We start from the raw sequence: 107,638 nt of genomic DNA, 5'->3' as shown, positions 1-107,638 counted from the left end.
GGGGTGGGGGGGGCAGAGAGAGAGGGAGACACAGAATCTGAAGCAGGTTCCTGGTTCTGAGCTGTCAGCACAGAACCCAGTGTGGGGCTGGAACTCACGAACCATGAGATCATGACCCAAACCAAAGTCGGACACTTAACCAACTGAGCCACCAAGGCTCCCTGAAACACAGTTGGTTGGAAAAGCATAGATAGAGCTCATTCTACTGATGGAATACTACTTTTATTTCCAAAGGCTGCTGTAACAAATTACCACAAACTTAGTGGCTTGAAATGACAACATTTACTATCTTGCAGTTCTGAAAGTCAGAAGTCCAAAATAGTCTGACTGGCTGAAATCAAGTTGTAGGCAAAGCTGGATTCCCTCCAGAGGCCCTGGAGAAGAATCCTCTTTCTCACCTTGTTCAGCTTTGAGAGGCTGCCTACATTCTTTGGCTTATGATCCTTTTGTCTTCCCTCAAAGCCGGCAATGTAGCATCTTCCAATCTCCCCCTGACTCTGACACCCTCGTTTTCATCTTATAAGGACCTTGGTGACGACCTCAGACCCAACTGAATAATGCAGGATAATCGCCCTACCTCAAGGCTGATAACTTAATCACATCTGCAAATTCCCTTTGGCCCTGTAAGGTGACATATTCACACATTCTTAGGATTAGGACATCAATGTCTTTGGTGGGGCATAATTCTGCCAACCACAAATGCAAACCTCAAGTGACCTAAAATAGCATCAGGGAGAAGGTTCGAGGTGTGAAGAGGTTCACCTTCCTGGTACCACAGACCTGACTCCCTCTGCCCCATGCAGACGCCCCCACCTCCCTGGCCTGGCCCTGAGGCTCTCCATCTAAGACAGTCAGGAGAGGCTTCCATTGTGTTCCTCTGCTTCTCTGTGATTGTTCACGTCCATGTGACCAAGGCACAAGTGATCATTGCCAAGGACAAAGAGTGTCTGTCCAGCCACATATGGTCAGCTTAGCTGGCTCAGTCCCCAGAGCAGAAGAATACCGTTTGCACTTGTACTTGTCCTTAACCCGTCCCACTCCCAGTTGACCTTTGCTAGCATGCTATGTGAGCCCTCCACTAGAAAAAAGAAATACTGAAGAAGACCAAGTTCCAGGTGGATTTAGTTCTGTAACTATTGATTTTGGGGTAGAGATGTATAGTGTGTGTCTGAAAATGGTAGACTGGAGCTAAGGGGAGAATTTGGGCCACAAACATGGGATTTGGGGGACCATCAGCATATTGACAGTAACTGAAATCATAGAAATGGAGAATCCCTCCATGGGGGTGTAATAAAGTGGGACAACATGAGACCTGGAGAGGGGACCCTGGGCTACTACCGAGGTGTTCTCAGACTGGATCACACTGACTCACAACAACTGACTTGGGGCCTCTCTTTCGAGCTGTGTGGCCAGTGACATTGCCTCGATTGTCTGAAACCAGCCAGGGTGGGAATAGTTACACTACAGAAATTGGAAAAATGCTACAGACAGAGATTTTCTCCCCCAGAGGCCTAGTTGTTAAGTATTTATTTACCAACACACCACTGTCTGCACCAAGATTTAAAGAGGGAAGAAGAGAAATCAGCAGAGGCCTCTGAGATGAGCAGTCAGAGAAGAAAGAGGTTAAATGAGGGCTGAGTTGAGAAGACCAGGAAAGACAGTGTCAGAGGTTTGGGAGTTTTGTTGCTGTGAACAGGGCCCATGAGATGAGGGACCCAAGAGGCCGGGACATTGTCACCAAGAGAGCTGACAGGTAAGCTGGATGGAGGAGGTGAATGTTCAGGGTGAGCCAGGGCGTGGCCCAGAAGGCGAGGACCCTGGATCAGTCCTTGGACACCAGCCTGAGGCCACTTGAGCCCATGGGGCTCAGGTAGCAGAAGATGTATCTTGGGATTCTGTCTTCTAGGTTGCCTCTCCATCCAAGGCCCAGAGTCCGTGAGGGGCTTAGAGGGCGGATCTGTGACTGTGCGGTGTGACTATAAACCAAGATGGGCGACCTATAGGAAGTGGTGGTGTCGTGGAGCATACTGGGAGTTGTGCAGGACCCTCATTCAAACCACAGGATCACAGCTAGAAGTGAAGGGAGACCGTGTGTCCATTGGGGACAACCAGAGTCACCACTTCCTCACAGTGACCATGGAGAAAGTCAGGCAAGATGACACAGACACTTACTGGTGCGGGATCAGCAAGAATGGACCTGACCTCGGGGCACCTATCAGAGTGACCATTGAGCCAGGTGAGAACTTTCTCATGTACACAGTGAGGCCCTCGTGCTCAGGACAGAAAGATTGAGGTTCCTCCTGCCCGAGGGCAGAAGGAAAATAGTTGAGTGCCTGAGAACAGCGTCTCCATCACCATCTGAGGTTCCCTGAGGCATCCAGCTGATGCAGGGCAGGGATGGCCAGCATTGGGGTGGGGGTGGGGACGTGGACCCCGCCTTCGATGCCCACAGCCCAGGCCTGCTTTCCTGTGGACCAGAAAGCCCTGGCAGCCCCACATTCTCCCATCAGAGTTCTGGCTTGACCTTGGACGCCCGCAGACATTACTCTAGGAAGTGGTCACTCTCTGACAGTCACACTCCAGACCCGCCATTACACAGAGAGGAGAAGGGGAGACACCTGGGGAAGCCCAGAGGGCCCCAGCACTGAACCCCAGGAGCTTGGCCAATCCATAGTGGCTGTGGGACCCCAGTCACTCTCTTCTCTATTTTTTCCTGGCTGCATAAGAGGGAGCAGGGAGTTAGAGGGACCCAGAAAGGGGCTGGTGTAACAGTGGATGCTTTAAGGCAAAAGGAAGGCTTTGACCATTAAGCTAATGTCACGGGACCCCTCTGGCAGTCCTGGGGTCTCCTCAGGCCTGGGACTCAACTAAAAAAACAGGTCATGGTGACTCAGGAATCCATGACCAAGTAGGCCACCATAAATCGTCTTCATAGTGCCTCATGAAGATGTTTAACTTATCACAACCATTGCTCACGATTGAACCAGAATGTGCCCCCTGGTTCACCAGTCCTCCAAAGTCCTCCTCCTCCTCACCACCCAAATAACTGGGGCACCTCACTTCTGGAACCACCTGTCCTTGAGCCCAGCTCAGGCACCACTTGAGAGAAAAGACCAGGGACTTGCCCCCAGCCAAGAGTCCCACCTAAGACGGATAAGCGGAGAGAAGGTGGAAAGATTTATCTCTCTCCCCCCAAGCAAGTACAGTGCTTCTTCTTATTTCATTTTTATTTCTTCTTGTCACACTTTATTTATTTTTTTTTTAATTTTTTTTTTCAACGTTTTTATTTATTTTTGGGACAGAGAGAGACAGAGCATGAACGGGGGAGGGGCAGAGAGAGAGGGAGACACAGAATCGGAAACAGGCTCCAGGCTCTGAGCCATCAGCCCAGAGCCTGACGCGGGGCTCGAACTCACGGACCGCAAGATCGTGACCTGGCTGAAGTCGGACGCTTAACCGACTGCGCCACCCAGGCGCCCCAGTCTTCTTGTCACACTTTAAAGTGATGGAAAGCAACTATGCTGCAATTCTGAAGACTCAGCAGCAAGGGAGAAGCATGGGGACTTTATCCAGAGACGCAGTGCCCAGTGCAGGGGCAGGGCAGCTCCCGGGGAGGGCTAGCAGGGCACTAGCCGCGCACGAGTGCCCTGTCTGTGCCCATAACTTGTGACTGACTCTGCCCGTGTCTAGAGGGAACACTTCTGACCACCTTGGCGAGCATGCTATCCAGGAGAACCACCAATGGCCATGCAGGGGTATCGTCTGTCTCCTACAGCAGGTGAGTGGCTGCCGTCCTTACCCACCCCTACTTGGGGCCTCTCCTACTCTGCTTCTGTGCCCTCACATGATGCCAGAGCCGCCACAGCCAAGGTCAAGGCCCAAAGTGCCCCCCTCCATTGCTCCTGCCCATCTCACTCCTCACCCCTGTCTCCCCATGCCAGCCCTCCCCAGGAAGCCACTCTGTAGAATCTTTTGCCCTATAAACATCATCTGCCCATTTAGTTGTCAACAAAAAAAGCCTGATGACCTAGTGCGTGCCACTACATAGCAAAGTCACAGAAGCAGGCACACAGCCTGTTGTGAGGGACCCTACTGTGCCAAGAGGCACTCTGGAAAAGGGGAGCCACAGAAGGGGCGATTAGAAAGGAACACGAGCCCCTGGGGCACCTGGGTGGCTCAGTCAGTTAAGCATCGGACTTTGGCTCAGATCATGATCTCGCGGTTTGTGTGCTGACAGCTCAGAGCTTGGAGCCTGCTTCACATTCTGTTTCCCTCTTCTCTCTGCCCTTCCCTGCTCTAGCTCTGTGTGTCTCTCTCTCAAAAAATAAATGTTAAAAAAATTTTTTAATAAAGAAAAAAGAAAGGAAGGTGGACCCAGAACAAAGAAAAACCAAAAAGTTGAAGTTACTTCTGAGATGCCCTTGTGGTTGGGCCATTAAGGTTCATGGCGGCCTTCAGAGTAGGGATGCGGGGCTTGGCCAGAGTAGGGTCACAGGCTTGGCCAGGCTGGCTAGTGCCCACTGTGTCAGGGAAGCAAGCGTGACAGCGCCTGGGGTGCCTGGGGCCTGACGGCTCTGTCCCCTCTTGCAGGAACCGCTACATCCTTCTGGTGTTCGTGAAGGTGCCCATCTTGCTCATACTGGTTGGTGTTGTCCTTTGGTTGAAGGGCGTCAGTAACGACAGTCTGTCTACATGAACTTGTCCTTGATCTTCTCACCAAAGACACAGCAGCTCAGAAAGACGGATGAACAGAACCTTCTGACCCCTGGACCCCATTTCCAGAGGAGACGTGGGCTGTGGAAGAAATGCCTCTGAGTCCTTAGGACGCGGTGACTGAGGCTGGGGGTGCTAAGGTGAAGCCCGGGCACCCTCCTTGCTCGGCACAGCTCAGGGACAGAGCTCAGGGCCCTCCTGGGGAGTCAGGGGGTGCCAGAGAGCCAGCACCTGTTCCATTCCTGCAGGCAGCAAATGCCCCTGCCCCACGGGGCTCATGGTCAGAGCTGCTGGCCTGGAGCCCAAGCCCTGTCCTCCCTGACACCAGCTCAGCACACTTTATGTCCAGACTTCTGGTTTATAGGGTTGTTTCTTAAGTCAGGTTGGGTTCGGATGACTTGTGCCCATGAGAACCCTGACAGATGCCCGTGTGTGTGCGCGCACACACACACACACACACACACACACACAGATGGTGGGCTCCTGGTTCTGGGGCATCGCCCCTCTGCCCTGGGAGGACACCGCTCTGACAGCCAAGCAGAAGAGGGACCAGGAGTCTCTCTGGGCCTAGCTCCAGTGCTGGCCTTCCTCCACCTCCACCCCCCGTCTTCCTCCTCTGTCCTGGCTCCCCAGGTCTCCCTGCCCCTCACCCCTCCAGGCCTGGGGCTTCCTGGGTGCTGCCTCTGTTCCTCAGGGCTGCTGGGCCTCAGAAACTACCTCAAGGTTGGGGAGGGCATTCAGGAAAACTGTCTGAGGGAAGTGATGTTGCCTCTCCTAAATGATGATGTATAAATAATCTTAATAATTAATTTGTTTAAATAATCTTAATGATTAAAAATGTCTAAGATAGGGTGCCTGGCTGGCTCAGTCAGTGGAGTGTGCAACTCTTGATCTCAGGGTTGTGAGTTCAAGCCCCATGCTGGTTGTAGAGATTACTTAAAAATAAAATGGTAAAGGGGAGCCTGGGTAGCTCAGTTGGTTAAGCATCTGACTCTTGGTTTCAGTTCAGGTCATGATCTCACAGTTTGTGAGTCTGAGCCTCACGTCAGGCTCTGTGCTGACCGTGCGGAGCCTGGTTGGGATTCTCTCTCTCTCTCTCTGCTTTACCCATGCACTCTTTCTCTCAAAATAAATAAATAAACAAAAAAATATATCCACCATCAGCAAATTTCAAATATACAGCACAGTATTATTAACTATAGTCTTCATACTATACATTAGAGCCCAGAATTTATCTTAAAACTAAAAGTTTGTGCCCTCTGAGCGACATCTCACCATTTTCCCCATGCCCCAGCTCTTGGTTCTATGAGGAATATTTCCCTCTGAACACCTAGGGGACTTGTCCACCCTGCCCTTTGTCCTAATAAGTAGGCCCTGGTTCTCAGCCTCAGGAGGCCACGGGAAGATGCCTCACCAGTGGGTAAAGGAGAAGCGAATTCCTGTGCCCAGCCTGGAAGCTGGGAAAAACCCCCACCCACTGGGAAGCTATAGTGCCTTCCCTTTGCCCTTCAGCCAATGAAAAACCTTCTCCCATTTGATGCTTGGTTTGGAGCTCTGGTCAGTGGCGGGCCTGAAATTCCACTGTGCCCAGAGAAGACAGACTTTGAGTCAGACTAAGACCCATTGAGTCACTCTTTTGGGGACCAAGGTCCACAGTCCACCAGCTCCAAAGGTCCACCTTTGTGAAAACTTCCCTGGATCCAGCCTCCTCAAGGTGCAACCAGATTCAGGTGACAACCAGCTCTTGGGGGGCAAGGCCAGCTGGCCCAAAAGGGTACAAGGCTACTGACAGTTGCTGCCCTGATGCCAGCTTTTCCCATAGTGTCTTACTGTTGATATTCAACAACCTCTATGTCTTTGTGAAGTTTCTGTGGTTGGATTGCTACTCTCAGGACTTCATCCAAGAGAATGCATTGGAGTAGACATCTGTCGTCTGTCCTGAACACCTCCCCCCCCACCACACACACACACACACACACACACACACACACACATTTCTGGGAACCCCTTTGGTTCCCATGAAAACTGTCAAGCAAAACTTGTCTCTTACACCCACTGTCCAGGGTACAGAGAAAGACAGAAATTATAAATTAGGTACTGGGGCCGGGGAGCATTTTCCAGCAAATGTGTTTCCACTAGGAGCCGGGTGCCAAAGCCCCCATGCCTTTAAACAGCTCTAGACTGGCACAGTTCCTCATATGTTCACTTTAGCACATGTTGTAACCCAGAGTTAGCGGAGACAGAGAAGTGGAGAGCACAGGGACACATTGCTCTTCTAAGAAGGAAACACGGCTGGGACACCTGGGGGGCTCAGACAGTTCAGAGCCTGACTCTTGATTTTGGCTCAGGTCATGATCTCATGGTTTGTGGGTTTGAGCCCTGCATCAGTCTCTGCTGGCATTGTGGAGCTGCTTGGGATTCTCTCTCTCTCTCTCTCTCTCTCTCTCTCTCTCTCTCTCTACCTCTCCCTCTCCCTCTCTCTCTCAGAATAGAAAATAAACTTAACAATGTATATATTTTGAGGCACCTGGGTGGCTCAGTCTGGTTAGGCATCTGACTTTGGCTCGGGTCATGATCTTGGGAATCGTGAGTTCGAACCCTGTGTGAGGCTCTGTCCTAACAGCTCAGCGCCTGGAGGCTGCTTCGGATTCTGTGTCTCATTCTCTCTCTGCCTCTCAAAAATAAATAAACTTTAACAAAATTAAAAAAAACAATATATGTATCTATATTTTAAAAGTATGTTAGAAAAAAAAGAAAGAAACACAACTTCTCCTTCCCCATGAGTCTCCTTCTCGTGGATCCTTACTTCTTCTTTTTTTTTTCTCTCTCTGTCTGGAGGGTCTGTACTTCTGAGAAGCTTTGCAACCACAGAGGAAGTTCACCAAGAGCAGGGTGAAGCTGGTCAGAGCAGGAGAAGCTGTGGCAGCCCCACCCAGAAAGGACACCACAGTGGGAAGGGGGCCCTGCCAGCACCTGGGGCATTGGGTTTGTTCTGTTTGATGCCAGATATGTCTTGAATGGAGTTTCCTTTTCTTCCTTTTTTTCCCAGTATTTTTCAATGCTTATTTATTTTTGAGAGAGAGAGAGAGAGAGAGAGAGAGAGAGAGAGAGAGACATTGCACAAGCAGGGGAGGGACAGAGAGAGAGGGAGACAGAGAATCCAAAACAGGCTCCAAGCTCTGAGCTGTCAGCACAGAGCCCGACGTGCTCGCACTCACGAACCATGAGATCATGACCTGAATCAAAGTCAGATGCTTAGCTGACCGAGCCACCCAGGTGCCCCCTGAATGATATTTTCTTAACCAGTGAGGCTAAAGGATGAAGTTTCTAGCACTTTCCCTGCCTGGCCTCTGAAGCATCTCTCCCTACAGCTCACCAGTCTGGCTTGTTCCACCTGCCTTGGGCTTCCAGATCCTCATGACTGGTCTCCTTATGTGCCCCTTGCGCCCCAGTCCGGCTGCCTGGGAGTCAAGTCTCCACCCAGAATGGGGTCCACATTCAGCCCCAACAGTTCTCCTGGGCTCCTCCTAAACCCATGCCGTGGGGGCTAACAGCGAAGAGGCCTGGGGGCTGGGCTTCCTCTGGGCACCACTGTCTCACCTCATCTTGCTGGAAGGGGACACTGAATTCCTCCACCCCAGGTCTTAATTTGCTGGTCATCTTTCTTCAAATCTTTTCTTAGCTTAGGAACATCAGACCTACAGCTCCCTGCCCACATCCTGCTCTGCCAGCTCCAACAGAGTTCATGAATCACCCTTGAATCTTTGCAGCCCCAAGACTGGGGCCAACTCATCATGGCCAGGACAGAAGGTGTCCTGAGGGTAGAGGTCAGCCTCAGTCCCCGAGAGATGGGACCACCGTGCAGTGGGGGAGCTGCAAAGATGACTTTGGGGGAATGAGGGCCAAGGCTACTGTTCCCGCTGAAAACATGGGTCTGGAGCCAGGTCTGATCCTCATGCCCTCATTTATTCATCCACTCATTCATTCATTCATTCATACATTCAACAAATGCAACCAAATTACCTACTGACTCCAGGCACCATTTTCAGGGCACATTGACTATTGTATGAATGAGGGGAGCCCCCCAGATGTCTCCTCCTGTACATTTGGCTTGAAATGCAAGAACCTGACCTCATATCAATTGCCCCCCTTTTATCACTGAATAGAAAGGTTTCAGGTGACAAGGTAAATCGTGGGTTCTCCTCTGGCAGCCACCATTGGAGATAATTTAGAAAGCACAGCTTGGGATTCAAACAGTAATGAGATACTACTACCCACCTACTAGAATAGCCAAAATCCAAAACATCCACAACACTAAATGCTGGTGATGGTGTGGAGCTATAGGAACCCTCGTTCATTGCTGGCGGGAATGCACATGGATTTTTATAGCAGTTTTATTCTCTTTTGTTTTCAATATTTATTTTTTATTTATTTATTTATTTTGAGAGAGACAGAGACAGCATGAGTGGGGGAGGGGCAGAGAGAGGGAGAAAGAGAGGGTCCCAAGCAGGCTCTGTGCTGCCAGCACAGAGCCTGACATGGGGCTCGAACCCTCGAAACTGTGAGATCATGACCTGAACCGAAACTGAGAGTCAAACCCAGGAGCCCCAGTAAGTCCCAAATTCTAAAGCAACTATGGAGGCCACCCCTCCTTCTTCTGGCTGACCCTGACCCTCCTCTGGAGTGGGACCTAGCCTCACTTGCCCCCAGGCTCCTGGGTCTCCCTCCACCTTTGTGAGGAGCTCTGAGGGGTGACACAGACCACATCTGATTCCCAAAGCTTCTGTCACTGGAACCCTCAGCACATCATCTAGGATACCAGAAACACTATCCGCGTCGTCAACCAATCATCTGGTATACCCTCTCACAGTGTCTGCCACTTACAACAAGAAAATAAGAAGCTAGAGGAGGCTGCATTTAGAATGAACCAGAAGCTTACCAACAGGTTTTAACAAGTTACCAAGAAATGTCAACCAGGATAAGAGGGAAGGAAGACAACTCCAGTTCAGGCACAATGAATAACAGATACCTGAAGACAGGAAGTTGGGAGGGAGACACCATAGGGTGATGGTTAACATGATGGCATCTGAAACTGGACAGACCTGAGTTCACGCCCCAGCTCTGTTGTTTCCTTGCCTGCCATCTCGGACCTTTTGCTTTCACTAACCATCAATTTCCTCACCTAGAAAATGGGGATGAGCACAGATCCTGTCTCACAAAGCAATCATGACCACGGGGATTAAAGAACACCCTGCAGGCCAAGCGTTAGCTCAGAGCTCTCAGTCCACTCTTGGAAGTGCTTGGGGAAGTCAGTGAGAAACCAGGACCACTCAGGCTCTTTGAGACATCTTTCCAGGCAGATGAGAGAGGAGACCCAGAAGTTCTGGACGATGGGACAGCTCCCTCAGGACACTAGCTCCTCACAGAGGACACAAAGTAACACTAAATTACCTGAAAGCAGACCAGAAAGGACCTGGAAAGGGTCTCAGAAAAGAGTTTATCTGGTTTGACAGGTAAAACAAAGTACATTAAAAAAAAACTTCTTGGCAATGCAAGCTGGTGCAGCCACTCTGGAAAACAGTATGGATGTTCTTCAAAAAACTAAAAATAGAACTACCCTACGACCCAGCAATTGCACTACTAGGCCTTTATCCATGGGATACAGTGTGCTATTTCAGAAGGACACATGCACCCCCATGTTTATGGCAGCACTATCAATAACGAAAGTATGGAAAGGGCCCAAATGTCCATCAAGGGATGAATAGATAAAGAAGATGTGGTATGTATATATATACACACACACACACACACACACACATACACACACACAATGGAGTATTATTCGGCAATCAAAAAGAATGAAATCTTTCCATTTGCAACTACATGGATGGAACTGAAGGGTATTATGCTAAGTGAAATTAGTCAGAGAAAGACAAAAATCATATGACTTAACTCCTATGAGGACTTTAAGAGACAGAACAGATGAACATAAGGGAAGGGAAACAAAAATAATATAAGAACAGGGAGGGGGACAAAACAGAAGAGACTCGTAAATATGGAGAACAAACAGAGGGTTGCTGGAGGGGTTGTGGGAGGGGGGATGGGCTAAATGGGTCAGGGGCATTAAGGAATCTACTCCTGAAATCATTGTTGCACCATATGCTAACTAACTTGGATGTAAATTTTTTTTTAATTTTTTTTAATTTATTTTTTTTTATTTTTTATTTATTTTGGGGACAGAGAGAGACAGAGCACGAACAGGGGAGGGGCAGAGAGAGAGGGAGACACAGAATCCGAAGCAGGCTCCAGGCTCTGAGCCATCAGCCCAGAGCCCGACGCGGGGCTCGAACTCCCGGACCGCGAGATCGTGACCTGAGCTGAAGTCGGACGCTTAACCAACTGAGCCACCCAGGCGCCCCACTTGGATGTAAATTTTAAAAAATAAAATATAAAACTAAAAAAAATTCTTCTGAAAAACATAAAATTAAATAAATTCTTCTGTGCTAAGTTGGTCCCCAAGATAAAGCTGAACTCCTGGGAATTCACTATGTGGTTTAAACCTGGGTTTTACTGAAAGAGCTACTTCCTTTTTAAGAAGGAATTAACGGTTTGGATGACTCACTAGACACAGCTGGGTGGCAACAGAGCCGAAGTGAAAGACAAGCTCCTAGATCCCTCAGGTGGCAGTGCACAGTGGTGCCAGCCCAGAGTGAGCCACCTGAGTTCACACCCAGAACTGGGAACTTGAATTTTATGTAATCCGCCTCTGCAGGTAGCAACAAGAAGGGGACAAGAGGGGCGCCTGGGTGGCTCAGTCGGTTCAGTGTCCGACTTTAGCTCAGGTCATGATCTTACAGTTCATGGGTTCGAGCCCCGCATCAGGCTCCGTGCTCACAGCTCGGAGCCTGGAGCCTGCTTTGGATTCTGTGTCTCCCTCTGTCTCTGCCCCTCCCCTGCTCACACTCTGTCTGTCTGTCTGTCTCTCTCTCTCTCAAAAATAAATAACCATTTAAAAATAATTAAAAATGAAATGAAATAAAATCCAAAATAAATTAAAAATAACAGAACAAGAAACCTAGCCCCTGGGGCAAATCCAGACTTGCCCCACCATCAACCCAGAGTGATGTGATAGATGCTGCACATAAGGGAAGCTCCCTGAGCCACTGCTGGCATCCCTCCTGGGAAGCTGGGCCTGGGCCCCTCAGCCAACCTCTGGTCCATCCCTTGGTCCTGGCCCCGACGTCGTCCCAGTCAGAGCCTGGTGGAGGGTGACCCGGAAGCCACATGTGGTCACCAGTCCTCTTGTGTACCATCTCCCTTCTGGCAAATTTGGACTCTCTCCATCTCATTCAGACACTCTGCACACCGGTATTGTGCACTAAGCAGGCAAGAGACACTGCAGGGGACACCGTGGGGGACTCCAGAGGAAACAGATCCCAAGGAAACCTGGCCACACACCTCTCACCTGGTGAGAGGATAAACAAGTCTTGCTCAGCAATGAAAAAAAACCACAACTGGGGCACCAGAGTGGCTCAGTTGGTTAAGCAACTCTTGATTTCGGCTCGGGTCATGATCTCACGGTTCCTGAGTTCAAGCCCTGCATCGGGCTCTGCACTCACATCCCACAGCCTGCTTGGGATCCTCTCTCCCTTCTCTCTCTGCCCCTCCCCTGCTCTTTCTCTCTCTGTTTCTCAAAAATAAATAAATGTTAAAAACATGGTTTTTTTTTTTAATTTTTTTTTCAACGTTTATTTATTTTTGGGACAGAGAGAGACAGAGCATGAACGGGCGAGGGGCAGAGAGAGAGGGAGACACAGAATCGGAAACAGGCTCCAGGCTCTGAGCCATCAGCCCAGAGCCCGACACGGGGCTCGAACCCACGGACCGCGAGATCGTGACCTGGTTGAAGTCAGACGCTTAACCGACTGCGCCACCCAGGCGCCCCTAAAAACATGTTTTTAAAGAAACAACCTACCAGATGCTCTAGAGCAGGGATGGGTCATGCTAAGTGAGAGAAGCCAGGTGCAAAAGACAAAGTCTACATGATTCCCTTCAGATACAATTCTGGGAGGGGCAAAAAAGAAGCAATAATAGAGACAGAAAGCAGACTGGTGGTTCCCCAGGGCTGGGGTACAGGGGGATGGGGAGTGACCATTGTATGGGGTTTCTTTTGCCGTGATGAAAGTATTTTGGAACAAAATCAATGTGGTGATTGCATGACATTGTGCAATCTCTATCTCTATCTCTCAAAATGAATAAATAAACATTTAAAAAAATAAAATAAAATTCAGAACCAGAAAAGACACCGCATAGCCAAAGCCATCTTGAAAAAGAAAACCAAAGCAGGAGGCATCGCAATCCCGGACTTCAAGCTGTATTACAAAGCTGTAATCATCAAGACAGTATGGTACTGGCACAAAAACACTCAGATCAATGGAACAGATTACAGAACCCAGAAATTGACCCACAAATGCATGGTCAACTGATCTTTGACAAAACAGGAAAGAATATCCAATGGAATGAAGACAGTCTCTTCAGCAAATGGTGCTGGGAAAACTGGACGGCAACATGCAGAAAAATGAACCTGGGCCACTTTCTTACACTGTCCACAAAATTAACTCAAAATGGATGAAAGACCTAATGTAAGACAGGAAGCCATCAAAATCCTAGAGGAGAAAGCAGGCAAAAACCTCTTTGACCTCAGCCACAGCAACTTCTTATTCAACACGTCTCCAGAGTCAAGGGAAACAAAAGCAAAACTGAACTATTGGAACCTCATCAAAATAAAACTCTTCTACACAGCGAAGGAAACAATCAGCAAAACTAAAAGGCAACCAACAGAATGTGAGACGATATTTGCAAATGACATATCAGATAAAAGGTTAGTCTCCAAAATCTATAAAGAACTTATCAAACTCAACACCCAAAAATCAAATAATCCAGTGAAGAAAGGGGCAAAAGACATGAATAGACATTTCTCCAAAGAAGACATCCAGATGGCCAACCGACACATGAAACAATGCTCAACATCACTCATCATCAGGGAAATACAAATCAAAACCACAATGAGATACCACCTCACACCTGTCAGAATGGCTAACATTAACAACTCAGGCAACAACGGACGTTGGCGAGGATGTGGAGAAAGAGGATATCTTTTGCCCTGCTGGTGGGAATGCAAACTGGTATAGCCACTCTGGAAAACAGTATGGAGGTTCCTCAAAAAACTAAAAATAGAACTACCCTACGACCCAGCAATTGCACTATTAGGCATTTATCCACGGGATTCAGGTGTGCTGTTTCAAAGAGACACATGCACCCCCATGTTTATAGCAGCACTATCAACAATAGCCAAAGAACAGAAAGAGCCCAAATGTCCATCAATGGATGAATGAATAAAGAAGATGTGGTATATATATATATATATATATATATATATATATACACACAATGGAGTATTACTCAACAATCAAAATGAAATCTTGCCATTTACAACTATGTGGATGGAACTGGAGGGTATTATGCTAAGTGAAATTAGTCAGTCAGTGAAAGACAAGTATATGACTTCACTCATATGAAGAATTTAAGATACAAGACAGATGAACATAAGGGAAGGGAAGCAAAAATAATATAAAAACAAGGAGGGGAACAAAACAGAAGAGACTCTTAAATATAGAGACCAAACAGAGGGTTGCTGGAGGAGTTTTGGGAGGGGGGATGGGCTAAATGCGTAAGGGATATTAAGGAATCTACTCCTGAAATCATTGATGCACTATATGCTAACTAACTTGGGTGTAAATTAAATAATTAACTAATTAAAAAATAAAGAAATAAAATAAAATTCACATTTTAGGTGAATCCCACATAAAAAAAGACAAAAAAATCTATAATTTTTTAAAGCAGCTCAGTGGTTGCCAGAGACTGAAGTTGGGGTGTGGACTGACTGCAAAAGGGCATGAGGGAACTTTCCAGAGTGATGGAAGATTTCCACCTTATGAGTGTGGTAGTAGTTTCACAGTTACATCCATTTACTAAAACTTGTCCAACTGTGTACTTACAGTTAGGGATTTTCATTTTACTATAAGTTACACGTCAATGAAGCTTTTTAAAAAAAGTTCTCAAATGGAAGCACCTGGATGGCTCAGTTGGTTAAGTGTCCAACTCTTGATCTCAGCTCAGGTCATGATCTCGAAGTCCGTGAGTTCGAGCCCTCCATCAGGATCTGCGCTGCCATGAGGAGCCTGCTTGGGGTTCTCTGTCTTCTTCTCTCTGCCCCTCCCCTGCTCATATTCTCTCTCTCTCCCCCCCTCTCTCAAAAAGAAATAAGCAATAAGAAAAAAAATTGCCTCCCAACATTGTCAAATGTTCTCCGAGGGCAAAATCCTCCCTGTGGAGAACCACTGGAGCAGGTGCATAGTGGATCTTCTGTTCTGGCTTCTGTACCTCATAGCCTCACTTGTGTGTCATCTGCTGGTCTCTGCCTGCCTTCTGGGGGACCTGTCCAGATCACAATGTCCCCTTCGGTCACAAATCTGCTGTACAGCATGATCGTTATGGGTTTTTTTTTTAATTAATTAATTTATTTTTTAATGTTTTACTTATTCTTAGAGAGAGACAGACAGAGCATGAGCGGGTGAGGGACTGAGCGAGAGGGACACAGAATCCGAAGCAGGCTCCAGGCTCTGAACTGTCCGCACAGAGCTCCACATGGGGCTCGAACCCACAAGCCCTGAGATCATGACCTGAGACAAAGTCAGATGCCTAACCGACTGAGCCACCCAGGCACCCCCAGTATGTTTTTTTAAATTTTTTTGACATTTATTCATTTTTGAGAGACAGAACACAAGCAGGGGAGAGGCAGAGAGAGAGGGAGACAGAAAATCTGAAGCAGGCTCCAGGCTCTGAGCTGTCAACACAGAGCCTGACGCGGGGCTCAAACTCACAGACCGTGAGATCATGACCTGAACTGAAGTTGGACACTCAACCCACTGAACCACCCAGGCGTCCCTTTAATGTTTTCTTTTGTTAAGCCCATCCAACAGACTTTATATTCTTCATCAGATCATCTCAACAACAGAAGTCTCCAGAGAATTAAACCTATAGTTGGTTCTACTGACTTTTATGGTGGCTTGTTTCCTTCTGTGCTCAATAATATTATAGTGGGAGCTTGCATTTGGCTAAATTTAATGTGGCCAAATGTGGATTGAGAATGGCTTCCCTCCGGGAAGTATTTATGTTTGCTTCTGCTGGGTATCATTTTAATTTAAGTTTTCCTGCTTTGGGTTTCCCTACATGTGGGAAGGGTAAATTTGAACCCCAGCCTCATGCTTACAATTCTCAAAGGATGCTATTCATATTATCATGATTGTTCATACCGTTTTCTCCTTGAAGCTGCAATAAAAGCAGGTTATAGTTATCATTAATTATTATTACTATTACTGTTTGAATCATTTCCCTTTGTTCGCAAGCAGGTAATTCCTAATCTACTATTTTCCTGAGAACGCAGACCCTTTAGGGATTCTGGTCTTAAATGGTGTCTTAAGTACAGCTCCTCCCTTTCAGTGGCCTGAGTCTACTGTGCCCCAGACTCTGAGTTCATTCCAGAACACTGACCTCCCTGTAAGAGCACTTGGCCGGAGTAGCCACAGCTTCCTCTCTGGTTTCACTGGTAACTATTCATTTTGGAGTTTTAGTTGCTTTGTGTGGCCTTTGGGGATGCCCTTGGAGTTGGCTGATGCAAGTTGCTTCCTACTCTTTGCATCAAGGTCTCAGCATTGCCTTCATCGTGTGGCTGGTTCTCCCCCAGAGAGTGTGAAGTGAACAGTGATCACACCCAGACTCAGGGCTTCTGGGAAAGAAAATCGGGTGACCGCTCTGGGAGCCCTGACCACCAGCTCTCCCATGACATCTCATTGGCTGGTTGAGACAAAGGTGACACCTTGAACCGATCACTCATTCACATGGGGAAGCGGGGGGACAGCCAGACAAGATGGTGGCTCCATCTTGGGGGAACAGAAGTTGTGTAGGAGGCCATCCAGATGTCTGCCACAGAAACCTTCCTAGAACCCACTCTATTCTCTGGCCCGTCTGGTATCTTCTTGGAGCCCTGTGCCTTGGTTTATGTAAACAAGACAAACTCCCTGCTCTCACACCCACCTCTCAAGGCCTCGGGCTCTCTGTGAGCTGAGCTTTGGGAATGTGACTCTCCTCCTCTCCTGGGTTTCCCAAATCAGTTTCCCCCTGGGCAATAGCAATTCCCTTTTTTGCAAACAGAAGGCTCCTCGAGGGCACAGGCTTCTCACAGCTCAAGTCTTGCCTTAGCCATCCTCTCTTTCCTGCTTTTTTTTTTTAAACATTTATTTATTTTTGAGAGACAGAGCGAGACAGAGCATGAGTGGGGGAGAGGCAGAGAGGGGGAACACAGAATCCAAAGCAAGCTCCAGGTTCTGAGCTGTCAGCACAGAGCCCGCTGTGGAACTTGAACTCAGGGGCCACAAGATCATGACCTGAGCCAAAGTCGGACGCTTAACCGCCTGAGTCACCCAGGCGCCCCCTCTCTTTCCCACTTTTAAGGATAAACCCAGGTGATGTGGCCCTGGTAACAACAACTATTAATACTTTATTCAGCTGCTAATTTCTCTCTGAAATTTTTCCAGATTTCTGAGGGAACAACTGCCCTTCCAGTGCTAAGGCCCTTTAAGCTAGCTCAGCTCTCCTCCCTGTTCCCAGGAAGGGTATGTCCTCAGGGCATCCTCACCTGACATCAGCGGAAGAAAGATGGTGTGGGCCTGGGAGCAGGAAGAATCCGAAATTCTACGAGGCACAGACCAGAGTCCCCAGATGGGAGGTTCCCAGTATATGGTGGTAGAGTTTAGTCTGATCCTTTGCCAGAGACACATAATTGAGCCTCAGTGACATCCCTGCTCAGCTACTGGTAATCATCCCTTCAGACAGAGCAGCCAGAGACGGCACAAGATGTCATCTGACATCTGGCCCTTGTTTATACAGGAAGTGGAGGACTTTTGCATGTGTCTTCCGATGTCTCATTTGGTGAGTGCACCTGCTGTGAGCCCTTGGTGTGCTGCGATTTGCTCCCCGCTCCAACCAACCTTGGGAAAAAACAAACAAACCTAGATTATATTACCAGGATTATAAAGAACTGACAGTCCCTCCCCATGTTGGTAACACAGAGGCTACCGCAGAATCATATGGGTCTCCACCACCCACCATTTGATATCATGTTCCAAAGATAAGATGAATACCAGTGAAACTGATCCTGATAAAGCAAATATGGGAAGGGGGAAAAAAAAAATCCCTCGCTAACCAGAACCTAATTTTCAAACAGGAAACAGGGGCAGAATGGTTGTCTTTGAGACTTTTATTTAGGGCACAAAGACAGAAAATGACAGCCTTGGAGACGAAGGGTGGCTGGCCACAGGCAGAAGTGGTAGTGCAATAAAGAAGCTTGCCACACGTAGAACGTCCAATGCATTCTCCTTATTAAGTCACCAAGACAAAGTTCACGGCCACGTTTCCAAAACTCGACCCAGCTCTGTGCATTTCTGGCACCGTTACCTTTTTTAATACATGAAATTAAGACGCAGCTGGAGGGGTGGAAGGAGAAGGTAGATGGAAAGGGATCTGGGCTGGGAGCTGGGTAATTAGCAACCAGACCAATATGGTAGCCCCAAGCCTCATGTGGCTACTGAGCATGTGACGGTGTGGCCGGTGGGCACTGAGATGCACCGTAAGCATCAAATATACACCTGGTGTTGAAGATTTATTATGAAAAACCAATTTTTAGTATCTCCATATCATCAAATGATAATATTTTGAGTGTACTAGGTTAGATCAAATGTACTACTGAAATTAATTTCACCTTTTTAAAAAGTTTTTTTAACATGGCTCCTAGGAAATTTAAAATTACACATGTAGCTCCCATTAGAGTTCTACTGGACATTGCTGGGGGTAAGATCCACATGAGGTTGGGATTTGCTGCCTTTTATACATCAGGAGAAGCAGGAGCTGGAGAGGAAGGATTCTGAGCCTTCCCCAGCACTTCTTGGGGAATTATCCGGGGAAGGGGGTGCTTCTTGATGGCAGGAGGAGGGGACATGAGGCTAGAGGGACAGGTTTGGGTCAGAGTTCATCCCGCTAAAAAGATGATGATCTGAGAATAAAATCAGGATGGGTACTGTACAGATTTTCTAGTTTTTCCTCTCTGGGTAAATCTCTTGAATGCCATTAGACTCAAAAAGAATAATAATTTAAATACTAATTTTTAAAATAATAAATTTTTAAAAAGGAACAAATAACTCTGCCTTGGATTGCACATCAGTTAATAAGGCTGAGTTCATCAAGCGCCCTGAGAAAGCCTGGGGGGTGGTGATCATATCGAGACAGACACCCCCAGTCCTGGGTAATGGGACCAAAGAGCACTATAGTGAGGTCAGGACATGTGGATCCTGGTCCTTGTGCTGATGTGACTGTCTCCTTGATCTCCCTCCTCCTTTCCTCCCAATGTCCCATGCACAGTGAGGGCATAGATGTGATGGCTTCTGACAGACTTTTCATCTTAAATTTCTAGAACTCCTGATCCCTCTTTCTGCACATCAGGCACCAACAAATGTTTGTTATTGGTAGCAATGAGTGGAAGGAGGAAGAGGAAAGCTATGAATCAGGAACTTTGTTTGTTTCGGTTACTTCCACATTCCCTGGCTGCGGGCAGCCCCTGGCACCTAAAACAGTAAATAGATGCTAAATAAGGATAAGGGAATGGGGAAATGACAGAAAATGGGGTGCCTGTTTGTACGAGGGCGGTCTGACTCTGAGAAGGACGAGGTAATTTATTAAGCTTTTATTTAAACTCCAGTTAGTTGGGGTGCCTGGGTGGCTCAGTCGGTTAAGCGTCCGACTTCAGCCAGGTCACGATCTCGCGCTCCGTGAGTTCGAGCCCCGCGTCAGGCTCTGGGCTGATGGCTCAGAGCCTGGAGCCTGTTTCCGATTCTGTGTCTCCCTCTCTCTCTGCCCCTGCCCTGTTCATGCTCTGTCTCTCTCTGTCCCAAAAATAAATAAATGTTGAAAAAAAAAACTTTAAAAAAAAATAATAAAAATAAAAAATAAAAAAAAAGTCTATTTCCTGGTGAGAAGGGCAAGGTAATTTAAATTATATCTCAGCGCTGGGGAGACTGAGAGAGGAAGTTTAGAAGGACACATAGACTGTTTTCCAGGACCGACGGACGAGTGTCATGATTTGACTTAACCTTGATAAGCCAAACCAACCCTCTAAACCAGAGGCTGTCAACCAGGGACGATTTTGCCCCCTAGGGGACATACTCCATTTGTATGCAGTGTCCAGAACAGGTCAGTCTATAAAGACAGAAGGTAAATTAGTGGCTACCAGGGATGAGGGAAGGAAAAGTGGGGTTAATGGTACAAAGGTTGTTTGTTTGTTTGTTTGTTTGGGAATAAAAAAATGTTCTGAAATTAGATAGTGGTAGTGGTTGTACAACTTTGTATGTATGCTGAGAACCACTGATTTGTACACTTTCAAAGGGTGAATTTATAGAATGTGAACTGGATCTTCAAAAGCAATCACTCAACAACATTGAATAGTGCCAAGTTTGAGAGACTCTAATCTAGACAAAAATGGGAAGCCAATAGTAGGTTATCTGGTGATGGGACCCAGAGGAAGGGAGAGACCAAGGGGGCCATTGGAAGCCAGCCTGGCCGTGGAAGGGGAGCCCCCGGTGCAGGGACACCTGCTCTCACCCACGTTCCCGAGCTACCTTCTGCCCACTCAGGCGACCTGCCAGTGAGCTGACATCAGAAAAATGGGGAAGGGCATGAAGGCATTCAGATCCCTGGGAAGGAATGCTCCCCAGATTAGTCCCTTGGGTTGAGTATCATAAAGCTGAGCCTTTCCACTTGCCTGGATGGAGTCTGGGTTCTAGATTTGCAAGCCTGAGGACCAGACTCGGGCAAATTCACCAGAGTGATGTTTCTGGAAAAGACTGTTAAGGACTCCAAGCCCTCATGCTACTCACACACATTCTCCTTTCCTCCCACCGCTGTGTCCCCCCTGCATGTTAAATGGCCGTGCTGTGCCTGAAATTCACAAGGAAGGAGAAGTGCCTACAAGAAGGATTCAGAGAGAATCCATGGACAGGTGGTCAGGGGAGGGAGGGGAAGTGACATCACAGGTCGCCACTAACATTGGGTAATGTGAGCACACGCACCGCGTTGACAGCTGGCACGCCTCAATCAATGCCCATCCCACTGTCCCTCCCGCAGCTGTAGCTGGTGGGTAAGGCTAGTCTCAAACCCACTTGGCTGGTGAAGGAAGTCAGCTTGAAGAAGGTGACTCAGGCCTATTTGGAGCCTGGTCCTGAATCCAGGCTCCGTACAGTGTAGACTAGGGTGCGCCCCTTCATTTCCCCAGGCCTCAGTTTTCACATCTGTGGAATGGGTGACGTCTGACCCCCTCCATCCCTTCCAGCCACACTTCTCATGAGTCTGAGTGAGGACAGGATGCCTGTTTCCAGACACCTGGCCAGGCCTCTCCAATGATTGACCGGGCTGTGATTCTTATTATCTGTCCACCCCCTACTAGGGAAGAAGGTAGAGAAGGAAGGGACACCATGTATCTTCTTCACTGCTTTCTCTCTGGTGCGAAATACAGGATGCCCTCCACCCCTGCACATAATAGGTATTCAATAAATATTTATTAAATGAATGAAAACAATGCAACCGTATATAAAAGAATGAGGTAGGGGCACCCGGGTGGCTCATTTGGTTAAGCATCCAACTCCTGATTTCAGCTCAGGTCATGATCTCATGGTTCATGAGATCAAGGCCCGAGTCAGGCTCTGTGCTGACAGTGCAGAGCCTGCTTGGGATTCTCTTTCTTTCTTTCTTTCTTTCTTTCTTTCTTTCTCTCTGCCTCTCCCATGCTTGCTCTCTCTCAAAAAACAAATAAATAAAAAGTAAAAACAAAAAAGAATGAGGGGCACTTGCGTGGCTCAGTTGGTTGAGCGTCTGACTTCGGCTTAGGTCATGATCTCACAGTTTGTGAGTTCGAGCCCTGAGTCGGGCTCTGTGCTGACAGCTCAGAGCCTAGAGCCTGCTTCGAATTCCGTGTCTCCCTCTCTCTCTGCTCCTCCCTGGCTCATGCTCTGTCTCCCTCTCTCTCCTTCAAAAATAAATTTAAAAAATTTTTTAAAGTTAAAAAAAAAAACAGAATGAGGTAGATTTATACATGCTAGTGTGGAAAGGTCACCCACATATATGCAGTGAAAATAGTGATCTTTTCAGAAAGAAATACTTTTAACATAATAATAAATTTACTGAAGGCTATGTAATAAATAGAAAACAAGAGTTACTTTCATGGAAGATTAGTATACTGGAGCCTGGGAAGGACAAAGAGAACTTTTCATTATATACTTTCTTGCAGTGTTAGAATTTTCTGAGCACTCTATGGACTTTTTTCTTTTACTTCACCTTTCTTTTTCCTTTCCTTCTGTATTTTTATGTTCAGAGACATTATCTGAGTATAAAATTATATGGTCTTTTCTGAATTAATGATATTTTAATTAAAAGCAATGAGATCTCAAGAGGCACCTGGGTGGCTCAGTCGGTTAAGCGTCTGACTTCAGCTTAGGTCATGATCTCACAGTTCATGAGCTCAAGCCCCACAGGGGGCTCTTTGCAGACAGTTCAGAGCCTGGAGCCTACTTCAGATTCTGTGTCTCCTTCTCTCTCTGCCCCTTCCCCTCTCTCTCTTTCTCTCAAAAATAAATAAACATTTAAAAAAAAAAAGCAATGAGATCTCATTTCTCTCAAATTGGCAAAAGTTTGTTTAAATAATTTTTTTAAGTACCATTCTCGGTAGCAATGGGATATGCTAAAGCATACTCATTAAACAGCTATGTGTCTGGATGGAACCTGGCCACCATCCTTATGATTTGTTCTAATATGTTACTATAAGACCCTGGCTGTTGCAACTTGCATAAGGCAGCTGAGGTTGACCCCGTCACACCATCACTCTGCAAACAACCAATGTGCTCTGCTGGGCTCTATTGGTGGAGAGGGACAAGTTAGGCTCCCTCTTATAATTTATTAAAACAAAGGTCACAAGGTCAGGGCGCCTGGGTGGCTCAGTCAGTTAAGCGTCACTAAAGCTCAGGTCATGATCTCACAGCTCCTGGGTTTCAGGCCCCAGATGGGGCTTTGTGCTGACAGCCTGCTTTGCATTCTCTGTCTCAATCTCTCTCTCTGCCCCTCCCCACTCATGCAGGTGTCACATGGGTCTTATAGACTTACTTAACAATTACTATAAAGAAGAAGGAAGGAAGGAAGGAAGGAAGGAAGGAAGGAAGGAAGGAAAAAGAGAAAGAGGGAGAAGAAGGGAGGAATTCACACACCTGGAGAGCAGGTTTTGGTTCAAGGCCTCTGTTTGGTGCATCACGGACTCTGTCAACAATCCTGAAAGTAGACACTGTCAGCCCTTTTCCGCTTTCCTTCCCAGACACATGGAGCCCAGGATTTGCCCTTGGCTTGGGTGTTAGGATGTGTTGTGGTTCATTTGCCCCTGGTGGCTCAGATTTGCATGTAAGGCAAAGGGGAGTCCAAAGGGTCAAGTTGAAAGTTGCTGAGGACTAGCAAGCCATAAATCAAAGGAATGGCAACAAAGAAGTCTCAGCAGTGAGAATCCAGGAGGAGGTGTCTGGAAAGAGTCTCAGAGGCAAAAAACAGCACAGAGGATTGGGGTGGGGGTGTGGTGGAGGAGTGGCGAGAGCCTTTATAAAGAGCTTGCTTCTGACCAGCCTGGCGAGGGAGAAAAGCACCAGAGGGGAACTAGGCCATCCTTGGTTATGGTTGAGCCAACAGACTGGGGTGGCCTTGAATGCTAACCCCAGAATGTGGAGCTGGTAAGGACGGATGTGAGATTTAACACCTGTTCTGTCTGACCCCAAATCTGCCACACTGGCTACAGGTGAGGCGACTGCCCTTCCCTCTGACATGCTGAGGTCAGGGTGGGAAAAATTCAGGAATTGAGAAGAGGCAATTGGGTGCTAAATAAGGGAGCTCAAGTTTGAGGAGGAATGGAATCTTCAGCACAATGACATCCACGGGGTGGATGGTTAGGGGAACTGCAAAGCAAGCAGGAGTCTTCCCGTCCTTACCCTGTTTCAGGCCCTTCCCCTGCTCAGCCGCACTGACCTGGAAAAACCAGAATTCCCTCCACCGGCCTACCAGCTGGAGCAAACACGCCCGCTTGGAATCCAAGATGTGTGATTCCAGACGCAGCCACAAGGTGGAGACATACAGTTGTCCAATCCCTCTGTCTATCTCCAAGGCCAGCTGCACTAAGGGGTTCACCCAAACAGCCGACTTGTTGGGCTGTAAGGTTTAAAAACAAACAAACATAGTCTTGAAATCATTTTCTAAGCCCGGGTAAGTAAGCCCTGGGTCATCTTTCGAAAGGACTCGGGCTAATGTAGAAATACCTTCCACCTCCTTGGACCAGCTATGAATATACGGATACCTAACCTAATGTTTTTCATCCTGCAAATGTTTATCAGGCTGGCAGTCTGTGGAGGGGAATCTGAACTGCAGAACAAGGGCCGGGCACCATGGGGAGAGGGCGCCATCCAGCACCCCTGGACACACAGCAGGACAGAACCTGGGTGTCCCAGGCTTACTCCAATGGAAGCCACGTAAGCAGCCTACTCACTGAAGATTCTAGAAAAAAATATGTACAGATATTAACATATTGAGAAACCAAATGTGGCAAAATGTTTTCAAAAAATAAGTGAATCTGGGTAAAGGATATATGGGACTTTTGGGTACTGCTTTCACATGTTTTTTGAAATTATTTCAAAATAGAGGGTTTTAAAACACTAAGAATCCAGGAGCCCTGGATGCAAGATTCAGACTTTCTTTTTTTTTTTTTAATATTTATTTATTTATTTATTTATTTATTTATTTATTTTGAGAGAGAGAGAGCATGAGCAGGGGAGGGGCAGAGAGAAAGGGAGAGAGAGAATCCCAAGCAGGCTCCAGGCTCCGAACCGTCAGCACAGAGCCTGACGCAGGGCTCGAACTCACAAACCCCGAGATCATGACCTGAGCTGAAGTCAGATGCTCAACCGATTGAGCCATCCAGGTGCCCCTAAATCTTGGTAGATTAAAAAAAAATAGATATCATACGAAGTATTTTCTCTAACCACAACAGGGTAAAGCTAGAAATCAATAACAGAAGTAAAACTAGAAAATTCACAAATTTGTGGGAAACTAAACAAAACAGTCTCACACAACCAATGGATCAAAGGAGGAATTACAAAATACTCAAAGATGAATGACAATAAAAACACAACACACCAAATGTGGAATGTAGCAAAAGCAGTGCTAAGGTGGGGGGGGGGGGCATTTATAGCTGGAAGGGCTTATGTTAAAAAATGAGAAAGATCTCTGGAGCGCCTGGATGGCTCAGTCGGTTGGGCTTCCGACTCTTGATTTCAGCTCAAGTAGTGATCTCACAGTTGTGGGTCCAAGCCCTGCATCGGGCTTTGCCCTGAAAACGTGAAGCCTGCTTGGGATTCTCTGTCTCCCTCTTTCTCTGCCTCTCCCTCTCTCCCTCTCTCCCTCCTTCCCTCTCTGTCTCAAAATAAATACGTAAACTTACAAAAAAATTTTTTTTAATGAGAAAGATCTCAAAAAAAACCCTAACTTTACAACTTAGACAACTAAAGAAAAAAATAGAACAAAATAAACCAAAATCTACCAGAAGGTTGGAAATAATGAAGATTAGAGCGTAGATAAACAAAATAGAGAATACAAAAAAAATAGAAAAAAATCAATGAAGCCAAACTTGTTTCTTCAAAAGATCAACAAAATTGACAAAACTTTACCTAGATGGACTTAAAAACAAACAAACAAACAAAAAAAAAAAAAACAAAAAACCCAGAAAACTGAAATTACCAAAATCAGAAGTGAAAGTGGAAGCATTGCTACTGACTTCACAGGAACAAAAAGATTCATGAGATTGCTACAGTTGTTCAACTGTACACCAACAAAATGGATAACCTAGGTGAAATGGGCAAATTCCTAGACCCTAGCAAGACTGAATCAAGAATAAAGACTATGGAGGAGCACCTGGGTGGCTCAGTGGGTTAAGCGTCTGACTCTTGACTTCAAGTCATGATCTCACAGTTCATGGGATCGAGCCCTGTGTCAGGCTCTGCACTGACAGTGTGGAGCTTCCTTAAGATTCTCTCTCTCCCTCTCTCTCTGGCCCTACCTTGCTTGCACTGTCTCTCTCTCTCTCTCTCTCAAAATAAAGATACATTTAAAGAAAAAAATGAACAAAGAGAAAGACTGAACAGAGCAATAACAAATAAGGAGACTGAATCAGTAATCAAAAATATCCTGACAAGGGGCACCTGGGTGGCTCAGTCGGTTAAGCATCTGATTCTTGACTTCAGCCCAGGTCATGATCTCAAGGTTTGTGAGTTTGAGCCCCACATCAGGCTCTGTGCTGACAGTGTGGAGCTTTCTTGGGATTCTTGCTCTCCTATGTCTGTCCCCCTCTCAAAATAAATAAATAAACTTAGAGAGAGAGAGACAGAGACAGAGACAGAGAGAAAATGAAATACTTAAAAAATATATATTCTGAAGAGAAAGCCCAGAACCAGATGGCTTCTCAGATTAATTCTATTAAACATTTAAAGAAAAACAAATACCAATCCATCCTATACTCTTCTAAAAACCAGAAAAAGAAGCAACATTTCCAGACTCATTGTATGAGCCCAGAATCATCCTGATAGCAAAGCCGGAAAAGACACTGCAAGAAAACAAAACTAAAGCCCAATATTCCTGTCAACATTGATGCCAAAATCCTCAACAAAATACTATCAACTGAATTCAACAAAATATTAAAAGGGTTATGCACCATGACCAAGTGGGACTTATTTTTGGAATGTAAAGATGGTTCAACATAAAAATTGATCAATGCAACACACCATATTACCAGAATGAAGAAAGAAAAAAAAAAAAAAAAAAACATGATCATTTCAATGGATGCAGGAAAAACATTTGGCTAAATCCAACACCTTCTCATTATCAAAATACTCAACTAAGAATAGAAGCAAACTATCTCAACATGATAAAAGCCATGTATGAAAAATCCACAGTGAACATCATATTCAACTGTGAAAGACTGAAAGCTTTTCCTCTAAGATTGCAAACAAGGCAAGGCTGCCTACTTGTGCTTCTTCTATTCAACATAATACGGGAAGTTCTAGCTTAGCAATTAGCCAACAATCATAAATAAAAGGCATCAAAATTGGAAATGAAGAAGTAAAAAAAGAAAAAAAGAAAAAAGAAAAGGAAAGGAAGAATTAAAATTATCTCTGTTTGCAGATGATATGATCTTACATGTAGAAAACCCTAAAGACTCTACCAAAAACAAAAAGTTAGAACTAATAAATGAATTCAGCAATGTAGGAAGATACAAAGACAACACACAAAAAATAAGTCACATTTCTATACGTTAACAATGAACAATCTGAAAAGAAAATTATGAAAACAATTCCACTGACAAGAAAATCGAAAGGAGTAAAATACTTCCTGAAACCAATATTACACCATATGTTAACTAACTAGAATTTAAATAAAAATTTGGAAGAAAAAGAACAAACAAAAAAGACTAAAATACATAGGAATTAATTTGACCAAGAGGTGTAAGGCTTGTACAATGACAACTACAAAACATTGCTGAAAGAAATTAAAGAAGACACAAATGAAAAGACATCCCATGTTCATGGATTGGAAGGCTTGATATCATTAAGATACATCCCTATCAAAATTCCAATGACATTTTTTTGCAGAAATAGAAAAACCCATCCTACAATTTATACTGAATCTTGTGGGATCTCGAGGGAATAGACAAAACAATCTTGAAAAAGAGGATCTGGAGGACCCACGTTTCTGGCTCCAAAACTTGCCACAAAGCCACAGTAATTAAAAGCCAGTGATGCTGACATGAAGTCAGGCATAGATACCAATGGAGTAAAAATGAGTCAGAAATAAACCCTCACATGTGTGGTCAAATGCTTTTCAACAAGAAAGTGAAGGCCATTCAATGGGGAAAGGACAGTCTTTTCAACCAACAGTGCTGGAAAAAACAGGATATCCACGTGGAAAAGAATTAAGTTGGTCCTTTAGCAACATATACAAAAACAAACTCAAAATGGATCACAGGTCTAAATATAGGAACGAAATCTGTAAAAAAAATTCTTAGAAAGAAACACAGGTCAAAAGCTTCACAACATTCAATTCAGCATTCAATTCATGATAGGACATGATGAAAATTTTAAAGTTTTGTGCATCAAAGACACTACCAACAGAGTAAAAAGGCAACATACAGAATGAAAGAAAATATTTGCAAATTATATATCTGATAAGGGATTAATATCCAGAACATATAGACAACTAACATTCTACCAAAAAACCCAATTCAAAAATGGGTAAAGGAGTTGAATAGACATTTCACCAAAGAAGATATACAAATGGCCACCAAGCATGTGGCAAGTTGCTCAGCATCACGAATCGCTGGGGAAACATAAATCAAAATTACAGTGAGATACCACCTCACCACCATTAGGATGCTGCTATCAAAACAAACAAACAGGGGGGCACCTGGGTGGCTCAGTCAGTTAAGTGTCCGACTTCAGCTCAGGTCATGATCTCGTGGTTTGTGGGTTCGAGCCCCGCATCGGGCTCTGTGCAGACAGCTCGGAGCCTGGAGCCTGCTTTGGATTCTGTGTCTCCCTCCCTCTCTGCCCCTCCCCCACTTGCACTGTCTCTCTCCCTCTCTCTCAAAAATAAATAAAACATTCACAATTAAAACAAACTAACCAAAAAAAAAAAAAAAGAAAGAAAGAAAAGAAAAAGAACCAAAACAAAAAACGAGTTTCAAAGAGATATTTATACACTACATTCCTAGCAACATACTCACAATAGCTAAAACACAGAAACAAACCAAGTGTCCATCAGTGGATAAAAAAATAAGCAGAGTGCAATATACACTCACAGTGGAATACTATTCAGCCTTCAAAAGTAAGGAGCTTTCTTTAATAGAGGATTGCAGACACATAGCACGCATTGCTTAAATAACTTTTTTCTTCTCTCTCAAGAGATTTTGCACTTTATTGATATGTCTTAATATTAAAAATAAAAGTCATCCAAGAGTCCAGAGAAATGTGCCACTGGCTCTGGAGCCATGGGCAAGCTTCTGCTCTCTCTGGGCCTCAGGGTCCTTGTCTCTGAAACCAGGGAGACTCGATCATCAGGGCCTTTGCCTTCTCCCAGTCTCTCTGCCAGTGCTCCCCATGCCGTGGCAATCCCACACACTTCCACAGAGCTGTGATTTATAAAGGTATTCAGAGGTACCATCCTACATGGGTCACATCTTTTCCTGGAGCCACACAGGACTGAGCCTCTGCGCTCCACACACAGCTGGAATGAAACAAAGAGGAAGGATGTGCCAGGAGCTGGGTAGGGGGGTGGAGGGTTCTCTACAGGTCCTGCTCCTCCCCAATCAAGCCGGCCAGGCTGATGGCACAAAAGCAACAGTCTGAGGGGGGCCCAGTTGCCTTGCTGGTGACCGTTGAGAGGAGCAGGCTGAGGGGGACATGGGTGAGGGTTCAGGGGGCCTGTGGCCCACAGAGACCTCCAGATGGTAGGGCCAGAGACACAGGCTTAGGTCTTCTTAATCACACTGTACTCTGTTTCCTGTTCCAGGGTCCTCCGGGAGGGAATCCTGTTGGCCTTAGAATCCTGACTCTCAGGGTCAAATGCCACCAAAGAGTAGTGAAGTTCTTCCAGAGAAGGCTTCTTCTGCAGAGAGAGAGACTGGAGGCTCAGGGAGAGGCAGGGGAAGCACTGGTCCCCAGCTCAGGATGGAGACAAGGGACACCTGAGGGGACCCTGAGGGGCTCCATGGCGGTGGGTCCAGTCTTCCCCACTGTCCTGCCCCACCCTTGCTTCACCCCACCTGTTCAAACACAGCACAAAGTCCCAGGCATGAGACCTGGAGACGGGGCGGGGGGGGGGGGGGCCGGGATCGACTTTGAGATCATTAATCACGAAGTTAGAAAAACAAGGATGCTGCTAGTCCCAGGGCCACATGTCTGATGCTTTTCTCCCTTCATCTTCTCCAACAACAGGGTCCCCAACCTCTCCCCGAACTCTTCCGCTAATGGGTGGGTCTTGACCCCTGCTGGAGAAGCCTCTTCCACGCTGCACTTTACAGTCACTGTGCCTAAGGGTTGGCTTGCAGGGGGGTCATTGATTAAAAACCTGAAATGTAGAGTTGATGCCAAAGAGATAATGGTACCAAAACAGTGGGAAATCACAGGCTTTAACATAGGTGTGTGGTATATAGTAGGTGCATAATAAATGCTCCGCTTCACTGACTGTTGACCATCACTGGCACCCCAACAGCCCCTTCGTCTCTGCCCCAGCCCCCAGCCACAATGGCACCAAGCTCTGGCAAGGTCTACACTTGACCTAGGTTCTGTGTGGCCCTGTGTTGGTGGGGCACAAGGTCACCAAGTCAGCCCCTCCCTTCCCTCTCTGCCTGCTGCCACCCCCCAGGGCGGTGCCTCTCACAGAGCCCAGGCCCTCCCCTCCCCCACCTCCCGCCAGCCGCCAGGCCCTCACACTCACCACAGTGCTGTATTCTACCTCTTCCTGTCTCGGCTGTGTGGGCTCTCCCTGAAGCGTCCTTGCCTGCAGCTCCAGATTCGCATAATAGAGCTCACCTTGCAGAGTATTCTGGGTGGGCAGAAGGTGTGGAGATTTAGCAGGTGTCCACGGAGCCCCTCCATAGTCCAGCTCAGAGGGACCTCTGTTCCTGCCTGCCTGCGGACATCTACCCCTTCTCTCAATGTTCTGGGTGCCCCAGCCCCAGTCTCCCCACCGTGCCTCCCCCATCCCCCACTCTGGTCCCCTCTGGGCAGTATTTGAATGCCCCCCCCAAGTCAGCATGGACGGACCCTCCATCATTCCACTTTCTATGGGGGATGGGGGTGGGGACAGATTAACCAGAGCTAATTGGCCAGAGACCCAACCACCAGATGTCCCAGAGATCATTCTCCCTGCTCTTGGGCAAGCACCCAACTCCATCCATCAACAATGCACTCAGACCTCCACTGGCCAGTGGGACTGTTGAAGGCCCCAACGTCCTCTGTTCTCTCCGCCAGCCACCCCGGCACACCTTCTGCCTGTGTCTTACCTGACTATGGGTCCGGAGTGGTTTTGGATTCTCACCAGCTAAAGAGAGAAGAGTTAGGAGTCTGAATCCGAGAACAAAAGATCCCCTATGATCCAGCTGGAGGAAGGACTTTCCCTAGAGACTTTGATGCTGGGGACCTGTCACTTCAGAGTAGGAATTGCAGAGAGAGTGAGTGGGTGAAGAAGGAAATGAAAAATGAATGCATGAGTGGAGGAGAGAATAAATGAACCAGCGGGAAGGCACAGGCTTGGAGAGAGTGGCCACACAAAGCTAGGTCTCGAAACAGTCACTCATAAAGAATGCTCTCAAGTGGGAGTAGACTGGAGAAGGACACCTGTTTACAAGAACCTATCCGCAGGATGAAACAGTTCCAGAGATTTCTTTCACAGCATCACCAAACTGTAAACTTAAGAATGGTTAAGATGGCTGAGCATCTGGGTGGCTCAGTGGGTTCGGCGTCCAACTTCAGCTCGGGTCGTAATCTCACAGTTCGTGAGTTTGAGCCCTGCATCGGGCTCTCTGTTGACAGCTCAGAGCCTGGAGCCTGCTTCAGATTCTGTGTCTCACCCTCTCTCTGCCCCTCCCTGCTCTCTCTCTCTCAAAAACAAACAAACATTAAAAAAAAATTAATGAAAAAAAAGAATGGCCAAGATGGCAAATTTTACGATACGTGCTTTTTACCCAAATAAACAAATCGCAGATCCACAGGCCCTCCCCTAGACGTGTGGAACCAGAACTTCTGGGGATGGGTTCAGCAATCTGTGTTTTAAGGAGCCCTAAAAATTTTTTTTAATTAAAAATAAAAAAGGAACCGTCCTTATGGAGACCTTAGTACTGCATCAAACCATGAGAGGTCACCGGGGTCATCTGCTCTGATTCCCCTGGCTTGGGGGTCTGTCCCTCACACACAGGAGGCCCTGTGGCTCCGGGGAACCACGGTTCAGGGCACACGACCTCTGGCCTGTGGCGTCTTCAGCGTCGCTCTGCAGGAGACCTGCCTCTGAACACGGCTCTGTGCACCCCTGGCCGCTGGAACCGGGAGACCCAGGAGCGGGCCGGCAGTGGGCATTGTGCACACAGCCGGAATGCCTTTAGTGTAGTTGCACGGCCAGGCAACCCCAGGGCCCCCCGCACTAGATGCACCAGGGACAGACATTGCACACCCCTCAGAAAGCCCTAGAGTCGAAGGTGAGACACCGACATTCAGGAGACACACAGGAGGGAAGTGCTAGCTGAGTGCTCTCGGTTGGCTTAATGGAACACCAACCGGGTGCTCTGAGGAGCAAACACATTCTGTTCCAAATACTGCGTGCAGGCTCCTGCCACCGTCTCTCTCTGTGGGTGACCTGGTGGCTGGTGGAGAAGAGATGGGTGGACATTACTGGGGAAGGAATGTGGCAGTGAGAAAGTTCGGCCAGAGCCAGCTGCACAGGAAGGTGGAACCCAGTCTCTCCTGGTCACGACTGTGTCCCCCAGAGCCCAGCACAGGGCCCGGTGCCCCGGTAGGTGCTCCGGACGGCTGTGCTGTGTGTGTGAGCAAGGGAATGAATGAACTCATCATGAGTGGGCGGAGGGGAAGATAGGCTGTGTGTGACAGGCAGGCAGCAGGCTGCAGCAGAGCAGCCAAGGACAGTGTGGGGACAGGAGCTGAGACTTGCAGGGATGGGGAGGGAGTGTCCGCATCTTTGAACACAAAGGCCTTTCTCCTGTGACAGAGGGTCCACGAAGCAAGGTGCAATCCCCCACACATCGTTAAACTCTGCAGTAAGAGACTTCTAAAACATTGCACAGCAGGGAAAATGATAATGGTAGGTTAAGTGCAAATATGTGTGTGTGTGCATTGTGTGTGTGTGTGTAAGAGGGATTGTGGTAGAAGCAAGCCATAAGTAAGAAATCATATCTGCATAAATAAACATTGAGAAGCACGAGAAGGACATGCCCCAAACGTCAGTGCTTGGTTTTCTCCAGGTGCTGGGAGTTTTCTTTCTTATTATATTATTATGGACAGTTTATTTCTTTCTTTGTGCTTTTGCTTATTTTTTAAATGTTCTACCATAATCTTTAAAAAAAAATTTTTTTTAATGTTTATTTATTTATTTTTGAGAAAGAGAGAAAGAGCACATGCGAGCAGGGGAGGGGGAGAGAGAGAGGGGGACACAGAATCCAAAGCAGGCTCCAGGCTCCGAGCTGTCAGCACACAGCCCGATGCGGGGCTTGAACTCACGAACTGTGAGATCGTGACCTGAGCCGAAGTCGGACACTTAACGAACTGAGCCACCCAGGCGCCCCTGTTCTCCCACAACCTTATATCCCCATTTTTCAGAAGGGAGGTTCTTGGGGCGCCTGGGTGGCTCAGTTGGTTAAGCATCCGACTACGGCTCAGGTCACGATCTCACAGTTCGTGAGTTTGAGCCCCGCATCGGGCTCTCTGCTGTCAGCACAGAGCCCGCTCGGATCTTCTGCCCCCCTCTCTCCACCCCTCCGCTGATTGTGAGAGGGCGTGTGCACTTGCTCACATTCTCTCTGTCTCTCAAAATTAATAAACATTAAAAAAAAAAAAAAAAAGGGAAACTTTCTAGGTGAAAGGGCAGAGAGGGCTGGGACCCACGGGCCTGAGGCTGAGAAAATCCCAGAGGGAGGCCTGGCCTGGGGTGAGGAGGAGGGCACTCAGAAGTGATGTGGGGGAAGCAGAGGGGGAAGGGGAAGTGGTTTTCCTTCCCTGCATCAGGCACACACGTGCTGAGGTCGACTCCTCTTCTAAAGGCCTGACCAAAGGCCTGACCCCCACGGTGGGCCCCCGCCCCGATCCCCAGGATGCACGGGCTCCGGGAGCACCCACCGCCAGTTGTGGGGCATGCACCCCTCCTCCCATAAGGCCGGGCAAGGATTCTCCTTCGAGGCAGCTGCTCATGGAGTCCAGAAGTTTTAGAGCAAAGAAGGCTCACCCTGCAACTCGGGCAGAGACCTGCGCCCCGTGGGTGACAGCTGGGCCTCCAGCCAGCAACAAGGTCACATCTGCATCCTTCTGCTCTTTTTATTGAATTCGCTCGTTTACGGGGCGCCTGGGTGGCGCAGTCGGTTAAGCGTCCGACTTCAGCCAGGTCACGATCTCACGGTCCGTGAGTTCGAGCCCCGCGTCGGGCTCTGGGCTGATGGCTCGGAGCCTGGAGCCTGTTTCCAATTCTGTGTCTTCCTCTCTCTCTGCCCCTCCCCCATTCATGCTCTGTCTCTCTCTGTCCCAAAAATAAATAAACGTTGAAAAAAAATTAAAAAAAAAAAAAAAAAAAAAAATGAATTCGCTCGTTTAGAGTCAACTGAGCACCTACTTCCTGAGTGCCAGACAGGGTGCTGGGGGTGCCACATGTGTTCTCTCTTTGTGTCTAAGCCCAGAGGAGAGCAAGGGGGCCCCAGGATGCCCGAAGCATCTGAGGTGCCCTCATGGCTCGAGATACTAAACAATACATTAATTCAACAAAAACTGACCGGGTGCCTTCTTGAGTTCCAGTCCCTGATCTTGAAGGAGAAGCACAGGCCGGCGGGAGACAGGCGAGGAAGCAGGCGGGGAGAGTCTGGTGTGAAAAGGGTATGAGGGTGTGTGCACACAGGTGCAGCCAGGAGGGGCCCCCAAGCTGCTTTTGGGGAGCCAGGAGAAGGTCCCAGAGGAAAGGGAGTCTGACAGCCCCAAAGCCCACCAGGAGCAAGCCAGGGAAAGACAGTAGCGAGAGGAGGTGCCCCCGGGGCCCAGAGCAAATGCAGAAGCACCCACTGATGTTACCGTTCCCACCATGTTACAGGAAGTTGGGAACAGCTGTCTTCAAGAGTGTGAGGATGGGCAGGGGCTGGGCGGGACAACACCCTCAAGAGTATGGGAGGTTCCAGAAGGGTATCAGACAGAAGAGGGTGACCGCTTCACAGACAAGCTTCCAGGGAGCCCCCTCCACGGCCTGTCTCCGCCATACCAAGGACACCTCCTCTGGGGCCTGGCCTCGAGGGTCACCCAGGACATGTGGTCCAAGGATACACCCCTGATGCCCATTCTGGGGAACAAGGACACAGAGCCTCAAAAATGAGAGGGAGGTGCTTGGGGCCTGGCCCACCCACCCCCCACCCAGCAGGGGGCTGACTCACCTTTGACCCGCTTACGAACTATCCTCCAGGCCAGGAACAAGCTTCCCCCCAGCAGAAGCAGTAGAAGCGCCAACAAGGAAAGGAGTACTTGGAGCCTGGGGAGGACACGGCAGTGTTGAGCAGGTGGGAGCTCGCACTCCCCCCCCACCCCCACTTATTTGCAATCGATAGAAAAGGTCACATTAAAAAAAAAAAAAGGAGAGGGGCGCCTGGGTGGCTCAATCGGTTGAGTGTCTGACTTTGGCTTAGGTCATGATCTCACAGTTTGTGAGTTCGAGCCCCGCATCGGGCTCTGTGCCGACAGCTTGGAGCCTGTTTTGGGTTCTGTATCTCCCTCTCTCTCTGCTCCTCCCCTGCTTGTGCTCGCTCTCTCTCTCTCTCTCTCTCTCTCTCTCTCAAAAAAAGAAAGAAACATTAAAAAAAAAATTTTGAAAGTAGACAGTATATCAGTGTACTTAAGAATGTTCCAGGGGCACTTGGGTGGCTCAGTTGGTGGAGTATCTGACTTGTGCTCAAGTCATGACCTCACGGTTCCTGCGTTCGAGCCCCACATCCAGCTCGCTGCTGTCAGTGCAGAGACTGCTTCGGATCCTCTGTCCCCCCTCTCTCTCTGTGCCCCCCTCAAAAATGAATAAACGTTTATTTAAAAAAAAAAAAAAAAGAACCTTCCAGAAGCTCTTTATTCAGATACAAGAAAATAGAAACATACATTATTTTCCCCCTTCTTTCACACAAAGGAGGTGTGATCCAACACTATTTTTGTTACTTAGCAACACGTCTTCAACATCTCTCCACGTCTGTGAATAAAGAAGACCCTCGCTCTTCTCCACCGCTGCATAGTATTCCACTGCATGGACAGACCATAATTTATTTAAGTCTTGCTTCTGACTGGCATGTCCCCCAGCCTTTTGCAGTCACAAACATTGCCACAAAAAAAAAGTCGCCTTGTGGCTCTGCCATTTCACATACGAACAAGCCACAGCAGAGGCCGTGGGAAGCTGACTTCAGGTCCCTCGCTTGCCAGCCTCTTCTTTCCTGTCTAGCTTGCATTCATAATGTTCTAGTCTTTTTCTTTTTTAAAAAAAAAAGTGTGTATTTACTTTTGAAGGAGAGAGAGACAGTGTGTGAGCAGGGGAGGGGCAGAGAGAGAGGGAGACACAGGATCGGAAGCAGGCTCCAGGCTCCGAGCTGTCAGCACAGAGCCTGACTCAAGGCTCGAACCCATGAGCTGTCAGCACAGAGCCTGACTCAGGGCTCGAACCCATGAGCGGTGAAATCGTGACCTGAGCCAAAGCTGGACACTCAACGGACTGAGCCACCCAGGCACCCCATGTCTTTTTCTTAAAGACGTAAGTCCCCCCACACACACCAAACTGCATAGGCTCCAGGCCTTACAAAACCTAGTTCTGCCTCCTGTGTGTGTATCTGCAGTCAGTTCTGGAAGTGGTGTGTTTAGGACCTGAATTTCACCTTGCCTGATGTTAAGATAGTCACTTGGGTTGATGGAAAGCCTGTGGAAGGGTTTTGGGGGGTCATAGAATAAGGTATCTGAATGGGGGCACCTGGCTAACTCAGTCGGTAGAGCATGTGACTCTTGTTTGCGAGTTCGAGCCCCATTGGGGTATAGAGATTACTTAAAAAAAAAAAAAATAAGAAGAATCTGAATGGCCTTTGCCCCTAGCTTGTGGAAGGGAGACTCTAAATCCTAAGGATTTCCCCAATAGTAGGCTAGCCTCTGTTATTGAAGGACCCCTCGGATCACACCTGAGTTTATGCTAAGAGATGAATGGGTCAAGACTGGGGCTGGTCACCAGAAGGCCCACCCCCATGATTATGGAGACTTGGGGCTCTGAGCCAGCCTGAAACTCAGGAAGTAGAGGGGGTCTGGGGATGGAGTTCAATCATGTGGCCAGTGATTCAACCAATCGTGCCTAGGTAATGGCATGTGCCCCGACGTGCCCTGACCCTCCTAGGAGTCAGCAGGGAAGTTCTGTGCCCAGGACCCTCCCAGATCTCACCCCATGTGTCTCTTCATTGGCTGCTTCTGGCCTTTTTCCTTTATGATAAAACCATACTCGTAAGCACTGGGCTTTCGTGCATTCTGTGAGCTATCTAGCCAATTATCAAACCCAAAAGGGTCATGGGAACCCCCAAATTCATAGCCAGTTGGCCAGAAACGTGATGGCCTGGGGATCCCCAAACTGCTCTGGCATCTGAAGTCAGGCAGTCTTATGGAACTGAGCCCTCAACCCACGGGGTCTGTGCTAACTCCAGGCGGTGAGTGCTGGAATTGAATGGCAGGACGCAAGGTGGAGCCTGGTGAGGGAGTCTGAGATCCTCAGAAGTGGTTTACAACTACACGCGCTTTTCTAAGGAGTCTGTAAGCATTGTCGGATTCTCCTGGGGGCTTGTGACCCCAGAAGACCAAGAATCACAAGTTTAGGGGTGCTTGGGTGATTCAGTCAGTTGAGCGCCCGACTCTTGATCTCGGCTCAGGCCGTGATCTCACGGTTTGTGGGTTTGAGCCCAATGTCGGGCTCTGTGCTGACATGCAAAGCCTGCTTGAAACTCTCTCTCTCTCTCTCTGCCCCTCTTCCCATTCAAAGTAAAGAAATAAAGTTTAAAAAAAAGAGAATCACAGGTTTAGAAGGAGGAACCAAGACTCTGGAGTCACGTAAACCTGGGTGGAAGCCCCCCCGCCCCCCGCCTCCCGTAGCTACGTGACCTGGCAGATCACTTAACCTCCCTGAGCCGTCTGCGCCTACGTAACATGAGGGCGGTGACGGCCCAGGGCCCTAGTGACGTGTAGGGCATTTAGCACATCCCTGGTAGGAGCATCAGCCCTCATTAGAAGTTCCTTTCCTGCCATCCCCACCTCGAGGCTTCCCCTGGCCCTGAGCAACTCCTGAGGCGAGGGCCTACCTCCAGGACAAGGGACAGGGGACAGAGGACCTCACCCCACGCCCTGGCTTTGCTGGAACTCCTCTTGGCTGCTTGCACTGTGGGTGGCTCCCACGGTGATGAGGACAGTGGGTGAGGATGAGGACGGCATGGTCATGATTCCAGCTGTGATTGTTGAGATCTGGGTTACAGTGATGTTTGCGGGTGGGGCGGACGTTGTTGCTGGCGCGGAAACACAAACAAGACCTGCGATAGCGCTATCGGACTCTCCCGCTACTTGCCAATACCTTTTTGGTTTGATTTCACACAAAATGCTCACTCAGGGTGGAGGCAGGACCGAGGACCCCCCGGGGCCACAGCCTCCCTGGGGCCCGGGGCCCGGGGTACTGTGCGCCCCCAACAGCCCCGATCCCATCCTGTGGAGGAGGGTCAGGGCCCTCCGGAGAGCCCATAGGTCACCCCTGTGCTCCAGATTCATCCTCCTCTAGCCACAGCCAGACGCTGCCCGCCTGGGATCTCTGTCTAAACTCCAAGTCTGACTGCAAGTCTGGCTGGAGGCCCCGCTATGCCCGGCACCTTCACCTTCGCCGTTTGGCCCCACCTGCCTCTCCATTCAGCTCCCACCATCCTGTAGCATGGCTCCCTCTCGCCTTTGTACGCTCTGCCTTCTCAGCTGCCCCTTCCCAAGACTGAGCAGAGGGGCCAGCTTTTCCAGGAAGCCACCCTGACTCTCTTTCTCCACCTACTACCCACCTCATACACACACACACACACACACACACACACACACACACACACACAGTTTGCTCCAAGCCTCTGATCTGCTTCCTGCCTCGACTATTCCCGCCTGAGACCCTTCAGGGGCCCTGGTGCTGGCGCTGGGGGAGGGGTGCGTACAACTCACCTGGGATCACAGACACCACAATGTGGACGGCGGGGTCTTGCAAATATCCTCCTAACCAGGACGTATCGATCCCACATCGGTATGTTCCTGCATCATCCTCTGTGAGGTTCTCCAAGGTCACTATGAAGGTGAGGTTTGCAGGATGGTCCCTGATGGATACGCGGCCCTTCCTCACTTCTTTGCTTGACTGTTCGGTCTCCACGGTTTTCCAAAAACATGGCTTTTTGCACCAGTATTTGAAATGTGTTCTTAATTGCTCTTCATATGAACACTGCACGATCAGAGAACTCCCCAAGGTGCCCGTCATGGAGGTGGGGCCACTTATAGAGGAACAGCCTGGAAAACACAGCCGAGTGTGGGCCCCTCACCAGATGGGCCTGGGTCAGGGGTGCCCTGGGAGTCACCCCCAAATTTGCCCCATCTCACATTGGCCACCCCCCGTCAGCCAGAACCTTCCCTTCCTCTACTTTTCTGTCACTCCCAAGATTTCTATCACAGCAGCCCCTTCTTCCAGACCCCAGCCTCCCTTCTGCCTGCTCATGATCACCAAGTCCTATCCCTGAGAACCCCAGATAAACAAGTGAATCCCCCAACTCCGGAGGTCAGGAGAGGAACACACGCATATACACCCCACCCAGGAGGAAAGAAAGAGTAAAGTCAGAGCAGAAATCAGCGAATTAAGAAACAGGAACACAGTGGAGTTAGCGTATACGTTGGAAACTTGATTTTTTTGTATGCAAGGTACCAACATTCTTGTGATAGCCAAGTCAAGAAAAGTAGGAGACGCACATACACAAGTCATAAGAAAAATAACCAGGGTAATTTACAAGCCTCTACAAACAAGTCTGTAAACTTAGATAAAACGAATGATTTCCTATGTTTTGGAAAATATTGGCTGGAATGTATTTCTTTTTTTTAATGTTTATTTATTTCTGAGAGAGAGAGAGAGACAGAGCATGAGCGGGGGAAGGGCAGAGAGAGAGGGAGACACAGAATCCGAAGCAGGATCCAGGCTCTGAGCTGTCAGCACACAGTCCAACGCAGGGCTTGAACTCATGCACCCCAGGATCATGGCCTGAGCCAAAGTCAGATGCTTAACCGACTGAGCCACCCAGGTGCCCCTGTTGCTTCTGTTTTTAAAAACACTTTGTGGGGCGCCTGGGTGGCTCAGTGGGCTAAGCGTCTGACTTCAGCTCAGGTCACGATCTCGCAGTTAGTGGGTTTGAGCCCCACGTTGGGCTCCGTGCTGACAGCTCAGAGCCTGGAGCCTGTTTCAGATTCTGTGTCTCCCTCTCTCTCTGACCCTCCCTCATTTATGCTCTATCTCTCTCTGTCTCAAGAATAAATAAACGTTAAAAAAAAATTAAAAAAAAAAAACCTTTGTAACGAGACACAAGCAGACGCCTTCTTCACACTTAATGGGAAACAGTGACACCTGCCCTCGTCAGAGACAAGTCAAGGATGGTCACTGCATCATTCTGGCTGGACCAGCCTGTGGCCGATGAGAGAAACAAATGGGACAAATGGATATCCAAAAGGAACCGCGAGCTCCCACTGCAGGCAGATTCCATGAAAACACAAGGACGCCCCAGAGGGTGATGGACAGAGTAGCCGTGGGAGGGTGACCCGTTGCCAAATTAATACACAAAGGGAAGAGCTTCCCCGTGGCCAACCAGTTAGCAAACGGAGTCAAAGAAAACATGCAATTTGTAATCACAACGACCAAAAGGATTTTAGGCACCCCAGGGACAGACCTGTCTAGGCGGTGGGTGCCTGTGTGCAGAGAGCTCCGGAGAGGCATGGAAGCCGGATCCCTGGAAACGGGAAGTCCTCGGCTCCCTGGAGAAGCTCTCCTCCCTGTGACTTCTCTGCCCTCCCCTTCCTCCCCACCACCGTCCCCTCCCCTGTGTCCCCGTCTCTCTGCCTTGAGGACGCTGAGCCCCTCGCGCTGCCCTGGCTACACACACCTCAGTACACCCCAGAGGGTGGTGTTCCCGCCAGTCGTCACCCCTCCTCCACACCTGCACAAAACACACCCCCCTCCCCTCGGTGTGCTCAGCCTCAGCCGCTCTCCCACCCGCTCTGCTGCCACCTGGTCGCCCCTCCTTCTTCCTGGAATAATCCATCCGAAACTGCCCTCAAAGCCCCTTCTGGGCACCCCAATGTGGCTCATGGAAGGTCAGGTGAATGCCCTGTCTCACGTTTCCAGGGTACGATCCACCTTACGTGGTGGACACAGGGTGCCCCTCTCCCAGTGCCCCTTCCTGTGCTCCCCTGTCCCCCACAGCCTCCCTCACCGCTGAGCCTCCCCCTCCTCGGGCAGCCCCTCACCTGGGACCCAGAGAAGCAGCAGAGCCAACGGCAGCCACATGGCCTGGTCCGGCCACCTCATCTTCTCCGCACAGACGTCACCCACGGCAGTGCCAGGCGGCTTCAGGCCCCTTCAAGGAGGAGGGTCAAGTCTCCAAGGTTTCCACTTCTGCTTTTCTTTGTGCCTGCTGCTTCCTTGTTCGGTTTCTTTAGGTTCTGCTCCTAGGGCTGGTCAGAAAATGAAGGGCACAGAGGGAGCACAGCCACCGGGGACGGGGACCGGCTGAGACCCGCTCCCCCCCACCAGAACCATGCACCCTTCTACCCATCCCAGCTGTGCCACAGATGCCACAGATACTTCCAGGGCTGAGACCCCTACTCGCCCACAGCGCCCCAGACCTGAGCCACCCCTCCCATCACACCCCCAAAAGCACAAGGCCAGCTGGGCTCAGAAACTCCTTGCAGGTCCAGGCGAGCACCCAGTGGGGAGGCATCAGGGCCAGCATCCTTCTCCAGCCCTGATGAGGCTACCCCAGGGAGCTCCCCTTCTGTGAGCCTGCAGCCCAAGGCCCAGACCCCTAAGCTGGCACAGTGACCTCAGAGTCTCTGAATGGCTCTCAGTCTTAGAAACGTCTCCTCCGGCTGTGACCTTCCTTCCTGTGCAGCCCCTGCTGGTCCCAGCTCAGGGCTGGGCACAGAGTGGGCACTTAGCAAGCTTTCAGGGACCCCTCCTTCCCTGATCCACGTGGAATTCAGACTCTAAATACACACACGCACACACACCTGCATACCCTGTGACAAGTGCCCGCAGCTTACACAGAATGGCCACACGCACATAGGAAGCCAATCCTAATGTGTGACGTGTCATCCGACAGCCTGCACTGAGTGCCACCCACAGGGAGCCCTGTGCCATCTCTGGAGTCCCAAGAATGCCCTTCTTTGGGGATTTTCACTTTACTCCTCCCTTCTGGCCACAGGAGCACCTTCCCCGGGAAGCTACAAGGAACCAAGGAAACTTGTCCATTCTCCTCTGGAAGCTTCCAAGCACAGAGTTTGGTGGGCATCAGAAGAATGTCTATGGCAATGCAGTCATAGACTAGCTAAAGCTCATGAGGATTCAAGATCAAGGTCTTGAACTGAACATGAAAATGTAGGAGAGGTATACTTGGTGGTTGCCTTGGTCTAATAACCACAGAGTTTCTCCAGAAATGCGTATTTTCCAATTCAACCACCAAAAGACACTGCTACAGTCTGGAATGTCAAGGTTCAGAGGGGGACGCACCAGACTGAGAAGCAGGAGGCCAGGATCTCCCGTGGCTTGTCTGCTTAGCGCTGGTACAACCGTTGATAAAATCTGTGTCTCCTGCAAAATGTCAATGATCACGGCCAATCTGTGGGGATGAACAGCATAATAATTACAAAAATACTTAAAAATGAGGTAATAATGTCCTTAGGTCAGGTTTTTTTCCCAAAGGAATACATCTTTACCCTAAAGAAAGGGGGGGGAGTCTCCTGGGTGGATCGGTTGATGAAGGGTCTTATTAACCTCAGGTCATGATCTCATGGTTTGTGGGTTTGAGCCCCGCATCGGGCTCTGTGCTGACAGCTCAGAGCCTGGAACCTGCTTCGGATTCTGTGTCTCCCTCTCTCTCTGCCCCTCCCCCACTGACACTCACTGTCTCCCTCTCTCTCTCTCTCTCTCAAAAATACATAAAAACATTTTAAAGAAAGGCAGTAGGAAGATAGGATTCAATAGAGAGATGTATGCGTCATGAATAGGCTGTGAGCTATGGAGTGCAATTTTTCTGAGGGGCACAGAGAAACATCGAGACTACTGAAAGAGGAAGGGCAGGGGCCTCGATCCCCGCCACATCCACCTTGCTGGCCCCAACCTGTCCGCAAACGCTAGGGAAGAAACGAAATGATGCAAAATTGCCACGTGATGTTAGAAAGTGAGGGAAATGACGCCTTCCCCACCACCGATAACCACTAGCAGACATGATTTAGGGGAAGACCAAGGCTGAGAGCCGCAGGCCTGAGCCCCCACCTTCCCAGGCAGGGTCCTGCAGCTGCCGAACCTCTCATCAGCTTCGGAGCCCCTTCCCAGCATGGACACATGCGCTCGGAGGCCAGCGGGGACAGGGGCGGACACTCTCTGGGCAGACACAGCGGCAGCAGCCTCCGCACTGAGTCCTATGAACGGTAGGGGTCCCAGGAAAGATTTGGGGGTGGTTTAGCTGTGGGGCCATTCGGGAGAACTTCCCTTTCTAAGGGGGCACAATCTCAGAGCCGCCCTCTCCCTTGGGCAGTCGGTGGCTCCCATCAGTCTGCCTCTTCGTCTCCAGAGCGCAAGGCCCACGGGGGTCTCTGGGAGCACCTCGCCCACTGTGGGTACCCCTCAAGGGCGGCCAACAGGCCAAGGGGCTGGGCACCAAGGGCCACACAGCAGTTAGTGGCCACATGACTGGCTGGTGGTAGGAGGGGAGCTGACAGTTGGGCGAGCCTGGAATGAGAAGGGAGAAGAAACCAGCACCTCCTTATGGGACAAGTGCTTTGTCTCCAGGGGGTCAATGTCTTCGGGATCCCCGAGGCAAACAGACCACGGTGCATGAGAGGCAGTGGGGGCGGGGCGGCCAGGAAGGAGGATGAAGCAAAGGAAACATCTGGTTGCCCAATCTGGCCCGGACTGTTTCTCCGCTGGACTCCCCGAGACTGCCCGCACCCCAGCCTCCTCCTGCCCATCTCAGGGGAAGCTACTCCAGCATGGCTGGACCCTCCAGGGTCCCAGGCAGCTTGACCAAGCTATATTCCAGCGCATTCCACAGTCCCAGGGTCGCGGTCCATCACCAGCTGGTCGTGGCCTGTAACACGCTCTCTTGCTTGGCCCCGGGCAGGCTGTGGTCTAGACTGAGCGGAAACTGTGGGCGAGCAGAGGAGTGTCGGTGCTGGCCAGAGGCCTGAGAGTGTTCTCTGTCCCCCAGAGGGCTTCCTGGCCACAGAGTCCCTGCTCCATGAGGGTCCTCTGTAGAGAAGGTGCCTGGACCTGTAGAGAATGTCGGCACCTGCAACCTACGGTTTTGCAGAGCTCAGCGGGAGCATCTACCTGGGGCCTGCTCCTGGCTCTGCCCCGAGGGCAGCCCTGGGGCTCCGCAAAGTCCCAGTCGTAGGGACGGGATCAGCAGCTGCGGGAGGGGACACGGGTCATTCCTTCATCTTCGACCTCCTCCATCGTTCCAGGCTGCAGTCAAGCCATCCCCTCAGAAGACATCCCTGCCTCCTCCAGGCCCCTCTGAGCCCCCTCCTGCATCCCCGGCCCCTGCAAAGTCTGGTTCTGGGTTTGCTCACCCACGCTGGGGTGGCACTGAATGCCTCCCTTCTCATGGTAAGACTCCATGGAAGCAGGGCCCTCGCAGCCCCAGGTTCATGTGCCCACCATGTTGCCCAGGGAAGGGAAACCAGATCTGGGGACAGATAACAGGGAGGCCAGGGCACCAGGGCCCCTCTCGTCCTTTTGCCAAACTCCATCCTCAGGAAGAAGAAAGGGCTAGAGCTTAAAACGGTGTGAGCATGTGATCATCCATCCAACTGAGCACTTAAGACTTGTGCCCTTACCCTAAACCACTGCTCAACAGAAACTAGGTGCAAGCAGAGGCCAGCAGCCTGCACACCGGGCATCCAGGGCTCTGTGACCGTCCTCTGCCAACCCCCCCAGGGACACACAAAGCTGGTGGGTGGGTGGGGGCAGCCTCCCCCGGCACCGGCCTCGTGTGTCTCCTGAATCACAGCTGATAACCTGGGAGGTGGGTGCAACAACCCCAAGCTCTGTGGGCCATACTACACCTGTCGAGTGGGTAACTGCTCGGGGCAGGGGGAGAGTGAGTTCTAGGAGGCAGTGGAGGGCACCAAACTGCTGACCCAGGAGTGTAATGGGGAAGAGGATGTTGGGCCCCCGAGTCCTCACTCCCCCGGCTTCCCCCCTACCCATCACCACCTTCTGCTTCTTTCTCCTTCCTCTCCCAAGAGCAGCCCCAGGCCTCTTTCCATGTGGAATGACACCAGGCGAACCTAAAACAGTCTCTGGGGGCTCTTGCCCCTGCACTGACAGGGGGTGGGTGGGGGGTGGGATGAACCTGCAAACCATCCATTCAGAAATTTCTAAAATTGGCTTGGGAGGGGGCACATTTGGCCTCGAGCTTGAATATCTGAGTGTCTGACACTCTGGGAATAACCCCAACTCAGGAAGGTCAGACGCTTCCTCAAACACATGCACACACACCCCTGTAACCACCTTGACCGCTCCACTCCCCCCACCCCACCACTGCCGCCCAGCTCATCTGTCCGTCACACAGCAGCCTTCCCACAGGCATTTCTGGAAGCTGGCAGAATGTGTGTGTTTCAAAGGGCCACCTCAGGCCAGCCCAGAGCTCATGGCACCTTGCCGTGGGTGAGCGCGAGCTATAGACACGGCCACGCCTGTTCTGACACAGCAGGTGAGTGTTACACGCGCCGCCCGTCCGCAGAGGTGAAGCCAAATGTGTTGCCTCAACTTGCCTGCATCTCGTGTGTTCTTTTTAATTTCTTTCAGGTTTTCTGTGCCTCCCTGAGAGCCAGAGAGGTCTGGCCATTTCCATTTTCTGAGTCACTTAGTATATTACAAAATGAAGAGAGTCCAAAAGAGGATTAAAGAAAATTAGACATTTAACAATTCGAGGCTTTTGACATGCAGCACACGCACATGCACACGCGCACACACATGCGCACACACACGCGGCAAGAAATTGAACTGTTCCTCAATTATGAGGTTTATAAAAATATTAACTCACAGTGTGGGCTGGCGGTGGGACCCAGGTGCAGAGCAATGGGAAAGATACCTTCTCTCCTTCCCCGCAGGGGATGTCCCATAAACTGTGACTTTAAGAACCAACTCACTTAGCTTGAGCCCCGCTTCAGGTGAACCCCACTTCTCTCCCTCTCCCTCTGTTTCTCTGCTCCTCGCTCACTTGTGCCCTCTCTTTCTCAAAAAGAAGAAGAAGAAGAAGAAGAAGAAGAAGAAGAAGAAGAAGAAGAATTGACCATATAGAACTTCGGGGCTCCTGGGTGGCTCAGTCAGTTTAGTGTCCAACTTCAGCTCAGGTCATGATCCCACGGTGTGTGGGTTTAAGCCCCGTGTGGGTCTTTGTACTAAAAGCATGAAGCCTGCCTCAGATTCTCTGTCTCCCTCTCTTTCTGCCCCTTTCTTACTCACACATACTCTCTCTCTCTCTCTCTCTCTCTCTCTCTCAAAAATGAATAACCGTTTAAAAAATTTTTTGAAAGGAACCAACTCACTTAGGAATAATGTCAATCCTATCCAGATGGCCAACAGGCACATGAAAAGATGCTCAACATCGCTCCTCATCAGGGAAATACAAATCAAAACCACACTCAGATATCACCTCACACCAGTCAGAGTGGCTAAAATGAACAAATCAGGAGACTATAGATGCTGGAGAGGATGTGGAGAAACGGGAACCCTCTTGCACTGTTGGTGGGAATGCAAACTGGTGCAGCCGCTCTGGAAAACAGTGTGGAGGTTCCTCAAAAAATTAAAATAGATCTAACCTATGACCCAGCAATAGCACTGCTAGGAATTTACCCAAGGGATACAGGAGTGCTGATGCACAGGGGCACTTGTACTCCAATGTTTATAGCAGCACTTTCAACAATAGCCCAATTATGGAAAGAGCCTAAATGTCCATCAACTGATGAATGGATAAAGAAATTGTGGTTTATATACACAATGGAATACTACTTGGCAATGAGAAAGAATGAAATCTGGCCTTTTATAGCAATGTGGATGGAACTGGAGAGTGTTCTGCTAAGTGAAATAAGTCATACAGAGCAAGACAGATACCATATGTTTTCACTCTTACGTGGATCCTGAGAAACTTAGCAGAAGACCATGGGGGAGGGGAAGGGGGAAAAATTATAGAGAGGGAAGGAGGCAAACCAGGAGGAGTCTTAAAAACTGAGAATAAACTGAGGGTTGATGGGGGTTGGGAGGGAGGGGTGGGTGGGTGATGGGTATTGAGGAGGGCACCTGTTGCGATGAACACTGGGTGTTGTATGGAAACCAATTTGACAATAAATTTCCTATTAAAAAAAAAAAGGAATAATGTCAATCCTAAGTTTGAAGAAATGCTCTAACAAAATTGGGTTCTGGTAATGGTCGTCCAACTGTAAATTTACTAATAATTATTGAAGCACACATATAAAATGAGTAAATGTTACAGCATGACACCTAAATTTTTAAAAAACAAATTTAAAGCCCGTTGTGGCTATGAGCCCACAGGCCTTCTGTCCACCACCTCCCCACCCCCATCTTGACCTGTGTATGTCCTTCTTGATTTTTTATTCCCTCATCTGCCCCAATCTCCCTCAGATCCTTCCTGGCGCTGATCAGATGTTAGCATTTCAAAGAGCTGGTTCCCTCCTTCCTGTAAAGTGAAAGGAAACAGGGAAGTAGCTAAAAACTTCCAGAAGAGGGAGTGGGTGTCTCTATCTCTCCCAAGGAAGCAAGGAACCACGTGGAGTAGTGGCCGGGCCGCTTGTCAGCAGTGCTGAAGGCAAGATCCGCTGCCCTGGCCTGGCCTCTGGTATGCCCAACTCATTCCTATCCGGCTCCATTGCACCCTGAATCCCAACACCTTCCATGCTTCCACTCCTGACTGCACCCACCTCCCCACCCCCCCGCCACTGGCTGCACCTTGGCTCTATCCCAGTCTGGCCCTGCCTGTCTGTTCTATCTCTGGTTGGCCCCTGGGGACACATGAGGGCCCTAGAGAATGAGGTAGTGGGGCAGGGAGTGAGCACGGGCTGGAGTAGGTCCGATGGCCAAACCTGGCCTTAGAGCAGGCAGGCTGCTGGACCAGGGAAGTCAAACAGTCCTGGTCCTAATTCCCAAGGTGGCTGGAACTAGGGAACACAAATCAGGCGGCGGGTCCCAGCAGGCCAGAGGCAGTGCAATCTGCTTCCAATAGAGAAGTTGCTCTCCCTAGAACCCAGGTAAATTCAGAACTGACCGGCCGGGCAGCCCTTATCGCCACCCAGGGGTGGTGGTCGGAACTGCCGGCTTTCTTGGACGGTAACGTTGTTCCTATCTCTGCAAACCAGGAAGTGGAGAGGTTTCCGTACACACATCCAGGCGTGTGGCATTGATCCTTCCAGATCCTTCAGCCAATAGACCAGGAGCGAGGGGAAGGCTCCAGCCCTTTGGAAAGAAAGTGTGGGGGCTTTTGAGAAGCGGGGGGTCCCTCTGTGGTGGAGGAGGGACAGGGGAAGGGAGGAGGGGGAGAAGTATGGAGAAGGGAACAGACAGGGAGCCCAGCTCTCAGACCAGGCCGCACAGGAGGGCTGGCAGATGCTGGAACTCAGGCTCTGGGGTCTCTTGGGTGCCTGGTTCCCAGCCAGTGAGACCCAGGGGACACTCAGATGCCCAACCAGACGGTCAGCTGAGGCTCACCTGGGACTTCCCAGCTGCCTGTTAGGTTGAGTAGGCTGGTTATAGAAGAGGGGCAGGGCTGAGGCTGCAGGTGGGGGAGGGCAGCAGCCTCACCTCTGGGACTGAGAAGGCAGAGGCCGGAATGCATCAACCTCCCTGCCCTCTACCGTAAAGCTCTGGGGTCAAGGCCCACGTACCCTAAGGCTCCCTGCTGACAGGAACTCCCTTCTGAATGTGTGTTTTGGCCACAGTTGAGGAAGAGACCCAAGATGAGACCTTCAGTGCTGCGGAGTTTCCAGCTCCAGAAAATAGGAAGCTTGGCTTTTGCGGTGGGTGGCTTCAGGGGTCCGAGTACATGAGCCTGTCTGTGCAGGGAGGGGATGGGATGTGCAAGAAACGGCACTTGGGGAGCCCGTCAGTGAAGCAGAAAGAGGTGTAATGCTGAGACAGCTTTCCAGCCCTACGGACCGCATTGGTTTATGCAAAAGCTGGGGTTCTCAACCGTGGATGAACATCAGACTTGCCTGGGGAGCTTTTTAAAAAAATACCCATGCCCGGGCCACCTTTCCAATCTCCTTCCCCTTTTCCCCACCCAGGTGCACCTTGAGGTTCTGACTCAGTTGATTTGAGCGGAGCCCTGGGACTGCCCGCACGCGCTGAGGAAGAGGGAGGGTGCGGGAGGTGGGATGCTGCAGGACAGAGCAAGAAGTTTAAGACAAACCCTGGACGCACCCAGGAGCAGAGTTGTAACACAGAAATCAGCTGAGCATTTGATTTCAGGGAGCCACTCTCTAACCCCTGGATCACCAAAACTCTCTCCACAGACAGGGCGTTTGCACAAGGGAACTCGACATAACAACAAAGCCCCAAGGCTGTGGGATCTGGTGTCCCAGCCCCAACCCTTCCGCAAGATCAGACCCACAGAGTTGGCTCTGAAAGTAAATGGATGCTGACCGACAGTGACGACGAGCAGGGACTCTGGGTCTCACGGCCTGACTTTGACTCTCAGTCCTGCCACTGACAAGCTGTGTGATCTTGGCTGAGTTATTAACCTCTCTGAGCCTCAGCTTGTCCACCTGTATGTAAGACGGGGACAATGATGGCACTACTCCCCAGTGTCCACGCTCCATAAAGTTTTGAGGTTGCTGTCTACACTGGCTTTATCACATCACCATCATCCTGCTGTGTTGGGGAGGGGGGCGGGGGGGAGTGAAGTGAGCCTCAGCCTGTGCCTCTTCCTTAATATCCAAAGCCAACAGAACAGCCTTCCTGGTCCTCACTCTTCTACAGAGGGCTAGGACATGTCCCTTCAGGTTGACTGTTCCAGCCAAGATCTGAGACACCGCCATGGTTCTGAATCCACCAGAGGGCACTCTATGCCCAGTTTCTTGGTTTATTTGACAGCTATTTAAGGACTACCTACATTGTGCAAACCGCTGGTCCCCCGAAAATAGGGACAAGAAGATAAAACCATGATAATTCTCCTTTCTGGGGAGTTCAGAGTTTGGTGGGTAGCACATAAAAAAAAGACAGGAAAACAAAGAATTGCCTTAAAAGGTAGAAGTGATACTCAAGTCAAGGCAAAAATCCCAGTGGCCAGGGTGGGAAAGGGCCTCTCCTCTCCCTTCTATCAGACACAAGAAACAGTGCAGACAAGTGGCCTGGGGGGCCTGGATCCCAGCTCTGTGACCCTGCCCACATCAGTCAGTCCCGTTTGATTTCTGTCCTCCAAGAATTCTGGGAGAAGGATGAAGAGTCCTTGAAAATTCCAGAAGGATGTCCAGCCTGGCCCCAAAGAGAGCCTCAGTCCATGGGACGACAGACCTTAGGTCATCTGGCTCTTCCCCTTTCTACCTCACACACCCTGCCCCCCAAGGCAGTCCCCACCAGGTGATTGCAAGTTTCCCCGCACTGTGGGCCAGTCACCCAGCTGTCCCAACGCTCCCAAGCAGCCTTCACAGGACCCTCGGGGGCGTAAGGAGTGGGGACAGTATATAGCTTATCTGGGTTTCCACCACAGGGCCCCAGGCTTGATTAACTGTCACAGCCACTGGGGTCCCAGTTAGGAATACAGATTTCTGGGGCTCATCTCAGACCTCCTGCATCCAGATTCTCCAAGGCTGGGACTGGGAATCTGTCATTTCAACAAGCTGCCCAAGATGATACCTACAATCAAACAAGATTAGGAAGCTCTACCATGCAGAATTGGGGATGCAGATTAGGAAGCTCTACCATGCAGAATTGGGGATGCTTGGGATTCTACTTGTGCTCAGAGGCGGGGGATAGGCTAAGCTAGATTAGGACAGGACAGGACAGGACAGGACTGTGCCTTGCACTTCCCAGCCAACTCCATAATATTTGCTGAATGACATAAGCCAGTGCAAGTGGACTTAAAGAGCTCTCTGGCATGAACGTGTGCAGGGTACAGAGACAGGAAGCCCTACAGCTTCCCCCAGACAGCCTCTGGATTTCCCTTGGCTCCCGGAAGAGGTCGGGGACATGTCCCATCCAGAAAGAGGGCCTTGGAGTCCTGGTGAAGAGTTCCCTGCTGCACTCACTGTGCCTCTACATCCTTGAGCATCAGAAGTATTTGTTAAAGCATCGTGTGAGCAACAGAAAAGTATCTAATGGTTGTGGCAGTCCAGATCCTTTCAAAGCTGTGTTACAAATAGTTCAGGGAAAATTTTTAAAGAAGGAGAGAAAGAAGGAAAGAAAGAAAGAAGAAAGAAAGAAAGAAAGAAAGAAAGAAAGAAAGAAAGAAAGAAAGAGGGAGGGAGGGAGGGGAGGGAGGGAGGAAGGAAGAGAGAGAAGAAAGGAAGGAAGGAAGGAAGGGGTGTCTGAATGACTCAGTTCAGCTTCCAACTCTTGGTTTTGGCTCAGGTCATGATCTTGTAGTTTCTTGACTTTGAGCTCCCTCCCCCCCCCCCCCACCTTGGGCTCTGGGCTGGCAGCATGGAGCCTGCTTGAGATTCTCACTCTCCCTCTCTCTCTCTCTCTCTCTCTCTCTCTCTCGCTCTCGCTCTCTCTGCCCCTCCCCCACTCACATGCGCTTTCTCTCTCTCTCTCTCTCTTTCAAAACCAATTAATTTTTTAAACTTTTTTTTAAAAATTAAAAGAAAAAAAAAAGAATAGTTCCAGCACAGGATGGGATGGCTCAGGCCACCTTTGTGTCACGGATGAGGTTGTGGCCAGCAGGATCCTGGTTTACAGCCTGGCAGTTCCCCCTGTCGCTGACTGTGCGTTGGGAGGAGGGACTGGGAGACCCCAGTGAAGGAGAAGTAAAGCCCAGGAGAGAAGGCGGAGATGACGAGGTTAAGGCCTCTCTAAGGATTTCAAGATTTAAAATCTGCACGCGGAGGAAGGTCCTAAAGGAATGACCCTCAGAAAGATAAAACACAGGGAAGAAACAACAACAACAACAACAACAACAACAACAAAGATAAAACGCAGAACTTCTAGGATTAGTGTCAAGATTCTTCCAAGAAGCCCTGACTCTGTCCCCAGGTCCCCCGCTCCTGGCCGGCCAAAGGGTGGTCAGAAAACCTTCCCTGGTCGTAGTTGGGACAGCCGAGGCAGGATGGCCACCTGAAAAGGCATTTCCTTGGCGTCCAGTACCCGGGAATGCCGGGGTGGGGGACCTCCCTCCCACCCTGCAAGGCTGAACTTCCTTGAGGACCCCGATGAGCCAGAAACCAGTCAGGAGGACTAGCTGTCCCTCTTGCCCTCCAGTGGGAACACGACACTGCATTTGGGTGTTACCTCCGGCTCGTGTGTCCTAGGAAGACGGGATTCTCCAACCTCCTCCCAGGTGGTCTTGGGCCCAGACGGGCTGGTGCTGCTCACTCCTGGGGGTGGCTGAGGCAGCGGTGTCTCTGTGCCCCGAGGTGGGCAGGTGCCCATGGCTTTTATGGCTTCCCTAGGGGACGACTGTGGGCCCATGGTGACATCCAATCACAGCTCTGTTGCCTCATCTGGGATGCTGGGGGGCAGATGCTTTTATTGAAACATTAAAGACAAGAAAGCACACTGTCTAAACAGAGGGACTTCACTCTCCCCGTTCGCTCCTTGCCCGCCCACCCTTGACCCAGATCTGTAGCCCATATCTGGGAAGGGGGCACACGGATCTCAATGTTCTTGGCCCATGGACAACAGATAGTTGTCACCGCTTATTGATGCCATCTGCTTTCCTAGGGGTGGGGGAGAATCTCAACCTGGTGCCAGGGAGACTCGGCCCCCGTGTGGGGGTGCCCCATCATCCGCCCAAGAGAACCAAGACTGCGTTTGTGAATGATACGCTCCACGGCCTCTCCCCAGGGCCCTCCGCATTCCTCAAGTGGCCTTGGTTACTGTCTGCGCCGACAGGCCCACCCCCTTCCCACCTCGCCCAAGAACCCCTGGCTGTTAGGGGCCAAATTCCCTCCCAACCCCATTCCCTATGGTGAAGTCCTAGTACCTCAGAATGGGACCTGATTTGGAGATGGGGGTCTTTACAGGAATAAGGTACAGTGAGGTCATTAGGGCAGGACTTAATCCAGTATGACCGGTGTCCTTATAAAAAGGGGACATTTGGACACGGAGACACACATAGAGGAAAGATAACGTGAAGAGCCACAGGGACAAGATGGCCATCTGCAAGCTCAGGAAAGACGCCGGGATGAACCCTTCCTTCATTTGGGGGGCCTCGGAAGGAGCCAGCTCTGCTGACACCTTGATTTCGGACCTCCGGACTCCAGAACCGAGAGGACAGAACACATTTCTGTTGTGTAAACCACTGGGTCTGTGATGCCTTGTTAGATGGCCCACACAGATACACCAGGTTCCCTGCCCACTGGTCCCTAAGGGGAAGGGAACTTCTGATGACTCAGACCCCCCCCCTCCTAACTTCCATGACCCTGACCAAGGGAGAGATGCTCATCCGCTCCACCCTGGGATCTGAGACACAGCCTCTCCCACGTGAGCCCCCATCTCCCAACATGGGTACACAGATACTTGCACACACAGGGTGTGGCTTTGTCCTCGCAGCCTGAGAACAAGACAGCACCTGATGAGATAGTAAAGTAGCTGCAGAATTCACGCAGAGGGTGGACAGCCCCTCCCAGAGATCCCCCGGGGCAGGCGTGTGGCTGAAGTGCCCCGGGAGGTGGGGTTCACGGATCCCCGAGGAGGAGGGAGAATTGTGTGCCGGAGTTCAAGGTGGGACCTGACGTTCATGAGCGTGATGGCAGGGAGCAGCCTTTAATAAATATTGAGGAAGGACTGATGAGCGAATGAATGAGTGAGTCAGAAGTCATTCCCACGTCTGTATTCTCTGCAAATCTAACTCAGTGTCCTCAGAACTGCAGCTACTGAGCAAGGTTGGGGTGGGGAGTGGGCGTGGAGGGGGGGTCCCATGCACCTACATGCCATGAACACACTCTGCCTTACCGGACCCTCCATCTACAACCTCCTCAAAAGTCCTCCCAAGGGGAGAATGCTCTGGAGAAAAAAAAAAGAAAAAAAAACAGAGGCAGGGTGAAAGCTGCCTATTTTTCTCGGAGGGCGGGGCGTGAGAGGTGCGGCCAAGGACCGCTGAGGTCTGGCGGTTGTGAAGGGTGAGCACTGACAATACCAGTGGGTGGGGTCCCGTCCGGGGAGGGGGGCATGCTACAAGGTGAGCTCACCTTGAGGTTCCTTTTCTTTTCTCAGATCAGTTTTTAAAAAAATACACAATTTATTTTCATGGAGAAGTAAAGAGGAAGGGGAAGGAGGGAGGGATAGAAGGAGGGAGCAAGAAAACAGTCAAAAGTTCTCCTGACCTATACGAGCCTGGCCCCGGTGACCCGCCCCCTCCACCTTACACTGGTATGGGGACTTGTGACTCTCTGTTTTGTTTTTAAAGTTTATTTATTTATTTTGAGAGACAGCATGAGCAAGGGAGGGACAGAGAGAGGGGCAGAGAGACAGAATCCCAAGCAGGCTCCGCGCTGTCAGCTGAAACCAAGAGTCGGACTCTTAACCGACTGAGCCACCCAGGCTCCCCTGACTCTTTGTGCAAATACAGGTAGATATGAGTATCTATGAGGAGGGGCCACTGTTAAAACCTTCCCCTCTAAGTATGGGATTGGATTCTTTTGGAAACTCTACTTTGCGTGGGGGGTGGGGGGCAGATGCTGCTGGAATCTGATGCCAACATCTTGATGTTGAGGCCAACTTGATGACCACCCCCAAACAGCCCTGGTTAAGGAACAGAACGAATCTTCTCCAGCTGGGACTGATTTATTTCTGTCCTTTAAAACCCTGCTCCCTTACCTGGCCCCCCAACCTCCATGTGTGTGCACATGTATGCTTGTGTGTGTGTGTGTGTGTGTGTGAGAGAGAGAGAGAGAGAGAGTGCCTGGTTTTTGCCTCCCCTGTGGAAAGAGAGACTGAGCCCTGCCACATCTGGTCGGCCCCCAGGAGTCCACATCTGAACCCCAGCTGACCAGGATGCTCCCCTAACCCTCAGACCTGACAGCCCCTGGGCTCAATTGGTGGCCTCAGCCCACTGCGTCCCCTCCCCCACCTCCTCTCCACCCCTGAGGCTGCCTGACTGACACAGACACACCCTGTCTCTTTCTGGTGCCCAACTACCGGCTGCTACAGAGGAACACCCGAGTTCACCGAGTTTCTCTGTCCCTGGTCTCCGCCAGCACTCACATCAGGGCAGGGGCCAGAGGTGTTTGCACAGCGAGAGGAGCAGGCTGATCACCATGCTGCCCAAATACTGTCAGGCCAGCGGTCACAGTCCCTAGGTTGGCCACAGGCATCTGTAAACCCTCTGGAGAAGGGGATCCAGGAATGTTGTCCCAGAGTCCCCGCTGGCAGAAGTCCCGGCTCAGGACCCCCTGCTCTGCGGGCAGCAGGTTCCATGGCCACTGTAATACCCCAGGGGAGTGTTTCTCAACCCAAGCCAGGGTGCCCCCAGGTGACACTGGACGATGTCTGGGGATATTTTTGGTTGTCACAACTAGGGGGATGGTGATGATACTGAGTATCTGGCAGGTGGAGGCCAGGGATGCTAGCATCCTACAATGCACAGGGCAGCACCCACCACAAAGAACGATCCGGGCCCAATGTCAGTGGTTTGAGGCTCAGAAACTCTGTTCGGGAGGCAGCGCCCCGAGGCCGCGATGGTGCTCCCAGTGCGCGGGGCCCCATCGCACCCCGCAATGCAAAGGTAATGAGCCTAGCGCTCCTCCCGGAAGGGATTCCGCCTCGTGGGGACAAAGACCTACTTGCCTGGGCCCCGGCTTCGTTCAGGGCCCAGAGACACCGGGATGACCGCGACAGGTATTGGCCTGCGTCTGGGGCCGAACAGACCGGGAGGGCACAGGAAAAAAGTTCACAAAGGACTGCAATCAAGGGAGGGGAGGCTGAGCGGAAGCAGAGGGTCTGGGACAGGCCCCGGGGCTGGGGAGGGGCCACGCTACCGCCCACTCCCCGCTGGCGGTGGAAGCGGAGCCAGCCGGTCGGGGCCGGCTCGTCCCGGCGGAAGGGGATCGGGTTGCAGGGAGGTCGGGGCGGGGCGCGGGAGGCGGCCTGGGGTTGGCTGGGGGCGGCCCCCGCGAGAGTGACGTCAGAGCCCCGAGTCGGTCCCCACCCCCACGTCCCAGCACGCCAGGTGGGTTGGGTGCGGTGGCGGCGGCTGCCGACTGCGTTCGGGAGCCGGCGCCTTCCGCCTGGAGCCCCGGAGGGCAGGGCCGCGGCGGGAGCGCTCGGCTAACGGCTCCCTAAAACCTTCGCAGGCCCCCGGCCCCCCCCCGGCGCCGTCGAATGCTGAAGCCTTCGTGCTCGCTCTGGGCGGCCGGGTCAGAATCGGGCGCCCCCGGCCGTGGCTTGGAGGGGCCTGGGGACCGAGCGGAAAGCCACTGGGATTCGGACCCCCGCATCTCTGTTCCAGGAACAGCCCTGCGTGCTCCCAGTTCTGCGCCAGACCTTGAGGACGCGAGGGCGCGCCCTCAGCACAGCGTGTGCTTTGGGGTCACCTCTCAAACTGCCGGGGGCCTCACCTCCACGGCTTAAGCAGAGCTGGAGGCTCGGGGTCCATTTTACAGATGAGGAAAGTGAGGCAGAGTCAGAGGAGCCAGTCAGAACCAGGTCCCACCTGAGGATCGTGGAGCCGTGTTGGGGGGCGGGGAGCGGCCGCTGGTGGAAGCGTGATCCACCTGCCTAAGGCCGACCGACCGGTACGGATCCAGGAGGGACCCCGCTGCCACCACGTCCACTTCAGCCCTCGCGTCTGACTTGGCAAAGGAGGAGTTAGGCTGTGAGTCCCCAGAGTTGGAGCTCGGTAAACATTTGCTGTGGACTGAAAGCAGTTCAATCCCCCCTCTTCAGCATGGTTTCTTGACTTCCGGTGCCCCAGGTGACCCTCTGAAAACCTGGATTGACAACCGCTGCTGGGGGAGGTCTGTCCGTCTCCTTAGCATCCCCCTCCAATCCAAGCAACCCGCTATCCCAACCTCCCTGGGACCTTTGGGGGACAGCAGAGAAAAGGGAAGGTGGACCCTCTGGAGGACAGCATTCAGCGAAATCTGGCCTAGAAACCGTTGTGTCTTAGCAGAAAACACTAGACGGCTAGCTCCTGGAAGCTCTGCCTTGGCTGTGACTTTCACAGAATGAACTTGAGGAGCTAGAACACTAAAAACCAACTCGGGGTATTAGTACTTCCGTTTTACCCGTGAGCAAACGGAGCTGCCCAAGGTCACACAGCTAGTTAAGCAAGCAATGGGATCCGAAACCCATAGCTGTCTGATACTTGGGTCACGCTCTCTTTGCGGAACTGCTTCCGGCTGACAGGGCAGTTGGTTTCTGGTCCTCATTTCCTTCCCTGGACCTCTTTCATTCACCCGCACCCCACAGAGGGGTCCACCACCCCAGCCTCCACCCGTTAGTATCCCTTTTTCAGTGAGAGGAAGGTCAGAGCCGCGCCCTCAACCCAAGGGTGAGGGTGAGGTCAGAGCATTACCCTGCCAGGCGCAGGTACTAAATAATTCATGTGGCTGCTGTGAGGCGGGGGCTGCAGCTTCCGGGAGGGCCCAGGAGGCCCAGCAGACCGGAAACAAAATCTGGTCACTTGAACTTGAGTCTGATCTCTGCAGACCCCATGGAGCTAGAGAAAAGGGTTAGGTTTGGTGAGAACGGGTTGGAGGACATGACCCCAGGCAAGTCACTTCGCCTGTTTGTTTCTTGCTCTCTTATGTGAGGTGTAAACAATTACAGGGAACCAAAACTGCAATGTGCCGGGCACGGCCCCTGGCAGGTTCTCAGGGGAGGTACTGATCATCCCCTGGCCCTGTCTGCCTTCCCAGGAGCTCTTGTATTTCAGTGATGGCCTCCAGCATACCAGGCTGCCGCAGGACTATGAGAGGGGCTGTCCTCCTCTGTCGCCCCATCCCTACATTCCCAGACCTTGTGGGGGTGCGGGCGGGGCCACGCATTTTGGCTGTTTTGGGAGGCTGTTTCCTCCCTTAGAATAAATCCCTAGCCAAGAAAAAGTTCGTTGGAATCAAACAGCCTCAATTGGTCTAGAAGGCAAAGAGACTAGGTTACAAATATGTATTAGGAAATCCCAGAAAAAAAATCTCAATGAACACACTGGGTTTCTGTGGTTATAATTCCTCACAGAGGATGAGGTCATCTGATTCTGAGCAGTGAGGGTCCAAACTACTCTGCTTCCAGCTGACTGGCTGGTCGGTGTGAAATTTACCAAGGTCTGATGTCACCGGCAACAGGTTCTAGACTCTTCTAGAAAAGTTTTTTTCCATTCCAGACTCATTTGTGATGTAGCTGGACCACTTGGGGGAAGGCACCTTTCTCCTAAAAACACACCTATTGTCTCCACTTGGCCAAGGACTGGAGGGAGCAGGGCCACTGGGTGTCCCTAACTAAGCCAGGGTGGCCTGTATCTTTCAGGAGCCCATCTTCCCAAGCCTACGCATGGATCCCTGGAGGACTCAGGCCACGAACAAACCCACATTCGCCGCAGGCTGCTCTTCGGGACTGCCTGGCGGGGCCAGGACTCACAGGAGACTATCACTTTGAAAAGCAAAGACAGTGCCTTTATTCACTGTGAGGGATCTTGGGGCCGCTAACCTAGATCAAGAGAAGCCTGAGGTGCAGAGCTCCCCCTTCCCCTCCATCAGAGGGACGTAATGCTCCATTCATGGAGGTAAGTAACCCAGTACAAGGACCGGTAATGGGGGGGGGGGGGGGCGGGGTGTTGTCACACACAGTCTATGGCCCTACTCTCTCTGCAGGACCTGTTAGCCCAATTTAGCTCCAGAAAAATATTCCAGTTAACAAAGGCACAGCCTGCTTAGGGGCAGGAGGGTGGCGCTGGAGAGCTGTGGGAGGACTACAGGGCAAGGTCGGGTCCTGCTCTGGTTCTAGCCCTCATCCTGGGCCCCCAGAGGCAACTCTTGCCTGAGGGGCAGGACCAAGTCAGAAGACCTTGTCCCCACGAGTCTCCAGCTGTACACATCTCCGTCCTCGGTGCCACCGTCATCAGGTCCTAAAGGATGCCCCCCCTCCATTCCCTCCGTGGCCATCAGGACCCTCTGGAGCATGTCACGGGAGAGAACGCTGCCAGCAGAGATCTGTACCTCAGCCAAGTCCCAGTTCTGTGAGCAGCTGAGACCCCAACCCACGTGGCCTGGGACTCTCAACTGGCCCCTGAGAATGCGGCCCCGGACCCCACCTTGTGTCTCGATGCACCCCGGTCGGTTGCAGGTGGGGAAGGCATGGGGCTGTGGCGTAAAGGGGCACGTGAGGGAAGCACCAAAGGGGCTGAGACCCAGCACCCACAAGCTGCGAAGAGGAGCCGTGTCTTCGTAGGCCTCGGGCTGAGCTCTGTCCCAGCTCAGGGGCCTTCCACGGTCCAGGTGGTGGCAGGAGGCCCTGATGAGAAAGACGGGAGCCAAGTTCCACCAGGGCTCTGCTCCCAACACTCACGGAGGAGATTCACCCAGGCGCAGGCGGGGCAAGCTGATGTTGGACACCAAAACAGCCGGAAGGCCCAGGGCGTGAAGACGGGGCATCTGAGGGTGGCCATCTGGAGAACCACAGCATGGGGACACACGGGCTGTGACTGGGGGGGGGGGAAGGGCGTTGACGGGGGACGGAGGCAGGCCTGGCAGTTCTGCAGATCCTTGTGGCCTCAGTCACTTGGGGACCAGGAAAGGCTGGGCTGGCCCTGGGGCCCCAGCCACACACCTCGGGGCTTCACAGGCACCCACTCAGTCCACTGCTTCAGGGTGGTGGCCTCCGGTCCCTCCCAGCTCCAGTGACAAGGGCGGGAGAGGTGCTGGGCCCTGCCCAGCCTGGACAGAGGCCTGAGGACATCAGGACGGCGTGTGGTTCAGGGAGGAGGGCTTCTACCATCTTGTTTTATTTTGCGGGGACTGAGCCTAAAGCAACCAGAAACAACAAGAGTCAAAGGGGACCCCCCTACCGCTCGGGGCCCAAGCACTGACTTTTACTAAAAAAAGTGTCTGAGGCCCCGGGGGTGCTGGTGCAATCTGACATAGAAGGGAAACTCTGGGAGAAGTTTGTTTTTCTTCCGGCAACCTTTCTCTCCCTTCCAATAGAGACATTTGTTTTTTCCCTGCAACCGGTGTCAGAAAATAGCTTCTGACCAGCTGGGGAGAAACATTCCCAAGCTTGGGAGGGGCGGGTTTGGCAGCCCCTTTGCAAAGCCCTGAGCCGGTGTTCAAGGGTCAAAGCACTGCGCTCATCCAGGCCCCGGCCACTGGGGCCCCACTGGCCATCCCAGGGTAGGCCTAGGAAGATGGGCCTCAAAGACAACCTGGCCGGTCTTGGGGTGGCCACTTCTAGAGGCTGTGTGGCCTCTCTGGCTCAGTCTGTTTACCTGTGAGAGGGCCCAGGACCGCGAAACCCCTAACTTGCCTCTAAGGCCCTGTCCAACCCTACAATGGCATGATTCTGGGATGCTGACTCCACAAAGAGGACAGAATACTGTCCTGTCCATCTTTCAGGACAGCTACGAGGTTTAAAATGACCTGATGTGGGGGCGCCTGGGTGGCTCAGTCGGTTAAGCGTCCGACTTCGGCTCAGGTCAAGATCTCGCGGTTCGTGGGTTCGAGCCCCCCATCGGGCTCTGTGCTGACAGCTCGGAGCCTGGAGCCTGCTTGGGATTCTGTGTCTCCCTCCCTTTCTCCCCCTCCCCAGCTCGCGCTCTGTCTCTCTCTGTCTCTCAAAAATGAATGAACGCTAAAAAACATTTTTCTTTAAATAAAAAATAAAATTAGCTGATGTGGAAAGGCGGTGTTTACAGTAAAGGACTGAGCAAGTGAACGTGTTAATAACTGCCCAGGGATGAAACCAACCAGAACCGGCCGACCCTTTCCACCTTTGGAAACCCACTTTGTAAACAAGTCCCAGTGCACAGTGTGCTCTAATGGCACGGGGCGGTGATTCTCCACCTCGTCCCCTAAAGGACCTTGACGGCCATTGCCCCGAAGAGGGTCTGAAGTCGGCCTAGCTTCCCTTACCCACACCTTACCCACAGAGCTGCCTGATGGCGGGCCCCTGCCTTCCCTGCTCTGGCCTCACGTATGGCAGGTGGAGGGGGTCCCGGAGGAAAACTGCCTGATTTCAGGTAAACCCAGATGCTGGACTAGACCCCACACAGGAGCTGGGCCCCGAATTCGTTCTAATTGCACGCGACAGGGTTACCCAGGCTCAGCTGCAGACTCCTTCCCTGGGTACAGGCGTCAGCTACTTGCTTGCATGGAAGGAAACATCGGCAGCAGCTTCACACGAACTGCATTTGGAGGGAGAAAGAGGAACCACCCACAGCCCGTAAAGGAGGAGGCCCATTCGGTGACCAAGAGCCCAGGTCAGAAACGACATTCCCAGAGGAAGGGCTAATAAAGCAAAAATGTGTTTATTAGGCACCCTTGCTCCTCACAGAGGAGCAAGACCCAGGACAGACGCTCCTGAGAAACCTCTCGAGGTTGCAGGAATCTCTTGGAAGATTCCAGAAAGTGTTGGCACTGACTGGCCACCACCCCCAAGAAGAACACTATCTGGCTGGAGCATGAAGCTAAGGTGAGCTTCTCAACTCCACAAACACCGAGGAGTCGGGGGGGGAGTGGGGGGCCCTGGGACACCCCCCCTGCACCCGCCCAAACACTGGCAGACAGGGAGGGCTTTCCTGGCTCTGGGGCACAGTCGCCTGGAGCCACTGAGGGGTCAGGGAAGTAGGAGAGCAGTGGGCTCTTCTCCGGGGCCAGGTCCCCGCAGGGCCCTCCCCAAATCTGCCTGCCTTCTGGCCGCCGACTCAGTCCCACACGTAGGGGTTTCTAAAGACCTGGGAGTTCTTGCCGTCTTTCGGCGATGTGGCTGCCTGGTGGCTCTGGGCCGCATACATGTCTTCGGCCCTCAGGGTGGAATTGGCACTGCCCATCACCTGGCTGTTGGCGGTGGCTCGTGGGAGGATGACGTCGTAAGCTCCTTCAGACTGGAAGGAAGGACAGGAGGTCTCACAGCCAGGTTCCGCCAGGGCGGACGCACAAACACTCTGCTTCCTGCGGGGCCGTGCCTGCCAGCTGCCCCCTCCCTGCTCCCCCCACCACCTCCCCCAGCAGTGTCCCCACTTCTGGAAGCGGAGGGGCTGGCCTCTGACCTCAAGCCTCACCCTGCAGAGCTCCAGGCCTCTAGACACAGAGGAGGCGCCTGTCACCTCAGACGGTCCTGGGGCTTCACTATTCTCCGAAGGACCCTTTGCTCAAGCCCCCTCCCTCCTGCTCCCAATGCCTTAGGGAAATCCTGAGGCCCAGTGGAGGGTGAACCACATACTGAGTGCAACTGCCTGCCTGGTAACGCTCCCAGGCGCCCCGTCTCCCCAGACTCTTCCCGGAGGCCTCCAAATGGCACTACACCGCCCGGCAGTCTCACAGCTGCTGTCTGCCTGGCCGAGGACGGCCTTCGGTTAGCCCACGTTTCTCATCTTGAAGCCTGGGCCGGCTAGTCAGATGTGGAGACTTAAAACACAAATTCTCGGGGCGCCTGGGAGGCTCAGTCGGTGAAAGCATCTGACTCTGGGTTTCAGCTCAGATCAGGATCTTCAGGATCTCTGGATTCGTGAATTCAAGGCCCACATCGGGCTCTGCACTGTTGGCACAGAGCCTGCTTGGGATTCTCTCCCTCTCTCTGCACCTCCCACATCTCTCTTTCTTTCTCAAAATAAACTGAAGAACAAAAAAGCAAAACAACAAAAACAAACACACACACACGCACACACACACACACACACACACACACACCAAATTCTCTGCCCGGAATCTGGCTAGAGCTGTGATGGCCCTATTCCTGTGGGGGGGAGACAACTGTTGGGTGAGAAGGGCCCAGAGGCACCCGGCCCAGCTCTCACCCTGGAGGGAAGGTGAACTCCTGGCTCCACCTGCCTTATCGCTACAGAAAGACCCGCCACGAAACCCCTGTCACTTCAGGGTCCCAAGCCGCCTTCTGTCTCATCAGACCCGGCTGGTCCTTCCACTCGTTTGCACCCAGGTTCGGGCCCTGGGTGCTCCTCCCACTGGTTTGCAACCCCCAGCTGCCCTAGGGGGATATCTAGCTCCAGGGACATCTAGATGGGTGGTTCTCCAACCTGGGTGTGCAACAGAATCACCTGGGCAGTTTAAGCCACAGCCGACACCTAGTCAGGATCCAACCCAGTGGTGGCCTGGTAAATGTTTACCTGGGGTGAGGAGGGAGGGAACCTTCCACTGATTTCTGTGGGCGGGTACTCCCCATGTGGCAGATTCCAAGTTATCAAGATGATACCACTGAAGAGATGCTAACCACCAGCCCCATCCAGTTTGCATTTATAGCAAGTTCCCCGGTGATGGTAATGCTGGGGGTGGGGGGGGGGTGGGGGTTGAGGAATCTGGAGACCACGTTTTGAGAATCACCACATCAGAGAAAATATCCCTGTCCGTCCAGATCCTACCCCCAACTCAGGGAAGCAGGACTCAGGTGCACAGGTGAGTGAAGGGTGGCAAGGTTGGGGCATCCGCTGAAGGAAGGATCCAGGGGTGGGGGAGAGGGAGGGGTTCCACAGCCTCGGAGGCTGTAACCAGCAGACTCGGTGTCCTTCAGAGACTCCCTGCCCCTCCCAGCGCCCGGCTGCATGTTCAGCTTCGGGAGTAGGAAGGGTCTGGGACTGTAAGTTTCGGATGCTCACTGCACCCTGCCCCCCACCCCAGGGGCTCACGGCAGGGAAGGGGGGCGGGATGAGAACACCACCCCACTGACCTCCCTCGTTTCCGGTTCCCAGCATCCTGCCAAGGCGGGTCACTGACCTCTCCCCACAGTGACTGCCAGCCCGGGAGAAGGAACATATATGGAGTGAGTGAGAATCTAAACCCCTGTCTTCCTGTTCCCACCCCCCACTGGCTAATGGAGCATCTGGTTTCCAGAACCCACTGTTGGGGGGTGGGGGGGTGAGGTTGAGAGCTGCCTCCTCCTGCCTGTGGGGGGAAGGGAGCCTGGGCCCTCTTGGGACAGCTGTGGTTGAGGAGTTAATACTAACCTGGATCTGCTTTGGGGTCCTCTGTGCCTTTGGGGGCACCAAAGAATGACACCTACCTACCTACCTGGCTGAGACCTTCCTCTGTCCTTCCCTAAGCTGCTTAGGGTAAAGCTGGCACCTCCACCAGCTCAAAGAGGGCCTATTCTGCATTCTCCACAGCAAGGGACCTCAGTCACCGCGCGACGCTCCATGACACGGGGCAGGTCCCACTGCGGTGAAGCTGAGGGCGGTGTACACAACTCCGGAAAAAGGGCATCAGGAGCCCCGCTTGGTTCCCTGAGCCTGATGCATCAGAGGGAGAAGCCAGCCTTCTCCATCCATACCCCACCCCACCCTGCGCTGGCCACACAGCCTCTGCACCTGCCCGCTCAGGCTGGGCTCCATGACCCCAGCAGGGTCACAGAGACCCTGGGACCCCACTCACCGGGCCTTTGTGCATCAGGGCCATCTCGGTGGGCTGGTACACACTGGTCAGCAGCTGCCCGTTGTACCCGCTGTATGGGGACACCGGTCTCTTAGCTGCAAAGAAACACAGGAGCCGTTTGGAGGCTGGACTCTCAGGCAGGGCTCCCCAAGGGGAGCACACAGAGGGAAGAGGGGGGTCTCACCTGCCCAGGGATGACATCGAACCCAGGGGGGAAGCCTGGCCGGGGTTGGCCAGCTTGGAGGTGAGGCTGCAGGTGTGGGGGCCCCTCAAGAGCCCAGCATGCCTCTGTCGGGAAGCAAGGCAAGCAGGATGTTGCCTGCCTTCCCCCTCAGGCTTCCCTGCCGCCGTGTGAGGACCGCCCCCTCCCCCCACTTGAGCAAAGAAAACTGCTCTTGTCAGCAACCTCCACATCCCCATCCGCCCTGCGGGGCCAGAGGCCAAGAGGGGCACATGGGCCTTCGTTCGGCCGCCTTCCAAGATGGCCAGGCTCCAGCGCTGGCCTCTATCACTGAAGGCCAGCTGCTAGACACTAGGGTAGGCACAGCAGAGACCCCACAGCCTGAGACTCCTCACGTCGTCACAAAGCAGAACTGGATGCTGACCCTCCAGGACCCCACGGCCCAGAGCCCCACCAGGAGGACTGAGTGTACCTCCTGTCCTGTGGCACGCTGGCAAGTTTCCAGAATGATTTTCAGTTCCAGGAATACCTCCCCGGGCCTCGGCCGGCTGGCATCCTGATCTGTTCTCCCCTGCTGGGGTTCCCAGGGTGTCGGAGGAAAGCTGCTGACCAACCCCTGGGGCCCGAGAGCAGGCTGTGCCTCAAGGAGAGGCGGGCGGCTGTCTGTCTCCTGCAGACTGATGGCCCGCGGCTCTGAGGGACCACAACTATACAGGGCTGGCTTCCTAAGTGCTGGGCCGGCTCCATTGATTTTTCCATTTAGAAAAAAAAAAAAAAAAAAGAAAGAAAGAAAAAGAAAAACCCTCACAGCCCCAGAAGTGTTTGCCTTGAGAGGACAAAGGCTGAGTACTGCTCGGGCCTCCAGGCCAGGCAGCAGAGGTGAGCAGGGAAGGTCCTGCCCAAGTGTGCACACAAGCCCCGCCCCCCCCCCACCGGCCTCCCAATTGCCCCCTGCCCTATCCCCCTCCCCCGCAAAGCACTCAATCGGTCCTGCTCGGGTATGTGCACCTGTGCCCGGGGCCACCCCAGTGGGCAGATCAAAGATCAAGTGCCAGGCAGGACAAGGATCACTCCTTTCCCCCAGATCGAGATTATGGGCATCTCAGTTTGTAAAGGCGCAGGGAGTTCTGATTCTAGAGCATTCCCTGCCTCTGGCTCGCACCTCTAGCAGAGACCCCAGAGCTGGTGACTGACAGTCAGGCATTAAAGCCTTAAGCCCCCAAACATCTTAATCAGCCCAGTCTGGGCTTGGGGGTCAGGGCTCTGTACCTCCAGTTCCTGGTCATGTCGGGTGAAGGGGCTGTAGCCAGCTGGCTAAGAAATCACGCGAGACCGCACGCCACAGGACACATCAGGAAAGGCGCGGCTCGTGGCACACAGTAGGTGCTCAGTAAAGGCTAGACCAACAAATGCCAGAGAAATACTCTTCCCTTGGGAAACTGGGAACTCAACTGGCCAAGGGTCCCAGAGAATCATCCCCCACCCCACCCCCACTGCCTGCTTCTCCAGCTACTCCCAGAGGGGGCTTGGCACAGGCTGCAGAAACCTCACCCACCCCTGCCTCTTCCAATTCCAGAACCCCCTCAGCCCGACCCCTCCAAGGCTGTATGGCTGGCCGGCACCCCTAGTGCTGGGCTCCAACAGGACAGCCCCATCCCATTAACAAAGAGCCGTGACAGGAGCTTGGGGACAAGCCAGCTGGATAGCGGGTGCTGCTTAGATTGGTACGTGGCACAGAGCTTTTATTAAAATGAACAGAATCCTGGGGTGCCTGGGTGGTGGCTCAAGCAGTTAAGCGTCCGACTCCTGAGTTTGGCGCAGGTCATGATCTCACGATTTGTGAGTTCCAGCCCTGCGTCCGGCTCGATGATGTCAGCTTGGAGTCTGCTTGGGTTTCTCTCTCTTTCTCAGCCCCTCCCCTGCTGGATATCTCTCTCTTTCTCTCTCTCTCAAAATAAATAAACATTAAAAAAAAAAGAAGAGGGGCATCTGGGTGGCTCAGTCAGTTGAGCAGCCGACTTCAGTTCAGGTCATGATCTCGCGGTCCGTGAGTTCGAGACCCGCATCAGGCTCTGTGTTGACAGCTCAGAGCCTGGAGCCTGCTTCAGATTCTGTGTCTCCCTCTGTCTCTGCCCCTCCCCTGCTCACGCGCTCTCTCTCTCTCCCTCTCTCAAAAATAAATAAAGATTAAAAAAAAAAGAAGAAGAAAATCTTAGCTGGGAAGACTTTTAACAGAAACCAAGACTGTGAATGTATACCTAAGAGAAAAACAAGTCCTGGAAGGGTACTAACAATAGTAAATTAATGGCAATACACACAGCTAATAGCTAATACTTCTAGAGTACTTTCCTAGTGCCGAGCGCATGCATGAATTTACTCCTCGCAAGAATCCTATTTAACAGGAACCATTATCAGCCCCGTTTTGCAAGTGGGGAAACTGAGGCCTGTGGAGGTACACGATCAGTGGTGATCGTTCTAAAGACGGAACAGGAAAGAATGGAGTAGAACTGGGAAGACAGCTGGGTGGGGGAGGGGAGTTTTATCCGTGGTGTTTGCAATTTTAGAGTGAAAATACATTCATGAACTACAGGAGTACAGGAAAAAAAAAAAAAAACTTTTCAAATCTGGAATTCAGGGAGTTTCAGGCAGGAAATTACAGATAAACCCAAGCACCTTCCATTCTGCCCAGGAGACCGGCCCCGTGTCCTGCCACAAACAGTGCAGAAGGAAAGACGGGCAGGCGGGGAGGGGATTCCTCCACTTACCTGAGGCTGGCTCGTCCATGGAAAAGGCCTTGTTCTCCACAAACATGCTCTGGGCCTTCTGTTCCCTCAGGATGGTCTCGTAGCCTACGCCCCGGGTCGGGTACATGTCCCCCTGGTAGCTTTGCTCTGGGCTGGCCTTGGTCACCTGGGAGACCTCAGGGATGATGTAGAAGAGGACAAAGGCCCAGGCATTGGCGGCAAGAGCAATGGCCAGCGTGGGATCGTCCCAGGTGGGACTGTTGTGCTGCTTGTTGCCGTAAGTGTACATGACAATCCACACCACCCAGACGGCGATGGAGGTGGCCGTGGTGAGCAGCACGAAAACCCCGTGCTTGCGCCAGCGCTTGAAGCGGCCACACAGGGCTGGCCAGGCCCCCGTGAAGGCGCACAGCAGCAACAGCATGACGTAGATGAGCGCCATGACAAAGTCCACGTTGGCGATGGCACACGGGGAGGCCGTGGTCCAGGCAGCGCTGCCGTTGCCCGGAGGGCCGCCCTCGCCGCCGCCCCGGACCAGCGTGATAATCAGCCACTCGGTGTTGATGATGACCTCCACGAGGGTCAGCAGCAGGGCCACGGTGAAGATCACCCAGCCCCGGGGCCCATGGTTCTTCCGGGCCAGGAAGTTGAGGGCAAAGACGTGAGCCACCAGGCAGGAGAAGCAGATGGCGAACAGTACTCCAAAGAGGAACCGGCGAGAGGCACAGGTGGAGAAGTCCGGCTTCACCACGCAGGCAAAGACGAGGCAGAAGAGGCCCAGGGTCCCCAGCAGAAAGAATACCTGGGTCCCCAGGAGGCTCCGCTTCTTGGTGTCCTGCACAAAGGGGAGGCTGGCCACAAGGATGATGGTGAGGACAAATGTGGTAACAACGCCCGCCCCAGCCACTGCCTCCAAGACAATGCCCCAAGCCCCAGAGCGGTCACACAGGTTGTAGTACAGGGGGTTGAGGTCCGGGCTGCAGCCGGGTGGCACATGATTCTGGGCCTGGGCCCCTGAGCATAGGAAGAGGGGCAGCCCCAGGCATGTCAGCAAGGCTTTGGGGATGGCCATCCTGGCTCCCAGGCCAGGCTCCAGCCGGGTCCCTAGAGACAGAGCAAGAAAAGGTAAAATCAGTCCTCCGTGGCCGGCCAGATTCGGACACACAGGTCTCTTGCTTTCCCCTCTCCTGAACCAGGGCAGCCAGTGCAATCTGATGACGAGACTGTCCCCTGAGCTTCAGAATCCTTCTTGACACAGAACTCCCGGGAGGCATATCGACTGACCAGAGAGGCAAGTGAGATGAAGCCCATTTGTCATCTCTGTCCCTCGTCATGGAGAAGGAGGAAAGTGTCACTGAATTTTCAGGTTCCCTGTTCCCTTAGCCTATCCAGCATCCGGATATTCCCTGAGCTCTGGTAGCTGGTGTGAGGGTTTGTGAGCAAGTCAAAACCAAGCATACCACCCACTTAGCAGTTTGTCTCTGCCCTGAGACTCCCAGAGTTCAACAGGCCCGACGCCGTGCCCCTCAACTCTGCCCCTGTGACGCCCACGTCCATGGCCAATCTGCCACGCACTCATTCACGCAACGCGTACTTAACGAGCACCCGTGACAGGGTGCAGCCTGCGGCCAGAAAAGATGAAGAAGACAGTTCCCTTGGATTCCTCCCTGTCACCTCCCTTTTCTGCCCTTCATCTGCCCACTTTTCAGGCAAGCTCTCCTCTTCAGAATCCAAACTTCTTTGTCTAGCTCAGTTGCTGGAGTCAAGGATAAAATAAACGAATTTCTCAGCTAGGGACTTAATGACTTCATGCAAAAATCCTCCTATGAGGCATTAACATTTTAAAAGCAAGAACCAGACAAGGGCAATGCAAGAACTCATCTATCATGGAAGACTTTAAGGCGCAGTAGCTAGAAGGCAAAAAAGAGATCTTTCATTCATACCAGGAAGGTAACTGATTACTCTACGTACTCCGCATCGGACCAGTCCCAACAGCGGCTCTACCAAGTGCTAAGCAGCAAAGAAAATGAAACCCCCGCTCTCAAGAACAGCTGATGTTCCCTGTGTGAAGTGGAGGTCAAGAACGTGGCAGGTTCTTGAGAAATGAAACATCCAATCAGTGAGCTGTCCAAAGAGAGACTTTACATTTACCTGGAGAACAGAGAATCTAAATGTTCTAAAAAGCCAAGTTCAAGGGCCTGGGTGGCTTGGTCAGTTAAGCCTCTGACTCTTGATTTCAGCTCAGGTCATGATCTCGCGGTCCGTGGGATCGAGCCCCGCATCAGACTCCACACTGACACCGCTGAGCCTGCTTGGGATTCTCTCTCTCTCCCTCTCTCTCTCAAAATAAATAAACTTAAAAAAAAAAAAGCCAAGTTCAAAAATACTATGAAACGTAGGTACTGCACATCATATCACCCGTTATGTTCGAGTAACTAGTTGTAACCCTGCCTCTTCCTCTCTCACTTCTGGGGTCCTATAGAACCCTCCAGAAAGACAGCAACCAAGCTTTCCTGGGCTGACAATGACTGATGACTGCTAGTGACTCGTGGGGGAATGGCATGATCCACCTCTTCCCACTTCCTTTCTTCCTCCTTTGGGGGTGGTTGATACCTACCCCCGTATGTTTTCACCATCCCTGGTTAACCTGACCTCTCTTTTATTTATTTATTTATTTATTTATTTATTTATTTATTTAGAGAGTGGGCGAGCGAGCAGGGAAGGGTCAGAGAGAGCAGGAGAGAGAATATCCAAGCCGGCTGTGCACTGTCAGCAGAGTCCAACGTGGGGTTCGATCCCATGAACCATGAGACCATGACCCGAGCCAAAACCAAGAGTCAGATGCTTAACCAACTGAGCAGCCAGGTGCCCCCCCCCCCGACCCCGTTACCCAATTTCTAACAGGTGAACAAAAGTCCTGTATCCCAGTCAGTAGAAACGTCGTCTCTCCATAATTGAGAAGTGGAAGAGTATTGTTACTGGATCAGGGAAAATAAGAAACTCATGGATAAAGTGAAATTGACATAATAAAAGTGCATCTATTTTCCAAGTCCTTTAATACATATCCTACAAGCCCCTTGAAAATACCGTCGATATCTCGACCTTCTGAGCTACTTCATTTTTCAGTTAAACTTGCTATTTCCTTCCCCCAGATACCACCTATCGTTAACTCTTCATAAACTAACATCTTTACTGCGTTCCTAAAAAACTGCAGGGTCACAGAGCTCAGTTTCTCTTAACTTGTAACGCAAAAGCACCGTGCCTTCCCCTGCATCGACATTTAAATAAGCTTTTGTAGGAGACTTTGTGCAATCGTAAATCAATAACGCATAAACCATATTTACAAGTGCCGGAAAGAAAGAGCAGAGGATTCATGGGTAAGGAGGAACAGTGAACCACTCCAGGGGATATAATTTGCAGATTACATGCTATGGGTTCCTAAGCATTTAACCCCATCTTGGGCGTTTGGGGCTCACAGCAAAGCAGCCAGAACTTGTGGTAAAGTTGGAGATGTGGAAGTGAGCCCTGAGAAAAGCCACTCCGATTTGGCCCCCAGGTATTTGCACATCTTCAAGCACTTCTCCCCCCTCCACCACCTTGCGCTGGTCCCCATTTAGAACAGGTAGGTGATTATTCCAAATCAGAAAATATTTACTGTGCATCTGAGGGGGGAGGGGCCAGGGGAGGGAAGGGGAACAAAGCCCAAGCTCTGGAAACTACGAAGATGAACAAATACAGTCCCTGACTTGATGGTTTTTAAAATCCAGTATGAGAGATAAGGTATGAGAAAATATGAGCCATAAGAAGGTGTGAGAAAATAAGTGCCCCACAACAGAATTTGCCTCTGGGGAGAAAAAGGTGTGCCACAAGGCACAGAGGAGGAAGCCTTGCACTGAGGGGTCAGAAAAGACAGAATGGAGAAGATCTTTCAACAGTGTTTTATTCAGTATTTAATCAACTTCAAGTATGAACTGAATTTGTAAAGGGAGACTGCAGGTGGCTAGCGACAGACTAGAACTGCTACAGGGAAGGAGTTTGGGGCATTTTTCTGAAGGCAATGAGGAGCCACGGAAGGTTGTTTTTTTGCACCAAGGAGGCATAACCAGGGCTGTGCTTTACAATTTCAAGCCGGCAAAAAGCACAGGCAATCGATTTGTTGAGGACACGTTCACCCCTGTTGAAAGATCAAGGCCAAAGGTAACAAGCCATAATGGACAGGTCTGGGAGATCGTTTCCAAAATAACATCTAAGGACTGGTTGGAGGTGAGGGGAAAGGATACCAATTCGCTACAAGTTCATATCTGATAACAGCCATATCATTACAAAAAAAACCCCAAGCCCGGTCCCATTTAGCTCTGCAACCCCTCTGTCACTTATTCTTCTGGGTCCATCTTGCTTTTGGAGTACATGCCTTTACCCTGATGGCATCCAGTAGCCTCCTAGCTTCTCAGCACTGCCAGTGTGGGAACTTCCAAAGAAGGAAACAGGAACTGGTTTCCTCTCCTCCTCCCCATCCTGGGGCCAAACTGCCCAGGTGCCCTGAAACTTACCAGCCCCAGATGAAACAAACCATTCCCACCCTGATACAATCCATTTCTCTGATTCCCCTGGAAATTCAAGGGTGAGGGTAGACACAGGAATACAGCAACTCAGGCCTAGGGCAGCGATCCCTGGAAGCCAGCAGATTTAGAGCAGGAAGCTCAAAAGAGTTCAGCACTGGTCCTTTGACCTCCAGGAGTGCAGATTCAACCAGTCAACCCATGCCATCTTTTAGATGGTGGAGAAGGGGGAAGGACTTTTTAGAAATGGCCCCAGCTCTGCCTAGAGACTCTCCCTCCACCGGGTCCCTGAGCCCTGCACTTCCCGGCTGTCTTCTGAGACTTGATGGTTAAAATTCTGTGTGTATGTCTCCCCTACGAGGCTGGAAGGTTTGGGAGGGCACTGGACAAGACCTGTTTATCTTAGCCTCCTTGCAACACCTGGCGCTGTGCCTTGAACACAGGAGGCATTTAAAAAACATTCGCTGAACAGACTCGGTGCCCATTTCTCCCCTGCCTTCTTCATTCTGGAGTCACATCTCCTTGCTTCAAGATTCTCAGTGGGACCAAGGACGGGAGGGGGAGGGGGACTTCTTTCTGCCCCATGAGTTTCTCCTACACCACCGCTGCGGCATAGCCCAGTCTCAGATTATTTTCTGGACAAAGGGGCCCTTTTGCTTCACCTCCCTGGAATCAGTCATACAAATATTTTTAATCACCTCTGAAATCGGCCTTTCCCCAGCTGAGCTACTCAGCCCCCAGCTCTGGTCTGAGTCAGCCCAATCCAGTTCCAGAATCCCCTTCCTCCCTCTTTCCCTCTCCAGGGGGAAGCAGAGAGGCCTCCAAGGCACCGGTGGGTTCAGAGGCCCAGCTGGCCCTGACTGGCTTGATCAGAGGCGGTCAGGCCCTCTCACCTTTCTGGAACAGCCCCTTCCTCACCCCCTACCATTCACATCAGAATCTGAGAACCCGTAGGGCCTGGGAGACCATCCTGAAGAGGGCACCATGGGCTTCTCACTGCCCCGGTCTGAATCTCCTAGGCTCAAGGATACAGAGTAAGATAAAGACACACAGCCAGTGGTTACATTTAAGGATGCCATGACCTTTGATAGTCCCCTCAAAGGCACCTAAGCTCACCCAGGGATACTACAGAACATCCACCTAACTCCCCCTCCCCGCCTGCCAGCACTGAGAAGACCAGCAGGAGAAACGCTAGGACCTACCTACAGTGCTCCCACCTCCTTCCCTTCTCCCCACTCCCCTCCCCCCCTTTCTGGAGTCCGGTACTTAGGTACTTAGGCCATATCATCTTACTCAGGTCCAGGGGTCTCCAGGTTGGGGAGGGAGGGGCTTCTGGGAATCTCATCCTTGACTCCCCATCAAGTGGGCCTTTGGGACAAAATTTCCTGAGTATTCTGAAACGTGGAAGTCTTCAATCCAAGGGTCTGCTCTGGAATGCCACTCTGGAATGTGCCCTACTTCCCAACATTCCCCCCCCCCCCAAACATAGAAAGACACAAGGTGGGGACCTCCAGAAGCACAAAACCCTATTGTGACACATTCTGGTCCCTGTGCTTTAGGATCAAGATCGCGACCTTTGAGATGACTGGCTTCTCCGGGGTGTAGAACTGTTGGCGGGTGGATGGAGGGGCGCTACCCAACCCCTGCGGCTGCAAAAGGCCCTGGAAAAGCCATGGGGGTGGGGAGTGGAGCGGGGATCTAGAAGCCAAGCTGACAGTAGAGGCTCTTTGATGGTCTGATTGCAAACTTCCTACAGGAAGATTCGGAGAATTTCCCTCCCCGCTTCCTGGGGTCTACACCGGCGCTCCCCCGGCCTTCGGAACAGAATGAGCAGGGACCCAGCCTCTCTCACCGACTCCCTCTGGCCCCAGAAACCTGCCCTCCCCATCCACGGGCACCGGAGAGGGCGCCGGCCCATAAGTCACTGCTGACGGTGGACTCACGCAGAGAGGCGGCCGGAGTGGAGGGGGCACCCATTGTGGGGTTCGGGACAGCGCCGGGCTTCCCCCCACCCCCGTCCCCCAGCCGGCTCCGGTTTGGAAAGTTTCTGCGACCGAGCGGAGTTGGCGCTGTCCTCCGCCCCCGGTCCTCCGCCCTCGGGCTTCTGCCCGCACCCACCGCCAGCCAACCAGCCCGACCCAGGCGGCGGAGGGGAGGGCGGAGCGGGAAGGCAGGAGTCCTTACCTGGGACGCACCGCCCGCCCGACTCTGCCACCTCCGGCGCCAAGCCGGGCGCGGGCGGGGGGAGAGGGACTCGGCGTGGGGCGCGGAGCCAGGCGCAGTCCTGGCCTGGGGTGGCGGGGCCCGGGCGGGGGGCTCGGGGCTCGGGGCGCAGGGCCTGCCTCTCCCCGGGACCTGGGCTGAGCTGGCCGCGCTCGGTGTCTCCTTCTAGCGCTGGCCTCCCCCCGCACTCGGTTCCTTTCTCCGGGCGAGGGTGGGCTGGCGCCGGCATCACCGTGACATCACCTCCATTCAAGCGCTTATCGGGCGGCAGCAGCGCTCCAGGTATGTGCAATCCGTTTGCACAGCAACAAAGCCCGTCCGGCCCTCCCCCAGCCGACTCACCTCCAGGCTCCCGCGAGGCGCACTTTCCGGCCGAGGAGGGAGCACCGAGTTTCTGGCGGAGCTGGAATGAGTGTTGTTGCTGTTTACTGCCACGCCCCCGCCCGCGGGAGCGCGCACTCACGCGCACTCACTTTCCGGGCTCGGCTCTCCCTCCGGAAAGCGGTTTGGGGGGCAGCCCAGCACACCTCGCAGGCGGGCTCTCCCGGCCCGCATGTCCCAGCGCGCACACACGGCCAGGCGCGGGGGCCACCTCGGTGCGTCTCCCCTAGCCTCCGTCACCTTCGTCCTGGCTCGCCCGAGAGGCACACGCGCCGGGCACAGCGCGCTGCTCGCGGCTGGAGCGAGGCGCACACTCAGACACAAAGTCCGTCTTTGTCACGCCTTCTGCGCCCCCTCCCCTCCCCGAGCTTGAACACGTGGACACACCACACACCCACTGTCCGCCTCCTCCACGCGCGGCCCTTCCCCGGCCCCGGGGTCACCAAATGTGCGTGGGAGGGCCAACCGCGAGCGTCCCTGCTGCGTGGGCCGGGCCCAGGTCCACTCGGGACAGTGAGCAAACGTCGCCCTGGGCCCGACTCCCCTGCGCCAGGATTTCCTGCGATCGCCCCAGACTCAGTCCAACTCTGAGCGCGCGCTCCCCTCCCCGCGTCCCCGTTCCCTGTTCCGACTTGTCCTAATTAGCCTTCACGGTCGTGTTCCCCGAGGTACAGTGTTTAACCCGGCCCCCGCGGTCCCTGCGCTCCGGGACACATCGGCCCTGACTCCGAGTCCACCCCTCGGGACTTTTCCACGAGTTCAAATACCCTCCGCCCCTCTCCGCGCCCCACCCCCCACTCCCTGCGTCGGGGTGGATCGGCGGGTTGCCACCCTTTCCCCCCCGGCCCCAGGAATCAGCCGAAAGGGAACTGCAGAAATGGGGAAGCGAAGCCAGTCTGGGACGTCCCTGGCCCAGTAAACAAGAGGAGATTTTCCGGCCGCCTTCCCCTGGGGCTGCGGGCTCCGCGGGCGCCCAGAGGGGCCTAGTTAGCCGGCACGGAAGGCCCGGAGGGGCCGCGGCGCACCGGGAAGGGAGAGGTTGTTGGGCCTGGCTAGGGCCCAGGGGACGCGGAGGGAGGGCAGGGCGCCGGGTCTCCGGGGTGCTGTTCTCGTGACGCCGAGTTGCCTGGGGGATCGCCAGCAGCGCGCGGTCGGAGCCAGCCGGTGGCGGGGCGGGCGGCGGGGTGTGTTTGCACAGCCTGGAGCGCCCGGGAGGAGGGGTAGCGGGGGGAGGGGAGGCGGCGGGTGTCCGGCGGTGGCCAGGTTGGGGGGGGGGGGAAGGGCGCGGGGAAAGGTGAGGGGGTACCTCCGGGGCTGTTTGGGTGCCTCAATCTACGACCAGCAGGAGTCAAACTCCATGAATCACCGGGAGCTGCCCGAGCGATAAACCTCAGGCCTGCCCCTCCCCTCGCGCACCGGCTTTTCCGACTCCAGGAGGGAATGTTTGCTTAGCGGCCGGGGCTGGCGGTGGGGCCCTGGTTTTCTAGAACCTGCCTCCGTCCCTGTGCCTTGCCCTCGCTTGCAGGTCTGGGGAGTGTGGTGATCACTGAATTGTTTCCGTTCCTTTTAAATATTAAGAGGAAGAGCGCGTTCGGCTGCACAGTTGTACCCTACTCCGTGTCTCCCTCCCGTGACTCCACCCCTGCCCCACGTCTCCCCGACCCTCCAGTGTCTGAGGGCGAGCCCAGAGTGACCCAGCAAGTTCTTCTGGCCTCTGACCAGTAGCTTTCATTAACAGGACAGCTAATGCCCAAATCAGTTTGCTGGGAGGGTTGCTCATTAGCATATGTGAAAAGCCAATTCTGAGCGCGAGTCGGGGGGCGGGGCTGGGGAAATGGGCTGGAAGCCGGTGAGCTGTGGCTCCAACCCAACATCTCAGTTTGCTTTCAAGCTTCTGGAACTCCTTCCGGGACGGAGGCTTCTCCCAAGAGGCAAGTCTACCCCCACCTCATTCCCTGCCCAGGCAGGGGTAAGGTTGGGGTATGGGGTGCCTGGTCACCCGATGGGAGTTTGGGAAGAGGCCTGCCAGCCTTGAGCAGTGGATAGCCGTGGAAAAGTAGCGCAGTTTTCTGAGAGCGGTTTGCTGGGTCCCTTTTCACCCCATCTCACTCTGGAACAGGATCTGCCTTCAAAACAAGGCAAGGCCCTTGGGGCAGATGACCTGGCCCTTTCAGCCTCTAGGATCCCTGGGGCCCTCAGCTTGAGTCCCTGGAGCAGGGCCTAGCTGGATGTGGGGTGGCTAGATGGGAGGTCCAGATCTTGAGTACCGCCGGCACTGCCCACCCCATGAGTCACGTGGTCGGGGGTGGGTGCTTCTGGACAGGACCAGCCAGCATTAGCTAGAAGGGAAGTTTTGCTTTCCAAGACTCCAGGTACAGGGTCCTCTGCACCCCACCCCCCATATGCCCTTCACCCAGTTTAATGACCCACAGGCATCTAAGCCTTTATGAACTCCTGGTTTTCACCAAAAAATAACACTTTGGGAAGCCGTCCCTGGTGGATACTGCCCACCCGCTGTTCAAAGAGATCCGGGATTGAGGGATTGTGGGGGAGTGTCTAGCTCCCCGCCTCCCCTAATACAGTGCTTGAGTTCCTGCTGGGCCATCAGAACCACTTTTATCCATGGCGGCAATTGTCTGAGGGACTGACAAGGCCCGGGGGTCAGAAGCAGCTTTGCCACCTGCCAGCTGTGTGACCTGGGCAAGTCACCATATCTCCCTGGCACCCTGCCTGCACTTTCCTCTCCATGGGCATGATAACCCCTCCCCCACATCTCGCTGTAACATCCAGATGAAGCCCAATCTAGAATGTTCCTCGCACAGCCTGCCTCTCACAGGTGTCCAGAGGTCAGCCTCTCCTTTCCTGATGCACCCCCTCTGAACCTTAGTCCTGTCAGCTAAGAGGGCCCAAACTCTTCTAGAAGCTGCATCTCTGACCTTTCAATTCTGTTTTACGGTTATCAGAATAACCTTATGCTCTGGGCCTTCACCTCTGCTTTTCCTTCTTCCTCCAACATCCTGTCCTTCCTGTGACCAAAATTTTTACAAAATCAACCCTGCCTCAAAGCTCAGCTCCAGGCTCCCTCTGTGAAGCTTTCTTCACCTTCCCCAGAAAGAACCTTGGGCCTTGCCCCTTTACGCACAGCCCATCATGCATCGTTGATGTATCATGACCTTAGTGTACCTTCATCAAGCTTGTTAACCGTTGTCCACCCGCCCCCTCCCCACCCCCCCACTAGACTGTGCCTTTCACAAGAGGGAGGCATGTCTCACTCATCTTGGGTCCCCAGGGTCTGGCCCAGAGTCTGTCACGTGGTGGTGGCTCCATTGTTTCAAGGTCAGGACAGTAGCAGCACGAGTTGAGATGCAGCCCCTGGAGGGTGGTTCCCTGCAGACCTTCCCCTCACAGCAGGGGCCTTGCAAACAGTGTGCACCTTCCCTGCCCAGAGCCGGAGGCCTTGGGAAGCAGGCAAGCCCCAGTGCCTTCTGGAAAAGTCCGTCTCCCCCCAACCCCCGCCCCGGGGCCAGCAATGCCCTACATTCCATGTCCTGGCTTGGGGCACCGGGTGGTCAGGGGAGGCTAGAGGTCAGCTGTGCTTCCTAGAGAGACCCGCTTGCACGGGTAGCACGAGTCCTGGATGCAGCTTCAGCTGGCGGAATCACTTTCAGCAGTCATTCCTCCTCCCCGTCCCTGGGGGTTGAGTGCCCTTGGTCTTGTGGCCTGGCCCCAGTGAAGCGAGAACGGTTTCTCACTGAGCTGGGGGTGGGGTTCTTGGATCCCTGACAGGTAGGGACCTGGATTCTTGTGCCAGGCGGCTGGGTGCCCCACAGCTGGCTGATAAACAGATTGTGCGTTTGACTTCTCCTTGCTCCCAGGCTCCATATTAACTGGTTACTGCCCAGGCTACTCTGTCTGGCCAAGTCTCCTTTTCTCTTAGGCTTATAGGAACGGTGCTTGAAATAGTAGGTGCCCCCTGGGTTTGTTTGTTTGTTTGTTTGTTTTTAAGGACCCAGGCACCAAGGTAGCACCTTAAGAAGTAGGAAGCCAGGGTCCTGGGAGCAGGCAAGTTAAACACTAATTCACCACAACTGGCTGCCCATGGATGATCCCTCTGGAATTGTACCCGGAAGTGGGCTTTGGGCAGAGCCTGCTGGAATGTCACCTGACGCCAGGCCCATCCACATTGGCCACAAATCTGCTTCTGCCAACCGCCACCCCCCCCGCCCCTTCCAGCCATGGCTCAGTGGCCACTAACCAACTCCCAGTGGAGAAGAGAACTGGATTTTCTGAGTGCCCAGGTCTGGACAGTAGCTGTCAACAGGCAGTAACTCCAGGAACCAGGGTCAGAGCAGAAGGCCCAAGGATTCAGGCCCCTCAGCCCACTAATCCCTTCCGAAACCAAAAAAGAAACGTAGACGCAGTGCCCCATCTAGCTCCCTCTTACCTTCAGGAAGGGTCTCCCGCCCCCCACATCTGAGAACATTTCAGGGACAGGATATCCTTCACCTACTAGCAGCTAAATGGCCCCAAACTGGTGACCTCACTTGCAGCCTTCCTACCACTCCCCAACACCTCCAGTCACCCTGCAAACCCCTGTCCTTTGGGGGACATTCCCTGCCTTCATCCCGGCACTCTGCTGACACCTTCCCTGGTTCCCACTGCCTTGAAGTGAAAGACTAAACTTGCTCGCTCGCTCGGCATCCAAGGCCTCGGCAACCTGCACTCAACCCAGACGCCAGCCTTATCCCCTTCCTTTCCCCCACAGGAAATGGCCACTCCGGCCTGAGAGGTCAGCTCCCAAGTCCGGTCAGCTCCGGACTTGCCTTCCTGTGGCTTTACTCAGGCTGCCCCCCATTCTCTGTCCGGGATGCCCCCTCTGGGTCTCTCTGAACCAGTCCCCCTTCAAAGTCCTGTGCTCCTCGCAGAATGTTTTGCTGGTGACCCCACCCCATGGCTCCCCTAGAGCTCCCCATCGAACTTGAATTTGCTAATCTGGCACTGCTCTGCGTTGTTCATTATATCTTCTGCATAAACATCTTGCCTCTCTAACCCTCGATAGGCGTGATGGGGAATGGCTTCTGATTTCATTCAAAGCTCCAGGATAGTGCTTTATACACACAATTCAAAAAGGCAGTAAATATCAGCAGAATATTGGATTGACTGGCCAGCAACTCAGTGAGGCTGCCTTCTTGAAGAGAGAGGTCAGGCTCAGGGTCTAGCCTTGGCCTTGCCGCTGTTGTGAACCATGTACTCAGATCCCCGCCTCCCTCTGGGCCAGAAATCCAGGCCAGGAAGTTCAGAGAAAAGCTAGGTGGTCTGATATCGCAGTGCTCGTAATTGCTTGCTCCTGTAGAACACTGTACCACTTTTAAGTGTCTTCTCTCTATAATTTGATCCTTACAGCTTGATGAGTTCAATAGAGCCGATATCATTACCCCCATTTTACAGATTTAAAGACTGAGGCCAAACCCTGGATTAAAACCCATTTGTTGGAACGCCACTGGATTGCCCGTCTCCGGGCCATGCTGCAGAGCGCCTTTGTCACCTCTCATACGGCTCTTCCCTCTTCTGCCTTGGTAATGAACGCATCTTACAAGTAGAAGCTCTTTGAAGGAAAGATGGGTATCTGACCCATCTCTGTTCCCTTGGTGCCTTGCCCATAGTAGAGCTGCAATAAATCTTTGGGAGGGAATAAATAGATGAAGGATCTGGACGGGCCTGCACAGGAGAAGGACACTGGCCACAGAGCACCTGGCATCGAGCGCACGGCCAGCCTCTTCTCAGCTACCCTTTCTTCTCGGGACAGTCCCTTCGCTTCAGAAGCCAGCCTCATGGCAATGCTGTGCCGAGCAGTTGCCTGGCCTATGTATGGCAGGGCCACGTGTCTCCCTCTTGAGGCCTTTCTTCCTTCTCCGACCCTGTTCTCCGGGTGGCTGCTGGCCCCTACAGTCAGTCACATCCCCTCTGCACACAGGGCAGCCTGCCTTCGGAGCCACTCAGCCCTTCACCAGCCCCCGCCAGCCACCAACACAATTCATTCAATGGCATTCAAAAGACCCAGTCGCAGCCCCCAAACCCCCGCCGATTCCCCACCACCCGCCTGGGATTTGAGGGCACCCTGACTCTCGAACTCAGCCAGGACCCGGAGGTGAGGGAGAAAGCCAGGGTGCCACGGGAGCGTCACACACGCCGCACTCACCACGGATGGCGCTCCAGCCAAGCTGGCTTCTGGGCAGCGTCCAGTCCCCGCTGATCTGCCCCGCGCTGCTGGGGCCTTGACTCTGTCTCCCTTGCCGGAAGCCCCGCTGCGGTGCGGCCGGAGGCTGCCGGGAACCCAGCCCGGCTATTCTGGGAGTGTGATGGGGCTCCGGGCCGCCTGGCAGCAGCTGAAATTTCAGCCCCTTTGGTTTCCACACTGTTCTCCTCCCCTCTGATGATAAGGCAGAGTTCGGTCATTATGCCAAGTTCAGAACCACTGATGGTGCATTTGAGGGTCTTAAGAGCAGCTGTGGTTGTGCTAAAGTGGGACCTGGCCATAGACCGCCGTACTCCAGCCCGCTGATGCAACAGCCCGTGTTTTCGCGATCAGTCATCCAGACCGTGGCCCTGCTTGTTCACTTTTACAACCGGCCTCATACCCACCCTGCCGCATCAGCCCCCTGCTCGGGCTTTCGGACGCAGTCCGTCCCGATGAAAACCAGTCGTGGAATCCCTCCGAGATTCCTGTTCCCTTCCTTTTTTCTTTTCTTTGAAAATCAACACTGCGGGATTTGATTCTGCAATGTAAGCAAAAAAGTATGAAGAGTGAGTTTGGGTGACAGAAGGTTAGAGTCATAATCAAACCCAGTTACAACAAAGTTAAGCCCCCTGTGATTAACCTGTGTCTCGATAGCTCCTGTAGAAGCCCCCGGAGACGATGGGGCCGGCTTTATTATCCTCTTGTGGAAACTGGAGGCCAGGATGGGAACACAGCCCACCCAAGGTCACGTGGTGAGGGACAGAAGGCTTATGTGTGGCATTAGGGAATCTACTCCTGAAATCATTGTTGCATGATATGCCAACTAATTTGAATGTAAATTTAAAAAAATTAAAATTCAAAAAGCATAAATAAAAAAATTAACAAACTTATTAACAGCAGATTTCTGGGTCCCACTCTGGATATCGAACCTAAGTCTCTAAGCCAAGAAGCCTAAGAGTGGTTGTCCAAGGTGCACACCCCCGCAAGTGCACGCTGACCTTAAGAACCAGTGAGGCAAGGTTAAACCGAGAATTATTCAAGTCAGCTATGAGGAAAGGAAGGTGAAATACAGGCAAAACACAGAAGGCCTGCATGCTCCGTGAAGGATCGGGTTCACTGCTGCTGGGGAATGAGGGACTTAGGAGGATGAACTTGGAAGGAGCGGGTGTGGGGGGGGTGATAGGGAAGCACAGATCAGATCCCCAGGGAAAGTGTTCCAGGAAACAAGCACCTTGTGGTTTTCTCTATTCTTCCCCACACCCACCCTTGGCCCTTCCTGTGTTAAAGGCAAGATTAAGGGTCAGAAAGTTACTATGGCTGAGGCGGGGGGGGGGCCTGGGTGGCTCAGTCGATTAAGCATCCGACTCTTGGTTTTGGCTCAGGTCATGATCTTGGGGTTCTTGGGTTCGAGCTGTGCTGACAGCATGGAACCTGCTTGGGATTTCTCTCTCCCTCTCTCTGCCCCTCTCCTCTCTCTCTCTCTCTCTCTCTCAATAAATAATAAATAAATAATAAATAAACTTAAAATAAATAATAAATAAACTTAAAAAAAAAAAAGGAAGTTACTATGAGGCTTTGCCTCCTTTGTCTTGCCCTCCTGCCCTTTCCCCTAATATTTTCCAGCCCTGTCTGAAGTCATTCCAATGAGGGTGACGTTCCTCAGTGTTTAAGGCTCATTCTGATTCTCTTTTAACTGGTACTCCAGACGATGGTTGTGCTAATAAAGTTTAAGAGCCACCAAAATACAAATCTATCTTTTTTTTTTTTCAGTTTATTTATTTTTGAGAGAAAGAGAGAGACAGAGTGCGAGCAGGGAAGGGGCGGAGAGAGAGGGAGACACAGAATCCAAAGCAGACTGCAGGCTCTGAGCTGTCAGCACAGAGCCCAACGCGGGGCTCGAACTCATGAACTGCGAGATTGTGACCTGAGCCGAAGTCGGACACTTAACCAACGGAGCCACCCAGGCGCCCCGCCAATAAGATTCTTAACACGGGCAATTTTTAAAAGGGCACTTTTGGTCCCTGTTAGGACCATCCAACATGCACAGAATGAACGGTGGTCAAGGGACTTAACCGACTGAGTCATCCAGGCGCCCCAAAATGCAAATCTATCTTGAATACAAGCACACATTCACTGGAGGGTAATGTGACGAGAAGGACTGGGGGCCGAGAGGCGGGCGCCACCGAGGGCATGTGGTCACACAACGGTCTGGTTAAGTGGACGCATCCCTGGGAACTGGGTCTCGATGGAGAGACAAGCAGCGAGAGTGCAGGGCATGGGGTCCCCAGTGGGGGCAGCGCTACAGTGAGGAGCTCCTCAGGTTGCTGGACTCTTGTCTGTTGGAAGGTGAGGATCCCCGAGGCGGGAAGGGGGCCCAATGTGAGCCAGCCCCCACAACAAGACCTCACAAACCCTTTTTCTGGAGCTGACCCCTTGTAGGTTTCCTCTTCCTGGAGGTCAATGGCAGCGATCATTGAGTCATTTTCTGTTGGTGTCTGGTCTTTCCCCTTCGCACCCAACCTTCTCTTTCTAGAAACGGTAAGGCTCCAGAGAAAAAGCAAATCAGCTGAAGAGCCTTTGGCTGCTCCCATGGGGCATTTGGGGTCACGATGAAGTAGGGGAGGGAAGAACGATTTTCCCTCTATCCTTCTAGGTCCTCTGCCAGGAACTCTGTGACCAAAGACACATTAATAAGAGGAAAACAAACATGTATACATGGGAAATGCGTAACTCCAAGAGGTGGCCTAGAATTCAGGCCTTAAATACTATCTTCAGCTAAAGGCCAAAGAAAGAAAGGCATGGGGGGAGGCCAGTGGTGGGGAGGTGACCAGGAAAAGGCAAGTAAATAGGAGTTAAGGTTTGTTATGCAGATTGTGCAGGTGTCTCTCCGGAGATAAGATTCCCGGGAATTTAGAGTCTAGTCTTTCTCTTCCCGGTACAGAGAGGGCGACACCCTTACAGATGGAGATTTCCTTTATAAATGTAAATTTTCCCTTACAAAAGGGTGACTCTGATAGTTTCCAGAGCTTCTCCAGGCTTCCGCTGTTTCTCAAAATTATCAGCTCAACATAATCCTTATGCCATAGGGGCGTATTTTGAGGCGGCCCGCTCTGCCACTCTTCAGTGACAGTTTGGGAAGAACCACACCCAGCAAGCTTCTCTGATGTTTTCCCAAGAGCTACACACCTGGCCGGTCATTAGCCACATGCACACCTGGAGGTTCTTTGCATCCAGTTTCCATAGGTGAACTTGCCCATTCAAAGGTACATTTCAAGCGCCGCTGGCTTTTTCATATTTCTGCCCCTTCTCCCCGTTGCTTCATTTGCCATTCATGGTGTCCTGCTGTCATTTGTGGGGTGGGAGCCACAGACGTAGAGAAAAAAGAAGAGTGAGTACTTGTTTTATGGCAGCTGGTGGCTCCTGAGCCTTCGCTGTCCAAGGTCACTTCGATCAGCTCGAATGAAAGCAGCCCGCATGGTGGACATTGATTCCCGACAGCTTTGTCTCTCTAATACCCTATTGCATTTCAAAAAGAGTTGTCCTGCCCTCTGGGCCATGGCCATGTCCCAACCCGGGCTGAAAGCAGTGGCTCATTCGCTGTCCTGGGACCTGCTCTGGCAATGAAGAGTGGTCCAGAAAAGGCCCCTCAGGGGGTGCCCGCCTGCCGCTACCTGGTCTCTCGTGCCCTTCCAGCACCCCTCCTGCAGGGACTGAGGGGTTCTCCCAGGGCCAATGCCAGAGCCACAGTCTGACCTGACTGTTTGTCCTCCACCCCCAGCACAATGTGTGTGGCCAGCTGGGGACAGTGCTTCATGGCGGCAATGGTCTGCTGCAGGGGAGGGGGTTGGAGAGCTTACAGACTCACCCAGGGTACACATTCGGTCACCCAGTTAAACCATGAGCGCTGTGCGAGGAGTCAAGAGACTGGGTTCAGACTCAACCTAACTTCTGGGTACCAGGTGGAGACATCTGTCCACCTGTCTCGGGCTGCTTCTCACCCATATGATAACAACAATGTTTACTATGTGCCAGGGACTGTTATAAGTTATGTATTAAGTCTTTTGAGCCTCCAACAGTCTCTAATACAGATTACAATGATGCCACCTGCTTGTAAATGAGGAAGCTCAGAGAGACTGATGTAGTCTGTTCAAGGCCAAGAGCTAGTAAACGATAGTTGACTCCAGAACGTGGCCTCTTAATTCCGACGCATACTGCCGCCGTTGGGATAGGAAAAAATGTATCGGCTATCCAGTGCTGTGTAACAAATTCCCACGCAGGAATCAAGAAGCCGATGGCGGTGTCTCGCTCAGAGTCTCTCATGAGGCTGCCACCAAAGGGTTGACCGGGGCTGCACTCATCAGGAGGCTGGACCGGGCTGGAGGATCCACTTCCATGATGGCGCCCTCACACATTGCTGGTTGTTGGCTGGACGTCTCAGTTCCTCTCCACGTAGACCTCTCTCCACAGGCTGTTTGAGTGGCTTCAGGACACGGTTGTAGGCTTTGCCCAGGGCGGTTACTCTAAGAGAAGGCAAAGCAGAAACTGAACTTAGCCATGGAAGGCACACACGGTCGTTTCCACAGTATCCTATTGGTTACACAGGTCTGTCCTCTTCCGCGTGGAAGAGAAATACACAAAGAAATAGATACCAAGTTGGTGGGGCCAGTGGAGCCATCTTGGAGGTTGGCTATCACAGATAGTGACAGAGAGCAGCTAACAGGGTGGTCGGGAGAATCAAGTCAGAGAATAGATGGAAGCATGCTGTAGGAGTTTGCTAAGGCTATTGTACCACAGACTGGGTGTCTTTAAACAAGAGAAATATATCCTCTCACCAGTCGGGAGGCCAGGGGTCCCGAATCAAGATATCCGCTGGGCCACATTCCCTTTGAAGACTCCAGGGAAGAATCTTTCTTTGTCTCTTCCAGCTCCTGGCGGCAATCTTGGGCTTAGAGTTTCCTCACTCCAATCTCTGTTTTGTTGTCACACGGTCTCTCCCAGTGTGTCTTTTTTCTTTCTTTCTTTCTTTGAGAGAGAGCATGTGCGTGGGCTGGGCAGGGGCAGGGAGAGAGGGGGACAGAGGATCTGAAGCAGGCTCTGTGCTGATGGCAGAGAGCCTGATGCGGGGCTCGAACTCACAAACTGTGAGACCATGACTTGAGCGAAGTTGGATGCTTAACTGACTGAGCCACCCAGGCGCCCTCCCAGTGTGTGTCTTTACATGGCCTCCTTATAAGGAGAGTAGTCACATTGGATTTAGGGCCCACCCTACTCCAGCAGGACCTTATCTTAACTCGATTACATCTGCAAAGACTCTAATTCCAAAGAAGGTCACATTCGCAGGTATGGGAATTGGGACATCAACACCTCTTCGGGCAGGTGAGGGGGTGCGATCCATCACACAACATGCCCTGTGTCATGTGTCATACCGTCAGTCCATATTGTCTTCAATCGCAGCAGAAATGGTGATAATGGGAGCTGAGTTCGACTGGCTCTCCTGCTGGAGGCCATTGTCATCGTGATGGCAGCCTTTATGTCACTTTGAAAGTCCTGGTGTCCTGGCCACTTTCCCAAGCCCAGGCTGCTGTCTCTCACTGGAACTTCCTCATTCTTCCCAGCGGATTCTGGATTCTAGCCACCGTATTTGTCTCTATCAGATTCTCTCTTGCACACGCCATGCCCCCGAGGCTGATTGTGTCCCACACCTTTTTCACCTGACTGCCCCAAACATCTCTGCGGCCCACGTCTCCCTCCCTGTTCCTGAAGCCACTGTTGCTCTAACGGTTGTTTCTTGGTGGAGTCCTGGGACCCGGCCAAGAAACACCATTCAGCCCCCTTGTTCCTGGCACCCACTGGCTCCTTGGCCAAGCCAGGCACCCGGCGATGTGTGTCAGGAAAATGGAGCTAGGAAGTGGTTTCGAGTCCCAGCTCTGCCTCCCGTGAGCTAGGTGACCTCCAGCAAGTCTCTCCTCCTCTTCCCACCACAGCCTCTGAATTTGCCAGGTGCATTCCAGTGAATCCTTACTGGATATTCCCAGCGTGCCAGGCACGGGGTACAAAGGCAACTGAATCACGGTCCCTGCCCCCAAGCATTTATAATTGAATCAGCAAGAATAATGCCAACCAGTCACCGAGATACAGCTTGATAGGAGTTACAGAAGTGCACGAGGTGCCATGGGAACAAAGACAAGGGAGGAAGGACTCCACGCCAGCCAGGAACCAGGGTGGGAGGGCATCCAGGAGAGAAGGAGCAGAGATAGGATTTAAGCTCAGTGCCCGGCTGAGCTGGATGGTCACAAAGGCAGAAGTCACAACAGCAGCTCTCACGCCCAGTTTGACCCACAGAAATGTTGTTTTAGCCACCGGATGCTTTAAATTTGAATTGATTACTATAATTTAAAAATCAGATTTTAGGGGCGCCCCTGTGGCTCAGTCGGTTAAGTGTCTGACTTTGGTTCAGGTCACGCTTTCCACAGTTTGTGAGTTCAAGTCCTGCATCAGGCTCTGTGCTGACAGCTGGGAGCCTGGAGCCTGCTTCTGAATCTGTGACTCCCTCTCTCTCTGCCCTTCCCCCCACTCACGCTCTGTCTCTGTCTCTCAATAAATACATAAATATTAGAAGGAAAAAAAAAGAAAACTGGAAGATGTGGCAGCTCAGGGTCCACGTTCCTCCACAGCGATCATCAGCAAGAGCACTCGGTTTGCCCCACTCCCCACCAGTCCCTCTTGCCCTGCACACTCAGCCTCCTTCCCTCGCTGATGCTGCCTGCCTGACCCTTGCCAGCCCTGAAGTTTGTAGTCCCTTTTACAAGACCCGAGGCCGCTGCGGTGTCCCTGCCTTTGTAAAGCATCGCATGCCAACTGGTGATTGAGTCCCAAAGCCACACAAGATTTTGAGGGAAAGCTTTGTGGGCACACACTGCCAAAAAGTTGAAATCTGAGGATTGTAGGGAGGTAACCCGAACTCTAGGATCAAAAACTTGAGACCCCCACAAGACATTCCTGTTTCGGTTTGTCTTATGGGAGCCTGCCTTTTCTTTCTTTCTTTCTTTCTTTCTTTCTTTCTTTCTTTCTCCCTTTCAGTGTTTATTTATTTACAATTTTTTCAATGTTTATTTATCTTTAAGAGACAGAGAGACAGAGCACAAGCAGGGGAGGGGCAGAGAGAGAGAGGGAAACACAGAGTCTGAATCAGGCTCCAGACTTTGAGCTGTCAGCACAGACCCTGAGGCGGGGCTCGAACTCACGAATCGTGAGATCATGACCTGAGCTGAGCTGAAGTCGGACGCTTAACCAGCTGAGTATCCAGATGCCTCTGTCCTACAAAAAGGCAGACCTTTCTGTAAAGAGCTGGGGTGGAGAGACAGCATGCCTGATGGCCGGGGGCTCCTTCACTTCCTGCCTCCACCCTCCTGCCATCTGCTCTGAGCCTCCCCCGAGCTGGGGCCCACGGGTGGGCACGGTGCATCATCTGAGGAGTCCTGATCAGAAAATTCCTGTTCTTCTTGTCCCCCTCCCCCCGCCCCAGGGAGCACTTCTGTCATCAGTTCTGCACCTGATTCAGGAGCCATCAAAAACGATGTGCAGCACATTCTGCACAGCATCTATGGTCCCATCAGTCCCCTAGGGCTGCCTAACCCTGCAGATGTCTACAGATGACAGGAATGAACACTCACAGCTCAGGAGGCTGGAAGTCCCAAATCAACATGTCAGCAGGGCCACACTCCCTCTGAAGCCTCAAGGGGGACGATCCTTCCCTAACCCTTCCAGCTTCTGGTGGCTCCGGCGTCCCTTGGCTTTTGTGGCCACATCACTCGAGCCTCTGCCTCTGACTTCTTTCCCGTCTCTTATAAGGACGCTCACCATTGGATGTAGGGCTCACCTTAATCCAAGATGGTCCCATCTCAAGATCCTTATCTTCATTATATCCACAAGCCCTTATTCCAAATAGGGTCATATTCTGAGGGTTTTTTAGGACAAAGAGGGGAGACCAGCCCCCCAACCAACTGTGCTATTTCTGTCCGACAAATAATCCCGACATTTAGTGACTTCAAACAGCAACCACCGTTTTCTTCTGTCTCGGTTTCTTTGGGGCAGGAATTCGGGAAGGGCTTGGCTGCGCTGTTCTGGCTTGAATAGCGACGGTGCTGGAACAGTGTGGGGCTGAGGCAGCCGGTGGAGCGGGGTGGGGGGCGGCAAGCAGGCATCTTTCTCGCCGTGGCCTCAAGGCCTCCCCGTGTGGCCTCCTTATGTGGGCTGGTTTTGGCTTCCTCACAGCATGGCAGCCGTGGGGAGGTCTGACTGCTTCGTGGAGACTGAGGCAGAGAGCTCTCGTTTTGTGATTCAGCTTCCAACATCACCGAGGGTCACATCCACTGCGCTCGTCCCTGGAGGCAGTCCCAAAAGCCCCCCCTAGGTTCACACCAGCTCTCCCTTTACAGATGCAGAGCCCCGGCTCTGTCACTCATGTGTGTGTGATCTTATGTAGCTTCGTGTTCTAGAACAAGAGGAATAAGGCCTGCCTGCTACTTTCATGGGTGAAACGAGGCTCAGCGTGCCGGACCGCTTGCTAAGATACTCCCAAGAGCCCGACGCAGGGCTCGAACTCACGGACCACGAGATCGTGACCTGAGCCCGAGTTGGACACTCAACCGACTGAGCCACCCAGGTGCCCCATATTCGTTGATTCTGATGTAAAATTTTCCTCCCAATCCCAGCAAGAGCAGCACCACCGAGGAGCACGGAGACCGTGGGGTCAAATCATCGAGGAGGGACTGCGGGCTTGGGAGTGGGGGGGTGCTAGTGCCAAAGGTCACCCACGAGTAAGCCTGGGGACGGGGATGAGGGGACGAGTCTTTCCGAGTACACCTATCATTAAGGGCTCTGTCAATGAGCCACCTCTAAATTTAGTGGCTTAAAACAATTTATTTTTATCTCTCATGGTTTTGTGGGTCAACAGGGTTCAACTGGCCGGTTCCCCGCTGGTGGTGGAGGTCGTCTCTAAGTCTCTACTAGTCTCTCAGGCAGCAGCTGGGGCTGTGGTTGTGTGAAGGCCCCACCCGGCTGACAGTCCCAGAGGGCAGCTCGGCAGGGCTCCCCTGTGGGGCCTCTCTCGCCAGCCGTAGGGCCCCGGCTTCTCAAGTGGCAATTCGTGATCCCAAGGGCTGGTGGCAATGCCAGGCCTGTCGAGGGCTGGGTGAGGTCTGGCTCAGCGTCTCTTCTGCCATATTCTGACCGTCAAGTGCATGGCAAAGCAGCCCAGATACGAGGGAGCGGGGGAGGGGGGGGCGCGGCAGCTCCTGAGCTGCCCAGTTTAGATGGGCTGTGGTTGTGACAGCACACAGGGCCCAGCTTTGACTGGAGTGCAGGGACAGGAAAAGCCCCTCCACTGAAAAGCCACTAGGCGGCCTTCGTCCCCTCCCCCGGTCTCCCAGGGGCTGCTGGTTTGCTCTGGGCAACAGGAATGTGGACCAGGCCCTGGGCACCAAGGTCAGGGCTGTGATATAGAGGCCTATACGTGGCCAGCATCCAGCCTGGCCTCCCTCCCACATCCTGACACAGCTCTGACCAAGCAGGTGGATGGCTTCAGCGGGGCGGTTTCGGATGGTCCGGTGGACAGCTGGGCGGGCCCAGGCCTCGACGTGGGGGCGGGAGGGCCACTGGAAGTTGTACAGGGAGCTGACCAGAGGGTCCTCTCATTGCCTCGGCTCTAGCTCTTTAACAAAGACCTTGTCACCAGCGCTGTCTCAGGCACCGAGGACATGGAGCCTTGCCCTCCGCCAGCCTCGCCTCTCCTGCTTATTCTCTGACCTCGCCCCTCTCCCTGGCTCGGGAAGCCGCTCCTCTAAAACTCCCCCTTAAAGCCAGCACACTCCCTGGCTTTCCAAACCAAGCGCTGGCCACCAGCTTCCCCCTTCCCGTATCCTCTCCTTGCCCCTTGTCCCGTCCTACTAGCATCCCTGGGGACTCGGGGTGGCACCAGTGTGACTGGGAACCATCCGCAAAAGTTCGCCTGTGGCGTGTTAATTTCCCAAGACTTCGGCAACCGATCACCACGCACTCGGGGGCTTCAAAGAACAAAAACTGCTTCTCTTCCAGCTCAGGAGGCCAGAAGTCCAAGATCGAGGTGTCGGCAGGGTTGAGTTCTTCTGAGGGAGAACCCGTTCCATGCCTGTCCCAGCCTCTGCTGGCTGCGGGCAACTCTTGGCTTGAGGACGACGCATCACTCCTATCTCTGCCTCTGTCTTCAAGTGGCCTCCCACCGAAGTCCCCACGGCTCCTTTTTCAGTCCTTATAAGGACTCTGTCATTCGATTCCATGCAGTATGATCTCATCTCAATCCTGGCCTTAATTATATCTGTAAAGACCCTATTTCCAAATAAGATCACGTTCGGAGGTTGAGGCGAACGTGAGTTTTGGAGAGATACCAGCTAAGTCGGGACACGGCCACATGGCATGTTCACCCAGCAACCCCCAAAGAACCTTCCCACCAGGGCACTTGGTTCCGCTGGGCAAGGAGGCCAGGTGCAGGAGAGACAGGCCTCCAGCTGAGATGGTGACGCAGGGGCCACAGCCCTCCCCCCTTCCTCTAGAAAGTGAAAACGGCGATTATCCCAACAGAATCCGAGGAGATTCCCGAGTTTCTTGGCCCACTTCCACCCTTGTCTTCTTGGCTGTGTGCCTTCACGTTTTCCTTGTGGCTGTGGCTAAATCTGTGCGCCTTGGGCAAGGCATTGCTCCCTGAGTTTCAGTTGCCTCTCCTCTAACAGGGTAATAGGAGCCTCCTCAAAGGGTCGTCTTGAGTATTAAGTAAGGTTTCACTTAGCGGTTCCTAGCACAGGCCTGACCCGTGGAAGGTGCCAGTGAGTCCGCCAGCAGCCGAAGCGGCAGGTCCGGCCCTGCCCTTACACGTTAAGTGTTGTGTTCAGTGCTTTCCGCGTGTTATCTGAGCTAAACCTCAGGGGCTCCAGGAACCAGGTACTATTTTTATCTCCATTTCATAAAACAAGGAAACTAAAGTTTAGAGAGATTAAGTCACTTGTCCAAGGTCATTCGTGAGTAAGTGGCAGCAGCTCTGAGCCGGAACCCTGTTTTTCCCACTGTAGCCTGACCCTGAGCCCCGGGCGAGGTGGACATATCTGGCTCCTGGGCCCTGCTCCCTCCCCCTTCCCTCCTCCCCCCACAGCCGCCCCTCCCTAGGCTTCCAGCAAGTTCTCTAGACTCACATACCCCTGGAAACACATCACTCCTTGTTCCTCTCTGCATCATACCTACCTCGGTGATTTATGGAGCCACAACTATGCTCACTGGGGAGATATCTGTTCATGTGTAACTTAAAAATTGGGCAAAGGTGGGGCGCCCGGGGTGGGGGGGCTCAGTCGGTTGAATGTCTGACTTCAGCTCAGGTCATGATCTCATGGTTTGTGGATCTGAGCCCAGAGCCCCCCGTCAGGCTCTGTGCTGACAGCTCAGAGCCTGGAGCCTGCTTCGGATTCTGTGTCTCCCTCTCTCTCTCTCTGCCCCTCCCCAGCTCACACTCTGTCTCGCTCCTCTCTCAAAAATACATAAATGTAATTTTAAAAAATTGGGCAAAGGTGACGTCATTTACAGGGGATGGGGATGGAAGTCCGATCAGCAAACATCTGCTTGCCCCCGCGCGCCCCCCCCCCACCTCCGCCAAATTCCTCCTGTTCTTTTCAGTGGTGACAGCCAGGCTCCAGGAACCTTGGCTACCCCACTGCAGGTTTAGAGAGTTTAGGAAAGACAGCTAACCCTAAAGGCTGCTCAGACCTGCCCTGGTAAGGGTCTGGTGAATTACAGCTGGGGTCGACAAATGGCAAACACTCCACGGGCCAGATCTGGCCCGCCGTCTGTTTTTATGAATAAAGTTTTATTGAAGCACAAGTCACGCCCATTTGGTGACATATTTGTGGTCTGCTTTCAACCTACCCTGGCAGAGCTGAGTGGTTGTGATGGAGACCCTGGCCACGAAGTAGAAGACGTGGCCATCTGGCCTTTTACAGAAGACTGCCAGGCCCTGAATGAGGGAGGTCCTCGGGCCGCTATCTGTATGAGGTGGTTTCTGTCTGGGCTTCTATTTGGGCTCGTGGAGGAGAGAAGAGATTCTTCTTCTGAGTAAGACACAGTCCGTTGGAGGAGATGTGTCGGTGTCTCTCCCAACTTGACAGGTGGGGCTTGTTCAGGACAAGAGCGGGGCTGGGGTCTGAGGTAGGGCTGACTCAGGGCCTAGGTCGTTCCTTACCCCCACCCTGAGTCCACCATTGGCCACTGAGCAGCTACAGCCTCAAGCAGAGAACCATTGGTCCCTTGTGTCCCAGGCAGAGGGGGCTGAGAGCCTCTGTAACTTGAGCTCAGCTGTTAAAGTGACCTGGTTTATGCAGCTAGCTGGAGCGACTTGGGCTCCTGGCCATTCCTTCCTCTCTTTCCCCTCCCACCACAGTGGCGGTCTCCTTATGTGGTCCCTTTTCCCTGAATATCCTAGGTTCCCCATGGATTATGGCCCCCCCCCCCGCCCCCCGCCCCCAGCCACCTTCCCAGACCTGGGAGGGGCTGTGAGCCAGGGAGGGCTTCTCCTGGGTGGGTTCTAAGCACACGGGGAAGTCAGCACCCACACCCACGGGCGAGGAGCTCCAAACATAAATAAACAAGCACAAATGCACACGGCCCCATTCCTCCTCGCTGTCCGGTGAAGGTGTGCCAGGCCCTGGCTGTGCCCTTGGCCACCGAATACAGTTGGCCCAGGCCGGCCTCCGCCTGCTGAGCCACCAGCATGCCCAGAACCCCAGCTCCACAAGCTGGCTCTTTAGGAGGACAGTGGCGGCCCCCGGCCCCCCATTCGGGTGGGCTGCTGCCCCAGCGATTGATTTTCTTTTAATGTGCTCTGTGCTGACTCCATTCTGTCCTGCAGCATCCTGCTCTCTGGCACCACGGCTCTTGCCTGCAGCCTGGTCTGGCCAGATACCCAGGGAGGAACATATGTCTTGTATCTGGGGTTCAGAGGAAGGAGGGAGGGGCCGACTCACAGCCACCGTGGAGCCACGCCCTCTCTTTCTGCCACCTGCCCTGGAACCCAGATCCCCATCCTGTCTGATCTCAAGGACACCCCCAGACGGAGAGATGCATTATTATGTTAGTGCATTTAATCACTGTGAACATCCACAAACTTTTCTTTTTATCACAAGAGGAATTCATACTTTCAAAAATTTTGAAACAAGACCAGAGTTGTTTGAACACGAAAGACACCCTGATGCCCGCCCCCCGTCTCCACTTAACCCCATTCCATTCCCTAGAGGAGCCAGTTTGGGCAGTAGCTTTCCAGATATTTTCTGTGCTTGCTCATTTGTGTCTGGAAATCATTCCACGAGATGGGCAGGTCAGATAGCGAAGTTGCCAGTTAACAGGCGGCAAAGCGGGGCGGGAGGAAGTCAAATTCTCGGCTGAGGGTCTAGCTGCAAGGCTAGAGACCCTGGGAGCGGAGGGGCAGAAGGACAGTGAGGTCTCCAGTCCCAGGAGGGAGGCCAGTGGGGAGAAGGCGTTCCAACTCCTGGCGCTGGTCAGATCCGTGCAACCAGGGACCCCCCTTCCACCTTCTTCGTTGCTCTTAGTATGGGATTGAGTCACCTCGCCCGTTCTAGAATCCAGAGATTTGGGAGGCAGGGAGTGTATCCAGACCCAACCATCACAGAACGAGGCAAGATGAATTCCCACTCCACTTGAGAAGAAATGATATGTGTGCGCGTTCTGGCAAGTTCTCTGACCCTTTAAAAAAACAGGCTTCAAACGGATAAGTAATATCTTGCAGGCTAAGTCAGACCGTTTTGCTGTCAGAGTGAACACGAGTTGGCCTTGGGAGCTAGTGGAGAGCATTCATTTGCCTGTGAATCTTTTTACAAACCCTTACCAACTCCGTAGTGAGTGAAAGAAAGCAAATTGGAGTTTGTCATATTCCTCAGGCAAAATACAATCTGTTCTCCCAGGAAGCAAATGAATGGCTGTTTTTGACTTTCCTATAAAATCAGCATTTCTTCCTCCCTTAGAAGTGACACAAAGTCTGGTCTGAGGGTGAAAGTCGTAGCTAGGACAAAGGAAGTTGGGACATCATCAAAAGTCTGTACCAGGGTGTAATAAGAAATACATTTGGTCTTTGTCCTCTGTTCCAGGCACAGCGCTCCTAATGTACCCTTGCAGTTTCCCAGGTGAGAGGAGGGGCTTTGGATCACGCCTGAGTTCGTGTGAAAGAGGGGACTTACTGTGGGCTCCCTACATAGCCTCTGGGCGGGGCTGGATGTGAGTCATTAGCAGGTTACAGCTTCTGGCCCCTTCGACCAATGGCGATGGCGGCTGAAGACCGAGCTCTACAAAAACTCTTGAAAACAAGATCTGATGAGCCTCTGGGCTAGTGCCAGGAGGATAGTGCAAAAGGCTTGAACAGACACTTCACTTCAGAGGACATACAGATGGTGAATAAGCACATGAAAAGGTGTTCCGTGTCATTAGCCGTTAGGGCAGTGTAAATTAAAAGCATAACAAGATGCTTCTAGACGTCTAGTATATTGGCTGACATTTTAAAAATTGATATATCACGCATGGGTGGAGACGTGATGTACCTGAAACTCTCATGCATTGTCGGTGGGAATGCAGAACGGGGAAGTCCCTCCGGAAAATTCAAAAAGACAACCTCCAGGAACACGTCGGTGGTTGCCAGGCAGGGGCCGGGAGTGGGGAGAGGGTCCCACTCCCCAAGGGGAAGCTGGAAAGGGTGTGTGTGTGGGGGGGGGGTTGTCGGGACGGGGGGACTGTCCTGCCCTGATGGCGGTGGGCAGCTACACAAATATAAATGCCACAAAACCAAAAACAGATAAAAGTCGGCTTTATTCTAGGTTAAATAATTTCTTTTTACAAATATTTTATTTATTTTTGAGAGAGCACAAGCAGGGCAGCGGCAGCGAGAGAGGGGGACAGAGGCTCCGTAGCGGGTTCTGCAGGGACAGCAGTGAGCCTGGATGCGGGGCACGAACTGCGAGATTGTGACCTGAGCTGAAGTCGGACTTTCAACTGACTGAGCCACCCAGGCGCCCCTATTCCAGGTTAATTTAAAAAATAAAGTAGGAGCAGGGAAGGGGAGACTGAATGAAGAGGGAAATGGTTCTTCTTGTCAATGTTTTCTTCCTTTGAAGGACGGTATCAGTCTTCTATCCACGTGAGGACACCCCCAGAGGCACCCGCACCTGCTGTGGGCCAGGGGGAAGGCTTCACCACAACAGCACCGCGCTGGGTGCCTGGCTCATGGACGTCCCGGCCCCCAGAACGGCTGGAATCCAGACATTGCGGTGAAGTCCTCACTCCAGGGTTCTGTCCGCCCAGAAGAAAGGGCAGGTTTTCCTTCACCCAAAATCCATTTTCCCCTACCCCATCTTCCACGGGGCTGCTGCCTCCGCGTCTGTCTGGAGAGGGCACCCCTTTTTGTGTGCAGAGCTATCTTCCATGGGATGTATACTTGCACTTGCTTGGACCCCCTTTAACGTCGCAAAAACGGCACTTCAGGCTGCGAAACTGCGAACTTGGCCGAAAGGCCCAGAGACCCGGAAGCTGTCGGTCGGTGTCAACCCCCAGATGCCAGTGTCTTAGCGAACAGCCGAGCCGCAAGGTGGAAAGTGCCTGGTTCCCGGAAGGACTCTGTGGAGTACAGAGGCACTGACAGATGAGACTACCCCCTCCAGACCCTTAGATGAGAGAGAGAAACTTTTGTTTTGTTTTAAAAAAATGGTGGCGGTGGGGCGCCCGGGTGGCTTAGTCAGTTAAGCATCCGACTTCAGTTCAGGTCGTGATCTTATGGTGTGTGGGTTCGAGCCCCACGTCGGGCTCTGTGCTGACAGCTTGGAGCCTGGAGCCTGCTTCGGATCCTATGTCTCCTTCTCTCTCTGCCCCTCCCCCACTCATGCTCGCTCTCTCTCTCTCTCTCTCTCTCTCTCTCTCTCTCAAAAATAAATAAATATTAAAAAAAAAATTTTTTTTTTAAAGATCGTGGTATGGAGGTGCTATCTAGCTAAAGGCTGTGGGTCAAACCTGTTTAGTGGCGAAAGGGAGAGGAAAAATTGGCCTCTAGTTGCCTTCTTCCTTCCTAGTCGCCTTTTTCTGGTTGATTATAATTTCCAAAGAAGACAGGTCTGGGATGTTTTTTTTTTTAAATTTTTTTTTTTTTCAACGTTTTTTTATTTATTTTTGGGACAGAGAGAGACAGAGCATGAACGGGGGAGGGGCAGAGAGAGAGGGAGACACAGAATCGGAAACAGGCTCCAGGCTCTGAGCCATCAGCCCAGAGCCCGACGCGGGGCTCGAACTCACGGACCGCGAGATCGTGACCTGGCTGAAGTCGGACGCTTAACCGACTGCGCCACCCAGGCGCCCCAAGGTCTGGGATGTTTAAGTGGGGGTGGAGGGCAGAGGCGAGAAGGGGCAGACAGCCACGTGTGGCCTCCTTTCTCTGCTAGGGAGGCTGTCCCGGGTCTCCGTGCATCCCTCGGGGCTGCTGAGAACAAGAAGGGCAGGACAGGGTGGGGATAGAAGGAGGGAGAGAGAACCAGAAGGAGGGCGCGCAGGCCCACAGTGCAGGACCAACACTACGGTGAATGTAAAATGCTTTTCCTTTTGTTTTGTGCAAGGTTCCTGAGAAGTAGACGGCTCCCAGCGGGGCCATCTCAGAGGGCAACTCCGGGCCGCGGGAAGCCTGGCCTGTTCCTACTTCCAGGCTACTGTTCTCTTGGCGCTCAGCCCATTTAATCCTCACGACAACCCTCTGAAGTGGATGGCATTCTTGTTCCTGCTTCACAGATCAAGTGACCAAGGGTCGGCCCAATAAGCAACCTCCCCTAAGTCACCCAGGCGGGATGCGGCGGACCCAGAATTCGAGGCTGGCCTCTGACATCACAGCTGGAGCCTGAACCAGTAAGCACGGCGGCCTGGCTCATGTTCTAGGTGGAGATGTTCTAGGTTAGGGGCGCCTGGGTGGCTCAGTCGGTTAAGCGTCCGACTTCAGCTCAGGTCACGGTCTCGGGGTTCGTGAGTTGAGCCCCACCTCTGTGCTGTCAGTACAGAGCCTGGATCCTCATTCTCCCTCTCTCTCTGCCTCTCTTTCAAAAATAAACGTTTAAAAGAATATCACAGCAGTGACCTGAGTCCCCAGTACTCTCTGGCCACAGGGTGAAGTAGGAAAAGGCTTACGAGGGGGAGGCAGAAAACCTGGATGCAAGTCCGGGCTCAACCGCTTGCCGTGTGACTTCTGAGAAATCACTTCACCTCTCTGGGCCTCCATTTCTTCATCAGAAAGAAAGGGACTGTCCTGAGGACTGAGTGCGCAGCATGACTGAAGCAGTCTGTAAAAAGTAACCCTCCACATGACCGTAAGATGGGATGATAGCTCTCGTCCACCTCTTCCCTCTGTTCTGGAACTTGCCGGCCTCCCGAGTTCTGGGAGCATTCCATTCCATTCCATTCCATTCCATTCCATTCCATTCCATAGTGGGGCCCACAGAATGGCAACCGTATTTTCTTTTCCAACAGGTAATATAGTCACAGTTCAAACATTTAAACTTACAAAAAGGTAGATGATGAAGATGTTTGCTCCCATGTAACTGATGAAAGCAATTTCTTAGGTACCCATCCGGAGATGTTCTTTAGCACCCACAACCGGACAAGCATATGCGTTGTTTTTCTATCCTTTTTTTTTTTTTACTTTGCTTATTTATTCTGAGAGAGATAGGAGGATGTGCATGGAGGGGCAGAGAGAGAGGGAGAGAGAATCCCAAGCAGACTCTGCAAGATCAGCACAGAGCCCAGTGCGGGGCTTGAACTCCTGAACCATGAGATCATGACCTGAGCCAAGACCAAGAGTCGATGCTCAACCCACTGAGCCACCCAGGCGCCCCTGCACTGTTTTTCTTTCACGCTTTTTACCAAATGGTAGCATGCCAAGTCATTCATTCATTCATTCGTAATTGATCATTGAAACCAGCCATCTGTAGTCTCTTCTGGTCCTGCCTTGCTTTTCTTTAGTTTTCCCACTTTACACCGTAACTGGGACATGTCTCCAGATCCAGACATCAGTGGTTCTAATTCTTTGTTCTGGCTGCTGCATCCTGTCACCTGGGCATACCGTAAGTGTGGAGTCCGTCCCCTGCGGACAGCACCCCGGATCCCTTGTCACTCCCGTAAACCACACCTCTAGGTCATTTCACAAATGCACGTGCACAACTGGGCGTTACTTTTCTAGAAATGGAATTGCTGGGTCGCAGAATCTGTGCATTCGGCAGGTATTGCCAAATCGCCCTCCATGGAGGTTGCGTGGGTTTATGATATTGCTGGCAAAGCACGAGAACATCCTTCTCCACCTTTGCCAGCTCGGGCCATTGTCAAACCTTTGATCTTTGCCAATCTGCTCGGTGGAAAATGGGGCCTGAGTGTCACTTTCGTTTGACTCTTGCTTTCTAAGTGAGGTTGAGCATCTTTATAGTGCCCAGCCATGGACTAGGTCCTTTCCGCACACAGCCGTAGGCCATGGCCTTGCCCGCTAGCCCCTCTGCAAGATCCAGGACCAGGTTTGTGTTTCTGTCCCCCAGCTTCTTGCTGAGTCACTCAAGAAGGAAAGGGCAGCAGTCTCGGGTTATTTCTGCTCCAGGAGCCATCCGAGCTGCCAGTCCTGGGAAGACCTTGGTCTCTGGCATTCTCTGTGGGCATCTGGCACCCGTGCACGCCGGATCATTGCACCTGTCAAATCCGGGCTCCCTGGTCCTCCTGGGAGAGATGGGCTGCACAGGTGGGGGTCAGGGCAGACAAGTTTACAAACTAGGCATGGAAAGATCTCAGCTAGATTTGGAGAGGGGACATTTGGAAGGAACACATGAGCAAAGTCCTAAGCTGCAAGTGACAGAGTGAGAGGGGCCCGGTCAGGCGTAGGGGAGGGAGGATTTCGTTGTTGGGAAAGGCTCTCTGGGCAGGGTGTGCGGTGAGGAGTTGGGAAAGTTGGGGAAAGATTCTCAGCAGAAACCTCCAAAGGCATCTTGCATGAGATGCACCCACCCCGGGCTGCTCTGTTCACCAGTTTGGGGCTGGTGCTAATCCCTGCCTGGAGTTGAAAGTAGAGGTACCCCTTGTTGCACGTGGAGGGTTCAGACGACCCGCGAGGGGCGCGGGGAGGCCGGGTACCCTCGCCGGCCCTCTCTGAGAGGTGGCTCAGCGTCCGTGGGGCAGCCCAGGTCACATCACTGTAATTTAACCTCACTGCCGCCCTATGCATCTGGTAGCCTCTTGCTCCCGGACAGAAGATGCCAAGAGGAGCCAGTGGCTAGATTCCTGGGCCCTGGGGAGTCTGCCGCCGTGATTTCCAGACTCAAACAAAATGCAAATTTGCACTGGAGATTGCTGAGGCAGAGTCATCCTGGAGCCCTTTGAAGCACAGGGCTGCTGTGTAAGTTTATGACCTCCGGGGCATCTGACCCCACAGGAGAGCTGGGCCGTGGCATCTGTGACCTATAGTAGAGCCCGGGGCCTGTCTTAGGCTGCACCACCACCCACAGTCCGGCCTGTCTTCTCTGCTGGAGCATTCTTCAGCGATGGACCCAGGGAGGGGCCCCCTTGTATCTTGGACCTCATTGCCGGCCCATTCCAGCCACCACCCCCTCCCCCCCCCCCCCCGAGGTGCTGCTCTGGGGGGGAGGGAACCGCACCGGCCAGCCGAGCAAGAGGAGGCTGCCTTCCTGCAGCGAGCTTCTCAGTTGTGGCCACATCACAAAGCAGAGTTTTCAAGAACTATTGTTACAGATACTCTCCTCCCCTCCCCCGGCCCCTCCCCAGCCTCCCTGGGGGAAACGTGCAAAAGTTGAGGCTGTCCCCGAGGGCACCAAGAAATGCTTAATTGCTTTCTGAGAGAATTGTCACCTCCTTCTGGTTTCCTCCCCTCTCCAGGTCCCCGCTCTTCCCCAATCACCAGAGGCTCTTGCTTAGAGAATTAGGGCTGTGTGCTCCCTGGCCGCGTCCCAAAGTAACCAGCAGCCGTGCGCCAAATAGCAAGCAGCTCGCTTCTCCAAATATATTGCTGCACCACCTTTGCTGAAAAATAAGAAGCCTATGTTTTGGGGAATAGATGTGCATTTTTTCTGGGAGCCAGGCCCTCACTGGCAGCAGACGGACGGCAGCCCAGGCCGGCTGAGTCAGCCAGACTTCGGAGTAAGCAGACAGTGAGTATCAAGGCAGGAACGGGAGCCAGCCAAGGAAAGCAAAATACAGAGAGATAGTTGGAGGCTCTCACCCCAGGTTAGTCAGCACCTTGTGCAACTTGATTCGGGTGAAGGGCCAAGCGGAGGGATGTATGTGCTTTGTAAAGTGTGGGCTGGAAAGCTGTAACGGACCCCCCAACTATATAGCAATCATTCACGTTTTATATAATGGTTCAAATTATACATAATGGCATAATGACTCAAATACCTTGGAAATATATTTCTTAGTCATGTAACACCCCAAGGCAGGTATTCTTGATGGGCCAATGGCTTTCCTCCACATGGTGATTCAGGGACCCAAGCTCTTTCCATCTGGGTCCCCTGCCATTCCCCAGGGTCTACATCCAGCTGGCAGAGGAGGGAGGGGAGTATGGCTTAGAAGCCGCTGACTTCTCTTCTGCTCACATTCTATTGGTGGGGGTGAGTCACATGACCATACCTGGTTGCCAGGGCAGCTGGGAAATGTAGTTTCTGCTCCTTAATGACAACAGCTATGAAAGCGGAGCAGAGATTTTGATGATGGCTCACTGACCATCTATCTGCCACAGGATGAAATCAAGGCAGTTAGGTCATGTGACTGGGGAGAGAGCAGTTCATTCTGAGTTTGAAGGAACTATCTGGAAGGATAATCTGGGTCTGAAACTAGGGAGTCTGGCTTAGATAATTTGCCAGAAGGGACTTCACCTCGCTGTTGCCAAGGACCGCAAGATCCAGCAGCATCAGAACTGGGCGGAAATATAGGAGAGAGCAGAGAAGCAAACTTCTAAGAGACCTGGATAATTAGGCCTAAGATGGGGTGTGTGCTTTTCACCTGCAGTGGGTCTATCTATAAACGGTTTGTGTCCAAACTTTCCGGCCCGCAGAGTGGAGCTGGGGCCCCTGGCAGAGGCTATGCGGACAAAGATTTGGGTGCCTCGGTGTGGAGGAGGTGCACAGCCAGAGTGCAGGATGGGGTTTTGGGGAAAAAAATCTGAATGCTGCCTTTTCCTTCTCACCTGGGCTCAACATATACAACCTGTGCAGACACCTGCTCTCCATTGCACAGTCACAAATGCCAACAAAACTTACAGGCGGAGCAACATCCACTTATTAGCTCATAATTTTGTAGGTCGCAAGTCTGGGGTGGGCTTGACTGGGTCTCCGCTTAGGGTCTCAAAGCCAAAATCAGGTGTTGGCCAGGCTGAGCTGTTACTGGGGGATAATCTGCTCCCAGGGTCCTTTAGTTTGTGGGCGGAACCAGTTCCCTGGGGTTGCAGCACGAAGATCCCCACTTTCTTGCTGGCTGTTGGCTGGGGGTCTTTCTCAGTTCCTAGAGGCTGCTCTGCAGTCTTTTCCATGCACAGCCCCCATCTTCAAAGCCGGTGATGGCGCATCAAATCTTTCCCATGCTCGGAAGTCTGACTTTCCTTTTGCCACCAGAGAAAATCTGCTTTTAAAGGTCTCATGTGATGAAGTCAGGCCCACCCACATACCTGTCCTGTTTGAGGGTCAGCTGGTGAGTCACCTTCATTCTGCTGCGAATCCCTTTTGCCACATAATGTAATATAACCACAGGAGTGAAATCCAGGGAAGGAGGTCGTGGGGACATCTTAGAATTCTGACCTCCATGGGACCTGAGGCTTTGCATCCGAGACCTAGAGCGGGGTCCTTTGGAGCTAAAGAGACTTTGGTTTTCTGGTCAGAAAGCTGCCCCGCTTGGTCCACCCAGCCTCGGCAGGTGGCAGGTTGACTTACAGGTGCAGGTCTAAGAACAGAGAGGAATGCCCCCTTCTGCCGCCCCTGCAAGTTCCTTTTTCTCAAAGCCTTATGGAGACTGGGCCGCCCCTAAGGAGCAGCTCAACACTACACAGAGCACTCTGCACCCGAGAGAAAGGAAGCTGGGGCCGCCATCAGGGTGCTTGCTAATGGCCCCGACTTGCCTCCCCCACACCCCCGCCCCCCCCCCCCCCCCCCCCCCGCACTCAGGTCTCACGCCCTGAAGAGAGCCCCACAGTTCTCCAGCCTTCCTCACACCCCCTCTCAGAGAAGGGCAGGCCTGGGCACAGTGACTTCAGGACTTGGCAGCTCCCCTGGCATTTCCTGGCCCACTTCCTGGCCACCCAGATGGTGCCCAGCCTGGAGAGGCAGCTCCCGGTTTGTTCCCCACAGATGGTCCGCCATGAGGGAGGGCAGGGATGAGAGGAGTGGGGAGGTCCTGCCCCCTGGGCCTCTTGCTGCTGCCTCTCAACCCGGCCCCACCCCCTCACTTCCCAGCCCCACCTCTGGCCCCTCTGATGGCTCCCAGCTTCCCCAAGGGTCTGCCCTTAACACGCTCCCAGCACTTTCTGTAACACGTGTCTACATCCTTCCGATGCCTTTTCCTGGGAGCAAAGACAGGTGGGGAGCCTCCTCTCCCCACCCCAACCTGGGGCCTGCTGCCTTCCAGCTATTCAGGAATGGAGGCACCTGCAGCAGAAACCACTGAAAATGTTTTCTTAGCTGAAGGCCCGTCTCCTGGGGCCGTGGAGCAGAAGAGCCCTTTGTGTGGCCCCCTGCTTCCCGCCAGGAACTGGAGTCTCCACCCCACCCGACTAGACCCTGGTCTCCCTTCTTGTTGGCAAGTTCTGGGGCCTTGAGGACTTGAAGAAGGCGTCTCTTTTGGTCACCTTAGCCCAAAGTTCCATGGAAAACCATCTGCCGGGACTTGCAGCCTTTCCCTTTCCCTGGAACCCCATGTAAGGCAGCAGGAGGCCTGGCAGGGTTCTCTGCAGGCAACAAGGGGTGTGGGGGGTAAAGGGCCCTGGGAGCCCTCTCGATTCCTCGGGGCCGAGCAGACTGTGCAGCCCGCTGGACAGATCCGCTCCGCAAGGGTGCCAAGTGGTGTGCGGGGATGTGATGTCTGCCTTGCTCGGAACTTCAAAGCTATAAGGAGAGTATCCACTTGGCCAGATGGTTATCATTCCTGCAGCCAGTGTGCATTCACGGAAGCATGGAGAGTACTGTCCGTCCACGTTGCTGAGGAGCTGCTGGGAGCCCCGCAGTCAACCTGACCGGACCAACCACTTGGCTGGGGAGGGGGGCGGGGCGAGGAGAAGATGGGGTGTGAGGCTGGAAGTCAAGACCCCGAGGGCTGGCTGGTTGAGGGGTCAGGACGTCATCGTGGGGCACTGGGAAGCCACCGGAGAGCTTTGCGCAGGGACAGGGTCGGGACTGCATAGAGAGGGAGGGGTCCGCCTATGGGGAAGGAGGGGACAAGGATGCAGGTCAGGGGACCCGCCTTGGGCCAAGTGCCTCCTCTCCAGAAGCACCAACAATCTACGACTGAGTCCGCCACGAAAACGATGTCAAATCTGATCTGGCACCAAGCAGCTCTGCCAAAGGAGACTTTTGTCTTCAAGCCCCGTCTCCGCATATTTCTCCTCTGGTCGTCTCGGGTCCCCTGTGGCTTCTGCACCGGATGCTGCTCCCTTTTCTCCAGGACACCATCCCCTCTGCATCCTCAAAACCCTGCTTGTTTCCTGCCTCTCCTCCTTCTGCCCAGCCCACCTGACGTTTGCCTCTTCCCTCAGCTTTTCAGGGACCAAGCCCTGCACCAGACGGCCTTCTGGAAGAAAGGAGAGAGGCGGCAAAGTCTAGACTCAGAGCCCCTGGAATGTCCACCGGCCGCATGGAGCGTCCCTGCCCACTGCCCTCTCCTGCAGTGAGCCCCTCCAGAGTCAGAAGGACCGTGGCTGGTGGCAGCAAGGGGCCAGTCCCCTCCCCTTTCCCCCGGGCTCGGCCTCCCCACGCAAATCTTGTGTGACGTGAACAGGTGGACTGACTCCATGGTCCCCAGGCTCTGGGACTCAGAAGGTCACTGTCAAGTTGTGAGCATCCCCCTCGTGTGTGTGTGTGTGTGTGTGTGTGCACAGACATCAGGAAGCAGAACCAAACCCTTGGAAAAATCAACAGCCACACCTGTTGTTCACCCAGAATCTCTCCTTCCTAGGCGTGGCCCATCCCACCTTGAGGTCAGAGAGGACCTGAGGCCGGAGGGGGTGGAGCCACGACCGGCAGGAAGTCCGCGTTCAGGAGTGATTTCTTCTGCCTCTTTCCACAGAACCAAGGAGCCACCTAGACCCACCTGACCAGCACAGCCCAGGGGAGTCGGCCTTAATCCTGGCCTCTCTCGGGCTCAAAAGAATCTCGAGATCACAATAGGTAGGGTTAGATTACTTGGGCAGGCAACTCACTTCACAGATGTAGAAACTGGGGTTTGCAGAGGCCCCAGGGCTCTGGGGCCAGAACAGGATACACACTGGCAGCCAGGTCCCCTGACCCCTAGGTCGCCTGGCCTCCCGGGATGTCCGCCCCCACTCTCCAGGTCACCTGACCTCTCAGGCTGCAGCCCTTCCCCTGCGGTGAGGTTCTCCCTACATGGAAAATCCCTTCTAGTGTGTAACATAAAATAATTGTGGGGCGTCCCAATTGGGGGCGGGGCATGGGCCCTGAAAGAATCCCCCCCAAGGCAGAACAAAAGACATAGAAGTTTATCGAATACGCTGCAAGGGAGCGGCGGGCAGGACAGAGGAGAGACTGTCTGCCACAAGGCAGTAGTGAGGGGCTACAGTTATGGGGCGGAGGGAGGGAGGATGGGGACACGTGGAATCTTCCCTTTTTTGGTAACCTTAGGAACTGCGACTGGCTGTCAGCCCATCGGTCGGTTAGGGCCAATGACTTAACTAGCCTGTTAACATCAGCTCCGTGGTGGATGTGAACCCTTTTACCTCGCTTAAGTTTCCAATGTTCGAGCCTAAAAGTGGCCTCTGCAATAGTCAAGGAGTCACTCTTGAGGACAGGGACGGGGATCAAGGGGTCACCTGAGAATGCTGCCAACCGCAGGGCCTGAGGCTCCCATCCGCCCCCACCTGGCCTCACCGCCAGGCCAGCTCCTGGCAGGAAGTAGCCCTCCTCCACCATCGGCCGCCCCTGTCAATCCATGAGATGTTCCAGAATCCCCCAGTACATTGATTAGAACGGTGGCAGAGCGGGGGCGGGGAGGGGGGCGGTGGACAGAGCCGCAGGCAGCCCACTCTCGCCTCCCAGGGGCAACTGGCACGAATCCAGGAGTTTCAGGCTGTGGTTTCAGCTCTCACCCCAGGAGTTCGCAGAGGCCTGCAGGACGCCAGAGGGGAGACAGCCCGGAACCAGCCCGTTCTTAGTGTAGGTGCCTCCCAGCCAGGACATGCCACTGTCTTTTTGCATTTCTTTCTTTTTTTCAGTGTTTATTTTATTTTCGAGAGATAGAGAGCATCCATGTCTCCTTCTCTCTGCCCCTTCCCTGTTCATGCTCTCTCTCTCTCTGTCTCTCAAAAATGAATAAACGTTAAAAAAAAAATTTTTTTTTAATAAAAACAAGAAGACCGGAAGGAAGAGGTTGTGCACAAAACCTGCGGGTTCTTGTCCAACTTCTGAGACCTACTGTATCTGTGACTAAGCCGTCACCTAACCTTTCCGATTTCTGGTTTGCTTGCCTGAAAAACTGGGATGGCACTCACAGGTTGTTGGTGACAGACTGACTATACAGATGGACAATGGCCAGACCATCCATAAAAATAGAACTGTGTGACCCACAATCTGCAGCAAGCAGCTCCAGAATCCAATCGTGACTTGCAAGAACCGGCCCAGGAAGCCAGCCTGTTAGCTGTGAGTCAGGCGTGCAGGAAATCAGACCACTATCTCTAGGGACTGCTCCCAGAAGCCAAACAATCACCCCGTATCAATCGCCCCCAAATGGCCTGGGTGTGATGGATGGGTGACAGCTTCCCGAATTCTTGTCCCTGCGTAGGACCAACTGGAGAAAACCAAATCTGCACCTAATCCCTCAACCACACAGGATGCCCTGTACCTAGTGAAGCCCCTGCAGGTTCCCTGGATGCTGACCTCCCATCAAGGCACATCTGAGGTCTTCTATTTATTCCACTATGAGCTTTCCCACCTCCTGTCCCCCTTGAGCCCCTGTCAAACATGGGTGATGGTGGCTGACTTCTTGTAGCAAGCTCTGAAGCGATAGCCTTTGCTTGTTCTCCTGTGGGGTGGCTTTCATTTACTCCCATACTGGGGTCAAAGAAGTTAGGGGAGGGGCGCCTGGGTGGCTCAGTCGGTTAAGCATCCATCCGACAGGGCATGATCTCACGGTTCCTGAGTTCGAACCCTGTGTTGGGCTCTGTACCTGCATGGGATTTTCTCTCTCTCCCCCCACCTCTCCTCTTAAAATAAACACTGAAGAAGAAGAAGAAGAAGAAGAAGAAGAAGAAGAAGAAGAAGAAGAAG

The 107,638-nt window shown here is 52.5% G+C and overlaps 3 protein-coding genes across 17 annotated transcripts in view; 1 reads left to right on the top strand and 2 right to left on the bottom strand.

The window, feature by feature from the left end:
- CD300LB (CD300 molecule like family member b) overlaps window positions 1–5,564 on the top strand; it is a 10,973-nt gene extending 5,409 nt beyond the window's left edge. The window contains exons 2-4 of one of the 2 annotated variants that reach the window (XM_040452307.1): window positions 1,907–2,236; window positions 3,691–3,778; window positions 4,591–5,564. In XM_040452307.1, the coding sequence (XP_040308241.1) occupies window positions 1,907–2,236; window positions 3,691–3,778; window positions 4,591–4,696 (524 nt within the window). In that variant the 3' untranslated portion in view covers window positions 4,697–5,564. Of the gene's footprint in view, window positions 1–1,906; window positions 2,237–3,503; window positions 3,779–4,590 lie in introns of those variants that run through there. The other variant, XM_040452308.1, reaches the window with a different exon arrangement.
- An 11,748-nt stretch (window positions 5,565–17,312) lies between these two features.
- Window positions 17,313–44,048, bottom strand: CD300A (CD300a molecule). Of its 8 annotated transcripts, none has more exons than XM_040452301.1 (9): window positions 43,303–44,039; window positions 42,538–42,646; window positions 41,277–41,483; window positions 38,946–39,281; window positions 38,098–38,263; window positions 35,141–35,235; window positions 31,013–31,050; window positions 30,445–30,552; window positions 28,815–29,232 (listed from the first exon to the last, which is right to left on the bottom strand). In XM_040452301.1, the coding sequence occupies exons 3-9, from the start codon at window positions 41,335–41,337 to the stop codon at window positions 28,942–28,944; spliced, it is 1,095 nt and encodes a 364-aa protein (XP_040308235.1). In that variant the 5' UTR covers window positions 41,338–41,483; window positions 42,538–42,646; window positions 43,303–44,039; the 3' UTR covers window positions 28,815–28,941. The 8 variants fall into 8 exon arrangements, 7 of the variants coding, with proteins under 7 accessions (XP_040308238.1, XP_040308235.1, XP_040308237.1 ...); XM_040452303.1 differs by adding an exon at window positions 29,447–29,613 and having other exon boundaries at window positions 41,277–42,646; window positions 43,303–44,035; XR_005783808.1 differs by lacking the exon at window positions 28,815–29,232 and adding exons at window positions 29,499–29,613; window positions 29,863–30,075 and having other exon boundaries at window positions 41,277–42,646; window positions 43,303–44,036.
- Window positions 44,049–44,059: 11 nt separating this feature from the next.
- GPRC5C (G protein-coupled receptor class C group 5 member C) lies at window positions 44,060–81,146 on the bottom strand. Of its 7 annotated transcripts, none has more exons than XR_005783806.1 (6): window positions 74,402–74,732; window positions 67,680–68,762; window positions 64,734–64,828; window positions 62,087–62,236; window positions 52,495–52,714; window positions 44,060–44,173 (listed from the first exon to the last, which is right to left on the bottom strand). XR_005783806.1 is itself a non-coding variant. In XM_040452297.1 (5 exons), the coding sequence occupies exons 2-5, from the start codon at window positions 68,728–68,730 to the stop codon at window positions 60,129–60,131; spliced, it is 1,329 nt and encodes a 442-aa protein (XP_040308231.1). In that variant the 5' UTR covers window positions 68,731–68,762; window positions 81,021–81,146; the 3' UTR covers window positions 58,297–60,128. The 7 variants fall into 7 exon arrangements, 5 of the variants coding, with proteins under 5 accessions (XP_040308231.1, XP_040308230.1, XP_040308228.1 ...); XR_005783807.1 differs by lacking the exon at window positions 44,060–44,173 and adding an exon at window positions 47,452–47,731; XM_040452297.1 differs by lacking the exons at window positions 44,060–44,173; window positions 52,495–52,714; window positions 74,402–74,732 and adding exons at window positions 58,297–60,161; window positions 81,021–81,146.
- Between the last annotated feature and the right edge of the window lie 26,492 nt (window positions 81,147–107,638).

This window comes from Herpailurus yagouaroundi, unplaced genomic scaffold (assembly GCF_014898765.1).
Source record: "Herpailurus yagouaroundi ecotype Mexico unplaced genomic scaffold, PumYag 206, whole genome shotgun sequence".
Lineage (NCBI taxonomy): Eukaryota > Metazoa > Chordata > Mammalia > Carnivora > Felidae > Herpailurus > Herpailurus yagouaroundi.
The sequence above is the reverse complement of the archived record's forward strand: the minus strand, read 5'-3'. Positions and strand labels throughout refer to the sequence as shown.

What these genes read in the sequence shown, in the direction of transcription:
- CD300A (XM_040452300.1), bottom strand. Translation starts at nt 41,337, where the DNA reads ATGAGGTGGCCGGACCAGGCCATGTGGCTGCCGTTGGCTCTGCTGCTT. An exon ending in GCTGCTTCTCTGGGTCCCAG is followed by an intron (nt 39,282 to 41,276) that starts GTGAGGGGCTGC and finishes TGTGTTTTCCAG; the next exon opens with GCTGTTCCTCTATAAGTGGC. An exon ending in CAGCAAAGCCAGGGCGTGGG is followed by an intron (nt 35,236 to 38,097) that starts GTGAGGTCCTCT and finishes TGTCCTCCCCAG; the next exon opens with GCTCCAAGTACTCCTTTCCT.
- GPRC5C (XM_040452294.1), bottom strand. Translation starts at nt 74,669, where the DNA reads ATGCCGGCGCCAGCCCACCCTCGCCCGGAGAAAGGAACCGAGTGCGGG. An exon ending in GGGCGGGCGGTGCGTCCCAG is followed by an intron (nt 68,763 to 74,401) that starts GTAAGGACTCCT and finishes CTCTGTCTCTAG; the next exon opens with GGACCCGGCTGGAGCCTGGC. An exon ending in CATGGACGAGCCAGCCTCAG is followed by an intron (nt 64,829 to 67,679) that starts GTAAGTGGAGGA and finishes GTTTCTTTGCAG; the next exon opens with CTAAGAGACCGGTGTCCCCA.